Consider the following 129,747-nt stretch of genomic DNA (forward strand, 5'->3'; position numbering starts at 1 on the left):
GTTGCAATTTGACGGAACTGTTTGAGGTTTCATTTTTTGTGAGATGAGATGTTTTAATTGCTACGATTTTGAGGGCTGCACTGCCTTTTGGTCATTTTTAAAAAAAAATTGTATATGTTGTAAAATGTTGAAAAAGTGGCCTTTTGAACATCTGGGCGCTATTTTCTGTTAAAGGGCTAAACGATTGGAGTAACTGTTATTATATTTTGATAGATCGGAACACATGACCATCTCCCATGACTCCACTGGATCATCCAGACGGTCAGTGGGGAACTTGATATGGGCCTGGACATGTGCTGGCTTGTGCAGGGGGACCTTGTGTGCTCTGTAGGATTTTAATCCAATATGGTGCAGTGCGTTACTATTGGTAATTTTTGGAATGGTGATCCCAGCTGCCTTCAGGTGATGCACCAGGTCCTCCTGTGTAGTTTTGGGCTGATTTCTGAGCTTTTTCAGTGTCATCTTTACCTGGAGAGGTGCTGCATTGAGACCCAGAGTGAAGAAAATGGTTGATCATCTACTAGGAGGGAGACTTATCATAAGTCTTTCATTTTACCAACACTGTTTATAAAATTAAAGCTGAGCTCTGATTGCTTTCTATGGGCAACTAAACCAGTTTTACCTGAGAAATGTGATAATAAATCGCCCCCCTAATGTTTCTTTCATTTTATGTTTTCTAGTGTTGTTGCCTTTTACTAAGCTAATTTCCTATTCTTCTGTAGCCCATCCCAGACTTGTGCAGGTCATGGTGGAAAGGTTGGAGTGTGTGGACAGGTACAACTAATACAGGTAATGAGTGTGAGGTCTGAGAGAGACAGAAATCTTAGGTGATCAGATACTTATTTTGTGCAGTAAAATGGATGTTTTTAGAATCTGTCTCTAAAGTCCCTTCCACACTTGTGTTGCAGATCACGTCAGAGTCTGATCAGGGAGCGATCAGGGTTTGTTCAGTGAAAAACTGACATTTTTCTGAGTTCAATCAGTTTTCAGTCAGGCCGGCGGCACACGTGGTGTTTTGAACCCGTGTTTTTGGGCCGTTTTTAAACAGTCTGTTAAAAAAACGCATTCGTTTTTGACCCGTTTTAATTAATATAATTGGTAAAACTGGTCAAACAACGCATGCGGTTTTAACGGACTGCTTAAAAAGTTCCAAAAACGGGTTCAAAACACCACGTGTGCTGCCGGCCTCAGTTTGTTCAGAGTCTCAGTTTTTCATGACCATTTTTTTTTGTGTTTTCAATGTGTTTTTCACGTGCAGATAAAGGACCTGAAAAGGACTCAGGACTGAGCTCTATCTTTATTGTAGCAATTAATCGGTGAAAAACGCATTGCTTTTGCATGTGTTCATAGACTTGTATGGTGCACTTTTCACGCACGTAACTAGCAAAAGCAGAGCATGTTGAAATTTAAACGTGTGTTAAAAAAAAAAACGTGCGTGTGTGCTTAAAAATAAAGCAAGTCTGAAAAAAACCCATTGATTACAATGGGTCAGAGTGCAATGCAAGTTCTGTGCGTCAAAAGCACACGCAGATCACGCAAGTGTGAAAGGGGCCTTATAGTTGATATATACCTCTGATACACATTACAGACCTCTCCATTCTCTGTAGGTGGAAAAACAACGGTGTATCAAAACCTTATTTTCCTCACAGCACATGTAACAAGACTTCATTTGATGTATAGATCATGTGATGCAGCAGTTCAAAGCGACAATTATTTACAGAAGAATATTTTAGCTTTTCTCTAGAAGACGTCAATCATATCATTAGTATTTCTAGTTGGCCGCAGTTTTCAATTACATTAGTTATCTACAGAGAAATGTTTTATGTATAATCCTTCAGGGGATCCTCCTGTGAATACTAATATCTGTTTGTACTTGTGGAGGCCATTACATATAACAGGTGTACAACTTACAGACTCCAGGACAAGTTCATCGCTGAACAACTACTCTATCCTTAGCATTTATTAATGCATTGATATGTCTGGGGTCTGACCATTATATAGAGATGAGTGCAGCTACATAATCTGATAATCTCTTCTCATGGAATCAGTCTGCTACAGTTTACATTCTTAACAACTAATTGGGAGATTTATCAGAAGTGTCTGAGGTAAAACTGTTCTACTTGCCCATAGAAACCAATCAGAGCTCAGCTATTATTTCATAAATAGCTGTGGGAAACTGAAAGCTGAGCTCTGATTGGTTGCCATGGACAACTAGAACAGTTCTGCTCTCAGACACTTCTGATAAATCTCCCCCAAACTGGCGAATATAAAGCTCTTCGTGCAGATTCACACTGCCATCGTTGGTCCATGAACCACAGGCTGCGCAGAGCTCGGGGGCACTGACTGACATCACTGCAGGGGAAGGGAGTCCTTACATGATAGTGGTCTGTGGTGTAAGGAGTTCCTGCTTTTTTACTAAACAGCAATACCGACATGATTACAGTATCGGTGCATGAACTTCTTACACCACAGATCACTATCACGTAAGGAGCAGTGATGTCGGTCCGTGCCACAGGACTCTGAATGGACTGACATTGGTGATGTGAATCCACCCTAACTCCCTGCAATCATAGCCGTAATCTGTGTGATATTGTTTTCTGCCACAGCTGCTGCAGGACATCTTTTTTTTTTTAAAGGAGAATGTTATAGCGATCACAGCCTGAAGGGAACATTTATCTTTTAAAAATTTGATAAGAAGTTCTGCGGCAGGTGTGCACCAATTAATATTGTGCTTCTTTAGATTAGTTTTAAAAGAATATAAAAGGAAATGATTGTCTAATTAGTGGAGGTACGACTATGACTACTGTGTGTTGACCCAGCTTCACCATTGCATAGTATAGGAGTGTGAGCAATTGCTGAGCACAGCTCTCAGCTATCTCCAGAATTCTTACTCACTGTCAGGCTCCATTCACACAAATGGATACTACACCCTGGTTGTTACCTGGTCGTAGCATAGGTTCGGCTGGAGAGGTGATTTTGGTGTAGACTGTACATAATAAATACATGTGCAAATTGCTAGCACGTGTATTTATGATGCGTTTCCACCAGTATTGTGTCGCAGCTGCGCTATGCATGCCGTAACACAATACTGTGTACCTAAAGGGGCATTCTGGTGCATATTCGTATTGTGCACCACATTCCTGTAGCGCACGCCCGCTAAACTCATTTTACATTCATTGGGCGCCCACAGAATGCAACGTATTCATGAATCGGACACACTCAGCAAGATAGCGAGGCAAACTGCACGTAGTTAGTAAATGTGGGCAATAGACTTGAATAGTTCTCCGATGCATTTATCACAAAAATTGAGCACATGTATCGGATGGGCGTGAAAAATAAACCCCATATTTTAATACACTCAGGGGCACATTTACTAAGGGTCCACGGAACGCATTTCCGCTGGGTTTCCCGACTATTTCCTAATTGCGCAGCATTTAACAGGGGGTTTTGGCGCACACAATCGGATTTTGGCACAATCGCGCCGACTTTCATGCGACACAAATCAGGGGCTTGGGGCTGTCGGACAACCTGACTGATTCGGACTAAGCACAGGATTTAAAATTCAAATTTGTGTTACACATGCACTCACATACACCGGGAAGAAGGTGAACTCCGGCGGACCTCAGCGGGGAAGCGACACATGCAGGATCTCGGGCGCACCATCTTGGTGAATCACGGCTGACTTCATCCTCGTCGGACAACGCAATGTGGGATCGCGACAGGACCGGGTAAGTAAATGTGCCCCTCATTGTCCAATGCAAGTCTAATCCTTCAAAGATTTGGACAGAACCATCTTTGGAAAAATACTTATTTATGTGGGCTTTGAATAGGAAAGGACATGTTTCTGTCTGGCTCCTGACACGATAGAGGAGGTTATGGGGGATACAGTATAGTTTTTAGGGTAGCATCTCTCAATTATGGCACAAGAGGCCATAATCATCATCACCCTCTTCCCCTGTAGTGTATAATTTTGTGCTACTCCTTGGTAATACACTTGCTTGGTTTAGTAGAAATAACAGCCAGACATCTGCAACGTCAAACCAACCCTCCTAGATAAACACCTTTCAGGTTCTTTTTATTGTAATATTTCCATTTACTATTGAGCTACATTGATTTAGAAGCACAACTGGGAAACCTGACAGTAAATGAGGTCATTAGGAGCAGTGGGACAAGCTCCTAAGTCACAAATCATCTGATAATGAAAGATTCCTCAGAGACGGAACCTGTGAAAGACGATCATCATTACTGGAAAATCACCACATAATAGAAGATGTCATCTGACGACTGCCGTTACCCCATCCTAATAACTAGAGGCAAAGGCTGGTTGTCATACAGTTGCTCATTGATATTTTGGGGGTTGCTATTAAAGATAACATCAAACTGGCTCTGCCTGAAAGGGGTTGTATGGGATAAGTTATATTCTAGTGGGGTCAGAAAACACAGAATAAATAGGACATAGCTCTTTCCTCGGCTCCTCTGATCACCACCAATATCTCATGGTGGCTTACCGATAAAAGCAAACACTGCCACATTGGGGGGTGCACCTATGTTATGAATAGGGGGCAGCTGACACCCTTCCCGCTGTTTTGTTGAAAATAGATTTTTTTTTTGCGTGTGTCCAGCCAAAACACTAAATTACCTGGTTTAGATTTTCTGTTGGTGACAGCTTTTGCTCTTGCATCATTTCAGAGAAGTATGTGACCTTGTCTGTCCTATGGTCCATGTAACCTTCACCTTGACTTCACCTATTTGTTCCCATTTTGACGGTGCCATTGTTTGGAGACGATCCAATGGATTATCATTTCTTTGAAGGGGTAACCATAAAGAGACGGGAGACCTCACTTACTATACCACAAGTTAGCCTCTTATTGTGGTATAATGGGTCTAACAATTGACTTTGTTTTAACCTTAAAGGGGGTATTCTCATCTGGGCATTGATATTTCATTTAATTTGTCTGCCATATACATACATTTCTTCATGTGGATGTTATTTAAAAAATGTAGCTGTGTTACAGTAATTTCCCATGAATGTAGCCATGTTGTCCCTTAGAAGCGAGATTGTTGTCCTTGGATACAACCACCGCTGCTGGTAATTGCACAAAGAAACAAATAGTTTTTGCATATGAAATGTCTGGGTGTTACTGCATATGCCACAGCCGTCCTTTGGTAATGAATGTGGAATCCAGGTGGTTGGGGAGAGCTCAAAAGTGCATGTCTGGTCACAGCTGTCAGGGTGCAGTGGTCATATCCAAGGACAGCTATCTCATTTCTAAGAAATTATCTTCTCAAAGGTAATTTTTTTTAATAACATGCAATTGAAGAAATGTAAATATACGGCAGATTATATTATATAATTATATTAAATCTGAATGCCCAGATGAGAATATCCCTTTAAAGGGAAAAAGTTGGTAGGACCCCCCCCAAAATGTTAATAACTAGTTACCCACACTCTCTGAGAAGCTGAATCTCTTGCCAACACGCTTTGATAAGCGAATGGACTTTTTCGACAAAAGTGGACTTGTGTGATGTGGATATAAGGAATGAAACTGAAATACACTCAATATTGAAAAGAAACACAGGGGGTAAAACTTATCTTCTTACTATGGACTGAATGTCTAAAAAGAAGAAACCTTCCATTAATAAAAGTGAAATAGTTAAAGCTTGCAGATAAAAGTCAGTGATAATACTACAAGCCTAACAATAGACGGCCACCTGCTTATTCTTTATCTTCGCAGCAGTCACCTCATTTGCCTTACAGACAGTATAACAATGGCTGCACAGCTCATGCATAGTAAACGCTCACATAGAGCTCAAAAAGTTGTCTCAAATCTATTCCTGTCTGTAACTATGAGGCTGCTGTAAAGCGCATGGCTCCAGCCAGTTGTTTTACAGTCAGGGATTGAGAAGATAGGGGGGACGTGGCTGATCTTCAAGAATATCGGGGGGGGGAAAACACTTTGGATTTTTCTCAGTTTTAATTGCAAATTGTTTTTGAAAATTTTACTTCTTTTACTACTTTCCCAATAAAAAATAGAAAGCAGCAATATTGGGTAATATAATCAATACGACGTGTCAATATAATGAGGAAAAATGATGGCTTGTTTGTCATCCTGAAACACAATTTTGTTTTACTTGTAGAAATAATAGGCTGTAACATCTTAACAATGTAGCGTTTTACAAGCAATTACATGGTACACGAGTAACAGATGATGAATGTAGTAAATCAGCTTTCACTGGCCCGGATACGGCATCTCTTCTGGAGTATACATGGCTTCCGTCTTTGGGGTATTGGTGGGAATCTCACCCCTGTTAATATTACTGGATCATATTTGTATATTATCATTACCTAAAGCAATGACAAACTTCCCGCTAATGTGACACCGGTCACATGGTTTTCTATTGCACCACACCACATTTTACATTTATGTGGTTTTAGTTTTTTTTCTCCATTGCTCCATCACCTAAAAAATTTATTCAACCCTTTATTCAACCCAAATTTCCACCAAAGTTGTCCTCCAGGCTCTCCAGCCACACCCACTGCCACATCTGTTCCTCCTACTCTCGGCCAGAATCCTGCGCATGCGTGGCATTATCCATCAGCAACTGTGCTCACCCAGGCGTAGCATATAGGGCCTGGAGAAGGGATGAGCACTCCTCCCCCCTCCATCGGGCGCTGCGCAATACGTAAGGGAATGGAAACATCTGCAATGTGTTCTTTACACACATATATATTGTTCTTCACATGCTATTTTGTTCGCACCGTTCCGCGGGTATCTCTTGACAAGTAAGCAGATGTGCCGAACATCTGTAATCTATTCTTCACTGTGTTCTGCACTGTGTTTTTCACTTAAATGATCCGGTGTTCACTGTTTTTATTCTATTCTTCACTGTTCTTCACAGTTTTTTTTAATTAAATGCTCGATCCCGAGCAGGGGAATTATTCATGTCACCTAGCAACCCATCCATTTAAAACGCATTGCTTGTGAGTGCAATGCATTTTTGATGCGTCTCCATAGACTTGAATGGGGCGGTGAAAAACACCGCAAATGAGGAAAGGCCCATTGGAAAAAGCATCAAAAGCACGCGCAGAACTCGCGCGTGAAAAACGCTAGTGTGGAAGGGGCCTAATTCAGTGAACAGGGCGGTGCATGGGCAGTACAGGCAGGAGAGTCCGCTGACAAGGTTGGTGTGGGAGGATTGATGTGCGCATTTGCGAGCATTGGAAATGAGGAGGAGTGAACAGGCGGCTTACTGTGGAAGCAACGAGGATACACAAATACAGAGTAGAATATCACAAATACAGTGGACTACTCGCCACAGAGCAGTGTGGATCGTACTGATAGGATCTCATAAGCATACGTGGTGGGAAATGTTTAGCTAATGATTCAGAAGTTATTGCTGTATTGTGGTGTGAGAATTACATGTTTTAAAGGAAATCAACCAGAAGAAATTTTTTTTAAAAACCCCTGAAAATACTCACCTGCGCTCCTTTTCATCCTCAACCTGGCGCTGGTGCACGGGGACGTGTTGTCCGGCGCTCCGGGTTGCTAATTATACATGCCTCCTGCATGACATCATCTCCCTCTTTAGCATGGAAGAGGGAAGCATCATGAAGGAGGCTTGAATTGATGCCTCTCGCATAACTTCACCTGTTGGGAGAGAGAGGTGTAGGGGTGTACATAATTAGCAGCCCGGAATGCCGGACATCGCGTCCTCATGCTCCGGCCTGCTAATTATAAGTCTCTTTTCTAGGTCATCCCAGCGTGTCAAGACTAGCGAAGATGAAGAGGAGCGGAGAGGAGTATTTACTGTGTTTTTAAAAAAAATTTTCTACTGGTTGATTTCCTTTAAAAGTGTATAATACCGTATATACTTGTGTATAAGCCGAGTTTTTCAGCACAAAAATGTGCTGAAAAACGTCCCCTCGGCTTATACTCGAGTCAATACACACATATATATACTAAAAAAATATTTAAAAATAATAAATTTATATACTCACCCTCCGGTGGCCCCGGCGTGCAGCGCTGCTCCCCCGATGTCCGCGCGGGTCCTCTTCTTCTCTAACTTCGTGCTGGGCGCCGCCATGGTTTTCTACCAGGCGGCGCCTAGTATGACGTCAGCAGCGGCGCGTCATACTAGGCGCCTTCCGGGGGAGAACAATGGCGGCGCCCAGCACGAAGTTAGAGAAGAAAGAAGACAGGCGAGGAAGCCAGAAGAGGACCCGCGCGGACATCAGGGGAGCAGCGCTGCACGTCGGGGCCACCGGAGGGTGAGTATATAAGTTTTTTTTTTTTTTTTTAATGCTGGGCTGTATACTACTGGGGGCAGGCTGTATGCTACTGGGGGCAAGCTGTATGCTACTGGGGGCAAGCTGTATGCTACTGGGGGCAAGCTGTATGCTACTGGGGGCAAGCTGTATGCTACTGGGGGCAAGCTGTATACTACTGGGGGCAAGCTGTATACTACTGGGGGCAGGCTGTATACTACTGGGGGCAGGCTGGCTACATACTGGTGGGGTCTGTGACCAATGCATTTCCCACCCTCGGCATATACTCGAGTCAATAGGTTTTCCCAGTTTTTGATGGTAAAACTAGGGGTCTCGGCTTATACTCAAGTATATACGGTATATCATATAAAGAAAAGAACAGATCAGAAATTTGAATACAATACAAAGAAGGTATTTTATATTTCGTGTGGACCGTATTTACAGCACCTGATGCCCTAGTCGTGAATACAACTCTATTAAAGGCCCATTTCGTCTTCACAATTATAATGATTAGATGTTTCTAAGCTAATGTAATGGTATTAGGTCAGTATAAAACTATTCCTTAATGAAATTCATTAATTATGATGCCATCTCAAAACACGATTAGTGCAAAGTACCACCATTCCTAAAAAGCAGTGATGCCTAACATTTTAGAGATCGAGTAATACACTAATACATATAGAAAGGAAGGTCCCTCAAAACCCACTTATTAATAGGAAAGCACTATGTCAATTTTATCAGTAACACATGGATGATATTTTAACGCCCAGATGACACCAATGCCATCATACTATTGTAGGTTCCTTCCAAACTACAACTCCTATCTCATAGGACCTGGAGCTAGGACTCCCAATAATAATCCAGCCTTATCCAAGCCTTTTTCACTTTTCCCGCAGTCTAGGACAGCCCAGGATTTGGCAAAAAAGGTCCTGGCACTGCAGAAGGACACCTCGAGTCCTGCCTGGCTGTAGCCCGTGTGCCCAAACGGAGGGTTGAGTACCACCTCTGGCACCAGTGCCATAGGTTTACCACCACTGATATAAACTATGACCTCCCTTTTGCCCTTTCTTAATATACTATGACACCTCCCCCTAGTGCCCCACTCCAATATACTATAAACCTTCATGATGACATTTAAGGGAACCAGGAAATCTAATTTCTAAATACAGAAAGATTCCAGAGACCCAACTTTTTTATATACAAATTTAAAAATCTAAGGTTACAACAATGCTTAAAAGTAGACACGTCCACATGATATGCTACACAAAATAGCAGTAGCATAATTTACTGCAGCTATGAGTGTATACTATAGAAGCTAAAACCGGTTTTACCCGAGTAGCATCATACTTGTGAATATAGCTGGACTAACTATGAGACTGGTGTTTTATTTCAGCGTTGTTGTCCATTATTTCATTTTACCTACTAGAAAGCTAGAAAGTTAGGATTAGAATATTTGAGATACTATCACTGTTTATAGACACAATTAACAAGAAAAAAAAACCCTAGCTTATTGTAGGCTGGAGCTATCAACTTCAAAATGACCTAATGGAATAGCTGCTATGAATAACAAAGTACAGACAATCTATACAAGTCTATATAATCAAGTCATATCGCCAACACGACGGTCCAGGTCAACTCATCGCTATATTTCTGAATCCATTCCAACTGCTGCCAGAAAACAAAGCGGACAATACATGTTGTATAAAAAGCTTTATTTTACAGGAAGAGAATGTAATAGAAAGGTCACGTTGGTAATGTTCTTGTAGTGAACACATTGATTCCGGGAGTCAATCACATTCTAAAAACTCCAAACTGAGTCTTCTGTGTTGGCGCGTTCAGAGCTGCACTTAGACTCAGTCCTAAAACCAGCCGGGTGTCCGCAGGATCGATAATCCCATCATCCCACAACCTGTGGATACACATAGTAAAGGGAAAATGGAGATCATTATCAAGATATCAGAGAAAATGGACCATTTAGCAAGCAGAGGAAAAGAATATCAGCAGCATGGCTTCTCCGACATACCAACGTATTGGGAGCAGAGGCTTTAGCTTCATTGTGATGCTACCTGCGCACCACCGTGAGCATTCACACTGCCTATGGGCCATTATTTGCGGCCCATACGTCATCAGCATGTGAGGGTTGCTCAATCTATGAAGTATGGACCTTATGCCGCCTATTTTTCCCAGACTGATCATTGTGATGGGACCTGGAGTCCCAGTATCATAATCAGTAGGGCGCCCCATAGATGACTATCATATGCGACAGTAGTCTGGTGAAGACACAGTCTCCATATAGGCAACTACAGAAATGGCAGTCTAGGCCCCTGCCATGTTCAGACTAGTAAAAACAGTCATCATACAGTCCTTATTTCATGGCCCACACACACAGCTACATAGAAGTGGCCTCAGTCTAAGTTTCTTGTTGTACAGTTATAGGGGGAGATTTATCATCAAGTTTCTGAGGTAAAACTCTTGTAGTTGCCCATGGAAACCAATCAGAACTCAGCTTTAATTTTATAAACAGCGGTGGGAAAGTAAAAGCTGAGCTCTGATTGGTTGCTGTAACAGATCTGCTCTAAGAGACGTATGAAAAATCTCCCCCACAATGTTTATCATATCATATGTTTTACACAAGATCTTTGTAATGACATCACTAATTATTTCATGATTATAGTAATACCCTTCTTATTCTAAAATATTCGCTACATGTACATTTCCAGAATCGTTCTTTCAATGTAATTTAGTGAAATTGATTGATGTAAGAAACGTAGGCCCGAGTGATGAATGTTACCGGGCGGGATTCTCCTAATGACTCTCATAAATACACGCCGCTCGCTGAATGTCGGCTTCTAATTTGATTTATAATTAAAAGACATGTAAACAGCGAGCGACACGTCATATGGGAGGTGCTGCGGCACCCGACACTGTGCTATGCCGGAGGAGATCACTGGAGAAAGTGGCGTCATACCTTTATCCTCTCTTCTCGGAATGGATTCCTCTAAGGTTTTATTGGAAGAAATAATGATTGGTAAACACGGTATACACAGCGGAGGCGACTATTCCACTGACACATCTATTATTCATCACAAAGTAATCCTTCACCTTCTGAAGAACCTGTGTGACGCAGGAGACAATCTGGAACGTGTGTAATACCGCTACTATGCCTATATGGCATCCCCTAACACCATATACAAGACGCGTCTCACAACATCCAATACTTCAAAGGTAACAAAATATTACAAAACTTGCAGAAGTTTTCATTCTGTGATTATTTAATTGGTTTGTGCATCGACATGATGCATCAGGAATAAACTGGAGTTCCACCTTGAACCTTGTGGTCTCTATTACAGTCTATGGGAGTATATGGAAAGTGACAAGCAAAGGTGCCTCTATTATCTATCCCACAGTATTCTAGGAGGGAAGCTCTATTTGGTTCTAACTAGAAGCCCTATTTAGCATTTTATCTGTAAATGCTGAAAATAAAACTTACCCCCAAAATAAGTCCTAGCATGATTTTGCAGCCTTTTTAGAGTAGGGCTGAAGTACAAGGTCTGGTTACAAACCGTTATATCTATGCCATAATGATTGTATTACAGTTGCAGGGTGATTTTCACACACTTCCGACTAAGTTCAACACTGGATATCTCTAATTCTGTGGCACCTACAAATACAATCCTTATGCAATTTAAAAGGGGAGATTCTCCATTTCAAAATGAAACCAGACGTTGCAGTACAGAAATATAAAATCTGACTCACGCCAGCATGGAGTCAGCATGGAGAATGAGAAGAAATAGCTACCTGGACAAAAAGGGGCAAATAATAAAAGTGACATTGACATAAGAAATTGCGGTCAGTTATTCTGGACCGCAGGACTTTTTGTTCAAGAAGAAATGTGGATTTTAATCATGAGAAAAATAAGACATCCCCTGAAAATAAGCTTTATTGTTGGCATTGACAACACCAAGCAACAATATACATTCTTATATGATCACCAATTTACACAAAACATCCCATAAAAAGGACATGAGTTCTAGGCTGCCTCTAATTAGATATGGACAGCTCATTCTTTGACACTGTCCATCCCCATGACACGTGACCTCACCTGGCACTGGAGTAGTACGGATTTCCTTCTTCTTCAAAACGCTTGATTATGGGATCTTTAAGAGCAGCTTCTTCTTCTTCTGAAAACTGAAAATGTAAAAACACAAAAATCTTTATTTCACATAACATCATATCATTCATTTAGATGACTGATGCACGGATGGGCCTATCAGCTCTCCGGTAATTCTGTGGCATCTCTTCTCTGAATTCTCTATTGTGTCCCTTTGCCACAGTGAAAAGTGGAATTTTCAACACCCAAATGTCAATTCATTCATAAATTACCAGATGTCACAAAATGCAAAGATGCTACAGAATTGATATTTTTTATGGAAGTGCCTATACAAGTGGGTCAATCATTGGAGTGGACAGGGGGAACCTTTTCCAATATCAAAATTTATTTACAAAGAGAATTTACAAATAATGCAAATACAGGGCAGGGCATCACCAACAGGGCAGGACCTGTGTGTACCAAGCCATTACAACAGGTCTACACTGTCCCTAAAGGTCGAACATTTAGCAGGACTGTGGAGTTGGAGTAAGAGTTTTTGAAAAAATTTTGGTGGAGTCAGCATTGTGATAAAATGGACAACTCCGACAGCCTCCTACGCTGTGATTGATATCATGCAGTTCAGGAGATCTGTTTATTGATGTCTCTGGATGCAGGACCATCAAAACAGTGAAGGGGGCTTTCTAAGGCAGACTTCAGAGTTAAACTCTCCGCCTCCATGACTTTATACAACCATTTCACACCTCATTTCAAAGTTGACTTTCTGGATCTTGCTACCACACCAGGTCATGGAAGAGACATATTCTAAAAGGTGTTCATCTGCTTGACATAAGTGAAAAAAGAAAAGGTCTCCACACCAGTGGTGGGTTAAAAATTGTTGTCTTTAATTGTTGTAATACAAGTCATAAAAAAAAAATATACAGCATATCCCCTAAACCAGTGATGGCTAACCTTTTAGCGGCCGAGTGCCCAAGCTGAACTCAAAACCCCCCTTATTTATCACGAGGTGCCAACGAAAAATTAAAGCAGTAACATATCGCTACTTGTTCAACAACTTCATATTTGCCTCCTGAGGACATCAACACAGAATAAATTTCAGCTTCTTTCCAGCGTCCCTCTGTACACAGAGAATCGTGGGGCCAACAGAAGGTCCTCCAAAGATAATTCGGCCCTGTGTACTCATTCCCCCTCTTCCTACAGTCCCAAGTAGTGAAGTAATTATCAAAATATGACTGAAAGCAGCATATTTTAAGTTGCTTGGAACTGGAGGAAGATTCTTTGAGACCTGTCTGGTGTGCTGGGGTGATGGCCTGGGTGCCCACAGAAAGAGCTCTGAGTGCCGCCTCTGGCACCCGTGCCATAGGTTCGCCACCACTGCCCTAAACCATCCAAAGAGGAAAAAACCTACGCGTTTCAGGTGTACGCAGCACCCTTAGTAATGGCCATGGAGGTTTTTTGTCCTCTTTGTATGGTCTAGGCCAGTGATGGTGAACCTTTGTATGGTCTAGGCCAGTGATGGTGAACCTTTGTATGGTCTAGGCCAGTGATGGTGAACCTTTTGGAGAGAGTGCCCAAGCTACAACCAAAACCCACTTATATGTCACAAAGTGCCAACAAGACAATTTAAGTGGTAACTTGATCCCTTGCTGTATCACAGGTTTAATCGTATTGGTGTCCTGAGTTCATCAATACAATAGAAATATGATGGAAAAATTCGGATTGTATCTTCCCTCCAGGGTCCCCTAAAGAGGAAGAATCAGGGGACCCAGGGCAGGAGCTCCAATGACAATCCATCTCTATCCACACCTTCTTGCTCCTCATGTAGTCCTGGCAGCCAAATATCGCTGAGCATGGCACGTCCTGGGCTGTATTGGATCACAGGAGAAAGCCTTAAGTCATAGCTGGCAAACTATGTGTTGGAGTGAAGGCCTGAGTGCCCACAGAAAGGGCTCAGAGTGCCACCACTGGTATAGGGGATATGCTGTACATTTTTTATGATTTATATTCCAATAAAGTCTTAAATGACAACAATTTTTAACCCACCACTGGTGCAGAGACCCTTTCTTTTTCCGCTTATATATACAGCACAACGATCATGTGGATTTCCAGCCTGGATCGGTGAGCAGTACAATTTCTTTTTTTCTATGTTCATCTGCTTGACAACCTACTGGTAGTGGTTTATTAGGTCACTTTCTGCTGACAGGTTCCCTTTAAGAGGCCACATCAGTAAACAGCACCCTAGATGCACCAACAACCAAAGTACATCCCAAAATGCCAACCCAGAAAATAGAAATTAGACTTCCTGGTAATTCGGTTTCCACTACTCCACCATAGGGAGGTGGACAGGAAATTCAGTTTAAATGGCCCTCCCCCCTCACCAGTATCTAGAAGACTACCACCAGGAGATTGTGGAGATAACCAACAACACAAGAACACATTTGTAATGGAGGACTAGTGGAAAACAAATTACTGGTACGTCTAATTCCTATTGCCACCCCCCACCCCCCACACACTTCCATTACAGCTCATCTAGAGACTTACCAAATACCATTTTTGGGAGGGACAACCACTTGGAGAATCTTCCTACTAAAGGCTAGATCCTTAGAAGACTCCACATCCAATCGATAATGTCGGACAAATGTTAAAGGTTTTCCCAAGTGCCAGCGCGGCATATCTAATTTACTGATGCCCCTTTATTCTTTGCCCAAGAGGCCAGAACTTCTCTAGAGGAGAGTACTCTCACGGCTCCTATACTCTGAGGAACAGGAAGACCCTGTTGAGGGGCGATAGGGGGGTCCAATTAAACTCTTAACTTCCTGTCCCTGCAGAGACTAGCAGCAACCTCCAGATGTGCTGTCAGGGGGGAACACAGTGGGAAATATAAATACCACAATGCAGCGATATATACCCCACAGCATAAAGATTGCATTCCAGTTCCAGAAGGGCAAGGGTACTGGGCAGGCCTACCAAGTGTGGATCAAAGACCTTACATAAGCATTTCAACACCAGCAAGTCTCAGATACTGACAGGTATGTTTTGGGCAGAAGCCGGGGATAACGATACCATATGGGACAGGATTTTTTGTTTTTCTCTTGATAAAAGCAAGCCATGGAAAGCTTGTGAGTGAGTAGAAAGGATTTCGGCCAATACTGCTCCGAAAGTTGCTTGTCCAGTTCCCGTATGAGTGAAGGGCATAAGGAAGCTGGTTTGGGTGTGAGAAATGTGACCATGGAAGGAGGAGAGTCGGAGGGGCAGGGTCTAGAAGGCAAGAATCAAAGTCGCTGGAAGAGCGGCAAAGTTGAGATCTATCCCAGGGGACAGAGGCTACTTAAAATAAAGTTATAGAATACATAAAAAATTAATTTCATTATACAAATAATGCAAAAAATTCAGTCACATTGCCCACATATAGACTGCAGTATTAATGACTGAAATATTTGGCTATAAATAAGCAGCACGACCAGTCTGATGCCATACAGGACACCAGCCCCAGGCAAACAATTACACTGGTAATATAAATCTAACATGCAGACGATTCAACCAGACTTATCATCTTAAATAATGAAATTACTGCAGAAAATCACATTACTGTCACAGGTTGACAAACCAGAGGGAGATTTTATTGCAGGTTTTAATAACAAGACGACAAGTGAGAAACACAGATATAGATAAAACCGAAAAAGTCTAATCCTAATGTTCTCGAGCTGGAAAATATTTATACCGCAGAGAGACAGAGTGGCATATTGTGTTATTCTTCAAAAAGTAATCTCCCTCCCAATGTATCCACATGACAAATCTATGAAGGCGTCTCAACCAGCTCTATAGACAATTAATTAAAATGTTTTCCCCACATTAGGTTTTAATACACAAAATTAGTAAAAAAACGGAAGCAAAAATATAGAAATTTGGTATTGCCATAATCATACTGACCCATAGAATAGATCTAACATTTTACTTAGGGTATACGGAGAACAACAACAAAAAAATGGCCCCCAAAATGGTACCACTGAAAAATGCATCTCCGGGTACATTCACACACGGTATGCCTGCCGTGCGGGCATACCGCCGTGTGCTGGAGAGGAGGTGGTGAACCCTCCTCCCTCATAGAGAATAGTGGGACACGGCCGCACACACGCCGAAAGATAGAGCATGCTCTATATTTTTGCGGCTTGTGGCACCGTATCTGCGCCGTGACGCTATTGCCGTCTATGGGGACGTACATGCGGCCACATGCACGTCCCCGCAGACGGCCATGTGAATAAGCCCTCATAGTGCAAAAAATGCATCTCAATGTGCACCCAAGAGCCAACTAAAAACCACTAAATTCTGTAGGGAAAAACTGTCCCTCTTTCCCTTGTGCACCTCGCTGTGTGCCCATATAACTAACATCCACATATGGGGCGCTTCTTACTAGAGAGGAATTGCATAACAATTCTTTTCCCTTTTTATCTTTTGTGAATGTGTACATTTTAGGGCTAAATGAATGTATCACTGAGAAAATCAGATCTTTCTACTATATATAGTCCCCAAAATGGCAGGAATGAACACTATTTCCTCCTGCAAAAAATGACACATTACACAGCTCTGTACACCAAAGTATGAAAAAGCAAGTGTCAGAATTGGACAAAATCAATATTTTTTTTGTACAAAGAGTTTTAATTGTTTAAAACCTATTAAAACATAATAAAACCGATATAAAGTTGTTAAAACAGAGACCACAAGGAAATGATGCAAATGTGTTTTTTCACCTATTTCACCAGATTTGGAAACATTTTTCCAACTTTCCAGTACACGGCATGAAATATTAACTGTCACTCGGAAAGGACAACTTGTTGTGCCCTGATGCAGTTGTGTGCATGGAAAAAGAAAAAAAGTTATAGATTTTTGAGAGTGGAAAGTAAAGAATGGAAACCGAATATAGAAAAAGGCCAACGGCATTAAGGGGTTAAAGGAGTAAAATTAGAGGACTTCTGATCCATTGTTTGCATGGAGAGTGTTGCTTTAGGGGCAGCATCCCCTTATTAGTTTTGCTAATCCCCTGTGCAGTAAAGCAAAATGTACCCCCCGACATTCACAATACCAGAGGTAAAGGCTAGAGACTAATTATTTTTGTGGAAGTGCAGTGAGTAAACGCCAAGCAATATACACAGATATTGTGAACTGATGTATTACCAAAAGAGAACAATTAAAAAAAACTCAAAACATTTTCATCCAGACCTTAATTTCCATTATTACATGATATGACCATAGCCTGACATCATTGAGATATCAGTGAAGGACCCTCTCCCCATCTCCCAGAATATACACACGGATTCTCAACATCCAAAGCAGCGGTGAGCAGATGGGGGAATGAAGAAAGTGAATATTAGTTTTTAGCCACTAACACACAATAAACAAATCTCATTTTTATATCATTTCCAAGTGCCAATAGTGTCACCAATGACTCACCCCACCTCCACAAGTGACCCAAACATCTCCCACTTCAAGAGACCGGGCACATGTGTCCAGAGTAACACTTATACAATCCAATATGTTCAAAATGGTAAAATAAGGAGATTTAATTATTCTGTATACAGAACCATCAATGCGCAGCACAACGAGATCCTACTTACTAATGAACAGACATTATATTTCTATCTATACAGGCAGTCCCCGGGTTACGTACAAGATAGTGTCTGTAGGTTTGTTCTTAAGTTGAATTTGTATGTAAGTCGGAACTGTATTTTTTTTTTATCATTGTAACCCCAACCAAATTTTTTTTTGTCTCTGTGACAATTGGATTTTAAAAACGTTGGGTTGTCATCAGAACCAGGATTAACAATAAATATTAACTACAGACACTTTTAATAACTGTTATAGCTGTTTATTGTAGCCTAAAGCTAAAGTACAGTAAATTACCAACATCCAGAGGTCCGTTTGTAACTAGGGTTCATATGTAAGTCAGGCGTTTTTAAGTAGGAGACTGCCTGTATATCTAATATGTCTGCAGAAAACACACCTGCTACACCCAGGTCGTTTCACCTTAACATTTCCATAGTTTGCCCTATTGTTTCATCGGAACATGTAATGTCTTATTTTGTCTGTATATGTCCCGCATGATCTGTAAAGTGCTATGGGATATAATGGCGCTATATAAAGATTTATTATTATGTATTAAGATTCATAGTTCGCCAACATACACCAATATAGACATGTCTGATTATTTTCCATTGCGCTGATGTATGCAAGCCAGGCTACGGCACGGCGGGCAAACGTTCGTGTGCATGAGCCCCATTCTCATCCAAAAAATATATTTTACACAATTAAAATTTAAAATTCCCTGTTGGTCACACACAAGCACAGCACACACAGATCTGTGGCAACACTCCATACTGCTTCACACACACACACACAAAGCTCTTCTTTATACCCAGTCCCAGCCGCAACATCTTGTCCGACTTCTTTGCCCCCATTCCCCACGAGCATGAAAGGGTTTATAGGAAATCTACCATCAAAATCAAGCACAGATAAACCAAGAAAACTTACTCATAGATCCAGGCACCAAGACTGTGGCAATCATTTTATATTTGTTATCCATGGCCTCCTTCCTTCCATTTCAACTTTTAAAACAATGCCAAGGAGCCTGAAAGACTACTGAGGCAGTTCCCACAGTGCTGCAGATTCACAGCCTGTCACACTGTGCAAGGAGAAATTCCCCCTCACACTTTGTGCTGAAATTTCCTCCACTGCAGTGTGATTACATCAGATGGGGGCAGGAGGAGAGGGGCAGGGAGAGAGTGCGGAGTAAGCAGAGGGCAAGGGGAGACCGATTAACAGCATGTGAATCTGCAGCAGGGAACCACCCAAGTAGCCTTTTAGAGCAATTTTTAAGCTTTGATTTTACAAGAAGGGAGGCCATGGATAACAAATAGAAGAAGATTACCACTGTCACAGTGCCTGGATCTATGACTGAGTGTACCTGGTCTATCAGGATCGATTTTAAATGTAGATTTCCTTCCTTGCAATGATGCAGGAAACATGTGATCAGCACATGCTTATCACCCTAGGTCCTGCATTAATAGTCATGTCAGCATGGACAAGGCGATGGAGAGAGCAATGTAGAGGCGCTTTGTCAGCACTTCACCTGATCTCTAGGACAGCGGTCAGGGGGGACTGATAATGCTGGATCCTGTGCAAAAAAGCGAAGGACGTGGGCACTAGCTAGAGGTACTTTTTAAAAAGTTCAGCTTTATTAGTTCCATGGCATTGTTAAAAACTTGTGATCACATCAAACAAAAAAAAGTAGGTGACGCGCTTCGGACATTGCTGTGTGATTGCACAGAATCACAAAATATCTTCGTACCAGAAGATATTTTCTTACTAAAAAGTTCATCTTATAGTCCCAAAAGTATGCTACTTGATACTAATAACCATGAAATGGCTCAATACCAGGAATATTTAATTTTTATTCCTGTCCATTTCTCTATTTTATTTTTTTGTACAACTATTTTTTCTTTTTTTTTTAAACTTTATTAATTACACTGGGCACTTACAAATAGAATAACTGGTACTGAACATCATTATTCTTTAAACATCTCAAAATAATTAACTTCACGATCGGTTATTTTAGACAAACCAAAAAGACAGCAGCCTTCTTACCGATTTCCCTTCCCTTGCTTTCTGGTCTTTAGCAATAGTAGCCAAGACGGTAGCAGCTTGTTCTCCACCCATCACCGATATACGAGCATTGGGCCACATATAGAGAAACCTGGGACTAAATAATAGGACAGAAAAACAACTTTATGCGATACGGAAAAGATAGGAAAACTGCCAGTGATCTAGTCAGTATATCAACCAATATAATGTCCTGCTAATAATACAGCAGACATAGGCTACATCTGTTTTCATTGCCCAATTTGATGTAAAATAATAATACCAATAATAATAATCATAAAATCACCAAAACTAAATAACCTAACATGTGAGAAGCTCCTCTGTGCACCCCTCGTCTCCCTCTATCTGCCTGCTGGCTAAGAAGCTGGGGGGGGGGGGCATACTTCAGATGCCATAACTTCGGATCTCAGGACCTAGACCCTACTCTTTCATTTGAGGATTGTGTTTCTAGGTGCAAGTAAAATCTTTTTTACAAAAAATCTTTGTTCTCCATAATCTGACATCAATAACTTTTTTTTGCATTGGAATGCTTAGAGCAGCCTCATAGTCTTAGACAAAAAATAGACTAGAACTAACTAATTGAGGTCTACGAGAGAGTTTTCTAGACATATATTGGGTCAGTGTTATCTATATAGAGGTCATTGTACAGGGAGGGGGAGGAGATAAGCTGTGACATCATAGATTGTCAGTAGTGATGTAATGATGGGTCAGTGTTATCTATATAGAGGTCATTGTACAGGGAGGGGGAGGAGATAAGCTGTGACATCATCTATTGTCAGTAGTGATGTAATGATGGGTCAGTGTTATCTATATAGAGGTCATTGTACAGGGAGGGGGAGGAGATAAGCTGTGACATCATCTATTGTCAGTAGTGATGTAATGATGGGTCAGTGTTATCTATATAGAGGTCATTGTACAGGGAGGGGGAGGAGATAAGCTGTGACATCATCTATTGTCAGTAGTGATGTAATGATGGGTCAGTGTTATCTATATAGAGGTCATTGTACAGGGAGGGGGAGGAGATAAGCAGTGACATCATCTATTGTCAGTAGTGATGTAATGATGGGTCAGTGTTATCTATATAGAGGTCATTGTACAGGGAGGGGGAGGAGATAAACTGTGACATCATCTATTGTCAGTAGTGATGTAATGATGGGTCAGTGTTATCTATATAGAGGTCATTGTACAGGGAGGGGGAGGAGATAAGCTGTGACATCATCTATTGTCAGTAGTGATGTAATGATGGGTCAGTGTTATCTATATAGAGGTCATTGTACAGGGAGGGGGAGGAGATAAGCTGTGACATCATCTATTGTCAGTAGTGATGTAATGATGGGTCAGTGTTATCTATATAGAGGTCATTGTACAGGGAGGGGGAGGAGATAAGCTGTGACATCATCTATTGTCAGTAGTGATGTAATGATGGGTCAGTGTCATGGTTGTAGACCAACTTTAAACATTCAGTTATGGACACTTACCTGTAGGCTCTACCGCACATCCCATAATTTCCAGCACCATAGGAGCCTCCAATAATAACAGTAATTTTTGGTACACTGGCACATGCAACTGCAGTAACCATCTTAGCTCCATCCTTGGCTATTCCTCCTGCTTCATATTCTCGACCGACCATGAAACCTGCAAAAATAAGATCATCAATAATAGCTTAAAGTGTTAGTGTATAGCTATAGTGATTTTACCAAATTATTTGTGATTCTCCATTTGAAAAACAGAACGATGCCTAGTTTGTGCTGTTCACCATTTTTGTTCCCAAAGTTATGGCATTTTCCGCTCTAAACATGCTTGACAAAAATCTTTTTTAGTGGGCGGAGACTAATATCTGTCAGTCTATGCCCTTAAGCTGATCCCATGATGCATTGTGTTCTCTCTCAGTAGTTTAGCATTAAATCCATTTGGTTTCCCACAAGTAAATCTACTGAAGACTGCACAGTGAACATACAGGATGTATATGGTGACAGCCTGGCTTCACATGGAGGAGCAAGGAATATGTATAAGTGGAAGAAATCAAAAGAGTTACATGCAGTATATAGCCTGTGCTGTGTTAGCACTAAGGGTTAATAGCTTATCAGAACGGAGCTGATACTGCAGATGACAAGGTGGGGGAAAAGAGCATCATGAGGTGCAGAGAGTGACAGAGAAAGTCCTTTAGAATAGCAGACTGGGATGGAAGGACTGATAGGGAACAGGGGAGATCTTGTACCTCACTATTCTGAGGAGGAGACATCTGCATTAACACATCCAGCTCTGCTACATTCACTGACGCATGACACAGACATGCTCAGCCACAGAGAACCACAGCCATGTGTGGGTTTATCCGGACAAAAACTATGGTCATGTGCAGTCTGTGGAACTATGAAAAATAATCAGAATGGCATTTCTATAACCAGGCAGTTTGGGAAAAAATGCAGCATGGTCCATAAAACGACCACCTCCTAGCTCGGAGAGAAGGCAAAGAGAAATACGGCTGGTGCTAGAAATATCTACGATTTTGGTTCCATGTTCTTGGTTTTGGTGTTATATTCACTATATGTACAGGGCATGGTTCTGCTGTATTTTATGATCTTGGCTCTTTTGCTGTATTTACATGGTCCTGGGGTTGTATGTGTCCATACTTCTGGATCTATGCAGTTGACACAACATTTTTGTATGCACGTGGTGTTACAAGCGCTATATTTGTCTATACAGTGTACAGGCAGTCACTGACTTACAGACTACCCCTAGTTACAGACCGACCTCTCTGCCCCCTTTGGTTTAAATATTAAATTAAAGTGTGTTTTAAATATTGCAATTATTTTTTTGTGAGCTTCCTGCTCTTTCACTGTCTGTTGTGTTTACTCAAAAGAATAAATAAACCATAAATATAATTTTCTCTGGAGCTTTCTTAGGGACTTCTCGCTCCCGAATTAAGGAGGCTGTTTAAAATTTTAATCCTCTGACTATACCTATGGCTACACCTTCAGCTGCAGCTAATACAGTGCAAAGTAAGACTGGACCCCCTTTAGTTACAGGAGAAGCGGTGCTAAGTGGTGAATAGCAAATGCTTTTGAACAACTGATCAGTGGGTGTTGCTGGTTATGAAAAAAATTCTGGAGATCCCCTTTTATTCCTTATGCTTACCCTTTAAAATTGTCATATGATAATTCATGTAATTGCTACTTTATATCAAATACCAACAGTAAAAGGTTATTCCTGTACAAGGTAGGTCTGTACCCAAAACCCCATCAAAGCGCAGCTTCATTTTAATGGACTCATCAGAATACAAGGCTCTTGAAGTGAATTGCTTATTACGTTAGGCTGGAGAGTAAAGTGTTATTTGAGCCAAAAAGAGAATTTTTGTTATTCGCTTGTAAAATTCCACATTCAGTGTCAGCTGAGGACATGCTGTTACCATGCTGTAAAGCTCTGCTGCAGACAGATTATTACAACGTAGAACTAAAGATAAACAGCAAGATCAGAAGCAAGAACAATAACAAAACATTCTATAGTACCTACAGATTCCCAATGCATAAGGCAGAAAGGAATCTTACAAAAAAAACTACCGCCATTGATTGGACGCTGAAGTCATGTGACTGAAAATAAGACACAGTAGGAACAAGCCACAGAAACAGTTAGCCGGAAAATAGAAGAAAGTTCCCTTGTATTTCTATTCCCATGTTTCAGCCAGCCAGGAATTTTTCAGGGTAAGTGTAAAACACATTTAAAGCAATATTATGTTTTATGGGATCATAGTGAAGTAATATACCTCATTAAGTAAAGAAGCTTTCTGAGGATTTTTATGCTGCTTCCTTCACCTGTAGTGAGCAGTGTATCATACACAACATAGGAGACACGGATAATAGGCTAAAGGTTAACCCTTTCTATACATAGAGAATAATTCCCTTAAAGTTTAACGGTAAAGTATAAAAACGTTTCACTTACTCTGCACTAAGAAAAAATAAGCAATTCTTTAATTTACTCTAATTAGCCATCTGTAATGTAAGTGTTTAGCAGTGGTTTTACCTTGTCCCCCCAGTGCTACTCTCCTTGGTCATGTTTCTGGACAACCATGGGAAACCATACAGGACAGCTGGAGAAGAGAGGAGTCTTGTTGGGAGGGGCAGTAATAGAGGAGCGCAAGAAAATAGGACCATGCCCTCAGTGCTCTGGCCTCACTGTCCTGATAATATTTGCATTTTAAGTTAAAATGGCACGAGATGTATTTACTGAAAATAGACTACTGAAAACAAGTTAGTTTTACATCTCACCCTGTATGTACTCACCTGTAATGTTCTGCAAGAAAAGGAGGGGAATGTTTCTTTGACAGCAGAGCTGAATAAAATGGGTTCCCTGTGAAATGAATAGTGACAAAATTAGTCACATTTTACTATTAGATTTACAGGTAATACAATTTTGTATTAAAAAAAATAAGAATAAAAGCTGCGCTTATTAAAACCATTAATCTTAAGTACTGAAAGTAATCAAATGTGTAAAATATAGTAGAACACACAATCATCAGTGCAGTACAATAGGCTCTGAGAAAGGCTGTTTCCCACCAGACATGTTCATTTTTTTTGCAAATAAAATTATTGGCTAGAAATTGCAGTTTGAAACAAAAAAATTTATTATTTTAAATGAATTTTCATTTTGTTTTGCCTCCATTTATTCGCACGACAGCTGGAACTGAGGAAAGAAGATCTTATGGCTGCTGCCTAAGGGCTTGTACACACAGGTGCGTGCGTTGTGTAAAAAAAAAAAAAAGATGCTACACCCATGCATCAGTTTTTAGACTGACTAATAGCAGTACTGATTGTATTTGTATCCAATTTTTCACATCAGTATGACCTCCGTTGATATATTTTTAATTTTTTTTTTACCTCCGCCGTTTGCAGTTTTCCCAGCATCATCTGAGATTTAAAAAAAAAAAAAAAAAAAAAAAAAAAAAACGGACTGCACGTAAATGTCAGGTTTTTTTTGCAGACCCACTTCTTATAAAGAGGTTCATAAGGAGAGGGGACACTATAAATGGAGGCATAAGGAGAGAGGGCATTATTAATGGGGGCAAAAGGAGAGGGGACACTATAAATGGAGGCATAAGCAGAGGTGGCACTATTAATGGTGGCATATGGAGAGGGGTCACAAGAAGAGGGGACATTATTACTGGGGGTATATGGAAGGGAGCATTATTAATGGGGCATATGGAGAGGGGCATTATTAATGGGGGCCTATGGAGAGGGGACATTATAAAAGGGGGCATAAGCAAAGGGGACAATATAAACAGGGGAATAATGAAAGGGGCACTATAAACAGGGGAATAATGAAAGGGGCACTATAAACAGGGGAATAATGAAAGGGGCACTATGAACAGATGCATAATGAGAAGGGCACTATAAAACAAGCTTAATGAAAGGGTGTATTATAAATGGGGGAAAAAAAAAAGAGTTGGGCATTATGTACAAGTTAAGTACATACAAGATAGGTTCTTTAGGTTTGTTCTTAGGTTGAATTTTTATGTAAATCGAAATTGTATATTTTATAATTGTAACCCCAGCCAAAATTTTTTTGGTCTCGGTGACAATTGGATTTTAAAACTTTTGGGTTTAACTTTTGGGATTAACAATAAATCTTAATTGCAGACACCTGTGATAAGTGTTATAGCTGTTTTATAGTAGCCTAAGGCTAAAGTACAGTAAATTACCAACATCCAGAGGTCCGTTTGTAACTAGGGATCGTATGTAAGTCGGGTGTTCTTACGTCAGGGGCGGCCTGTATAGATTCACAGGTGGCGATTTATCAAGGCAGCTTTCTGGAACACAAGCCCTGAAATAATCACAATGTCTTGTGAACTGCTAGGAATTGTGATTATTTTCCCCTCTTTATGCCAAGTGGTTGTGGAGGGGCACAAAGGGGTCACTGACAGTGGCGTTCCTGCTACGCACTCGAACACTCGCTATGGCAGAAGTGGGCAATTCATTTTTCCATGGGGTCACATTATAAATTGGAATGGTTTTAAAGGGCCATACTAATACAGACGGACCCCCTCCCCCCTCTGGATGTTGGTAAGTTACTGTACTTTAGCCTTAGGCTACAATAAACAGCTATCACAGGTGTCTGCAATTACGCTTCATTGATAATCCTAATTCTTATGACAATCCAACATTTTAAAAATACAATTGTCACAGGGACCGAAAAATTTTTTGCTGTTGTTACAATTATAAAATATACAGTTCCGACTTGCATATAAATTCAACTTAAGAACAAACCTACAGAACCCATCTTGTATGTAACTCGGGGACTGCCTTTATACAAATATATATATTTCCCAGTGCTAACCCTGTTAGGTAAATAGATATATTTATAATGTCATCTCTATATAAAAGGTAAACACATGAACATAATCGGTTGCGCTGCGAGATGTAACGTTGCCTTACACCTAATGGGTTAAAGTAAGATTTTCAGCTAGTGCCGGGTCTTACAGACTGAGAACAATTTGCGGCTATAATAAGGCAGGTGCTCTCTGCGCGGATAGACCTGACAGATGAACTTGCTAGTGGCAAATTGAATTTTCAGTAAAAGGGCGCGCACATCCAGAATATAAAAGTATCAGTGGGTGTACGGCACAGCTGGTCAATGCACACAGCACAATAAGTGGGGAGACATTGTGCTCCAGTCAATAGCACGCGCTATTCTTCCATGTAAGGGCTGCCACCACTGCCCTTGAGGCTTATGTCATGGCAACGGATACGAAGGCACTTTTTGGTACAGAAGATTGTGCTTTTGAGGAGAAATACATAGAAATAAAATGGACTGAATAAACACCCCAGGAGTCATTCAGGGTCATTACCATAATTTAAAAAGTAGAGTTTAGAAGGAAGGAGGCCATGTATAACAAATCTAAGGAGGTTACCACAGTCACGGTGCCTGGATCTAAGAGTAAGTGTCCCTGGTTTATCATGATGGACTTTAATGTTAGATTTCCTTTAATAGAAACATCCAGCAGTTTGGAGATTCCCTGCATATTTTCTATTCCAATTTCTATTCTTTCGGAAAAAAAAACGGACATGTGAATAGGCACGTAGACAATAAAGGGTCAGTAGGCTATCTGTGGAAATCACTGATTGTATACTAAAGAAAAACAGATGTGTGAATTGTACGGAAGACGCTTTGATGGTGATAGCTGTAAATAATTATTAATAATAATTCCTTTATTTATATATCACACACAGATTACGCAGCACTGCACAGAGCTTTGCCAAATCGGTCCCTGTCCCCAATAGGGCTCACAATCTAATCAACCTACCAGTATGTTTTGGAGTGTGGGAGGAAACCGGATGACCCAGAGGAAACCCATGCAAACATGGAGAGAACATACAAACTCTTTGCAGATGTTGACCCTGGGACTTCAACCCAGGTCCCCAGCGCTGCAAGGCTGCTAACCACTAAGCCACCGTGCTGCCCTAAACTTAGCAAACCCTTGTACACAATGCTAAATACTTGCCTTTTTTGCAGATTCTGAGAAAAGGACACCATTATTTCCAATAATACCAACTGGGTATCCAAATATTCTTGCAAAACCTTTGAGAAAAAACTGAGTAAGTTTATCATATCGTATATACAAAACATGCATTTTCCAAAATAGATGGTATAAGCCACCAAAAAGTTGTAAATGCTCCGAAAATGCACCAATAATAATTACAGCTGCAAAAGATAAGCTCTCATCCAGCTCTGTCAAGATACATGGAAATGTTATCAGACTATGGAGCCCACAAACACATTATGATCATTTCTTTTTTAATTTAACTTTGGAATTGTAATTCCCATGACAGAATAGAACACGGCTACCATGTAACTTCTGCACAATGAACCACATAAAAATGAAAGCAGTTTTTTCACACATTCTGAAAAAAGAAAATCTACCATGAAAATCCATAATGATAAACCAGGGACACTTACTCAGAGATCCAGATGTTCTCTGGACCTAACAGACTGTTACACTGCTCGCTCAGCACTTCCCCCCCCCCCCCCCTCCATCTGGCTTCTGTAATCTCACACAGTGGGCAAGGGGAAGTGCTCTGGTAGAGGCCCCCAGTGCCTGGATCTATGAGTATGTGCCCCTGGTTTATCATGCTTGATTTTGATGGTCTATTTGGATGGTGGGATCCAAAATATGGTGTACACACAAAACTGGAAAATTCCTATTTGCAGATAAAAAAAAAGATGACATAGACATGAGACATATATATATCTATATATCTATATCTATATATCTATATCTATCACTATATATATATCACCATACAGTAAGAAGTAAGAGAAATACAAATGTAAGTGATCATTGTACCTGTAACTAAGGTGTCTCCATAAAGTGCTTTAAACTCATCAAATTTACTTCCATCTACAACCCGAGCAATGACCTATAAAAACAGAGAAAATGTTGAACAGGTTTTTTTTTTTTCCAGTTTTCCTCATGAACACAGGAGACAATGTAAAGTATTGTCCCTGCAGATCTGTAACAATACCTCTGTGTGGTGTTACCAGCAGGGCTGTGAAAGATGCATTTATATTTCAGAATTGTAGCTGGACTTGAAGCATGTGGGGAATGTCCTCAAAAAGCAGTGATGCGATATTGTATTTCTCCAACAAACTACTAGAAAGGCCCCACCCTTCCTGCTCTGAGTAAAAGGTGTAGACCTAAAGTTAAATACAATAGAAGTCACTCTGAGCTCTGAGGGAAGGGCACTGCAAGAGCAGCTGCAATTCTGAAATATGAATCTGAACAGTGCAGACACTAACAGTTATTGCAGTACAGACGGAAGACAGGGATTCCTTGCATCACTTCTTACTATGGTGCATGGTCTCCTGCCTGAGAATATTTATGTGAGCTGCTAAAGTACTGCCCGATGCGCAACCCAGTTTGGCGCTTTATTTTGGATGGTTTCATTGGTAGTTGTAACGCCCACTTGTTGTAGGAGAGTCTCTAGATGCAGCGTAGTACAATCGCTACTTTTGTTATCAGCCGATCTGCTACCAAGAACCCTAAAGTTTTCCTGCGGTTTATTACGGACTATGGTTAAAGTCATGTTATCAATTCAAAGTGAATGAGAAGAGAAATAAAACGTGTAGCAGCGGTGAACAATTTCCCTCAGTAATTAATAATGTCAGGGACTGTCGGGAATGAATTAAGACTTGATGCGAGACGCTAAAGGAAACGTTCACCTGCAGGTTATGCTTCTCTAATAGAAAAGCTTTGAATAGCCGCCGCCCCCCTAAATATGTGTGATGGAGATTATACATTTCTGTCTGCACGCCGCACTTCTAGATGACGCCAAGGGACGTCAAGATGGATTTCTTTTCTTTCTTTGCAACTTAATTTCAGTTTTTTCCATATTAGCCTTTTCCTGCTGTGAGTGCAAATGGAAGACAGCGGGGTATTTTCACTTAGTTACAAAGAATTAGGGTGGTTCCCTTACTTGAGCACCAACTTCAGCCATGTACTACCAGGAGTGACGTGTATTCAACCTTCACTTAGCTAAAAGCTATGACCTAAGCGTCAGATAACGTTAAATCCTCCCATCCTCTGAATAGGGATTGCAACCTCTAGTAACCTAGTAAAAGAAATGATGAACAAATTACTTCTGTTCCCTGTCTACTGTGTTAAAGATCAGCCCGGCCTGCACGTCCCAGGTAGGCTCCACAGGTAACACCGCACATGAGACTGTCCAAGCTGCTGGTCTGATGCTCATCCGTAACGGAGGCCACACACATACATATATATATATACACATATATATATATACACATATACACAGGTGGTATCCTACTTAAGAACTTAAGATGACACTTACAAACGGACCCTTGGATGCTGGTAATTTACTGTACTTTAGTCCTAGGCTACAATAAACAGCTATAAAAGTTTTTTAAAGGTGTCTGCAATTAAGCTTTATTGTTAATCCTGGTTCTTATAACAACCCAACATTTTCTAAAATCCAATAGTCATAGAGACCCTGGAGCTACCATTATAAAGTATACAGTTCCGACTAACATACAAATTCAAGAACAAACCTGCAGAACCTATCTTGTACATAATATACATACACACACAAAAACACAGAGAAGAGTACAGTGAGATAATATTGGGGGGTGGGGGTCGGCGGCTAAGCAAAGGTGAGGAGAACTTGACTGCATCCAATAGCTCACCAGCCTCCTAGACGGGATCTCTAACAGACAAAAGGAGGAATAAAATGCATTTTTTTCAACAACCTTACAACATAAAGGAACTACAGTAGAAGGATTGTTATTACTGTGTTATACAAGTTATTATTTAGGGTTTATGCCGCTGGTACATGGTACATTAATTCACCCAGCCCATACAGGGATAATATCAGGCCTCTGATTTACTGATCGCAACATTTCTTCAGTTTCAAGAAAACCGTGTAAGGCTACATTCAAGCGATATATGCACCGTACCGCTCCCGCACAGGGTCCCGAGCCCATACAAGTGTATGGGGGACACATATTGGCCGTATATACATCCCCCACACATGTGTGTGAATGCACTAAAAAAAATGCTTTGAACACTTTGTTTCGAAGGTCCAGGGTCTTATCTACAGGGGTAGCAACCATAGCAGATGCTACATGGCCCGCAGTGTCAGGAGGCCCGGCCACCACATCCACAATACTAAAGACTGGAGGATGTGCACCATTATATAAATCTTATGCTGAATATTATGCAACATAATGGAGCAGATTATGTTTGTCCCAATATGTATATAACAGATCACATCAAGTACACAGCTGAGCCAGCAGCCCAGAATAGAAATGTCCGGGGAGGGGACAGCAGAACAGCAGGGCTAGGAAGCACTCATTTTTACATCATCCATTATTTTCAATGGCTCATTGTATGGCCAAGAGCCGCTACTGATGGATAAGCTTATTTACACTATACTTATCATCTAGTGTTACACTTGTTCACCAACAAACGTTAGTTGCTTGTGTGCGAGTCAGGAAGGGTATTATGGAGAGACACTGCCTTTGTAAGAATCCTTATAAGTCACTATTGTAAAGTATGAAAACTATGTATTCTTCAGCGTTATTACCTCTCTGACATCAAAATTCTTCTTCAAATTGTCGCCAACAATCCCGTACAGTTCATCTGCTGGAAACAACGGATCTTCTGGCTTTTCTACAGTCACCTTGAATTAAAAACAAAGTCGGTCACCTATGACACTTGGGTTCTTGTTTTATGTTTTTAATTTGTTATAAATCAGGAACATTACTCCAAATGACAGATGCCTGAGCACCAGTATATTCAGTCCATCTGTGTCCGCATTATCTGCTACTTACATCGAGATTCTTTTTATAGTTCAAGCTTCTCACTGTTTTCCGTGCCAGGTGAAGGGCATGGTTGTCATCTACTGCATAGTGATCAGTGACACCAGACTTTCTAATTAAAAAAAAAAAAAATAAGAAAATTTATGTTTTATATTAAATGCTTTTACTAAATAGAAAAAAAAATTCAAGAGTTTTTTTGACAGTTTTAGGTTACCAATTAACCCACAGACTCAATTTATCCAGTATATAGAAAAAAACCCCCAAGGCTGTGGAGCCAAACTTCTGTCTGTAACTCCTCAGTTTCCCCTCATTCGTCTGACTCCAGCTCCACCAAAATGGTCACTGACTGACTCCACAGTCCTGTTTTCCTGGTCGCTCTAGTAGTGCCTAGATAAATGTGGCCATTCCTTCCCAGTGCCTTATTCCAGTGGAGGAGCTTCACTGCTGAGCATGTACGTAAAGTGCAACACACATTCATCTAAACTAAAAGCCTAGAAGAGGATAAACAACCAACATGCAGCCTGTCAAGCATGAGTTGTGGTTACCACCCTGCTGACAGAGTAAAGTGAGCTCTTTCATAACGGAGGTTGCATAACTTATGGAAGTGTCCATTGATGCAGGATGTCGGGTCACGGCGAGTGCAGCTGAGAAGTCCTGACTGCTCCCACATCCTCTCCTTTTGCACGGTTCTGTGTAATGACTCCTGACACTGGTTGTATGCGTTGGGTTAAGAACACTGAGCAGAAAGCCCCCAGGAGCAGTAGAGGACCCAGGAGTGGCAAGTACTTGTCAGCTGTACTGCTCCCAGCTGATGCCAGCGCATACAAGCAGCATGGCACACAGAGCAGAGTGGCACATGGAGGAGAGAACAAGCCGCAGTGTGGTGCCAAGAAAGGGGTTGATGGTTATATTTTTTGCTTTGGCGTCTCCTGTATTAATGCTCTGGGGGTTTCCATTATTGTTAGTCTTCTGTGGGGGTCACCATTACTATTATTGTCTGCTCTATTATAATCTGGTGAGGTAGTCATCTCCTTTTATTTGTGGAAATATTTGTGCCCCGACTACTTCTTTCAGGGTGATACATGCGGATAAGTCACAATGGGACTCGCCAAATGATATGGTGAAACATTTTGGTTAAATATTGTACAATAAAGTTATTACTTTCTTAAAGAAAATCTACCATCAGAATCAAGCATTATAAACCAAGGGCACTTCTGTATAGATCTAGGGGCCATGACTGTAATAATCTTCTTATATTTGTTATCCATGGCCTCCTATCTTCTAAAGTCAACTACAAGTATGCCAGTGATCCAAGAGGGCTCTGAGGGGGTGTTACAAAAACCCCTCCATGCTGCAGCTTCACAGGCTGTTAACTCTGTCATCCTCTCCTCTGCTCCCTTAGCCTGATGTAATCACACTGCAGAAGAGGACGTCTCGGCACACAGTTGGAGAGGGTGCGCTCCTGCACAGAGTAACAGCTGTGAATCTGCAGCAGGTAGGGGCTGTGGTTACACCTCCATTAGCAGAATTTTAACGTTGATTTTTAAAGGAAGGAGGCCATGAATAACATGGATATAAGAAGATTACCACAGTCATGCTGGTTTTTAATTACATATATTTTGCAAATATTTACAATAAAGTTATTAATTTTTTAGTCTTTTGGTACTTGGTGACAACTCTTCTCTATACACCCAGTAGAAGAATTTTCAGGGGAACCTGTCTTTGTGACATTTAAGAGAAATAGTAACGTTGTTATAATTATAATTCACAACTAATTATGGTGCATGACACACACATATATATATATACACACACAGTTCACCACACACAAAAAGTGTACGAGTTCCTTTAAACATTAAATCAAAGGTTTAGGCTATGAGTGAGATCACTATTAATAATTCATCACATTCCCTGAACATTCCTTCGTTTACACCGGACACAACACGTTGCTCTGGGGGATTTAGTTAATTGAATTTACTGCTGACGACAGTCGAGTAACAAATTTCAGTGTAGAAAAACGGCAAGACGTCCGCCCAGGCGCAGAAAGAACGTAGCCGTATAAAAGAATTATTACTTAATATTATGTGATCACATGCACGTAATGTTCTCAAGCCATGTACTGAGGACAGACTTCATAAAACAAAGCTGAGAGGGAATGGCTCACACTGGAATACTTATAGTCACAGATCCAATTATTATTGAGGAAATGGTTGTACTACCGCATTTTCAGATGATTTTAGGTATTGGGCTCTATAATTGCACTTTTACCATCTTCAGATTCATTATATGCTCACAAAACAAAAAATAGGACAAAATTCTATTGAAATGTTTGATGATGTAGATGTTTGATGTGTCCACTGCTTGTCTGTACAAGAATGTGGACATGTGATGTCCGTGAGCAGTCAGTATTGTATCTGCATCTGTTTTTTTTTTTTTATGGTGGTATGGTCTTCTAATCTACTTTGCACCCGGCCCAGTAGGTTCCCTAACTTCTGCGGGAAAAAAAAATGGACCCTATACAGAAGGCATCTGCGTGCAGTCGGATTTTTTGCATATCCATATGGAAGTCTGTGATCCGAAAGTGAAAATTAAAAATAGTGCAGGCTGCAATTTACAGTCTGCACATCAGTGAAAAAAATGGACATGTGAATAGACCCATAGAAATCAATGGGTCAGTAAGCTATGTGCAAGAAAAACAGATAGCAGTCAAAAACACAAGTCTGAGTGAGCCCTAAGTCTCATAGTAATAAAGGTTTCAATATGGTATTCTCAGACTAAGTCATATATAGATAGATATAGTTATTAGAGATATAGGGCCCTTACAATCTAGGGTAGAGACTTATCCCACTGTTTTCTCACAGAGTGGGATATGTCATCCTGCTCCTACCCTACAAGAGAGCGGAGGAGTGAGCATCAGTGATTTGTTACTGTCTTATATGGACAGTTACATCACTAGAGACCTCCTTGAGCACATGCACAGTGGAGGTCGGGGGTGGATACAATAATGTAGCATCTGTCCCCCATTGGCTGAAACGTCAGCAGGAGGTAGCAGGATGGAAAGACACAGCTGGATACCTGAAAATTTGCATGTGGAAACTCTACAGCATTTTCAGTAGTAACGTACATGAGATTTTCCGAAATTCTATGCAAAATCGATCTGGTAAAGCCAGAGCACTGACCAAATAACGCTGTATGTAATAACTTACCTACAGTGCAAATCTGCCCCTCCTAAATCTTCAGCAGACACCTGCTCCCCAGTAGCAGCCTTCACCTGATAACAAGAGAAAAATATACTCCATCAGGATATAACTATTATAGATTTACATTCTAGAAGACAGCATATATAGGGGGCATTAAAGGGCATGTATAAGTGAAGTCACTGCACAAAACCTTTAAAAAAAAAACACCTCCAAGCGGATTTGTTTTTATTTCACTTTCCATGAAATGTGCTTTACCTCTCAACAAGCTTTATAGATCTCAGAAGGGCCTCTGTTTGTCTATGAGGAATAGTACTCCCTGCTGGTAGGTGTAGACTAAGGGTGAAGACACATGTGGCGTTTTTAGGCCGTTTTTGGGCCGTTTTTAGTTAGTGCGTTTTCAGATCGTTAAAAACGCATGCGTTTTTGAAAAACGCATGTGTTTTTGACCAGTTTGAATTAAGATAATTGGTCAAACCTGTCAAAAACGCATGTGTTTTCAAAAAACACATGCGTTTTTCAAAAACGCATGCGTTTTTTAACACATGCGTTTTTAACGATGTGAAAACGCACTAAATAAAAACGTCCCAAAACGGCCTAAAAACGCCACATGTGTCTTCACCCTTAGCTGCTGTGACTCCTCACTCCCTCCAAATTCAGTGGAGATTTAGTAATGAAAAGCATTATCAGGGAAGGTTGGAGGATGAGAAGAGATAAATGGAGACGAGACAGACTCACTTGTACATTTGTACATTTGTGTAAGAGACATGAGAGGAACCATAAACATATTGGGAGTGAATTATGAGAAATGTCTGAGGTAAAAGTGTTCGTTTCCCACTCCCTACAGCAAGTTCAATCCAACAAACGTACACCATGTACTTTTTCCGTTCAGTTATTTTAGGTTCAGTCCAGTATATCCTGTAAATGCACTGTGTCTGTGGGGCCAAATATGCTTATGGCTCACAGGCCTCATGCAGATGGCAATGCGCCTGGAGCTTAGCATCCCTGTCATAACTGTGTATCTAATGACCTAAAGTAACAGAATCGTAGAAATCCATTAGTCTCCGAAAAGCGGTTGTCATTTTAGATCTTCTGAAACTTGGGGGGGGAGATTTATCATCAAGTTTCTGAGGTAAAACTGTTCTAGTTGCCCATGGAAACCAATCAGAGCTCAGTTTTAATTTTATAAACAGCTGTGGGAAATTGAAAACTGAGCCCCGATTGGTTGCCATAGGCAACTAGAATAGTTCTGCTTTAGGAGACTTGTGATAAATCTCAGCCTTGGTGTCCAAAGTAAAGAACCCTAATGGCATCCCCACTGTACTTCTTCTCTACATAGCGTGGGAGGATTCATGATAACTTCCCCAACATTTTGCTGGCGGTGAAACCATATGAATCGCCCTCTCCCCACCAGTTTCGGAGTTTATACATGCATGTCGAGGCAGGTTGGAAAAATGGCAGAGACTATTGCAAAAGTCTGCTACTTCAGTTCTCATCTAAAGATCGGAATGGGAGGAGTTTGCACCCCATCTTGGTGTATATGGGCGCCGGACCACTGGCAGTGAGAGTTAATACTGGCGTTATAAATGCCAATCTTAATGAATCTCCCCCTGTATGATGGACGCGTTTGAGAAATGTGTATAATTGATGTGTATATTTATTGAGCTTCCGTTATGATATTTGTGGTTATCACCAGGATTTGGAGGCCTTATGTGTAGCTTGCTATACTGCTATACGTGATCCCAGGGGTTGTGCAGTTTTTTTTTCCCTTCGGCAATGTCTTATGAATTGTGTTAACCTGCCAAGTATTAATTCTCAGAAAAGACTGTATAACGCATATTACATATATAGCTTTGGAGTATCGTTGGTTGTTTCGTGAGCCGATAATTTTCCACTTTCTAGAAATTTTATTTCTCTTAGCTGAAACACCATTTTACCCCTCTAATATATAAAACAGGTGTTAAAATATTGCAAAAGCTTAAATCCTTTTTGGGTCTAGAAGGCTTACAGGATTATGGTGTAAGGGTAAAGGGTGGGAGGGCTTCGTAAGGTGGGAAAGCTAAGGGTGTCCGCATGGTGCCTCAGTTATTTTTGGAGGGACAGTTGAAATTGAATTACACCAACTGTTCAATGTATCCCAAAACTTCTTTCACCAGGACCTCCATCTTCATCATACCTTAGAAATGCTGTACAGGGTATGGATAAACATTGGAACTAATGGAGCTGCTTTAGTTGGTTCAGAAGACCGAAGGAGCTTCATCTCTTGTCAAATAATTGTCTAGAGACAATTACTTATCTCCTACCAAAACAAATTTCCATTTACAATATGTTCTAAGTAGGAGGCAGATGTAGATCTTCTTAGGGAAGAGCAGTGGACTGAGTTGTTATCCATGTTCCCTAATCCGTTCCTAAACTCCATAAACTGCTATTGCTGGGAAAATTCAAGGAACGCTGGTTTAGTCAACCATTACTCATCTTTTATGAGAAAACATGGTGATCTATAAGATGTCTGAAAACTATCTAGAAGTGATTGTCCACCATCTTCCTTCCAGCTCTTCACCATCTGCCACCAAATTCCATTTAAAACCTGAGATGTTGTATTACATCCAAAAAGCCTGGTATGAATAGAAACATTTGATGGCAGATGGTGAAGAGCAGAAAGAAATGTGGGGGACAATCATTTTCCTCTTATCTTTAGTATTATTGTGCTTATGTGACTCATGTAAAATGGATGGAATTTGTAGGTTACCTCTGCAGGTTATGTCTAGGTCCTTACAGCCTGTTTTCCCAGTCCCTGGATAACAAGATATTATCACCACTCAGGTCTTCACAAAGCCTGGCTACCACTTCATGGGAGTCATAAGAAGGCTGCACTGTGAGTCTTCAAAATTTTCCAAAAACAAATGAAAGTTGTAAATACATTTACATAATAGAGTACTAGACTTTAAAAAAAAAATCTACCTTCAAAATCAAGCATTATAGACCCGGGGCACTTACTCATAGAGCCAAGCACTGGGACTGTGGTAATCTGCTTATCCATGGCCTCCTTCCTTCTAAAATCATGCTAAAGGGTCCAGAGAATGTTATCATCTGCACTGTAGCTTCACGTGTTGTTACACTGCGCAAAGAGCACTTTCCCCCATTCCCCTGCTTCAGTGAGATTAAAGGGGAGGGTAGGGGGACGCAGACTTGTGAAGCTACAGCACAGAAGTGCTCTGGTAAAACCCATGAGCTCATTAGCGTAATTTTATAAGTTGATTTTAGAACCAAGGAGTCCATGGATAACAAATATAAGATTACCACAGTTATAGTGCCTGGATTTATGAGTGAGTGCCCCTGGTGTATCATGATGGTAGATATAACAAGACTAGAATATAGTGACTACTGTATATACTGGCGTATAAGACTACTTTTTAACCCCTTAAAATAATGGCTACAGTGGGGGGTCGTCTTATACGCCGGATATATGGGGGCCGCACTGTGTGAGGTGTTTTTTTTCCCCGTCAGCGGGCAGAGAGCCGCTTCCTGGGACCGCCGCGCATGCGCGGCAGTCCGCCTCTCACAGTCATTAGAAGAGGCTTAGTACGCGCTGACGGGGCGGCGCGCTGTATGCTAATGCAGCCGCCCTGTCACAGCGGTCGGCGTCACAGAGCTGGGGGTCACAGGCGGCACTTACAGAAGCATGTCGGATCTTCATTAATATCGCAGCTTACAGTTATGATCACCAGGCACTTGCTCTCTTGTTTGTTTTGCAAAGTTTTAAGCAGACTTTTTTTCATTTGGGAGAGGGGTAGTCTTATACAGACTATATATTTTTAGGGCAGAAGTTGGGGGTCGTCTTATACGCCCAGTCGTCTTATACGCCGGCATATACGGTAGTTTTTAGTTTAGGGGGAAATGTTACCTAATAAAGTTACCTACTATGACCTGTGAATACGCCTGCCTGTGATCATATGATTAGGCAACAATAAAAAATACAAACATGTAGCTCTTTTTATTTGGTAAATGAAAAGGCACATAGATGCCAGCTCACCCCTCCTGTGAAGTGTCGACTCCGGCACGGACCACCCCTCTGCTGGGGCAAACACTCATGAAGCGAAAAAAGTATACGGTCCAGCCAGTCTCCAAACACCAGGTATCTTTATTCAAGGTTGCATCATAAAATAAAATCCACTCAGACAGATGGTCACAGAGGCCTCTGTGACCATCTGTCTGAGTGGATTTTATTTTATGATGCAACCTTGAATAAAGATACCTGGTGTTTGGAGACTGGCTGGACCGTATACTTTTTTCGCTTCATGAGCTCTTTTTATTGCACCGCAACTTCTATATGATCATATATGTTGAATAAAGAAGACCCGTTTTCACTTATACTTTCTGAGGAGTCCAGTATGTAGCAGGCTGCTTTTCCATTTATTGGTTTAGATCCTTTGGCTTCAGAATGCCAATGGTACCAGACAATAATATACAGCCGGTCCCCTACTAATAAACTGCTGTAATAGTTATTAAAGTTCTCTGCAATTAATGACAATCCAACATAAAAAATCCAATTGTCACACAGAGACAAAAAAAAATTGTCTGGGGCTACAATTATAAAATATACAGTTCCCACTTACATACAAATTCAACTTAAGAACAAACCTACAGAACCTTTCTTGTATGTAACCCGGAGACTGCCTGCATATACAAAAAAGGGGGCAAAGTATATTCCAATATAGGTACACACATCCAAAACGGCAAAATCATAACCAAGGAAAAAAGCGGATGTGTACAAGAATAGATTTTATTAAATTCATATACTTACAAGGTTAAAAAACATCTAAAATATTTTTTAGAATGAATCATACACTCCCAAACAGTCAATATAGCAAGGTGCATTCTGGCAAATATGTAAATCAATATATAATTGATAGAAAGCATGAGAGGGAGAAAGGCACAAAAGGTAAAAATTGATGACAACAAAGATAAAATAAATATAAATGTGGCAAAGGGACTGATGAATCAGAAGGTTATAGTCATGAACCAATTCAAATACAGTAAACTATAATAGTGGTAGTCTAGTGCATTTAATAGATATGATATGACTTGAGATAGATAGATAGATGGCAACGGAGGAGCCCATGCAGAACATCCTGCAGACAGATGGAGATAGCCAAGTGCAGCTCTCAGCCATCTTCATGGGTCTCAGACTTTGAAGAGGGTGACAGTATGCTATGGCACCATTATGTTATGGTTTAAGATTTACTAAATTACTATATGGGTTATATATGCAAACAGTGTCAGATACCCCCCTTTTGTAACTACCAGAAGGATAAATGGAGGAAGGTGCAGTTTTGGCCACTTTCGAGCAGTTTTGATTTAGAAGTTCCATTTCTTTTATAGGATTTCAATAGATCTCACATTGGGTGCATGATGCTAAAATCAATAATAAAGACACACAAACACAAAGGTCCCATTTGCATATTTCCTCTGCACGAGTCTGCCGAGATTGGATAAAAGAGCGATTCCTTGAGGTCCTATTACTGCTCTTTATCGATGACTGCCTCTCCACAAGTTTAATTGAAGTGAATGCAGAAATCAATCTGCAGGTGGCTGCACGGAGCCGCCATCTCCCTAGAGCGCAGGGCGATGCACAGCACAGGCGGGGGGCAGCAGCACCCAGCGACGCCTAATTAACACTTGGTAACAAATTCCACAAGAAGGAGAAAGGGAATCAATAGGATCCCTGAATATTTATCACTGCAAGACACATATCGACCAGCTCAGCATTTACCGCACACGAGTCCTTCCACCATCACAGGAGAGGCACAATCAGAAATATGGTGTGTACCCCCAAAGTTATTACAGCTAGCACCAGCTTTTTTCCTTAGTTTTTTTCAGGAAGCTCAGAGAATGTAGCGAAGAAACCTTATGCAAGTGTGAACTGGGCCTTAAAGAGGTTTTCCATTTCTTTGAAATAATCCAATTCCTGGTATCACCATTATCATCATTATAGGGGTTGCAGCACTTAAATAGTAACCAAGTTTTGGGACTATACCAGCGATGGCGAACCTTTTTTGGAGACAGAGTGCCCAAGCTACAACCATAACCCACGTATATATATGGCGCAAAGTGCCAACATGACAATTTAAGTAGTAACTTATTGCTTCTTGCTGTATCACAGGTTTTAATCGTATGGGCGTACTGAATACACCAATACAATAGAATGATGATGGAGAAATTTGGATTGTAGCTTCCCTCCAGGGTCCCCTGAAGAGGAAGAATCTGGGGACCCAGAGCAGAAGCTCAAATGAAAATCCATCTCTGTCCACACCGTCTCGCTCCTCCTGTAGTCCTGGCAGCCAAGGATGTTGCTTTAAAATAGCGCTGAGCATGGCACTTTCTGGGATATACTGGATCACAGGAGAAAGCATTGAGTCCTAGATGGCAAACTCTGTGTTGGAGTGAAGGCCTGGGTGCCCACAGAAAGGGCTCCGAGTGCCACCTCTGGCACCCATGCCATAGGTTCGCCAACACTGGTCTATACATTTAGCAGTGGTACTGAAGCTTCAAGTGCATGTGGCTGAGGCGAGAGGCTATAAAATCTACAGAGTTGTGCTTGGCAATCTCTATAAAAGGTGCAGCCCCAGCACATTCCCTCAGCTGCTGGTATTTGGACTCTCCTACTACATCTGCTATTGACAGCTAATACTAAAGCAAGTCTTTAATAGCAAAGTCCTGGAGATCCCTGACATAGAATCTGCACATGTTCCAGATTTCAGAAAAACTAAATCCGCATAAAATATGTAGAATTGACAGAAATGTATTACATACAGATTTGTGGTTGTGATGGATGTGGTTTCTAACTTCTTTATTTTCACCTGTGAGCTGCCAATTTCTAGGAACAACTGCAGGACATTTTCATCAATACAAAGTTTCTTTACAAACTTCATACAGATTTCCAGCTGCCCATGAACTTATCTTTAAATAAAAGGCACAAAATACGGCACAGCCGCAGCAGAAGAGAGATTAAATTACATTAATATTCCGTATTGTTCAAAAATTGCAGCAAGGAAAAAAATAGCATCCTCTTCATTACTTTTTATTTATCACATTCACTTTCATGCGGATGTATCCATAAGAAAATCAGTCAGAGTGATGTCAGATGCATGTGTGACTGATCCGGGGATGTGGCCAAAAGAAATTGCAGCATCGAATGGGTAATGACCACTTCAAAGTAAAGTACCATAAAGGGTCTAAGAAATAGTGGGAAAAAAAAATAAAATTCAAATCACCCCTTTTGGCCCCACGCACATGACCGTATAAAAACAGCCGTATATGCATTCCACTGGGCATTACGGTCATCCATGTACATGGCCGTATTGTCCACCGTAACGTACCGTACCATAAGCGAGATATATAACAATATAGAGCATGTCCTATTTTCCACCGTATTCCCGTTCTGTATGGCCCATAGAAGTCACTGGCAACATATAAAATACGGGCCAACTACGTGCACAGTGGGAGGTGCGTTCTGTCAGCCAATAGTCAGACATCTGCCAGCCCACCGTATTTTATACAGGTACGGTGCAATACATTGCCATACTGTCTCAATATGTCCCATATTTACGGCCACAATACAGCCGTTTATACAGAGCAGAAAAGACCATACGGTCGTGTGCATGAGGCCTTTCCCTAGAACTGATAAAATATAAAACAGTAAAAATCACAAACACGTTAGGCATCGTAACGTCCCAGAATGCCCGATCAAAATATAAAAACGGTTATTGGCATCGATGAACCACACAACGGAAAATAGCACCCAAACGTCCGAAACACGACTTTTACACCATTGTACAGAATTGGTTTAATTTGTGAATATGTATTAAAACACATTAAACCTGTATAAATTTGGTATCACCGGGATCGTAAGGAACCAAAAGAATAAAGTATCTTTTGGCGCGCACAGTGAAAGTCATAAAAAATGAAGCCCACAAGAATGAGATGCAAATTTCACCACATTTGGAATATTTTTCCAGCTCCCATGTATGCAGTGTGGAATAATAAGAGTGAAAATAGTCTGCATCATTGAGAGGTGTTCCCAAGAAGACAACTTTCTTATATCTATTTAGGATAACAAAATAGCACATTCTCTTAATTCACTGTTATTAACAAAAATTCAGCATTTCACAGATATAAGCTGAACCTGTCTCTATCAGTCCTGCTGTACACAATTTCAGTTGCCCCTAGACACGACCCTGTAACTTCTGACTTAGGGTCAGGAGCCATCTTAGATTTTTGTGTGAGATTGTGCTGAGAGTACTGGCTGTAGCCACGCCCCCTGCACAGAGCTCACACAGACACCAGGAGATAAGTGATCCGAGGGAAGGGGGAGGCAGGCACATATCTGTGAGATGTAGCAGAGCTCACCGTGTAACGGTCCATCGGTCTCATCTCATGCATCTCTCATTTCTCCTTCTTTGCGTCAGTGTGTTAGTACAGAAGCCAGATGAAAGTGCATATACACCTGTACCCTGATAATGTAACCACATTGTCACCCGACAAAACTAGATGGTTAATAAAGTAATGTGTCTGCTTAGAGAGGCCCCGCCCACACCCTGGGATTTTGCAATGAGCAGTGGAGGGAGAGATGAGAGCTAAAACAGCAATAACACAGAGTAAAAATGTAAAGTAAGGGGTTAAAATGATCATTATTGTGTTAACAACACTAGGGGATTGAGATGCAAAAATTTTCCTTCGTGGGAAAACCCCTTTAAGAAGTGCTGTGTGGTAGTAGCAGAGCAGCAGGTACCAGTAAACGTACCGACGCAGATCAGTACATGCGGGTGAACAAATTGATGTTGCAGAGCAGAGCCTGCAAGTGAACACACTGACATAGAAGAGCAGCGGGTGCGAGTGAACAAACTGACGTAGCAGGGCTGTGTGTGCGAGTGAATTGATGTAGCGGAGCAGCGTTTGCAGGTGAACGAACTGACGTAGCAAAGCTGTGTGTGAGAGTGAATTGATGTAGCAGAACGGTGTGTGAGAGTGAATACATGCAGCAGAGCTGTGTGTGCTGTGATTGTGAGTGACCAACAGGGAAATTGTAACTGTCAAATATATTTTCTGTTTTTTCCGATGACCAAATCTGTGGTGCATTTTATAGTAATGTACGTCTTAAAGTCCGAAAAATATGGTACATTATAGCCCTATGATTTAACTTTGTCCCTACTTATAAATAGTAAATCAGAGGCGCTTCAAAAAAATTAAAAACAAATAACTTCAAAAATTCCTACTATTTTTATTAGGAAAATATTTACGAGGCTTTACACCAAAATATGGTATTTGTTGTCTTCTAACATATATGTTTTATTTTTTTTTTTACTTACCAATGGAGGGCCGCCTAAGAAAATGGTTCCCTGTTTCCGAACAATGATGCTTTCATCAGCCATAGCGGGTACATATGCTCCACCTGCCGTACAGGAGCCCATGACTACCGCAATCTGCAGAAGAATAAAGGTTATTCAATATTAGGAACTGCAGCTCTGTGCAGGGAACAAGATATACCAAATTTTAGGGTCACCTGAGAAATTCCTTGTGACGACATCCTTGCCTGGTTGTAGAAAATTCGACCAAAATGATCACGATCTGGGAACACATCGGCCTGACGGGGGAGGTTAGCGCCACCAGAATCCACTGCAATAAAATAAAATAGAAGATATTTCAGTGTAACCATTGGTAACAGGGGGAAACTTTGTCCTACTCAATGACTGTACTAGAAGGAAAGAGGACATGGATTACTAATATAAGGAGATTACCACAGTCACGGTGCCTGGGTCTATGAGTAAGGGTGATTGCACACGCGTCGTTTTGAACACGTTTTTGGCCCGTTTTTAAGCAGTAAGTCAGACTGCTTAAAAACGGCCCAAAAACTGGTTCAAAACGCCACGTGTGCAATCACCCTTAGTGTCCCTGGTTTATCATGAAAGATTTTGGTAGATTTCCATGATGCACCTAGTGGCAGCTGCAGGAAGGAGGTTTAAACATTTTTTACCCTTATCAAAAATTGTAATACAGGCAGCCCCAATGTTACGTCCTGGAAAGGTTCTTTAGGTTTGTTCTTAAGTTGAATTTGACAATTAAATTTTCAAACTTTTTTGCTACAATGGGACCAAGGATTATTAATAAAGCTTCATTACAGACACCTTACAGCTGATCATTGCAGTCTGGGACTATAGTAAAGCATCTAAAGAGCTACACCTGAGGTCAGAGGGGTCTGTCTGTAACTAGAGGTCGTCTGTAAGTTGGATGTTCTTAAGTAGGGGACCGTCCGTATTTTGTAATAGTACAGCACGTTATTTAGAAAAAAATAAACTGGACGTTAAAAAGTAAACAGGAATAATAGTGATAAGGAAGCAATAAACTGCTTCCAAGTCTAAAGCCATCCTACCCAAGTATACACAAGGTAAGTGGTTCTGCATAGCAATTTCTTGTGCCCGCAGGTGCTTCTTCACAGTGATCGGGTAGTAGGTGCCTCCTTTCACAGTAGCATCATTGGCTACAATAAGACATTCAATTCTGTGGAAAAAGACAAGACACACAATCATGTCTACAATATAACATACATATAATATAACAACACAAGATCGAGAAAGCCATCCCAAAATATCAGCCGGACACTGCTGACAAATGACATCAGTTTAGCGGATGGCAGGTCACCTTGTGTCAGTTTTGTATGCTATACACTTGTGGTTTTTTTGCCAATAGAGACTGCAGTACTTAGGGTGCGGTCACACGTCGCGTTTACTGCATGCGTTTAAAAACGCATTGCTACAGCTGAAGGGATATTTCCCTAAATAAACAGCTGTTACTGCTTGCGTTTACAAAACTCAAGTATTAACACATGCGTTAACATAGCGGTTAACACATGCAGTTGTTAACGCATGCATTAACATCGCGGTTAACGCATGCGTTTTGTAAACGCAGGTGTTAACAGCTGTTCAATTAGGCAAATCTCCCTTCAGTTGCGTTTTTAAACGCATGAAGTAAACGCGACGTGTGACCGGACCCTTAGAGGTTTTGTGCCCCATCACACATGTGCACAAGCCGTTATTATCACAAAGCTCCTATTACTCTCTGTGATATAAAGGCGCGTGCACCTGCGTGGCCATCACATCACCAGGGACAGATTTCTATCCACTGGAAGTAAACACAGAAGCTTTCTATAGCAGGACAGCAAGCGGAGATCTAGAAAACCTTGAGGAATTGATACAGAAAGTATATATGAAAATGGGATAATTTTTCCTTACGAAAACCATATGAATTATTTGCTGAAAATGGACAACCCCTTTAAATCTAGGAAATGTGAAATGAAAAATGTCTGGTTTTCGGTTCTAAACACAGGGGATGACTGCTACATCTGCTAGGTCCTGTGATTCCTAAATACAGGCAGTCCTCGGGTTACATACAAGATAGGTTCTGTAGGTTTGTTCTTAAGTTGAATTTGTATGTAAGTCGGAACTGTATATTTTATCATTGTAATCCCAGCCAGAACTTTTTTTGGTCTCTGTGACAATTGGATTTTAAAAATGTTGGGTTGTCATAAGAATCAATATTAACAATAAAACTTCATTACAGACACCTGTGATAACTGTTATATCTGATCATTGTAGCCTGGGACTAAAGTACAATACATTACTAATATCCAGTGGTCCGTTTGTAACTAGGGGTCGTATGTAAGTCGAGTGTTCTTAAGTAGGGGACCGCCTGTAAATGGTTTACTTAAAACTGACCTGTCAGGGAGATTTAGGACACCAAATCACTCCCAGGTCTTTATGTCCCAAATTGCCCTCTAGCTTGCCAAAATATAAAAATCTTTATATTTACCTAGAGTTGGGTCTGATGAGGCCCATCTCTGATGCTCCCCGCACCTGAGCAGCAATTCAATGAAGCTGGAGCAGTACACCGCAGCTTTATTGCGCACGCACCATACCCACGACGCATGCGCAGTGAAGGTGGGGTGCGCTACGCAGGTGTGCAGAGTTTCGGAATGAGGCAATCATAGAGCTTTATTTTTATAGCGGTCACAGAGGGAAAGCTAACGTGCGATCTGGGACACCACATCACCGGTTCACAAGGACCTGTGGATGGTTAAGTATCCCAAATTGCCCTGATAAGTCCTCTTTAACCCATTTTTCTAGATCACTTACCCAGATATCCGACCGATGCCTGTGATGAGACCTCCTGCTGGAACCTCTTCTTTACCGTACAACTGGTAACCAGCAAACTGAGAGAATTCCAGGAAAGGGGACCTAATAAAATAGAACATTATTAGTGTATTAATCGTATGAGAAGTCATAATGAGATCCGATACTAGACACACAAGAGTGGCTCTCACTGACTCCATAATGGATTTGTCAAGTTCCCATTTTATAATAAAGATGCAGAGTAATACAGCAATGTTATTTTTGCCTTCGAAAAACAATAGAAATGTAATAAAAGAAAGAAAATACCAATTGAAAGGTTACCAAAAACCAGGTTTTAAACTCAAAGCCTCACTAAAACGATACCCCGAAGATTAAAACCATGGCAGAACCATATTAGCACTTTAGTTTTATAGACAATGTGCCTGTGGTTATTGTTACACAAAATCCGCCATATGTGATTTAACCCTTTCTCACTGGTGCAATAATATTTCCACACCCCACGCAAAAAATCTGTCCACTTAATCCCTCAGATCTTAGGGTAGATATTCGATATTTCACCTAATCAGGTTTACAGAAAAGAGGGATTCCTATACAATTCTGTCTGCGTCGCAGCAGTTAATAAAAAGGGTTTTTTTCTTTATTTAAAAGGAACCTACCCAGTGACAGGTTCCCATAGAGGCCTATTAACTAAATTCCAGCCTTATTTTAGCTAAAAACTGTTTCTCTCACATCCCCATGAGATCAACTATGTTATTTTACCTGTCACACAGCCAAATCCTGAGGAAGTCAGAGGGGGTGGCCCTCCTGTCCTCACTCACTTCTACTGCCCCCCATGCTCCACTTCATTTCAGGTGACCAAAGTGATGTCATCTAAGGCCCTTAACTGACTAACATTTGAAAAATCTACCCCATGTATGTACTGTATCTGATTACATGACATTGCAGCATGCCGCCATGGATGTCTACTCTTCCCTATCCACCACCACCCTATTCATGAGTGCTGAATGGTGAGGAGGCGACATAGCGTGGAGTAGAAGTGAGTGAGGAGAACATAAAGCCCCCCTCCCCATCCGTGACTCGCTCAGGATCAGGCTGTATGCCAGGTAAGATAAAGTTGATTTTATTAGGATGCAAGGGATGTGAGATAACAGGGCTGTATGTGGGGAAAAATGTGGCGGCAGGTTCCCTTTAAGTTAAGCAAGAATAAGATTCTTACAAACCATTCATGGATGATCGTTTCAATGTAGTATGAAAACAAAACTCATTCATTATGGCTACACGAAGCTGCAGTGGCTCAGTTCAGCCTCTGAACAAAGAATGGAGCTGTCTGCTTTCTATCCTATGGTGTTAGAGCCCCACAAACTTGACATTGAGGACTGATCTGTAGTATATACAACATCCGATCTGTGGTATATACTGGACAACATCTATCCGATACCCTAGTCATCTATATCAATCATTTTTTTCAATTCAATGACAGATTTTATCAGCTGTTCAGATTTTTCTATACACGCTTTGAAGGTCTTTTGTCCATTTGCTCAAAAAAGTATATACGTCTGACAATCCATTTGAGGGATTCCCCTGGAACTATTGTATAACTTTTATCAGTGTGAACCTCGGTGAATGTCATGTTGTGGTAATAAGGTTTCTTACCCGGGATCTAGGAGTCTATCAATTCTCTCTCTTGGGAGAAGTTTCCCTCTAGATGTATGGAGTGTTCTGGCCTTTTCTCCTCCTCCTGTAAAACAAGAAACATCCAAATAAAACAGATATTGAATACTGTGTGCAGGCCCGGCGCCAGCACCCGGCCAACCCGGGCAAGTGCCGGGGCCCCAAGTTACTGGAGGGGCCCACTCGGGCCCCCGGATCAATTGTACCAGTGTCGCTATAAAACACTGGTACAATTGATCACCATCCGGATTGATCACTTTTCTGCCTCTATGCTGCTCTGATAGAGGCAGAATCTAAAACTCACCTGTCCCGGTTCCCACGATGCGGCGCTCCGCAGGGTATGTGACGGTTCTGAAGCCGGCGCACATGATGACGTCATCGGATCAAGTGTGCCGGCTTCAGAGCCAGCGCGTACGGGAGGTCCAGGCCGAAGACAGCTGCAGGCGCTGCGAAGGTGGAAGGGGGGGGGGGTCAGTGTGTCCGCAGGTGGAAGGGGGGCAGTGTGGCCACTGGAGGGCGGCCCACGGAGGGGCCCACTAAGACTCTGTCGCCCAGGGGCCCACTAAAACCTGGAGCCGGCCCTGATCTGTGTGTACAGAACACACCTGCTGTGGCCAGGTCCGATATTTGACACAAGCCACTAGTTACATTCACATAATATTGCATTTCCACCACCAGGGATTGTTATGTAAGCCCTTATTATGATGCTCCCAATACCTAGAACTGTATTTTATGAAAATATTCACATCTACGGTATTATTATTAATAGAGCATCAATAATCCCACGGTGCTGTACAAACAGTAAGGGGTTCACATACTTTAAGACAAAAACTACAATGATCCGGAGACAAGCGGAAGGAGGAGAATCTATGAGGTTCACAAAATCACTTACTACTCCAAAAATGTAAAATAACTTGTACTTGCTGGCAAAACTCCATTCATACAGAGGAAAAGTTCACAGTTGACTATAAGCAAAGTAAAGACTTCCCACAGTGTTAGGTACCGGACACAGATTTCTCATATACACAACCGTATAAAAACGGACGTATATACGGCCTCATGCATTCAAATGGTTAATAAGGCCGTACTGTCCACTGTACCGAACCATGAGCAGGAGGTCTAAAAATATACAGCCTATACTATTTTCCACCGTATTTCCTTTCTGTACAGCCCATAGAAGTCAATGGGAACGTATAAAATACTTGTTGCATACGGCTGTGCACTGTATGCTGCCGTATATACATGTAGTATCCAGAACCATTGGGAGGTGCATTCCGTCAGCCAATAGTCAGCCATCCATAATCTGCCAGCCCACCGTATTTGCTATGGATACGGTACAAAAGTTACCATACTGTTAAAATACGTCCCGTATTTACGGCTAGAATACCGCCGTATATACAGAAAAGACCATATGGTCGTGTCCATGAGGTCTAAATGTAATTTTAGGAAATTACTATTAAAATCCATCATGATAAACCAGGAATTATTCATAGATCCAGGCACCTACTGAAATCAACTTTTACAATTAAGCTAATGAACCAGAAGGGCTCTAGGAGGCGTTACCAGAGCCATCCGTGCACTGGCTTCACAGGCTGTTACACTGTCTCACCCTCCCTTTGCCTGATGTAATCTCGCTGCAGCAGAGGAAGTTTTGGCACACCGTGGGAGGTGGAAATGCACAGAGTAATAGCCACCGAGCAGCCCCTCATAACAACCCCCAGAGCCCTCCTGGATCATTGGCATACTTGTAGTTGACTTAAGAAGATGGGAGGCCATAAATACCAAATATAAGAAGGACACCACAGTCATGGCGCCTAGATCTATAAGTAAGTGCCCCTCGCTTATCATTCCCTTTGAGGTTGTATTGCTGACATCTGAAACAACCAGATTGCAACTGGTTTCTGCGGAAAGGCCATGGGATTACGGTCGGGGCCAATCCAGAAGCCATTCCACAAGATATACCCTTAAGGAGACAGGAACAGATTTCGTTGCTAAACATATATTACAAAGTTTACTATTATCATCTGCACTATTGATTTAAGCAATTTTGTAAAAAGTTTAATTACACTTTAAAGCAAACCTGTCATCAGGATTTTTAACATTTTTACCAGACAGATTCCAACATCTGTTTATTACTAATTCCCTTATCTGCTTTTACAATAAAATTTTTCCCAGAAGAGTAGTATGCCTCATACAATTCTTAAGGAGTATTTTTCACTTATGACGAGTACTAGATTTTCACTAATAAACAACTCAAATAGATTGTTGATAATGTTAATAGACTACAATTTATACAAGACAATTATTAATGCGCATAAGAATTGCAGTGATGTATGTGAAGGCACTGAGGGCATAAGAGATTGTTTGCATGAGGGAGGGGGTGAGGTGTGTGCACAGAATCAGGAGGACTCCGTGACTGGATGCATTTGGCTTCCATGGAGCCACATATACTTTTATCAACTTTTAAAAGTGGGCGGAAGCAGTAATGTTAATTATAAAAGCATATTAGGCATTAGTATTAAACAGACTACGGGAGCCTGTCATTAGGTGAAAATGTGAGATCCTGATGACAGGTTCTCATTAAGAATAGATGCAGATGCAATCAGGATCTTGTGTGCATGTATCATTACCATGTGTGACGCCATACATGACATGTACAGAGGACATTCTGGGGTCACTTACCCAGCCGGATCTTGTCAGCTTTTTCCTGCAGCTCCGTTACTAACGCTTTCATCCTCTCATAGCTCTCCTAAAAAAATGGAACATTAGGCGGGATTTAGTAAAAGAACATATATTAAAGGACATCATCAGCCAGGTAATTCATGGTAGACTGTCCTCATGCTCGTTACCTTTAGGGGAACTCCTGGATTGCAGAGAAAACAACTTTATAAAAATATGTAGATGAGCCTGAGGGGCTCTGGATGCTGATAATTTAGTGCACTCTGGCTCCAGGCTGCAATTTCCAACTTATGAAGACAGATGTATGCTAATCCGGGTACAAGAGGGAGGAAGGGTGAGCGCTGCTCACCCCTCCCCTCTCTAGTGAAAGCCAAACGGCTGTGCCGTAGAAATGTCAGAATATAGGACGTCATATATTTTGGGGGAAGTCGCCCTGCACGGTCATGGTGTGGTCAGACACCTTATCCTCACCGCACTTTGACCAGGTGCTATGGACCTCTCTGGGGGCCGTAATGTGGCCGTGCCACTGATCCCCATGCAGTTATCAAAGGTGTCTGCAATCATTGCGTTAGTCTGTAAATCTTGAGCATGCGCAGTAACTTTACAGCTTGCACAGCCGGCCGGAGACGGCGAGATTTACAGACAGATGGGTGACATCACTGGCTGTCTGCAGCCTGTGGGTGATTCAAGGGATGAATTTTTATGAAGGGGCATGTATAATGTTTTAGCGGATGGAGCCAGGAGGCGCTCGGCTGACGTAGGAGTAAGAGCGCCTTCGATGCATTAGCATATTGTTATAAAGTTATGTTAACAGTAAAACAGACGTTCCAGAATATAATATTGCACAATTCACATGAAAAAGTGCAGCTTCACTTCACCCACATTTGTTTACTTCTTTAACATGACCCTGGGAGTGGAGGATTTTTGTATGTAAATTGTATGCGTAAATCTGTCTAAAACCCACTAATCTACCTTTTCTGTTATGTTCTGTTTTTCCCTGCTTAAAAAGTAATAAACTTTATTATGGAAAAAAAATATCTGTCTCAAATCTGCCCAGGGAATAAGCCACATACAGGAAAATGATGAAGCCAGTGAACTGCTGCCAGATATTGCACAAATCACTCTTAAAGGGGTTGTGTCACTAATTATTATGGATTTCTGGAATTAGAGCAAAGCATTTTGAGCATGTTTGTAATATAAAACCATAACCAAGTTATAGTTGTCAAGGGTTACATTCTGCCTACAGCAACATAAGCAGGTCAGCCTCACACATATTTAGCTGAAACTAGGAATCACAACCAGAAATAATAATCTTTATTTATACAGCGCCATCATATTCCTTAGCGATTTGCAAATCATAGGGAACATACACTCACCGGCCACTTTATTAGGTACACCTGTCCAACTGCTCGTTAACACTTAATTTCTAATCAGCCAATCACATGGCGGCAACTCAGTGCATTTAGGCATGTAGACATGGTCAAGACAATCTCCTGCAGCTCAAACCGAGCATCAGTATGGGGAAGAAAGGTGATCTGAGTGCCTTTGAACGTGGCATGGTTGTTGGTGCCAGAAGGGCTGGTCTGAGTATTTCAGAAACTGCTGATCTACTGGGATTTTCACGCACAACCATCTCCAGGGTTTACAGAGAATGGTCCGAAAAAGAAAAAACATCCAGTGAGCGGCAGTTCTGTGGGCGGAAATGCCTTGTTGATGCCAGAGGTCAGAGGAGAATGGGCAGACTGGTTCGAGCTGATAGAAAGGCAACAGTGACTCAAATCGCCACCCGTTACAACCAAGGTAGGCAGAAGAGCATCTCTCAACCACAATACGTCGAACTTTGAGGCAGATGGGCTACAGCAGCAGAAGACCACACCGGGTGCCTCTCCTTTCAGCTAAGAACAGGAAACTGAGGCTACAATTTGCACAAGCTCATCGAAATTGGACAGTAGAAGATTGGAATATAGTTGCCTGGTCTGATGAGTCTCGATTTGTGCTGCGACATTCGGATGGTAGGGTCAGAATTTGGCATCAACAACATGAAAGCATGGATCCATCCTGCCTTGTATCAACGGTTCAGGCTGGTGGTGGTGGTGTCATGGTGTGGGGAATATTTTCTTGGCACTCTTTGGGCCCCTTGATACCAATTGAGCATCATTGCAACGCCACAGCCTACCTGAATATTGTTGCTGACCATGTCCATCCCTTTATGACCACAATGTACCAAACATCTGATGGCTACTTTCAGCAGGATAATGCGCCATGTCATAAAGCTGGAATCATCTCAGACTGGTTTCTGGAACATGACAATGAGGTCACTGTACTCAAATGGCCTCCACCGTCACCAGATCTCAATCCAATAGAGCATCTTTGGGATGTGGTGGAACGGGAGATTCGCATCATGGATGTGCAGCTGACAAATCTGCGGCAACTGTGTGATGCCATCATGTCAATATGGACCAAAATCTCTGAGGAATGCTTCCAGCACCTTGTTGAATCTATGCCACGAAGAATTGAGGCAGTTCTGAAGGCAAAAGGGGGTCCAACCCGTTACTAGCATGGTGTAACTAATAAAGTGGCCGGTGAGTGTATACAAATATAATATTACATTACAGAGTACAAAGTCATATGAAACAAGTGAGGGTGCTGCTCACAAGAGCTTACAGTCTGAGATATTAAAGGACATCTATCACCAGATCAAGGATTGTAAGCCAAGCAAACTCACATACTGGTGTGTGCCCCCTACGACAGGATCTGCTCTTCTTTTAGCTTCTTATGCGCTGGGTTCTACAAAAAGTAGTTTTTAAAGTTATGCAAATGAGCCTCAGGGGCTCCAGGTTACATAGATGTTACTGGAGCGTCTTGGGCTCATTAGCATAATTTTAGAGCCTTTTTTTCTTAAAAAAAAAAAAAAAAAAAAAAAAAAGAGCATAGAAAGCTTAAGGGAGAGTGGATCATGCCAGAGGGGGCACACACCAGTATGTCAGTGTGCTTGGTTTACTATCCTTCATCCTGGTGGTAGATGTCCTTTAATAGCCATAATGCCACGTATCCTTTTCTGAACTGCCCCGGATTCATGGTTCTGACTTAATGAGCAGGAGTCTGACCCGCTTACAGGGCTGCTAAGCAGGACGTAGCCGTTGACAACTGTAAAGTGATACTGACAAGGTAGTGGAAACACTGGCAAGTCAATGTATTGAGAACGAGGCAAAATTGGTAATTTGTGTCCATTGCAAACATGTTAACATGTCATTGTTAGTGACACAACCCCATTCAAATCAGGTCACAAACATTTTCGTTAATTGACTCGATACCCACCAGTGTAAGTAAAATGAATGAAATTTTAACAACTCTCAATGTCGTGGAAATTCAGATGTGTCAGGTCAGGCAGTGCATGGGGCAGAGGTCATACTTGCAGACCACCACTCTGATCACTGAGGGGTTCATGGTGATCCCTAGGTGACTTAATCACTCATTCACTATGATGGGGACTAGGTCAAAAGTGATCTGTGTGACTACAACCCCCAGCAGAACATGGCACGCTGGGAGTTGTAGTCTTGACATGTGTGGGCCTCCAGCTGTTGTGTGACTACAACCCCCGATCCTGCACACGGCATGCTGGGTGTTGTAGTGCAGTGTCCGTGCTACAGGCAGGCAATGGTCTATGTGACCCTGAGCCGGGGGACAGGCCTACTACTGTACCTGGTAAGCCGGGGAGTTAGAGTCTGGTCTGGAGCCGACCGTGGCCACCTTGTCTCCGTGGTAGAGTCGCCGGAGAGAGCCCATGCAGCGTCCTCTCAGGAGACCCCACCGGGGCCGCATTGTGTGCAGCATCTCTGCGGGGCTACAGGGAGCAGCTCACTGCCCCGACCGGCTGAGTGCTCAGGAGAGGACGCTGCTGCGGGTCACACCACCCACGTGACACGTAGGTCGGCACGTGACCGCGCGCACACCCAGCGCCTGCTCCAACCAGCGCCATCCGCCCGCCTCTCTCTACTCATCAGGACGTATACAGCTCGTATGGATCTCCTCTATAGCGACTATTAGATCTATAAAGCTTGTGTCCAGAGACGTAGCCGCCAATGGCATGCTTCCTTTCAAATATGAACTTGTACTGGAAAATAAGAACTTCAATCTGATTGGTTTCTAAAGTAATTTCAAACTGACCAATCAAACTGCTAGTTATATGTCTTATACAAGCTAGAAAATATATAAGGTGGAATCTAATTGGTACTTCATATAAATTTCTCCTTTCTCTGAAATGCATTTGGCTGTGACCTTGTAGTTGGAGGGGAGTGCACCCAATGTTTCCGTTTGGGTTCATCCCACAGAACCTGGACACCCCTGGCCAATTATAGCCATGGCCAGTTGCCAGTGGAGTCAGTGTCTTGGATTGGCTATTTGGCAAAATATTTGTGAGGAACCATGCCTAAGGGCGCGTTCACACAATGCGATGCGTTTTTTACAGATTTCAAAGACTTCAGCTGAGGTTACATTGCATTTCCATGTTACTTCATAATGCGTCAAAAACGCATAAAAAACGTGACGCAATGTATTGTGTAAACGCACCCTCAACGGAAACACTTATCTCTAATTGTAATAACTCTATGTCTCCATTTTCTGAGGATCAATTGTCCCTGGTGACAGCAGAGAGAGAGTGAAGGTCCCCTGGAAAAATTGAACTGATTGCAGGTGAGAGTTTGGGCCCAAACAGAACTTTCAGGTTCAGATAAGGGCACACTCTGCTCCTCCCTACTAAAGAGGCATAATTACTGTATATCGGCACCAATCACCATTGTGTGTCAAACACTAAACAGGTACAAGGGCATTGTCCGAAGCTATCCTCATTTACTGCAGATTCGCTCATGCACGCTCCCCTCAAAAAATGTATAAAATTTTGCTGTAAATTACAATGAGATACTCACATTTTCCCTGCAGCCATGACAGGATTACAGGGAGGGCTCCCAGGGCGCACGCCCCAGGGCCTCCACCACTTTGGAGACAGGGAGGGGCTCCCACTAGAGCTTTAGGTTCTGGATAATGCAGACCTGCAGCTAATATTGTCCCTAATACAGGAGAACAGAGCACGTGATTAAAGCCTACTGTTCTGCAGTATGTACGTTCTGAGGAATAAGATAATTCTCCCTCCCTTAGCCGGCCTTAGTGAGCTAGCTCATTACAGTCCAAAGTCCAGCCTGCAACCCCAATCCACACCACTGTTAACCCGATTGTATTGGGTTGAAGGGGGCGGGGTTAAAGGGGTATTCTTGTCTGGGCATTCACATTCAATTTTATTAATCTGAGATATATATACATATACACACACACACACATTTCTTCAATTAATGTTATTCAAAATAAATGTTCCAGTGTGAAGATAATTTCTCATAAATGTAGTCATACGAATCCTTGGATACGACCACCTCGGTTGTAGTGATTGCACAAAGAAACAAAGTTTTTGTATATGAAATGGGAGTTACTCCATGTGGTAATGATTGCTGAAACTAGGTCAGTGATGGCTAACCTATGACACGCGTGTCAGTACTGACACGCCTAGCCATCTTCAGTGACACACGGCCGCCGGAGAGTTAAGTTTCATCCTTGGCTCCTACACGGCCAGGTGAAGTAGCCGGTAGGCTGAGAGATTGTCATGCACTGAGCTCACAGCACTTCCTCCTCCTCTGCCGAGCCGGCCCCTCCCCCTGTGAGAGCTGTGCCTCGTGTCTCCTGTCAGCACAGGTATCATCCTGGGGCTCAGCACCAGGAGAGTTGACCCGACCATCAACTCCAGAAACTCCTCTGCAGCTCCTGATAGTTGTGCTGGGGGGAGTTGTTGTGGTAGGTCACCTCTACACTGACCATCTCCACAGCAGGGATGAGGGTCGACAACCACTCTCATCATACATACAAGACATCATACAGTGAGTAATGTCAGTGTACTGTATGATGAAAGTCATCTGTGCTTGTGTGTCAGTTTTGTGACGTACAAGCCCTGAAATAATCACAACGCCTTGCAAATCGCCAGACATTGTGATTATTTTGCTCCTCATGAGGGAGATGCAGACAGCGGCACCTGCGACTCACTATAACCTGTTTACTTTCATGACGAAGTTTGCAGGTTACTAAGCATTTCCACACCTGTCTGATTGGAGCCGATCTATTACAATGTGCGATTTGCACATAGTAATAGATGATGTGGAATATCCCCATACACTGCCATAATGTAGTATGCCAGTATATGGTAGGATCAATCAGACAACCTAGGGTTAAAGTACCCTAGAAGTTAAATAATTATACATATTTGTTATTTAAACTATAAATATCACAAAATTATGTTTTTTTTCTCAAGTTGACACACCACCCGAGTTATGCTCGGTTTTTTGGTGAATTTTGACACACCAAGCTCAAAAGGTTGCCCATCACTGAACTAGGTGGTCAGGCAAGCCACACTAGTGCATGCCTGGCCATCGCAGCCAGAGTGCGGGGTTGTCGTATCCGGGGAAGCTATCTCGTTTCTAAGGGACAACATGGCTACATTTAGGAGAAATTATCTTCACACAGGAACATTTTTTAATAACATCCAATTGAAGAAATGTTTACATATGGAAAATGAATTAAATGTAAAATGCCCAGATGGGAAAACCCCTTTAAGTGAGCCGACTCCCCTTGTTCACGTAAGAGACTGCTCTTAGAGTCAGCTTGTACAACACATGACTACTGGGCATAGATCAATAAGAGGGTGTGGAGAGGGCTGTATATATTTCTATGTAGTGTCGGGCTGCAGACTTATGTGCTGTTGAAGGGAAACAAGGATATTATTGGGCTGCATGGGAAAGATGCTCCGTGTATTTTTGCCAGTTGTTTGGTTTAAGAACATTGAGAAATGTGATATTTATGAAGTTCCTTTTATGCTGTTTAAATTGAAATTGGATCAGGAGGGGGAGATGGGATGTAAGTAATAATAAGTAATAGCGTATAAATCTACCAATTGAAAGATAAAAATACATTTGTCTGGATTGTCAATGTGGTCTATATTAAGTTTTAGTATTGTTCCGACAAAATGGTTTTCCCATAGCTTCTTGCTATTGATGTTGGAGTCTGTATAGGGATGACCACTAATTAGAGGCAGATAGTATGAGAGAGGAAGCTGCACTATATCTACTGATTGTGTCTATATAGCTTCAGCTCAAGGTGTTGTTGCTCATTGTACCTCTAAAAAAAGTAGTTTTTTTTAATGTATGGACAATCACCTGCAGGTACAGATGTGTCGACCTTATCTCTTAGGCCCCTTCCACACTTGCGTTGCAGATCACGTCAGAGTTTGATCAGGGTGCGATCAGGGTTTGCTCAGTGAAAAACGCACATTTTGCATCATAGTGCAATCAATTTTCAGTCAGAGTTTGTTCAGTGTCTCGGTTTTTCACGTGCGTTTTCAATGCAATTTCAATGCGTTTTTCACGCGCAGGTAATGCGCGTGAAAGGACTCAGGACTGAGCTATATCTTTTCTATGGCAATCGATGCGTGAAAAACACATTGGACATGCATGCGTCTCAGAGTGCAATGCGTCACCATAGACGTATGGTACGTTTCTCATGCGCGTGACTTGCAAAAGTAGAGCATGCTGAGATTTAAACGCACAAGTGTCGTCGTGAAAAAAAATGCAAGTCTGAAAAGACCCATTAGTTACAATAGGTCAGAGTGCAATGCAAGTTGCGTGAAAAACGCAAGTGTGAAAGGGGCCTTACTTGGTTATAGAAACCATTTCCATACAATACTATTACATGATAAGCACTGCCTGGCCATACGCTCACAAAGAATCACATCTGCAAACAGCACAAAATAAGTAGCTGGAATGCTGAATCACTTGATAAACATTCATGGTTTTTTCACAAGGCATAAAAAGCACACTGGTAACTTACATATGAGTGGCCAACCCCTTTAATAAGTATGTCAGTGTCTGCTGTAAGTGCTAATGGGCAATATGCAGGTAATTTTCAACAGACCTCTATGTGCACCAGTTCTGCAGTGTTTATTGGGCAAGTCAAACATTATTGCACAAGACTTTTGGGTTGTGTGACATTCTGTAAAAAAAAAAAAAATTTTTTTTACAAAAATTTCCAAGTTGAGTGGAAAGATATTAACTGCCTGAAAATTAGAACACTTAAAATCCAAATACTTTATTAAGACCTATTAAAATCGGGCCACTCAACAGCCACAAGATTCGATCAGGCATTCAGTGTATACACAGGCATCGGGATTCTGATTTTCAAACACTCCCGATCACACTTATATTCCTGGATACTACTGAGTAAGAATGTGTGTGGTATCAGTGCAGCCTATTTACTGAGTTTGTATTCACTGTACTATGCCACGTAACACAAAACCTCATCAAGTGCAGTTCACATTGGTGTTCAAACACTCAAGCTAATCCTATAATTAACCTCCGCCTGACGCGTTTCTACATCTCCCAACCGGGAGATGTGTCATCAGAGGCCTAAGATTAAACCTATAGGATAGGTAAGTTGGTGCATGCATAGATTTCACATGCACCCGTCAAACATTGTCCGGCTCTGTTGCGGCCGTGTGCGCGTGCGGCTGAACGCGCGAGATATAAGGATAACGCCACGCCTCTACAGGGCGGAGCTAGACCGGCCTCAGTTAAGGGCCTATCCTGGCGCTATATTGAGAGAGGGCTCGTCCTACGGTAAGCCAATGATAATGCACCGAGGGTTCTGCCAATCTACCAAGCGACCAGATGCTAATCACTACGAGAAGGCAGGGATGGACAACAACCTCTGGTCTGAAAATTTTGCAATGGGTTGATGTCCACATTTTATTAAATCAGCTGGTTAACGGGGATCGTATTGCGACCTCTTACCTAGAATTGGCCATTACCATAAAGCGGTGAATAAAGAAAGAGGTGCCAATCTCAGGGGCAGACAGAGGTGACGCTTATAAAGAATAGCGGTCCAATCGTGACTCAATGAGTATATAGACAGACATATGTGACATTCTGTAGTGCGCCAACATGTGTAACAGACACCTAAAATGTGGCATACAGCTGCCATCTTCTTCTACAAGTTGCCAATTGCTATTTTGTGGTCTGGCCTGAAAAGGCCACAAAATTCTTCAGGAGTTAGCATGGTCGCAAGGAAGGGAAGGAATGCAAAGAAACACAGTTATATATAATAATATAAACATCAATGTTATTTTGCTGTAAGAAGGTATCTATCCCCCTAAGCTCTCTGCAGTCTCTGCTGTGACCAGCTCCTGAGCTCACCTATTCCACAGATTCACACTCCTAATAGTTCTTGATGAAACAACCCTATGGACTACTAAAACATGTCTGGTGACAAATATCATTGTATACTCCCCCCCCCCCCCCCAATAAGGCTTCCTACAGGCCTTTCTGTGGATGACATTTCATTTATGAGCAAATGACCCCCACATCTCAACACTGAACTTTAGGCCAAATATGAAAAAGAGCATATCCGATGCTGCAAGTATGAAAGACGAAGACAAATATGATTTAAAACACTAGAATTTATTTATTTTACATATTGTACATTTTATACATAGTTACAAATGCCCAAATAAAATATAGTTTGAGAGTAAAGAGAAAATTGAACTTAATTGAATTAAGGTAAAAAAAAAGTGCACTACATTCAAGGGGAGCAAAACATTCAAAAACCAACCAAAAAGAGCCTTACATGGTATGAAGACAACACACATATCTATTTGTACCCATTGTCTGGAAAATTGCACTTTGTTCTTGAGCTGTATATAATATAGAATGTAGATTTGAGTGTATGGTTTCAGATCTCTGCAGTGTATGGTCATCATTTATTCCTATAGAAATGACTGTATCATGTCTACAGTGCCTGCCCAATGGGCTCCTTTGTCTATTGTAGGAGGATAGAAATACAATATTTCCCTTCTGTAGCAATGGTGTATTCTTGGATGATCTAACCATGTACTATGTGGGGGGTTAAAATGGTTAGCCAGTGGACCCGTTTTCTCTAAAGCCCCCCCCCCCCCCCCCCCCAATTATAAACCAATAAGGACAGGGGCTTTCCCACTACTGCCGATTTCAAAAGGTACAACTGGAAATCATCTTGGAAATCCTCTTTTCCTCCAGTGTTTGCTTCCATGGATCTAAAAATGTCCCACACATGCACATAGTCCCCGCACACCATCACTGGTCTCTGGGTGCGGTTACATGTTCTGCTCGCACTGGAAACAAGCAAAACAGGTTTGCAGAGTTTTAAATATCATACAAAAAAATCCTCTATTTGTGTAAACTGGAAAACTCCTTTAAAAGAAGCCCCTGTAAGGAAGTGTGCCAGCAGTTTTCACATAAGTAAACAGATAGAGACTAAGGCTATATTCACACTGACGTATGGGGGACATCTATACGACGCTCACCTCCTCCTCCTCTCACTGTGCACTGTACGGTACGGGCGGGCAACGGCAGTGTGAATGTAGCCTTAGTGGTATAATGTTTGGAGGTAACAGCCACCTCGCAAAAAAAGGTGGTGGTGCAGGAGACGCTGACTGCAGAGGGGTGGGAACACTTTTGAACCACCTACAGGGCACTTGCAGGAGCAACGGACATCAGATTTAACATTTACTATTCATTTTTAAAAAGTCAGGAGGTCTGCAAATAGGGTCCAAACAGCTGACATGTTCCATTTAGGATATCCTTATAACTTAAAGGGGAGCCTTAAACAAAATCCATCATGATTAACCTTCCTTCTAAAATCAACTTTTAAAATTATGCAATTGAGCCTGAGGGGCGTTTCCAGAGCTGGTTGTTACAAACAGCAGGTCTCTACCTGCACCTTCTTACACAGGTAGAGGGAGGAGGGAGAGAATAGGGGAACAGTGAGACATGTTCTGACAATGGAATATTAGCATAATTTTCAAAGTTGATTTTTAAGAAGGAGGCCATGGTTAAGAAATATAATTAGATTACCCCAGTCATAGTGCCTGGATCTAGGAGAAAGTCCCCCTGGTTTATCATGATGGATTTGGAAGGTAGATTTGCTTTAAATATTGATAACAGGAATCTGTCTTGTAGTGGAAGTTAACTCCTTCTTTCATTTTATTTATAGATCAGCAAAAAGTTTTAAAATTTACCAGACATGGAATAAAACAAATTTGAGCAAACCTATGTTATTTTATTATGTAAAATTCTACACATTTGCAGTTTAACATTCTGTTACAATCTTTAGGGAGGTTCAAGATCTCTGCTTGCAGTCATTCAATAGAATTCTTTAAAGGGAACCTGTCACCAGGAGACCCATTTTTAGCACTCCCCCAGTCCCCACAGAGCATAGTACATACACTGCCAAAGTGTTTTTGTATTAAAAATAGGTTTTACAGAAAAAAAAGATATGTTATATTGCACCTTGCTGTAACTCCCCTCACTCGGGAATGGCTGTAGAGGAGCAGGGGGCGTTGCTAAGCAAGTAATTGGTGTTTTCATATATTTATAAAGGACACATGGAGGAGTGATTTACCAAGGGTGGGGGGGAAACTGCTCCTTTCCAGCCACTCCCAGTGGACGAGTGCATAGTCACACAGCAGATGCCAATGAAAGGTACAATATAACATATCTTTTTTTCAGTAAAACCTATTTTTTTTTATACAAAAACACTTTGGCAGTGTATGTACTATGTTCTGTGGGGACTGGGGGAGTGCTAAAAATGGGTCTCCTGGTGACAGGTTCCCTTTAAGGTTTTCTTAAAGGAGATGGTCCTGGTGATGTGATGGGGCCTTGCTTTGTAGCCGGTCATACACCTGTGTGTATGGGCAGGACAGAGCCTTCACAGAAAGTATGAAGTATTCTATTAAAAAGGCAGCAAGCAGTGATCTTAAATATTGCAACATTTTATGACATCAAGCAGAGATCTAGAGAAACAGGAAGAATTGGTGCAGAAAGTATATTGGAAGATTGTATAACTTTTCATTATACAAACAATAACATTTATTTGCTGTAATGGACACAACCAGTCAAGATTTTATTTCCGAAAATACATTTATCCCTTATCCACATGATTAAGGAGATACATGTATGATTACTAGGGATCCAATTGCTAAGACACATGACATTTGACAAAAGGAGGGACCAAATGTCCCTAGAATGAACTTTTAGTAAACAGGACTTACTTTATCTGCGACATCCTGACAGCTGTCCCATATAATTACGTCAAGTGCAAGACAAATTTGTTATGGACACCAGTAACTTATAAGTAACGGATACTGGGACACCTTACAGTAAGCAGATCCTGGAAATCATATTCACCATAGGGCAATGCATAGGAACTACAAGTCCACTGTTCTGCTGATTGGGATTTGTGGGTAGAGATTATATGGTTGTGACGACACAAACCTTTAAATAAAAAATGAGGTCAGCTTAAGAGACTGATAGACAACAGAGGTAAATGCTGATGCGACCAAGAACAGATGCAAACTACAGAAGACAAATGGCCCAGTCTTTGTAGATAAATGGAATTGCATAAATGAATGTCAATGTTCATTGCCAAACTAAATACTGAAAATGCCCTGGGATGGTGCGACTCTCTACCATAATGTGAGCCCATATGTATCCATTACCAACCTGCAATACCACATCACCAAGTTAACACAGTTTAAGGATTTGAACCTGTAGGTGGCCCGCTGTAATGCATTGCACAGCAACATGTAGCAGCTCGCAGCTCAAAATGAGCCAATAAATTAACGTTAAATAAATAAATAGATTTTATAACGTATGACTGTACACAACGCTTATACATATATTACAAATTAGGCCATTCAGGATGAATACTCCACATGGGGCATCCTCCCTGTGAAATATCCAGCTCACGTACTGCACAGCAGGCACCCAAACCTGTGGCACTTGAGAACTACATCTCCCAGCATGCCTGGACTTAAGTGTCACGGTTGTGTGGTTTATGGTTTGGGAACACGGCTGTGCTGTGACAAGGCTCTCTGTCACATTCCATCAGTCATCAACCTCCATGAAAATATCACTAAAAAAATATTCAGACACCGGAGCGGCTTCTTCTTCAGTAGTAAGGTCGGGAGACTTGGGTGCCATTTGTTGTTCTGTATCTTGATTGTCACAAGTCTGAAACAAGACAAACATAAGACACCAATATAATTTTTTTGTTATGACCCAAATGAAGCACTTAATGGAAACCTACCATTTGATTTGATGCATTATGAAGCAGACATACCCTGACAATGCTGTAACTACATTGATACAGAAACATCTTTTTTAATCCCTGGACGGAATGGTTTTGCTGGAAAAAACAATTATCAAATTCAGGACCTTGGGAAAGCTGTGTGCTGCTTGCCATCCCTAAACACATTCCACAGAGCTTCCTGAACTGCCCAGGCAGGACTAATCAACCTGACCTATATACAGCAGCTGGGGGATGGTGCAGTGATGGATTACTTCTGCCTGTCAGGCACAACACTACATCATTCTCTGGAGCAGTGCAAGAGGAGAAGTGCCGAGCCAGGCAAAGGAGCGACAGAACCTCATTAGCCTGAATTTTATAATTGTTTTTTCAGCAAAACCATTCAGTTCAGGGATTAAAACAAGATATGTTTCTGCATCAGTGTAGCTCTCAAGGTATGTTTGGTTTATAATGCATGAAATCAAAATGATAGGTTTCCTTAAGGGGCAGGATAGAAAGAAGAAAACAATCCCTACAAGAGGCATGGGGCTGCCATTTAACCCAACAAGGTGGATTCTTCACCAGAAAATACCAGTGGTTGTAACCAGATAGTGAAATAGTGACTCTTACACACTTACTTGAGATACGGAGGGGAGGTCCTCTTCGGTAGCAGTAGTCGGCACATCTGGGGGTGACAACATGGGCGATGCTGAAGGCACTTCACTGTCATGGAGATTCTCCAGGTTCAAATCTGGACTTTCTTTCTGGTGACCACGGACTGTAGGGGAAATCTTTCTACCTTTCAGCTGAGGAAGATTTTTCTTTTTTCGGTTTTCTTCACCGACTTTCTTGGCCTGTTTTTCTTTGCAAACCAAAGATAAAAACCCCAACGGTTTTTTCCCAGGTCTGACAAAACAAAACAAAGTTATTAAGGCAAAAAAGTTAAATCCTGCATGTTCCAGACATAAACACCCTTAAAGGACATCTAACACTAGGATCAAGGCTCGTAAAGCAAAGACATATTGGTGTGTACCTCCTCTGCCGGAATCTGCTCTTCTTTTAGCTTCTTATTCCTGTTTTTAACCCCTTAAGGACGCAGCCATTTTACAGCTTAAGGCTCAGCCCCATTTTTTGGATTCTGACTTGTGTCACTTTATATGGTTATAACTTTTGAACTCTGTTACTTATCAAAGCGATTCTGAGATAGTTTTTCCCCCACATGTTGTACTTCATTTTAGTGGTAAATTTTGGCTGATAAGTTTTGCGTTTATTTTCCAAAAAAAGAAAAAATGATTAATTTTTTGAAAAATCTCACTTTTTTGAAATTCAAAATCATTACATTTTCAGGCAGATAGATTTACCGCCTAAATAAGTTGCTGCATAACATTTCCCATATGTCTACTTTACATTTTCATAATTTTTGAAATGTCTGGATAATATATTTTGATGTCGCTCGGCTTAGAAATCGAATAGCGATTTTCCGTATTTTCAGAATTTACTCTTTTGCGGATAAATACAGTTTTGAATGAAATGTTACATATTTAGTATCGAAACCCCCGTATATAATCAACCCATTTTCAAATCTGCACCCCTCAAACTATCAGAAACAGCTTTTAGGAAGATTGTTAACCTCTTGAGATCTTCATAGTAATTGAATCAAAATGGCGGTGAAATTTAGAATGGTCAAATTTTGTCGGTTATACGCTCATTTAGCCCTAAAATTTACACATTTCCAAAAGATAAAAATAGAAAACCCACCATACAATTTGTTCTGCAATTTTCTCCCAAGTACAGAGACCCCCCACATGTGGACGTTACTTGTTTTATGGGTGCACAGCGAGGCGCAGAATGGAAGGAGGGACCTGCAGCTGCCAGGATTTTAGTTTCCTATTTGGTCCCTTTTGTAGGCTATAAATTTTCGCTTTTTCGTTATTGGGGCCATGTGACGGCATTTTTTTTTGCGGGATGAGATGCTTTTTCCAGTGTTGCCATTTTGGGGTTGGTATCACCTATTGTTGAAAATTTAGGAACTCGTTTTTGAGGGTATCAGTAGAAAAGCATCAATTCTGTACTGGATTTTTGACTTTTTTTTTTTTCGTGTTCACCGTTTAGCCTAATAATCATGTTAGCTTTATTCTATGGGACGATACGATTACGGGGATACCAGACTTGAATATATTTTCTTACATTTTACTAAATTTGTCAAATAAAACCGTAATGTGGGAAAAAAAATCTATCATTTTTGCATTGCCGTCTTCCAAGTGGCATAACATTTTTACTTTTTTGACTTGGGAGCTGGTTGATGGCTTGTTTTTTGCGGGACATGCTGTACTTTGCAGCAGTATTATTATGGAGTACATATGTTTTTTGATCACTTTTGATGGCATTTTTTGTAAGATTGAATAGGTAAAAATGTAAATTTTTGGTGGGTTTTCAATAGTTTTTTTTAACGGCGTTCATCGTATGGGTTAAATAATGATTTACTTGTATTCTACGGGTTGTTACGGACGCGGTGATACTATATATGTGGGGTTTTTGTTATGATTTAGACTTTTTTGGGGTTATATGTCTCTTTATATGTTATGGGGCTTATGGGCATTTTTATTGATTTATTACTTTATTTTTTATTGAATAACATTTTTTTTTACTTTTTCACTTTTTCCACCATGGGAAATGACCAAGCAATCATATGATTGCTTGTTCATGATAATACTCTGCAATAATCATGTATTGCAGGGTATTATCAGTGTTAGCCTATGCACTTGCATAGGCTGGCACTATGCCAGTAAGATGACGTCACAGACGCCATCTTACTGGCAGTGCCTGCAGGCAGTGCTGGGGACCAGATCGGACCCCAGCACTTCCATAGCAGCGATCGGCGTCCCCCGAAAATGGTTCAGGGGGGCCGATCGTGGGGGAAAGACCCCCAGAGGCATGTTAGATGGTCGTGCTGACCGTGGCATTTAACGGGTTACACACCCGCGATCGGAGCCCACTCCGACCGCGGGTGTTACACTGGGGTGCCGGCTATTAGTTACAGCCGGCACCCCGTGTTTCCCGATGCCGGTTTGGCTCTGATCCAGAGCCGAGCCGGCATAAGCGCAGCGGCGGATTTATCCGCCACTGAGCGCTAAGTCACTGCGCTCCGTGGCGGATATATCCGCCACGGAGCGTGAAGGGGTTAACTTAAAAAAGGATTACAAAATTATGCAAATGAGTCTGAGGGACTCCAGGCTCTATAGGTTTTAATGGAGCCTGGAGCCCCTCAGGCTCATTTGCAAATCGTTTAAAGCATTTTATTCTTAAAAACAAGGGCATAAGAAGCTTAAAAGAAAAGTGGAGCCTCCCAGAGAGGGCACACACCAGTCCTACACGCGGGTGGTAGATTTCCTTTAAATGGTATCGAACCCTTTGCAGCAAATTATTTTTTATTTCATAATGGAATATTGCAGCTGATAATAGTAAACTTTGCTCACTACAGGAGAAAGAGCAGGAAAAAGGCACAGAGAAGCTGTATATTACAGTGTATTTGAAAGCCTTCTAAGATCAGTCCAATTAAGACACATCCATACCGAGAGAATATTTCCCTTAATTATTCAGCCTTCTGAGGGGTAAATGGACACCAGTTATCAAGTCTGTGTCACTAGTCCTGTCACTACTACCTGTTGGAGCAGCTCACAAGGATCCCATTGCAGCCTTTATCTAGTTATTTCATACATTATTCATTGTAAAATCATCTATTTTTATCATGTAAATGAGGCTGGTCACATGGTCAGAGGCAGTGATGTCACCCCTGTTACCCTTCCCCTCTCCTCCCCCTGCTCATGTCTGTGTGTAATGTATAGTAAAGCATTGCTAGTGTGTGTGCTGCATCCTCCTAATATACAGGTGAGAGACACAGACATCAGCTACACATGAATCTGACATGTTCTGCTGTAACATGGCTGTCTAGAGCTGCTGTATCTCTCCTATATACACACACAGGCTGCAGGGGGTGTGGCCACCAGCACCAGGAAGCACATCATTATACAGGCTGTCAGTCATGCACTGGGGGTGTGGCTGTGCCTCCCACTCATGAATAATCTGGACAGCTTGAATATGCTAATGCTTCATTGGACATTTCCCAGGTCATTTGCATACAGCTTTAGGACCTCATTGCTTAGGTTTACAGGCATGTAGAGGGACAATGAAGGGATAGAGGCAATGCTCTCTAATGGCAGTTTATGAAAATATATTTAGTTTAGGGGGTTATTTTGCATGACGGGTTCTCTTTAAGAGACAGTGGATGGATAGAGTGAAGTCATGCAATCGATCACTGTGTTGTACCTGTAAGCCATGGTGAAACATGACAGAGGAGCGGCAGGTGGACAACTTACCTTTTTAATGTGGTTTTAGAAGAGATTAATGGATTTGCATATACTAGAGGCAGGTTTCTGTTTAATACGTCCATCTGTGAAATCCCTGGCATCTCCATGGGCACAGGACTGGGTTTGGCTGCTGACATATTAGAAGGTCCCTCTCTCACATCAGACGATTCTTCAGGCTTATGCACGGGAACTGTAACCTCAGGTGACAATTTTGCAGCACTTTTCTCTTCAACATCTAAAAAGAAAACAAAACCATACATATATGTGTTATCAAGAGCAGACAAAGGCAGATGGGGATGTATTCACATTGTGCATCCGAGACTACATCAAAACCACAGAGGAGGTGGGGCGGGGATTGAAACCGATGCATGCAGTTTCATGGTCTTGCATTGTATAGAGCAGCACATTATAGAGCAGCTGTGCAGATATTCAGATCTCTGGTCCTTTAATGGTGAAAGGTCAAGTTGCTGGTGCAGACATAATTCGGCCATCGGAGCGCAGGTGAGTATCATTAGATTCTTTTAACTTTTTTAAATGGTTGATTTCCTTTAAAGAGCGATTATTATAAATGCACACAAATAAGAATTCGTTACGTGTAATAAAATATTTACCTCCATCTTTGACTTCCACGTGGACTTGCTGCCAAAACAAAAACACAAGGGTTAGAGATTTCACACAAAAGATAACCAAAAAACTTTAAAGAAAACCTATAACCTTGAGCTTCTTGATGTTGCAATTAAAGACAGAGCTCGTCTTGCTCCTTTAATATCAAACAAATAACTTTAATTACCTCTAAGATAATGGGTTTCTCTTCTAGAGGAGAGTTATCTCCTTCATCCATGCCCAAAGAGTTTCTCTGCTTTGGGGTCTGGTCTAGCAGATCTTTATCATCTTGGCCGTCAATACAAGACTCATATGAAGCAGTCTCCGCACTATGTACAGGAGGAAGAGAGCAATACTAGATCAGTATGATGTATACAATCTGTCTTGCATCCAGCAGGTTATAAGCTTTCCTTTTATTAAAATGTGTCACTTTTCAGATTTGTTTCATAGTGCAGTCACAATTACCGCTATTACCACAATTATGCGCTTCTAAGGAAACACATGTGAACGGTAACCAGAACCCAGGGTCTTGCATTAAAACAATGCAATACAATGGGTTCAAAGAGCTCAGTGCCCCCTTGTATCACTTATTTATGTAATGATTGTCATCATCTAACTGGTGTACAGGAGACACGGCTACAACGCTGTGTCACCAAGAACTTCAACTGCATAGTTTGTCTACCAAAATAACAAAGTGAACCCTTTCACTTTCACATGTGTATTACAGATTGTAGGAGAGCAGGCTCCATGTGGGTGACCAGCTGACCAATGTACAATGAGGAAGCACGGTGGCCCAGTGGTTAGCATTACAGCCTTGCAGAGCTGGAGACCTGGGTTCAAGTCCCAGGGTCAACATCTGCAAGAGTTTGTATGTTCTCTCCATGTTTGCACGGGTTTCCTCCAGTTTCCTCCCACACTCCAAAACATACTGGTAGGTTGATTAGATTGTGAGCTCCAATGGGGACAGGGACTGATCTGGCAAGCTCTGTGCAGCGCTAAATAAAGGAATTATTATTATTAGGCAAAAGAATGTGGAATTCCTGGATTTCGACATGTCCAACTATTTTCATCCTCGTGTGGATTACCTGCATTCAGAGCACATGCATGCTCCCCACAGCTGAGCATTCATGTGCATGGGGGTGCCAGCAGGAACATCCAGCTGTAACCTGGTAACATATCATTTTCTCACCTGGGATGTAAATTCTGTGTTAGGGATTGAGAGGAACCTGAGCTAATCAACACAGGGGCTGGAAGACTTTCGGCCATACTTGAATCACATGGATAGGCATAGTCATCCGTAATGGGAATTTCCACCAGAGTCAAAATAAATGTAGTTTCTTCTCCTGGGTCCTGATCTCCTAGAAGGCAATCTGGAAATAACAGCAGGAATTAGGAGACCAGGTGCTGATGTAAAAATGGACAAAACACTTTAAAGGAACGGATAAGGGTTACAGGGATGACATCTTTATCCCCCATACCTGATATACTGACATCCTGAGATGTAAATCCTTGCTGCAGAGAGTCTTCTTGCACAACAGGGTAACTTATCTACAACATGCAAACACAAAGACCATGGCTGAAAACTTTCATAGTAAAAGTAAACCATTCATTAGGTTTGGAGACGGCAAATCAGCAGTAAATCCTTATGCCCCAATCCTGTTGCTCCAGTCATCTACAAGTAGATGTGTAAATGCAATGTACCCTCCTAAACGTGCACTGCCTATGCACCGGGAGTCCAGTGCTTCCAGCCATCATCAAGATTTTGATTTTTGTCGCCCACTCTATTAACTCTACTAGTTCATAATTGATTAGTTAAAGGTATTGTCCAGTCACTACTAGTAAGCTCTTATCCACATTCACTTGTTCTAAATGGTGGGACCCCCACAGATCATTAGAATGAACCTCCCTTGTACCCCCATTGCTCCCCAAAAGAATGGAGTGGCAGGTCGGACATGTGCACGTCCACTCCGCTGACCCTCTATGGAACTGACGGAGATAGCAGAGTACGGCGCTCAGTTATCCTTGTTAGCACCATAGAGATGAATAGAGCAGCAGGGTGCAAGTGTGACCAGCTGCTCTGTTCAATCAGGGTATTATTGTTCTTGCGAGCCCTGGGGGTCCCAACACTGAGACCTGCCCCCGATCAGCAAGTTAGCCCCTATCCTGTTAATAGGAGCCAACATGGTGTGACTGATGTATGGCAGGTGCACAGATTCACTTCAATGACTGCAGATACACTATAGGACTGAGCTGGGTTTCGGGTATAGACATTTATTTGAGTATACTTTGTAAAATATACTATTTGAATAATAAATAAATTAAAAACATAAAAAAGTATCTATCCACACTCATACCTGCTCTATTGGAAACACCAAGTTGTCATTAAGTGGATTTGATAAAATTTCTGCTGAACCAAAGTCTGTATCAATGCCATGTGATTGGGTTTGGTTTCCTATATTGGGAGGATCTTCAACTATTCTACAAAAAGTAGAAAAAAAAAAACAAAGATATAAAAGAGAATATGATAAAATAGGTAAAGACATTTATATATGCGACAGACATACACAAAACATTTCCGACCTTGGATCTAATGTTTTGCTGCTCTTTATAATATGAGGAGGTCTGGACAGTGGATTTTACCTGTTATCCTCCCCATCATGGCAACTTATGGCCTGTTCCTGTCTCCCAGTTTCTGTACACTGATCGGGACCCGAAAACTCTCCTAGTAAGAAAATAGGTTTGCAGAAGGTCATATACAGAAAATCCTCTGGTAGTATATTATTCAAAACCGACTATCGATATCGAGTCGGGGAATCGGTGGTAAATTTATACAAATATTATTGTGCATTTGTTTGATAAGGACATATCTCTCGTTCTCCCATTCACTAGCTTAGAGCCTGAGATACCCGAGCAGGTTTCCATTAAATTGCCCGGAAGGAATGGGCCTCTCCGAGATCCGATTATATCACTGCTGAGCACACAGACAATAGCACATACCTGTATCCTCAGGCTTGTAGACAGGACGGCCCATTGATATGAGGGTCATTGCTGCTTCTGCACTTCCATCACGTTGTTCTGTAAAAGCATGTATCACACAAATAGATCAGAGATACAAATATCTCATCAACGTCTATACAATCAGCTCATGGCGCCTTGTATAATTATCATCTGAGAGTCAAATTTCCAATCATAACCCCAGGGGGGGAGACAACAAACATGATAAATCAAAATAAGCAGCTAAAAAGTGTTGATAAAAACGTATTACATTTAGTGTACCCAAAAATTCTCCATAGCTAAATGCTGTGTACAACAAGGATAGAATTAGCCCGAAGGAGCCAAAGAGTATAAAAAATTATTATACCATGCGGTATACAATGGCATCCTAAGAGTAACACTTGATGCCATTAGTGTATATACTCAAATGAGGGCATCAGTATCAACACGTAAGCTGCAAGGTTCTTAACACTCACTAAGGTAGGTCCCTAACAAGCACTGCAAATCTACAGATAGAAACTGCAGAGAGAGGAAAGCTTTGGTAAAGATTTCCACTCACATAACGTCCAGAAACTTGTCTTTCGGATACAAAAAAATCTAGACTACAGATAACAAAAAGTATGTTGAAAGGCGAATAAATACACAGTAAAAAGTATAAATAAAAGAAGCCAAGAAAAGTCATCCAACATTAATAACGGAAACAGGTTAACATTTACCTTTATTATTCTCTACATACTGAGGATCCGTAGCCTAGGTATAAAATAATAATATTTCAGATTTAGATTAGTAATTAATATTGTAATACCTTTGTACTCCCTACTCATCCTAAAAATCCCACTGTAAACCGCAGGCAGATTTACTATAAATGGCAAAAAATCTACCATCAAAATTATGCACGATAAACCAGGGACTGCTGCACGCCTTCGTGTCACAGTGTTTTTCTATATGTACAGAACTGTGTGAGGGCTTATTTTCTGCGTAACTGGTTATTTATTATTATTTCATGCCATGTACTGAGAAAAAAAAATTACAAATGTGGTGAAATTGGCAAAAATCGCAAGTGCGTCACTTTCTTGTGGGCTCAGTTTTTACAACCTTCACCGTGAGCTCCAAATGATACGTCTACTCTATTCTTTGGTTGGGTACGATCACAGGGATACCAATATATAAAAATAATTTATATAGGTTTTATTGTGGTTTGATATATTTTCAAAAATCAAAACAATGGGGCTTATTTACTAAGGGTTCTGCGGATCGCACCTTCGTCAGATTTTGGATTTGCGCCACTGTGACAGCTATTTAGAAGGGGATTGTTTTGCACGCGATGGGATTTTGGCGGATTGGCAACGGTTTTCATACGTCAAAAAAAAAAAAAAAAGTGGACGGGCCTTCGGACGATCCGACTGATTCGGACTGAGGGCGAGATTTAATATTCAAATCTTGCGCTCAGATTTAATAGCTCAAATAACAATGGAAGTGGAACTTGATAGATTCTGTGTAGTCTTAGAGCGAACATGGTGATAATTAAGTAATTCATGAAAACCCCCAAAATCCATTATTTTCCCTGAAGTCAGGGAAAACAAAGAAGCTTTAGCAATCGAGAGAGCGCAGAGATAATCCTTCTTTCCTGTGGCAGTTACATTGTATAATAAGTTACTTGCAGATGTTGACTGGTTCATGTTTATATTGTCTTTATTTGTAGTACTGTGTAAATGTTGTGTGTGTGTCTGGTTATATGCCCTGGCACTACAATTTCCCTACTTACATACTGGTGTTCCCCCCCAGCAGGATCTGCTCTTCTCTCAGCTTCTTATGTCCTTGATTTTTTTTTTTAAAACTGCTTTAAAAATTATGGAAATGAACCTCAGGGCTCTGGCATCAATTAAATCTGGAGCCCCTCTGGCTCATTTGCATAATTTTTAGAACCTTGTTTTATAAAAACAAGGGCATAAAAAAAAAAGAGTGGATCCTATCAGAGGGGGCACACACCAGCAGGTAAGTGTGCATGGCTTACAATACTTCATCCTGGCAACAGATCTCCTTTAATTATTCTTCTTACCCTTAAAGAGAACCCGTCATGCAAAATAACCCCCTAAACTAAATATATTTTCATAAACTGCCATTAGAGAGCATTGCCTCTATCCCTTCATTGTCCCTCTACATGCCTGTAAACCTAAGCAATGAGGTCCTAAAGCTGTATGCAAATGACCTGTGAAATGTCCAATGAAGCATTAGCATATTCAAGCTGTCCACTCTATTCATGAGTGGGAGGCACAGCCACACCCCCAGTGCTTGACTGACAGCCTGTATAATGATGTGAGGCTGTATAATGATGTGCTTCCTGGTGCTGGTGGCCACGCCCCCTGCAGCCTGTGTGTGTGTATAGGAGAGATACAACAGCTCCAGGCAGCCATGTTACAGCAGAACATGTCAGATTCATGTGTAGCTGATGTCTGTGTCTCTCACCTGTATATTAGGAGGATGCAGCATGTCAGCAGATGCAGCACACACACTAGCAATGCTTTACTATACATTACACACAGACATGCGCAGGGGGAGGAGAGGGGAGGGGTAACAGGGGTGACATCACTGCCTCTGACTATGTGACAAGCCTCATTTACATGATAAAAAATAGATGATTTTACAATGAATAATGTAAGAAATAACTAGATAAAGGCTGGGATGGGATCCTTGTGAGCTGCTCCAACAGGTAGAGGTGACAGGACAAATGACACAGACCTGATGACAGGTGTCCTTTAAGATCCACTCTATATACTCCCAGGAGCCACAGTGAGAGTGAGTGGACGAGGTTATCAGGACGCTCACGGTCAGCGACTGTGCGGGCAGAATAAAGTTGTGATTCGCCCACACGCAGTGATTGACAGCAAGATTCCCAATTTACTGGCAAATATTGCTCATAGTATTCAGGACTCTCACTGTCATTGTCATATAATTCTGCATAGTGTGGACATAACAAGTGCCAGACTATGGTCGGATTAGGGGATTTTATTAATTCTTTTAAAATTTAGCTACTTGACAATTTTTAAAAAAAAAATCTATTAAAACAGTGTCCACAGGAATATGGCGCAAATGTATTTTTTTTTTTAAATACAATTTCATCTCATTTTTAACCCCTTCCCGTACTAGTACGGCGCGCGCCGGGTCCTGATGCATGGAGAGGGCTCGCGGGCTGAGCCCTCTCCATAGCCGGTAAGTCTTTGCTGCGTATTGCAGCAAAGGCTTACCGGTAACACCCGCGATCGGTGCTAGCACCGATCGCGGGTGCTTTCACGGCCATCGCCGCCGGAGCCTCCAAAAAGATGGCGCCGCATCTTGCCGCGGATTGCCGCTCCCCGATGACGTCACGGGGATCGTTGATCCGTTGCCATGACAGCTTCGGGTCTCATGAAGGCCCAAAGCCTCGTTTTAACCCATTCATTACAATGTGCTATCAGCACATTGTAATGAATGAGGAGTAAAATCCCCATATACTGCCATATTGCAGTATGGCAGTATATGGTAGGATCGATCAGACAACCTAGGGTTAAAGTACCCTAGGGAGTCTGAAAAATAGTAAAAGTAAAAAAAAAAAAAAATTATTAAAAAAACCCTAAAAATTCAAATCACCCCCCTTTCCCTAGTACTGATATTAATATTAATAAACAGTAAAAATCATAAACACATTAGGTATCGCCGCGTCCGAAAATGCCCGATCTATCAAAATATAACAACGGTTTTTCACTGCGTTTAATCCCATACCGAAAATAGCGTCCAAAGTCAAAAATGACATTTTTTTTGCCATTTTGGAAAATAAAAAAAAAATTAACAAAAAGTGATCAAAAGGTCGCACAGTCCTAAAAATGATAGCAATGAAAACGCCATCAAAAGTCGCAAAAAATGATACCACCCACAGCTCCTTACACCAAAGTATGAAAGTTATTGCCGCCAGAAGTTGGTAAAATAAAAATAAAAAATTTTGTACAGGAGTTTTAAATTTTTTTTAAATGTATGAAAACATTATAAAACCTATACAAATTTGGTATCCACATAATCGTAACAACCCAAAGAATAAAGTAGACCTGTCATTTGGGGCGCACAGTGAAAGCTGTAAAATCCAAGCCCACAAGAAAACGTTGCAAATGTGTTTTTTCACCATTTTCACTGCATTTGGAATTTTTTTCCCGCTTCCCAGTACGCGCCATGGAATATTAAATACCATCACTATGAAGTGCAATTTGTTACGCAGAAAATAAGCCATAACAGAGCTCTTTATGTGGAAAAATAAAAAAGTTATAGATTTTTGAAGGTGGGAAGTGAAAAATGGAAGTGAAAAAACTAAAAAAGGCCAAGTCGTTAAGGGGTTAAGCTTCCCTGTTACTAGGAAGTACAATTTGTTACACAGAAAGCAAGCCCTGACACTGCAGAAAAATAAAGTACAAAATAAGATTTTTAAAAGTCAGAAAGTGAAAAATGGGAACTCAGAAAACGAACCTGGTCTGGTTCTTAAGGGGTTAAGTTGCTTAATATTTAATATATAATTTATATTGTATAATTTATTTAATTATTGTTATTTTAGTAAATATTTAAAGATGGATAATCATTGCTTATGCAGGTGTCAGTCCTTGTATACTTACATCTTGAAGATTTCTTCCTAAATCCTGGTTTGTGCCATTTGGCAAATCCACAACATCCACTGGTATTTCAAGCTGTGAATGATACAACAATTCCGAATTTATAGCACAGAAATACACCATTTACCAAGTTTAAGTTTATTGGTCAGGATGCAACAGCTGGGACCCCCACAGATCACAAGAACAGGGCCCCCAACAATTCAGAGAATAGAGATTTTCACTAAGGTGCAGCGGCAGGGGGAGTTTGTGTCATGCCGCTCCATTTAATAGTATGGTAAAGTTGGAAATTGCTGAGCACAGTGCTCTGGTATATGGCACTTCTGTACTCTTTAAATGCTGAGTGCAGTGCCCAACTATTTCCGAAACTCCAATACAATTTAAAAGAGCCAGAGGGACCGGACACTGCACCCAACAATGAGAACGTGACCCCTGTTCTTCGGATAGCTGCAGGTTCCGTTCTCTTGATCGGAGGGGATCCCAGCAGACAGACCTGAGGGCTCAGCTTGTTTTCCCCTAGCCAAAGGATATCTCGAAATCTAGGGACAACCCCATTTACAGCAAACAAAAAACATGTTATCTTTTGTAATTATGCAAAGGGGAATTTGCTAAACATTTCGAGTATCAGACACAGAATCCGTACCTCTTCCACAGTCTCCTCAATCTCAGCAGCCACAGGCTTAGGGGATCTTAAACTAAAGGGAATAAAGACTGGAGCCTGGTTCTGCACATCTGGGGCAAGATCATAATCCTCCTCTTCAAACCCCAGATCTGCATCGTCCTCATCCTCGTCCTCCGGCTGTGTGGCCCTGATCTTCACCAGGGGGGTTTTCCCTTTATTCTTGCTGGACATCAGCTTTGAAGCTTTGGATGTGGTGGATTTCACAACCCGGGGAATTTTTTCCGATGAATTCTCAGATTTGGGTGACGCAGATGGTTCTGTAGACAGTTTTCTCAGAGATCTTCCAAATCTTTTACATGAAGTGAGATGTAAATTTAGTATTCACACAGCACATGTAGACACTATGATGTACACAACTTACTGACAAGAAATCATTAGAGACACTTTTAAAAGGGGTTGTACCAAACTTGATTGATATCCCCAATCCACAAGAGAGGGGGGTACAATCTGATTGTGGGGGTACATCTACTGGGGCAACCTCCAATCACAAGAACAGTCTACGAAATTGGTGGAGATACAGGTGGTCTCCTACTTAAGAACACCCGACGTACAGACGACCCCTAGTTACAAACAGACCTCTGGATGTTGGTAATTTACTGTACTTTAGCCCCAGGCTACAATAATCAGTTGTAACAGTTATCAATGGCGTCTGCAATTAAGCTTTATTGTTTATCCTGGTTTTTACGACAATCCAAAATTTTAAAAATCCAATTGTCACAGAGACCCAAAAAATTCTAGCTGGGGTTACAATGATAAAATATAAAGTTCCTAGTTCCTAAATCTCCTAGACTTCTGTGAATGATACTACAATTCCGAATTTATAGCATAGAAATACACCACTTACCAAGTTTTTAAGTTTCTTGGTCAGGATGCAACTGCTGGGAGCCCCACAGATCACAAGAACAGGGCCCCCAACAATTCAGAGAATAGGGATTTTCACGAATAGGTGCAGCGGCAGGGGGAGTTTGTGTCATGCCTCTCCATTTAATAGTATGGTAAAGTTGGAAATTGCTGAGCACAGTGCTCTGGTATCTGGCACTTCTGTGCCCTCTAAATGGGAACACTCCTTAAACTTTCTATGCTAAGAAAAATAAAAGAACTATTTTGAGAGTAAATAACTGGAAAGAAATCCAATACCACGCAGATATGTTGTCACTTACCTGGAGCGCTGGGTAGCAGCCTCCTGCACACTGCTAGAAGGACTGCTGCTCGGAGCTTCACTGTTCAATGTAGCCGGGTCCACTTCAGATTCTGATAAACGTGATGGCTTCTGGGGTGAGCCAGGGGGACAAGATCTCTTGGGAGATACACAAGTGCCAAAATCTGAGGCCTTTCTTTTGCTAATGGGCGAGGTGTTAGCCAGGACATTATCTGTATCCTTCTAACGAAAAGAGAGAATGATTATTCATATCGTCTTATCCAGAACTCTTCCGAAATTTTTCCAGATAAATAATCTGAACCAACAAGTCTGCAGACATCATTACAACGTATAAGCTTGTGCCCGTATGTACATACAAGGGAAAGCGCCCCCAAGTACACTAAAAGCTCCTGTATATAGGGGGCGTATACATTTCAGTAGATTTTAGAATTACCAAGCATAACAGTACATATACCACATACTGCGCTGTTTCAGAGTTTGATGGGGTCTTCGCTTACAAAACAAATTTTTTCACATTTTACAAGTTAGATAAATGGTTCTATACATTGAAAACAAGATGGCTATATGTTGATTGAGGATAACGATCGGTGGAGGCCTGACTGCTGGGATCCCGCCGCTCATGAGAACGGATCAGCAATAGGAGTTCTGTTCTCACTAATGATAAGTATGGGCCCTGTTGCAACATTAAATTCTATGACAGTATCAGGAATTACGGATAGGTGATAACTTTGATGACTACCTGTGTGAACACCAGCGGGCCATCAACAGCAAGAAGCCATAGGGTGAGCTATTCCACTTATAGGTATTCCCCTTCCCTTGCATGGATCCAGAACCTGGCCGACTATGCATGTAGCCCTACACAAAGTGTAAAGTTTCCCTCTGATAATGCCCTTTTTGAGTTTAAACAAGGAAGAATGGTGCGGGATAATCTCCGGGACTGACCTTTTCAGGGCAGGAATCATATAATTGGCAGGGTACACCACCATCCTATTACCTGCACCGCCTGCCCTGGGTACTGCCTCTACTCCATCCCAGTCTCCGAGTGCCAATCTGCGCACCATCCAGGAGGTCATACTGGTAAGACCCATCTTATTTCCAATCTATTTGATTTGTAGTAACTTTACAATCGGGTACAGTCTTTTCCAATTAATAGTATTAAGCATTAACTAATGAAGTCAAGATTAGATAATAAGAGTATTTACTTTACGTAAGGTGCCTAGATTCACTTTGCTCGGCATGGGGCTCGAGGTCATTGCTTTCACAAGGTTTGGGACCGGCCTGACTAGTCTGCCACGTTTCAGCTGCACCGGCTTAATAGCTGCAGATTTCTCTTCAATGGAGCTAAGTGAATAAAATCAGGGGAAAATGGTTAAAAACCAAAAACAAAATTAATCTGCAAATCATATAACTGTATTGATGAATAAACCCTCTCTTCCTTCCATTCCTTTCAAATGGTAAAAGAGCAGATCTTCTACTTACTGTCCAGTATCTTTACAGCCATGATCAGCAGTAGATGTATCAGGCACATCCTCCACATCGGTCAGCTCTTTTGACGTTTCTTCAACCTGTTAAAAACACCAAATGTTATAATGTATATAGGAATCTATGGATCATCTGGCCGCTTTCCTCTGTACAATAACAGAATTGTATGTAGACTCTGACCTTCTCTGGAAGCAAAGTTTTACACTCTGTAGTTGAGGTTTCCTTCCTTACAGCTGCTCGGCCAATATTCGGACTGGGTTTTGAAAATCTGTTGCGGATGGGTTTTACAGAACCTGCGTCAGCCCCTTCTGTATCACTTGTGGCTTTGTGTGGTCTAAAAAAAAAAGAAGACATCCGCAAGATAAAAAGGTGATACTTACACATAGACTGAAAATCCTTGATTTTGGAGGTGGAGGGAATCATAATGTTCTGAGTTACACCTCAGCACTACCAGGAGCCTAGCTTTGATACAGTCCTACAGGGCCTATTAAGATCTCATTTGATATATCCATCAAACAAGATATTAAATTATATAAGCTTGTGGACCCATCAAGTTTTATGTCACACCATACTTGCCAACATCAAAGGGCATCTACAACTAGGATGAAAGAATGTATGCAAATGACTCTGAGGGGCTCTAGGCTCCTATGGAGCCTGGAGCCCTTCAGGCTCATTTGCATAAAGCCCTTCATCCTGGCAAATTACCTTTAAGCAAGCTCACCGGCTATTTTCCCCTTTTGTAATCCATATAGGGCAGTGGTGGCGAACCTATGGCACTGGTGCCAGAGGCGGCACTCAGAGCCCTTTCTGTGGGCACCTGGGCCATTGCCCCAGCACACCAGACAGGACTCAAAGAATCTTCCTTCAGTTGTAAGCCACTTAAAAGATGCTGCTTTCAGACATATTTTGATACTTCGCTACTTGGGGCTGTAAGAAGAGGGAGAATGAGTAAACAGTGGCGAATTATCTTTGGAGGACCTCCTGCTGGCCCCACGATTCTGTGTACAGAGGGACACTGGAAAGAAGCTAAAATGATGCAAATTTTCCATCTTTCTTTCTACTGTGTTGCTGTCTTCAGGCGACCAATATGATTGAAAGTTGTTGTAGAACAGGGAGCAATAAGTTACTGCTTTAATTTTTGGTTGGCACCTCAAAATAAATAAGGGTGTTTTGGGTTGCAGTTTGGGTACTCGGCTGCTAAAAGGTTCGCCATCACTGATATGGGGTGTACGGGCACTACAAATATTCCTAGTAAGTGGCAGGGGCAGTCAGATAAAGTACTCTCTTAGACTGCAAGAGATCACCATTTTATAAGAACCCTCTGAGGTCACCTCCCATCTATTCCTCCCCATGCCTCTTTTGAGCACTTCAAATCACGTGACCAGGGTGATGTCATCTAAGGTCCTTTACCCAGTTACATTCGCAACGTCTAGTCCATGCAAGTATTCAATCACATGAAATCACAGAAGCCTCCATGGAGGATGGGTAGGAGTAGAAGTCCTTAGATGCATGCAAGTGGTAGACGGTGTAAATGCTACTGCATAAAGGACCCTAGATGACATCAGCCTGGATACGTGACACAAAGCCCTCAATGATGTATCAGAGCCCTCTCTCAATGTTCCAGACAGCAGCATGTCCTAGCAGAGAGACCTGTCAATCAGGAACATGGTGGAAGGGCAGTGCAAGTAAAATTTAATATATAGGACTGACGTAATATGATTGGACTCCCATGACTTGAGTTGCATATAAAATGTTACCGATTTTTAACATTGCAGCCATGACAATGTCTTGTTGGTAGGGAACAACACCATCCTATTATACAGAACAAGCATTTATGTAATGATTATAGAGTGTCCTACGGAAAGGTGTTTTGACTTGTAGGGGATCTGGGAGCTTGTGACAATATTTCAGCCCCCAGACCACTGCAAAATAAACTATTCTCAGGACAATCAGTCACTGTTGTGGCAGACTTGCATCTTTTCATGTTAACCAAGGAAATCGGAGAAACTTACTGTGCAAGTGTTTCCACAGCAGCAACTTTGTCACACGTGTCTTCTACTGGTGATGATTTTATCTCAGGGTTTTCATGAGATGGCACCTTCCCATCCATGGAAATATTCTGCCCATTCTAAAATCATTCAAAAAGAAAAGAATTGACATGTTTCGCTTTAAAGAAGAATGTAGGTTGTTAAAAAATGCAATCACTGCAGCGCGCTCATACAGTCACAGATCTGCCACCTATTAGCTCAATGGACTTTGCCATGTAGAAATATTAAAATGTGCAATCAGCAGCAAAATCCTCATAACATATGCAGATTTTGGTGAGAACTTTCATTAAAAGGGTTTTCCCACAAAGTAAAGTTAGGCCCTATCAATCAATGTTATATTTCCAAGCACATCCCTCATCTTACAAGACGATAGGAAACAACCCTGGAGCATTAATTACTTTACTAGGACCTCTGAGCAGGATTACTTAACCATCTTAAATCACTTTTCATTGGCGACAGCTTTCTTACATTGTCGGAGGTTGTTGTACCCAGCCTCTTCTCTTCCGGTGCAGCAGATACTGCTGGAGGAGTCACAGATGATCTTGTAGAGGACTTGGTTAAATTCGGCTTTGGTCTTTGGAATCTGCCTCTTGTTAAAATCGGTCTCGATGTCTTTTTCTCGTCATCAGATGCCCTGCTCTCTTTATCAGTCCTAAAAAGTTAGAACAATCATCTCCATTAGATTCCAATTTACTTTTAACAAACGTGTGTAACAATGGTCTGCCCTGCATTTCCCCTAAAAATTCTGAGCTTCTCTCATGACTTTAAGTCGTGTTGTTAGACCCAATTCTCATCATGAATAGACAGACAACTGGTCGTTACCGTGTCTGTCATATGTGTATGACAGTCTCATAGTAACTTCGCTAAACAGATGGTGCAAAAGAGGGGAGGGCACACTGCAAAGCAGAAAACCCATTAAGTATAATTCAATTTATTAATCAATTTTCAGGAGATGGTTCCCATCTGTATTGACCTTCATTTTTACAGGGGGATAAAAAGACTACTCTTTAAAGATCATTGAGATTTGTGGGACAACCTCCTTATTTGTTCAGTAGAACGAAGTCCCATAAAATCTTCTGATGGAATTAGTAATCCATAAACTGTTTAAAAAATATATTTTTTTGTAAAAAATGTAATAGTCTAGAATTCTAGCCACTACTTCTTAACTTTATTTTTAGCAATTAAACGGTTCACAAAACAGTAGCTGACTGAGCAAGACTAAGTTACATTAAAGCACATGTTAGCTGTAAAATTCAACCATACTAGCGGATATACAGGGACCCAAGGAAAAAGGACACAAAACCTACTGGACAGTTGTGCAATCCACAGGTGAGGAGGTTTCACTGTCAGGTTTTTGTGGAGAAACAGAATCTTCTGCAACTGAACTTCCTTTATTACTGTTAGAAAGCGAGGGGGCGGTGGTTTCTGTCTCATTCACAGGTATCTAAAAGAAAAAGTAAAAAAAAAAAAAAAACCAACGTGAGGACATGCAGGTCATCTAAAGACATTTTACAAATAAGTTGTTGGTGTGAATGAGGAATTACACCATCACATGACTTGCAGATTTCACCGATTTTCTACCCTGCAGGCTCGTTTTTTTTTTTTTTTTTTTTTAATCAAAACATTTTTATTGTGGTTTAACACTTTTTAAAGAAACACTGTTGCACAAAAACCAAAACAGTAAAACATCCCAATTCTCTCCTCCGTCTTGCCCACGGCAGACAGATAGGAGCCTGATTTTGTCTTGCACAAGGCCCAATTGTTTGATCCGTACAAAGCATATTCAGAGAGTAAGTGACCTGGTATTACACAGAGTTACGATTTCCGATGTAACCTCCCCTTGAAGAAACCTGGAATGGTAGTACACTTGATTCACGCTCCGCGCAGATGAAAACATAACATTTTATTTGCAAGAACTGTACTTACATTTTCCACACAAGATGATGAATTTAGATCATCACTTGATTTCTTCTCCACCGTCCCAGAAGCAGCCTGAAAGCTTTCATCATCTTTCGTAGTGAATTCTCCTTTTCGCCTAGAGGCTCTAGAGAGATTTGGCTTTGGTTTAGGCAACCGTCCGGGAGGAAGCTGTGTAGTTTTACTGGGAGATTTAGGACAGGTTTCTAGAGTGCCCGATGCCTCAGATCTAAAGTATAATAAAAGAAAACACAAATATAGAACATTGACTTCCATCACAAATATATGAAGCAACCTATAGGACATTATCCAGAGGCACTTACAAGTGATCCCGATTCACACTGCTGTCTTGCGTCACTTTTGAGGATGAAGGACACAAAGCAATGTCAGAATTACAAGAATTTTCAGACGATCCAGAGCCATTATTCACCGACGCTAGGGTTTCTTCCTGTAAAAGTAACGACTGCTTATTACCTTGCAGGGATATTGCAGACAGTTGACTTATTAAAAATGACAAATGCAGAGAAAAATGTAAAAACTACTCAGGTATGTAAATAGCGCTGCTAAAATCCATTATTGAGGGAAAAGAAGATAAGTGAAAAATACTCATGCACAGGCTATAAAGAAGAGCGGCTGCACCTACTTCTCCACAGCCGTAGTCTCTGCCAGCATCTTCCTCGGCCCCTCCATCACCCTGTCCTGAAGATTCCCGCTTGTCATCAGATGCCTCTTTCTTAGCGGATGCTTTAGTCAGATTGGGTTTTGGTCTCTGTAACCGGCCCCGTCCTAAAGCTGCAGGTTTTATGGGGGATTTTCCACCTTCATCCTTAGAGCCCGACCAGGATTCTGTCCTAAATGTATAAAACATAAGCAAAACTTAAGATAAATTCAGATAAAGCTGCTAATGGAGGAGCAGGGAAGAGGAGGAAAATTAAGCACATCCAGTCTGTAAATGGGTTCCTTTGTGGGTATAAAATACTGTGAAATCAGGTATTGTGCACAAGTCCAATTTCTCGGAATAGGACGTCAAAGTGATTTGTTCATGTTTACCTCTCCTCTGCTTTTTCCTGGTCTTTGTCAGCTGCAGTAGACAGTGGCTTTGTACAAGCATCTGAAACCTGAGATAAAGTATAAAGAGTGATCTATGTAGATCCACTTATAGCTATACTATAAGCGTAATTAAACTTTAAAGCATCACCAGGGATGTCACTGTAAGCAAGTGACAGGTTTCAATAGCCTATGCAGATTGTAAAAATGCCTTTGTCAGCATTCTGCATCATTTCAGTATCTTATAAAGCTTTATTTCACATTACCTGGCTCCCTGCCAGCAGTGTGTGGGTAGTCCAGGGGGAGGGGGGAGAGAGTTGCACCAGCCCTTTTGCATCAGTCTCCTCATGCATTCTTCCTCTCCTCCCCTCCTGCCTGCTTATCGCACATGACAGGAAGGGGGGAGGGAGCTGGATGAGTGTGGAGGAGAGAAGACCGAAACAGGGTTTCTGTTATCCGGTCCCATTTAAGTAGTATTCCCATCTCACACGTTTATGGTACATTCATAGGGTATGCTACTAACGTTTGGAAGATGAGAGCCCTATATCCTGAATAAAAAGAAAAACTATGAGGTGCCACATGGAAATCCTATAGACTCCCATATTAGCAGCCGGGTCATGGAAACCCTGTTTTAAAGGCACATGCAAGTCCCGAATGTGAGACAGAAATAGGTCACGTATTATGGATAGGTTTAAGAAAATCACATCACTGTCAGGGTTTATTGTAAAGCTAAAACAACATATCTTCTATATAAACAACTCCACACACCTGACTAGAGCTTTGTGGCTGTTTGCTGTCTTGTTCTGTATCAGAAGACTTGTTCTTCGCTGCTGCTCTCGTTAGGTTAGGCTTTGGTCTCAGACGCCCTCTCATGGGAAGGGAAGGTTTCTCTTTACTGTAGAAGAAAATAAAAATCTTTTAAATAAACTACTACTATGATTTACATGCCTCACCTGCTACACCCATTACATACAGCAGATGGAGCCAACTAGTGGCCACACACATAATACCACACACATAGGGTGACAAAGCTGGCATCTAGGTTCAACCCATCTCATGTAGACATGAAAGTGGGATTTGGGACACTAAAAACACTCCCATGTGCATTGGTTTAGTGTCCTACATCAACCTGTACCTTTGTCCACAGCTACCAGCAACTGCACATTGCTACAAGTGAAGCCAGCACAGTACACGCATGCAAGGTGAAGCCGGGGCATTCTGTTAGCTTCACTCAATGCAGGAGGCGGCGCAGGATATTCAGATGCGAGTCTGCATTGGTTTTTCTTTTAATCAAGAACACGGTCAGACGTCACACAGGTGTAGATGGAACCCTAAATAACAGGTCAATACGGACCTGTAGTTAATTTAAAGGGAACCTACCACCACAAAACTACCTATAAAGGTAGATCGGGTGGTAGGTGGATCAATAGGACGTGAGGATAGCCCTTTTAAGGGCTAATCCTCACGTCCCCACAATGATTTGAAAACTTTTATTGCCCCAATATTAAAATTTTCTTATGCGGCTACTGGGGAGTGGAGTAGCCGCATCTGAGGTTACACGAGGTGGCTACTCCACGCCCCGGTAGCCTCTTTTCTCCTCCTACCAAAAATCTTCGGCGTGCGGCTACTCCACGCCCCAGTAGCCACATAAGAAAATTTTAATATTGGGGCAATAAAAGTTTACAAATCATTGCGGGGACGTGAGGATTAGCCCTTAAAAGGGCTATCCTTACATCCTATTGATCCACCTACCACCCGATCTACCTTTATAGGTAGTTTCGTGGTGGTAGGTTCCCTTTAAGGTTCCAAATTGACCTGACAGGTTCTCTGTAAATGTTGATGTGACCAGTTTGTCTACAAATTCTTACCCTGCATCTCCTATCTCACAGTCTTGTTGTTCAGTAGATGATGCCTCAACTTGTGACAGCTCAGACTCTGCACCTGTATCTCCATTTATAGCACCGGGTTCTTGTCTTTGCTCATCAACTGTTGAGGAAACAGTAGTTTCTGCTGTGATGAGCTAAAAAGAAAATTACATACATTATATCAAACTTTAATAAGAACTACAATTCTATAAGGATTAGGCTGTGCTGGTGACCTATAGGCTAATCTGAGAATTTCAGCAAGACCTGGAAAGCCGGCAGTTTTACCCGGACTGATCTAATACAAACAGCCTAACCTAGGAGCATTATTCCTTATTATTCCTTACATTTTCAGTATCTTCTTTCTGTACATTAGAAATTCCAGTTTCTTCCATTGGGACGTCCTTTGCACCAGTAACATCAGATTTCTCTCTTCTGGTTAATGTCCTCCCCGGTAAGTTGGGTTTCGGTCTCTGAAACCTTCCTCTTCCTGGTAACATAGGCTTGAGAGAACTTTCCTTTTGTCCATTGTGTGGAGTAGAGGAATCTTCTTCATCTCTGGTGTTCAATAAACAAACCGTTAATTAGAAAAAGCCAAAATTTCAGAATCTAAACTCTAATACAACTGGAGCACCACTACCGGACCATGAGCATTTATTCAGCGAGACACAGCGTATAAAGGTTATAAAGGTTACCCCATAAGGTGCATGCCATAACAGATTAACAAGTAAAAGGCATATGAGGGCTTAATAAAAATTTTGGAAGGGGGTAAAAAATGGAAACACAAAATCTGAGGTCCACTAGAATGCAGGGCTCGGCAATCTCTGGAGATGAATGGAGCAGAACGGACATGCACAGCCGTCTGCTTCCTTCATCTCAGGGAGCGACAAGGGATTAGACAGAGGTACCTCGGACCCAGTCAGACCTCCCGTTCTATCGAAATGTAGGGATCGCATCACTGAGATCCCTACCAATCAGCAAGTTAGGCCCTACTGGTTGCAGAGTCTGTGTCTAAACCATATTAAGACTGTAGAATTATACATTGTTATGCATTTATTGTGCTTTTACTTTGCAGATTCATCTCCTTGTCCCTGTTGGTCCAGAATAAGATTGTTTTCTTGTAATCTTTCTTTACCACTCTGTAAATAAAAATGGAATTTTAGAAACACATTAATCCAGTACACACAATACACACTGGTATAGTAAGTAGATACATAAGGGGGGAGGGGGGGTTTATGAAGGTTTGTACTGGAATACTATTTCCCCAATTCCTAGCGCATGTTAAGGCGCTGTTTGATTGTCTCATGTATATCCGGCATGGTATGAGTGGTGGACATCCAAGTTCTGGCACATGATGCACAAGCACTTGATAAATCCCAACCATAGTGTATTTTAGCTGTATCTTAAAAATACCTTTCCCGCTTCTATATCAACACTGGACTCCGCCTGGAGTTTTGCTTCGCTTTGCTCTTCGGTGGACACTTTCTTCTTTACAGCAGCTCTGGATAAGTTTGGAACAGGACGTGCTCGGCGCCCCACAGGCATCTTCTGCCTGAAAAGTAGCATAAAAGTAGTAGTAAGACGCAAAAACACAAATTCTGTAACAATTTATTATACTTCTTATATTTTTAAAGTTGACCAACTTGTCTGTAGAATTGGAATCCTGTTTTCCACATTCATCGCTTTCTGCAGCTTTATCCGAAGCATCAACCTGAAAAAGAAGGAGAATCCTCATTGTTCCTGCAGATCACAGATGGATAAGTGGAGACCTTTTCTAGCGGGATCAACCTGCTAGTAGTTGATGATAGGAACCCATCAAACAACTGGTGGAATCTAAGTTTACCTAAAGGACAACTACAATGGGAAATGTGATTTTAACTAAACAGGAATAAGCCAACCAGTGCGGGAAAATTATCTCAACTATTCACGATTTTTCACAATCACACACTGGGTTCATGCAAGTGAGAAATAAAATAGATACTTAGTCAGGATTACTGAATACAGACCTGGTCACAAGCAGGAATTGTTGCATCTCCAAGGGCGACATTTATTTCACCAGGCAAGTTATGGGCCACCAGAGACACATCTGGGGCTTGTGAAATAGTATTGTTCACCTCATTGAGGCTGAAATGCAAGCTTAAAAAAAAAAAAGAAAAATTAAACAGAGAAATTTATTAAAGGCTATTGGAACTACTGCTTAAATACACATATTGTTTTAATCTCAACCATAAAATAATGTATAAACTTTTTATATATATGTGTATATTGGGAGGTAGGATCTTTTATTGTTTTTTATCTTCTTGAAGAAGTTTTGTTGTTGTTTGAACTATTTATGTATTACAGTATTGGTCTTAACCCTTTCACGACCCGTGACGTAATAGCACGTCACGGGTCGGCCACGGGTGCATGGAGAGGGCTCACGCGCTGAGCCCTCTCCATAGCCGGTAAGTCTTTGCTGCATATTGCAGCAAAGGCTTACCGGTAACACCCGCGATCGGTGCTAGCACCGATCGCGGGTGTTTTCACCTCGATGGCCGCCGGCAATGCTGCCGGCGGCTTTAAAAGCATGGCGGCGCGTGGGCGCCGCCATCTTTTCGAGGATCGCCGCTCCCCGTGACGTCATCGGGGAGCGGCGATCCGTCGCCATGGTAACCTCGGGTCTCGCGAAGACCCGAGGCTACTTCTGGTTAACCCATGCATTACAATGTGCTATCAGCACATTGTAATGTATGAGGAGTAAAATCCCCATATACTGCCATACTGTAGTATGGCAGTATATGAAAGGATCGTGCAGACCCCCTAGGGTTAAAGTACCCTAGGGAGTCTGAAAAGTACTAAAAATAAAAATAAAAAAAAGTTAAAAAAAAAAAAATTATAATAAAAAACCCTAAAAACTCAAATCACCCCCCTTTCCCTAGAACTGATATAAATATAAATAAACAGTAAAAATCATAAACACATTAGGTATCGCCGCGTCCGAAAATGCCCGATCTATCAAAATATGATAACGGTTTTTCACTGCGTTTAATCCCGTAACGGAAAATCGCGCCCAAATTCGAAAATGGCACTTTTTTTGTCATTTAAAAAAATTAAAAAATTCTATAAAAAGTGATCACAAGGTCGTACAGTCCTAAAATTGATAACATTGTAAACGTCATCAACAAAAAACGCAAAAAACGACACCACCCACAGCTCAGTACACCAAAGTATAAAAAAGTTATTAGCGCCAGAAGATGGCAAAATCCCCCCAAAAATTTTTGTACAGGAGGTTTTAATTTTTTTAAATGTATGAAAACATTATAAAACCTATACAAATTTGGTATCCCCGTAATCGTACCGACCCAAAGAATAGAGTAGACATGTCATTTGAGGCGCACAGTGAAATCCGTAAGATCCAAGCCCACAAGAAGGCGGCACAAATGCGTTTTTTTACCAATTTCACTGCATTTGGAATTTTTTTCCCGCTTCCTAGTACACGGCATGGAATATTCAATACCATCTCTATGAAGTGCAATTTGTTACGCAGAAAATAAGCCGTCACACAGTTCTTTACATGGAAAAATAAAAAAGTTATGGATTTTTGATCATGGGGAGTAAAAAATGAAAATGAAAAAACAAAAAAGGGCCAGGTCCTGAAAGGGTTAAATAATCAAATATCTTCTGGTTTAGAACTCTATAGCCACCTAGTGGTTCGATTATTTGGTGCAGTCTTCGGACAATTATTCTGAGTAACCCAAGATATATTGTCTACGAAAGGAATTTTATTGGATGTAGATCCTCTTAAAAATGTCACATATGTTTGCAAATGGTAGTTCATATTCTATGTACCTTGATAGATCATCAAGTCCCGAATGATAGTCACTTTCTTCAGAGAAGAGGACTAGTGAATTTTCCTTTTCGCATGTCATAGCAATAGACTGGGAAGAGATATCAGCTTCCCCAGCTTTACAAGACACAAGGGCATCTTCAACCTCAAAATCTTCTGTTACATCAAAATCTGCTTTAGGAGGATTTAAAAAGAAAAAAAAAATCATTAATTTAAAGTTATGGAGCTATAGGTCTTCCATGAATATGCAAAATCCATCATGATAAGCCAGTGACACTTACTCGTAGATCCATGCACTGAGGCTGTGTTAATCCTCCTACATTAGTTATTCATGGCCTCCTTCCTTGTAGATTTAACTTTTATAATTATGCTAATGAGGGACAGTACCAAAGTTCATGTATGCTGTAGCTTCACAAACTGTTACACGGTGCCGCAGCACTGTCCCCCCCCCCTCCCTCTGCTCGATGTAATCTCACTGCAGCAGAGGAAGCTTCAGCATAAAGTAGGAGGGGGAAGTGTTCCTGCACAGTGTAACAGGTGGGAATCTGCAGCATGGAGGGGCAAAATTGCAAAAGGAAAGAGGCCGTGGATAACAAATATAGGAAGTGTCCCGGGTTTATGATGCTTGGTTTCAATGGTAGATTTCCTTTAAAATGTACTCTATGGGGGACATAGAGTACATAGTATAGTGTCGCAGCCATTTTTGGGCGCTGTAAACTGGCGGAAAGTAGACCACTAGCAGGGACACAAAACCGTGCTATTGCACTCACATTAGGATGTTTGCTGCCTCAGGACAGATTTTGGTCCCAGCGCCAGAAATGTATCTGCACAGCGCAACAATATTAAATGTGTAACTTCTATCCGAGAGCAGGTTGGTAAGCCAATGCAGACACCGACACTTTATGTAAATGTCCCCCTATGTCTCTATAAGTGATGAGCTGAAATTGACATTTGTGAAGAGTGATGTCTGCAAGATACTTTGATAAGCACATTTCCAAATTTTCCGCAACTTTTGTTTTTGCAGCAGAATACACCATTAACATTATTTATAAGGTACACATTTACATGGGATGGAGGTGAAGGCTGGCACACACTTTTAAACAAGGAGGTGCAAACTACAAGGGAGGAGGGGATCTCAATGCTGGTCAATACAGAGGAAAGCATCTGATCTGTATGTGTAGTAGCAAAGCATATTTACCATCATTTTCATCATCTTCCATTTCTGATTCTTTGTAATTCTGTAAATTTGTCTGTATTCTTAAATTCTTTTCTGGGGTCTCTTTAAGACTTCCATCACCATCAGCCGGCTGCAGCTCAGGTTCACCATCCGGCTCCAGTGCAATGGTCTTATCTATACACATATATAATGAGAAATCCATTTAGATGAAGACAGAAGACGGGTTCCATAGGTTTGTTCTTAAGTTGAATTTGTATGTAAGGTCGAAACTGTATATTTTATAATTGTAGATCCAGACAAAAAAAATGTTTTGCCCTAGTGACAATTGTAGTTTCAAATTTGTTTGCTATAATTGGACCAGGGATTGTCAATAAAGCTTCATTACAGACACCTTACAGCTGATTATTGCATTCTGGGACTATAGTAACATCCAGAGAGGTCACCAGAGGTCACAGTGGGGAGAGGGGTCCCTCTTTAACTAGGGGTCATCTGCAAGTCAGGTGTCCTTAAGTAGGGGACCGCCTGTATAAATATCTATCTTTATCTAAAAGACTTTTACTCACAGCCAAATTCAGGTTGGGTAGGTATTGGGCTGTTGGGAGCATAAATGGGGAGGGTAACAGATGAAGGGTTCTTATGTCCCCTGTTCTGTAGCCCTCTTCTTATAAAAGACAGACCACAGAGAAGGGGGCACTATCAAGAGGGAGAAGCTACAGGAAACTGAGCATAATATGGTTTGGGATTATGGGATAACTGTAAGGCACAAACATTTTGTTATGCAGGACCATGTGTAGTTACCCTACACGGTCCAAGGAAAATATTTTTTGGATGCAGTTCCTAGATGCAAAAAAGGCTGAGGCCCGCTGTTTTAGAAGACTGTAAGGGCGTTTCAAGGTTTCTATTGCGGTTTATACATGTTCCTGCTGTCCTCTTTATGTCTTTCAGATATTAATCCCAACTTAAATCTCCTCGTTACGGCCACTCTGGTACAGGCACTCAGGTCTACGTCAACTACAGTCCAGGTCAAAACGCCTGCGCGCTGCACCTGTTAGTTTCAGGCTGGAGTGTAGACAGTCTTCTAAAAGGTACTGTCTGGGGCTTATTTAGTTTGTGGGGGGTTCCGTACGTACACTACACACACTAACAATAAAGGACTTATATCTCACTTTTGGACTTCTTTTTAGACATCTTTGTTACATCATCATCTTGCGACTCCTGTGGCTCCTTTGCGGTCTCTTTCTTCCTCTTCGTCCTCTTCTTTTTGGCAGGGACGGGATCAGCTACCTCTGAGCATTCATCTACATCCGGGGATCTCTTGTTCTCCTTCTCTGCTGTCCCAGCATCTGCTCCGTCCTCTTCTAATAAGGACAATTCCTCATCACAAAGGCTTTGTTCTGCAGAAGCTTGGTCTGAGACAGAGGAAACATAATATATACAAGTCCATTGACTGGGGGAGACCATGAAAATGTTACATAACCAACATAAAGTACAAAGTGGTGCTAGCAGCAAACACAGAAAGCCCGACATAATTCCTGCTTACAAGCTTAGTAACCTACAGGAGACACCTGTTACCCATGGGAGACGAAACTAAATTGCAGAAAACAAAGTTGTATAATATTAAAAGGGTTTTTGCAGCTTCAGTTTACAAAAACATTACATCAACAGTAATCACGTCTGCTTCAGCATGCAACTGCTGCATCACTGCCCAACTATCTATATAAATAGGCACCACGGGAGTGGGGAGGGCGAGTTTGTGCTATTAATCAGACTTGGGTATTCAGAATTTAATTCAAATGCCATAAAAATCAGATGCTATAACTAAATTTAGATAGATCTGATATTTTGTTGTAGAAATGTCCACCACATGTAAAACATACCCGAAGGCCACATTCATACAGGAATGCTGCTGGTTATATATTAAAATGAGGGGAATATGGTTTTTTAGAGAACATCCGATTGCTTCAAAAAGATCTTTGCAATACAGATGCAAAAAGTGAACTACAAGTTGTAGCACTGCCCAAATTAAAAGGGGTTCGCCACTTTACCTCATGTTATTTGTAATGTGGTTGTAATTTCGAAATAATTTGCCAATATACATTTATTAATAATTCCGCTCTGCTTTCTTGATGAGACAGAGCGGAGCAGAACTATTAATAGAAGTATATTATTAAATTACCTAATATCCTTCCCCCTACACACACATTACAAAATACATGAGGTAAATTGACCAACCCCTTTAAGAAACTGAGCACTGATTGGTTGCCACTAGCCAATGTTAGGTAGCAGCCCTGGAACAGTTGTGCTCAGATACTCCCAAAAATTATTTGAGTAACCTTAAACCCTTACCTTTTTGTTTCTTACGTGATTTTGCATTAGTATGCGTTTTGCGCGGCTGCCTTACTCTTGCTTTCTTTTTCTTTCCCGCCTCAAGAGCTTTTTCAAGAAGCTTTGCAAAACATTCAAAGTCAAAATCTTTTTTCTCCCCTAGTAACAAAATGGATTAGTTGGTGAAATACCTGCATCATAATCCCCATGGTTACATTTGTAAATACTCAGATGTGAAACATTGGTGCCACCATCTTTAAAGGGACATGACTAGGATAGGGCCTCAACGATCACCATAATAGGGGTCCGTTGTACCCCCACTGCACCCAAGATGAGCAGCGCAGCCAGTTGTGCATGCGCCGGCTGCTCCTTTCATCCCTATGGAGCTGATGGAGATAGCTAAGCCCCGCAACCTTCTATCTCCATCTTCTAGGGATGGACAGAGCAGCCAGTGCATGTACAACTGGCTGCACTGGTCATCCCGGGTGCACATGGGGTAAAAAGGACCACCATTCTGGAGATCCTTGAGGGTTCCATTACTTAGCCCCCTACTGATAATCAAGTTATACCCTATCCTGTGGACTGGATAACCCTTTTAAACTAAACCTTGCCCCAGAACATCACATGGAGGCTCCAAACCAAACACAAGATTTAAAAAAAAAAAAAAAAAAAAAAAAAAATAGATATCCATCTATATATTTGGTAATGACCCAAAGGATAAATATAACATGTAACTTTTATTATACAAATGTACACAACAGATTACAGTTTATTGAAAGTCACTTACTAAATGCCTTGTCTATCCTCCAACCATTCAGTCGTTCTTCCCTCTTAAATTTGTTCTAGAATTAAAAAAAATAAATAAAAATGAAATATTTTTTCTTCCAATGTTTTTGGTTCAATAGACAGAATAAGACATAAGTGACAATTTGCGTTATTTTTCAAACTTTCAGCACTATCCATCCCTTTGCTTCTGCTGTGTTGGGTGATTAAACCACCTCAGGAGAAGATAGATAGAGATAGAGCTAGATATTATATATATATATATATATATATATATATATATATATATCTAGCTCTATCTCTTTATCTAGCAAAAAAAAAAAAAAAAACACAGATGCAAAAACGCTGAATTATTATGTGCGTCTCAAAGTGGCAATAAAATAAGTCACAAAATTAAAAATAATTTGTCAACAGTGTTGACCATACAAATGCAAGTTGCTAAGGTTTGGCCATAGAGATCTATGTGTTGCTAGTAGCAGTAGGACCATGATAAATGCATTATTCCATGAGTTTGCACTCCATTGCACTTAGCGCACACAGATTACACAGCGCTACACAGAATTTGCCAAATCGGTCCCTGTCCCCAATGGGGCTCACAATCTAATCAACCTACCAGTATGTTTTTGGAGTGTGAGAAGAAACCGGAGGACCCGGAGGAAACCCACACAAACAAGGAGAGAACATACAAACTCTTTGGAGATGTTGACCCTGGGGCATGAACCCAGGTCCCCAGCGCTTCAAGGCTGTAATGCTAACCACTAAGCCACCGTGCTGCAGCACAGCCCATTCCTGCGTTGTAACACAGATGCTGCTCCTGCAGGGGGGGGCTGTGTATCAGTACAGGGAAGAGATCACACACACCAGAGTGCTCCAATTCTTTAAGTTCACAGTTCTGCGGCCACTAACAACACACACACACGGTATGATTACAAAGCTCTCCAGGGCAGATTCCCTTTAAAAATGCATTGCCATTTTTGGATATTGACAAAATGATGTCTCACCTTAATCTCTATTCTCTCCCTGTGTGGGAAAAGCTGCCCAATCATTGAAAAGTCTGTTCCCACCATGCTGATGGCCAAGAAGAACATATCCGTTTCTAAAAGGCAACAACATTTCAATCAGAAGTTTCTTGTTATATCAAGAATCAAGGTGTGAGAGTACGTCGGTGGATCTAGGTAATACACGCACCTTCTTGGGACCATGGCTTGGAGTAGGAGCTCCTCCGAAAACTAGTATATGTTGTTGTGGAACCGCGCTCAAATATAGGATCGTTTCCTTCAACAATCGGCGCTTTATTCCTGGACACTTCAACAGTTAAACTAAAATCCAAAAAGGAAAAAACAAGATGGTTTATAATTATTTAGTTCAGTGTATAGACCTGTATCTATAATAGAACAGAAGCAGAAAGGGTCACACAGAATATTCACTGCTGGCTCCATGTCATAGAGCAGGAGGTCCCCATCCCCTGTTGGGCTCCGTAGCAAATACTCAAGTCATTGTATACGTGGCACATCCGTAAAACTTCAAGACTTTATTCTTCTTACATTAAAAAGTGCAGAAAAAGTGACATGTAGGTAATCCACCTACGCGTTTCAGCGTAGGGCTAGGTGAAACGCGTAGGTGGATTATCTACATGTCATTTTTAATGTAAGAAGAATAAAGGTTTTGAAGTTTTATGGGATGTGCCACGTATACTCTTTCTTACTTGGACTATTTTTGGACAAACAAGCCAGCAACACGTGGGCACTCCAAACAAGCCACCATTGTCCTCAAAGCAAGTTTCTGGATATAAGGGTACGCGAGATATTTTTCTCAAGTCATTGTAATTCATGTGTGCAAGTCATTACTGTTTGCACACATGGCCATGTATACAATATGCTCAGCTTCTCTTGCTCTATAACATGCTGCCAGTATATTGGGCACTGTGTACAATTTGCTCAGCTCCTCCGGCTCTATAAAATGCTGCCAGGATATAGTGCATTATGTGGAATCTGCTCAGCTCCCGCTGCTCTATAACATGTTTCCTGCATATAGGACACAGTGTACAATCTGCTCAGCTCCTCCTCTTCTATAACATGCTGTTTGCATACATGGCCATACATACAATCTGCTCAGCTCCTCATGCTCTATGACATGCTGCCTACAGATAGCATACTACTACTCCTTTTGACTCTTGGACTGTGGAGTCCATTCACACTACTCACAGGTGTGGCTTAAACACAATATCTAAATGCTGATAAAATCTCTTACCTCTCCTCATCAAGAATAATCGAGCCGTCCTCTGCCACTTTCACACGAGGAGCCAACAACTGGCTGTCATCTTCTTCTTCATCGTCCTCATCACCATGATCGTCCTCGTCAGCGCTGTTTTTCCCTCCCAATCTAAGATTTTGAAAACGAAAGAGACACAAATTAAGGGAGCAGAAGAAATGTGTACAGGTTTTCTTTCACAGGAACTGCATGGGCAGCATAATATTATACAGTGTGCAGGTTAGGAGTAACGGGCTTTCGATGTCAATCCGCCAAGTAAAGTCTCGCTGAAGCTTACCTGGTAACCTGGGGCTCCGCAGGGGGTGACTTTTCAATGCATTTATTTTCTTCAAGTGATGAGCTGCATGACGACAAAGAGAAGAAAAGATAGACAAGAACTAAAATATCGTGCACCAAAAAACAGGCGAGAGTACAACAACTACATAATCTGTAAAAACAATCAATATTTTATTAGATCATAAGTAATACAAAAAAGGATATACAAATACAAAGATTTCAAAGACATACCATAAGGAGAGACCGTCAAATAGAAAACACCACAATAACTGGCTAAAAAAATGGATCAATACTGAAGCTACCTCAGCATGAATGTGTGACTGGCAAGTGACTAATTGAGAAGACAATACCAGTTATAACAGGTTTCCACAAAAAAAAAAAACTGATAACAAGTTACCATGAATAGGTTAAAAAAAATAGCGATGGCCAAAGGATGAAACATAGGAATCATAAGATGATGAAACACATAACAACCAGCATCTGTGATATTGCTATATTGTATGAATAGTATCCAGAAAGCTGGATTACTCTTAGAACAATCATATCACCTTAACGATCCATTACATGTAAAATAGATCGTGCCCTCCAAGGAAGCAAAGTAAGTAATGCGCTGTATTGGCATTTGTTATAAGTGGCCGGCGCGTACCGGGGCGTAGGCGTCACCGTTGCCGGCACATAGGGATTTTTGAAAACTACCCCTGCTGGGATATCTTGCTACAAGGGCACCAGCGACTAGCACATGATCTTATCCATGTACCTGTGGCTAGGCACCCGGGGCTGGCTTACAGATACTACAAGTTACTGAGATGGTTCATACCCCTTAAGTGTAAGGGATGTACCGCCCTGTGGTGCAGGTACTGCAGGTAGAGAACCACCGGTCTAGATTACCAATAACCACTTACCTCATTGGGTTACTCAAGGGAATGAAGTGTATGAAGTCTCTCATCGTCATCTTGGATTTTTCTAGTACCACCAATGGGTGTATAGCTGCATTTTTCTCCTTCGAAGATTTCTACACCACAATAAGGAAAGGTTTTAAAAGGAATCAGTTCTGGAAATGGTAATCATGTTATTTTATTTTCTTAATTGAAAACCAATGTTAGCAAAAGGACAGTGACACAGGGAAATATACACCCTGTACCAGGGCAGATGTATGGTATTCTGCGCAGTAAGCGTGCAGTGCTCCCGACTCATACATTAGCTGTACATTGCCACTACTGGTCACTAAAAACTTAACAGGTGTTAAATTTAGGACAAACCAAGGTTGGAGGATTGACTGATTGATGCTCCATGACCTACCCTGTACATCATGAGGCCACTCTGTATTATACAGAAGACAAGTGCCGGTAACAGTTAACACAGAGAGTTGGCTGCAACGGCAAGCTGATCATGTGGCACGATAGCCAGGAGCCTACGTCTAAGCCCTCATTCACACGGCCATTGTAGGACGTATATACACGTCGGATATACAAACCACCCCCCCCCATAAGCCAGCAATGGGCACACGGAGCAGTACAGTAAAAATGGACAATGGGGGGGGGGGGGGGGAATAACCCAAGGAAAAATGGGCAGTGCTGGGAATAAAACACAGAAATACAAATGAAGGGGGGGGGGGGGGGGGTTAGTGATTTTGCAATAGTACCTACAGGACAGATCACACGTAAATCTCCAACACCACCAAATGCAGAATGGTATAGTTGGAGAGAGACAGATCAGCCATGACATAGATCACCGTCACTGTCCAGTCTGTATTGGCCGGTTTCAGCAGGTGGGTCTCGCCTCGTGATCCCCACCCGACCCCGCGAGAGTGACGTCGCTAACCCAGGAATCGCTTGTGTCCGATATATGGAACGCTGAGCAGAAGTTAAAAGAAATCTAACATTTGATTTTATGCATTGTGAACCAAACACACCTTGAGAATGTTGTAGCTACACTGATGCAGAAACATATGTTGTTTAATCCCTGAACTGAGTGGTTTTGCAGAAAAAAAACAATTATAAAATTATGACAATGAGTCCTTGTCGCTCCTGTGGTTGCCCTGGTGCTTCTCCTCTTACCCTTATTTTGCACTGCTCCAGAGATTGATGTAATCACTGTGTTGTCCCGGACACCGTTCCCCATCTGCCGTGAATAATTCATCCAGATAAGTTTGATTAGTCCTGTCTGGACAGTTCAGGAAGCTCCATGTAATGGGAGGAGATTTATCAAGCTCCAGAGACAAACATCTGTCCCAAGGAGCTGGTCTAATGATAAATCTCCCCAATGTGTTTATGTACGGCAGCCATCCTGCACCCAGCTTTCCCAAGGTCCTGAATTTTATTATTGTCTCTTGTGCAAAACCACTCAAATCAGGGATTAAACAAGATATATTTCTGCATCAGTGTAGCTACAGCATTCTCCAAGTAGGTTTGGTTGACAATGCACAAAAACGCTGCCTGTGGTCTGTATTAGGAACACACAGGTCTCACTACCTGAACAGAGCAGGACGTGTGATGCCTTTCAACTCAATACTATGGGACCGTTGGAAATTGACAAACACAATGTGGGTAATTTATGAATGCACTTTCACTACAATTCTGGTGGGTTTGCGCCAAAAACACTGTCTAAAATGCCTTGCACCACAGTTTAAAAGGCGTTTAGACCTTTTTTTGCCACTTTCCTGACTTGTCCGATTATGGGCCGTGGCCTTCAGGGGAAAGGGTTGTGGTCGCGTAGCTTGCAGGAAATCGTCAGTGTGCCCAAAATTCTGGTTTACTGTTTAGACCAACTAAAAGTAGGTCTAAAGTAGGAACCAACAGTCTTATGCTGCATCAGAAGTCATCATCACAGTGATAAATCTGGCACAGCAGAAGACTAGTGTTTTCCAGCTAGAAACTGGCGGAACCTGAGATACATTGTTAAATCCCCCATGTCTGTCTCTGGTACCCTTATAATCAGTGAATGAGAATGCAGTAGACTGTCGCGCTGTGCTCCATAATTTCCTAGCATCCTGAGTGTTGAATGGAGTGGCAGGATTGTGGGGGTGCTAGCTGGTAGATAGTGGACAATATTCAGTGTAGTCCAATATTCCGCTTGTCTCCTGATCTTTGTAGTTTTGTATTTTGTACTTGAATTTGTACTCGTCTTAATGAAATGTATGTGAACCCCTTACTGACTGTACAGCACTATGGAATTAATGATGTTATATAAATAATAACAATCAGGGCGCGTTCACACGTTGTGTTACAGATACGTTTTTTTGTTTGTTTTTTTTTTTAAAGCAACCAAAGTGCAAGTGGGAGAGACTTGGCCAAAACGCATATGTGGTTCCACTGGAATGCATGCATTTCGGAATGAGCAACACATGTTTTGCATGTCAGTAAGCATTCGAGTCTATATCAGTAGGGTATAGAGATCAATACGTGCCACATTTTAGCTATTAGAACACCTCTCCTGTCCGATCTGTGCATAAATGAAAGCAATGAGGGGCTACGGACTGGACTGTAAGCATAGTCCAAGGTATAACAAGAGGAGGTAATGGAATACACAGGCAATAGATGGGACCATGCATACACTTAGTGTGAGGGGAACTATAGAGGTCCCATACGTCACTGACAGAGAGAATATTCAAGATCATTGAGATTAATCTGAGCAATGTGCATCGTGGACTTTGGTTGGAGATACCACATGGCACCACTCCAAGATTATAGCGTCCGAGACTATTTGTTGCAGGATAAGGCAGCCAACATTTATTCTAGTATGAATGGAAAAACCGAAATAGCAGCAAACGCACAGAGCAGCAGGACTATATCAAGTGTACTAGGTCTGTGTTTTTAGAAAGGTAAGTGACAGTAGGTACACATTCTGCTGACACACTCACCCGCTCTTTCCGTAGTTCAGCTTTCAGCAGGTCGCGCAGCTTCTGTGCTCGTCTAATCCTCTCCCTTTCCAGATTCCCGGTGACCATCTTTTTTGGAGCAGTTCTTTTGATCACTTCAAAGGTGTCAATGCTGAAGGAGATCTGGGATGGCCGTTCCTTCAGGGGACTGAGCTCCTCCACAGGTTTTACAGGGCTGACATCTTGAGGTTTGAGGACAGCTTTCTTGAATGGTGAAAACTGGGGAACTTGGGGAACAGGAGTCCTTTTTTCAGGTAGAGTTACCTGTTGCACTTGAGGGGGAGAAGGAGGCACTTGTGATTTTGGTGGGCTTAGCTCCAGGCTCTTATCGAGCCCTTCATTCTTACTTGGGGGAGTGATGATGGGGACCGGTGTAGGAACATCCACTTGTGGAGGTTTAGGTGATGGGACAACAGTAGGGGCAGCATTTGAGACACGTGGTTTTGCCAGATTAGGCAAAGTAGAAATTCTCTTCCTCCTCTGGGGAAGAGCAGGAGCCGTCTTGCTTGGTGGAGCTTCATTGTTGACTGTAGTCAATGTGTCAATCCTTTTTAAAATAAAAAAAAAATAAATAAAGCAGACAAGTCTTACTGATGGCAATTTGATTTCATACTGAACATTTCTTTTAAAAAGAGTTGTAACAACTTTGAAAGTAATCCCCCAATCTATCCACAGGATAGGAATAACAAGGTGACTGGTGAGGGTCACTCTGCTGGGACCCCAAATAATATCAAGAACAGACCCAGCACCGATCCAGGGAATGGGGGTCCTGTTCTCACTAATGAGTAGGTCGGCATTTATAGCATGTATCCTGACGCTCCATTCAAAAGTATGAGAGTATCGGAAACTGCTGAGCACAGCGCTCAGAATATCTGCCACTCACTGGCCTGAGATTGGCACTCCTATCATTAATAAGACTGGGACCCCCATTCTCCAGATTAGTGAGGGTCACATTCTTGTGATCATGGGGGTCCTAGCAGTCAGACCCTCAAAGGTCAACAATGAAACTTGGGGTAACCCCTTTAATTCATAGATGGTAAAAAGCCAGAATTGTGAACTTAGGTGAAGAGTTTTTGAAAGCCCTATCCTATGTATATATCAAATGAGCTTGAGCAAAAAAGAATGAGCACACATTACAGCCTCTAAATGTGCAGAGACATTCCCCCCAGCTGTCATGGCAGCTAAAAACAGGTCCTACAAAGTACTGACTCAGGGAATCAATACATTGGCATTCTTATTTGCACAAGCCTGAATCATTTCCTTTAGGCTATATTCACACTGCCGTTGCCCGCCAGCCCGTACCGTACCGTAGCGGGCAACGGCAGTGCACGGGGAGAGGAGGAGGAGGTGAGCACAGCTCACCCCCGCCCCTCTCCATAGCAACCAATGGCGCACGGCGCCGTATTACGGGAAAAGATAGGACAGATCCTATCTTTTTCCCGGGTACGGAACGGTACGGTGCCGCGCGTGTACTGCACCGTACCACTCCCGTAGGGTGCCGTGCGCCCATTGCTGCCTATGGGGGACGTATATAGGCCGTATATACGTCCCCCATACGTTAGTGTGAATGTAGCCTTACACTTTACAAATACTTGATACTTTGTATTGCTCTTTGACCTGCATCAACAAGATACATCTACGTTTGAAGTTGTAGCATTTAAAAATGAGGAAAAGTTGAGGGGGAAGGAATATTTTTTACCCATATGAGTATATTTAACTTTGAAATCTGAAAGAAGTAGATACTCATTTTATTTTTGTCTTTAAATCTTTTTAGTCTTTAGGTATTATGAGGCAACCAATCGACCATTTATACCATTTTTGTATTAAATTCTGTGGAGGCCATAAAACATCAGGCAAATTCATCCCCGTAGGGAGAAGGCTCAAAATTCAGACAGAATTGTGTAGCTAAAACTTCTACCGTGATGGTCACAGCTTAACCCTTTACTAAGAGGCTACACCCTATAAAGCACAAAGTAGTGTTTACACTGTACAGTGAGATAATAAACACAAGGGTAAATCCACCTGTCCTGTTCACACAGGGACATGTTTACCAGTCACCATGAAACCTCCTGTTGTCACCGTCAAGTGACACACAGCTCAGGAATGCAAAGGAGTGTTAAAACAGTAACACAACACTAAAAAGTGATGTAACGCAATGCAACTCTCAATAGTCATAATAGACCTAGACTGTGTCAGGAATCATCCATTAAGACTGAGGGCGCGTTCACACGTTCCGCTAGTGCCGCGTTCATAACGCGACGCTAGCGAACAGGGGGCGGAGTTTGGGGCGATCGCATATGCGTTTCCAGAGAAACGCATGCGATCGGGTTATTAATCGCATGCTTTTCCCGGGAAACGCATATGTGATCGGCCCGCCTTGAGGGCGCGTTCACACGATGTTCGCGGTTTTTGATGAATTTTTGACGCATTCCACTAGCTTCAGCCTTGATTACATGCTAATGTTACATTGCGTTTTAGCAGATGCAGTGGAAACGCAATGTAACATTAGCATGTAATCAAGGCTGAAGCCAGTGGAATGCGTCAAAAACGCAACGAACGACAAGACGCATTGTGTGAATGGGCCCTCAGAAATATAGAATAGGGGATATCTTGGTGATCAGTCACCATCTATGGCACTGACAGGTGGATATTAATGATCCGGTATCATCACTTACTATAAGGTTTATACAAGGGTTGTGCAGAGGCAGACACACACACACGACAATCTGTGGGATTTTCCATTTATATAGCACACACAGTTTATGCAGCGCTGCAAAAGCATTTCAAGTTGATGCCTGTCCCCATGGGGCTCACAATCTAAACCACTTAACAGTATGTTTTGGAGTGTGGGACAATCCATGGTGAGGAGAGGAGCGGTGCTTGTAATAAGAGCAGCCATATTTTTCATATCAGCCCCTGGTGCATGTACATTGCCCAATACCTAGTAACATGTGACAGGGTCCCCCGACTCTTTACCGCACATTTCCCCGAAACCCTCCAAAGGGGCCCCAAATCCCATTTGCAAAAAGTCTTAGTGGTGGTTTATTGTACAAAAGAAGCCATGAGGTTCCTGCTGAGGCTATAGGTGTGTGATAACAGGGGGCAGCGGGTGGTCCTCTGGTACAGGTTGTACCTATATCTGGATGTATATACATACAGCACATTCCTGAGTGACAGATACTGTCACACCGCTAGATGTCCCCCATCAGACCCCTCCCCCCGGACTCCACACACGTGACTCTGTCCCGCAGAGCTGACACTCACTCTTCTGCCCTGATCTCCTCTCGGGGCTGTGCCGCGCCGGTCTCCCCGGGGCCCGCAGTCTTGCTCTCCGTCCCGGGCTCCGGCTCTGCAGGCGGGGCGCTTCCTCCATCCCGCCCGCCGCTCGCATTCCCCGGTGCTGCAGCCCGGCCCCCGGGCCTGACATTGGGCTTGAGGCTGAGCCTGGCTCTGCGGATCATGGTGTGGCCGGCTCTCCGCTGCTCCTCTTCCTCATCCCGGAGCCGCACACTCTCACTCACAGCCGCACACTCGCAGGCCTGTCACGTGGTGCGTGCATAGGCGAGTCTCAGGATGACGTCATCTCCATGCGACCTGTCAGATGTCAGATCAGGGAGAAGGCGCAGGGCTGTGACCTCCACAATACACGAATTGTCTACTCAATAGACCTGGTTTATTAAAGTGTTTGCACAGGTTTCTGTCTAAAAAGGACGTGGGAACTGCTTGTACATGTATTCATAAAGTGTGCCAGTTTTGTGTCGCTGCATCACAAAATTCTGCACCTATTGTGGTATTCTTGTGCCAAATGTGCAAAGGCTTATGCAAGCAATAAAAAAAAAGTTATTGAAAATGATTGGTCCCATGCACTGAAAACCATAAAAAAAATGAATAAAATGCTTTCATTAAATCTCCTAACAAAATAGTTTCAAAAGTATTCAGAAAACTTGCACCCAAAAAAATTTAAAGTTAGGCCTCCGAAAACATGCCAATGCAAAAACAAGCAAGATTTTTTCTAAATTACTTTCTTTTCATTAAAATTGGGCAAAAAATGTTTTAAAAAAACTATATAACTGTAGTTAAGCCTCATACACACGAATTCACTGTGATGTGAAGATAAGCTAAAACCAATCACTGACCTGACTCTGTGGCCTCGCTGTTATCCCCTCCCCACCACACTCCCTACTGTTTTCTGTATATCTGGGAGTGTAAATATGTTGATTCAAGACTGTCACGGGAACACTTGGGCCCATCTCTAACCCCCAGCTCCCTAGTCTGCTGTCTCACTTCTCCACACTTCTGCTCCACTATACACATCCCGGGATATGCGTCCCCACCTTCTAGGGCGCGTGCATGCTGGCGCTCGAATAACTAAAGAGCCAGCGCGTCGCTAAATGGTGCTGGCCATTTCCAGGAATTCTATATAAGCCGGCCTCTCCCAGCATTCACCGTCAGATGTTTGTGCTATATGCCTCAGAGAAAGCTTGTTTCCTTGCCTAGTGCCTGCCGCTGATTTCCTGTGGTGACCCGGGTTCCATCTGACTTTGACTCCGTGCTGCCTGTCCTGTCCTCCTGCTTTGTTCCTGACGTTGATCCTGTGCTGCCTGTCTCGACCACCTGCCTGTGCCCAACCACGATTCTGCCTCACGACTTTGTACCACACCTTGGCCACCACTGCGGGCAAAGTGGCACCTGTGGAGCGACCTGGTGGTACCCTGCCGCAGCAAGTCCATCCCGCTTTGTGGTGGGCTCTGGTGAAAACCAGACGCCACTCAGACTCCGCTCCCAGGTGTCGACTTGCGTCATCACTCACGGTGGTAAAGAGGATCCACTACCTCAGATCCTGACAAAGAATTTATGAAATAAAGATTGTTACATATTTTTATATATATTGTTATATGTATCCACAAACCGCTCTGTACAGAGAAAAATAGTTGTAGATTTTTGAAGGTAAGGATCCAAAAACAGAAACACAAAAACAAAAAGATTGTTAACCACTTACCGTCATGCGACGTAGTAGTACATCACACATTGGCTGCGGGTGTATGGAACAGGCTCGCGGGCTGAGTCCTCTCTATACAAGTTTGGTGTTTGCTCTCTCTGAATACCTGCAGCTGATGTGTGATGTAACTATATGTTACATGTTGTTAAGGGGTTACATTTTAAATGAGTTAATTTACACTGTACAAGCAAATATAATACGGTAAAAGCTAGATTACAGGTTGAGGGCAACCATCTGTAGATACGGGTCGACTGCCCTTTGCCTTGAGAGGCCCCTCAATGTTTTGGAAATGGGTGGAGGACATTGGGGCACACTTACTTACAAATTCGGACAGTTCACTAAAAGTGCACTGTCCTTCTATAATTCTGCGTGCGTCAATTCAAGATCGTGTGCCAGAGATCATTAATCTGGCGCATTTTTGCAATGGTCTGACAGAGTTCAGCATAGGGCATGCAACACAATTTAAAAGTTAAATACGGCACTCGGTCCGAATCAGTCAGAACGCCCCTTAATTTTGCATGGAAGCCAACGCAACTGTGCCACAAAAGGGTCACGTGCAACACAATGTCAGCGCAGAAACTTCTTAAATACCTGTGCAAGCAATTTTAGCCTAGAAGAACGTGCACTGTCTGCCTAAAGTGCACAGCGTGACCCTTAGTAAAATAAAATAAAGCGCCTGGAGGGAACTTCATCTTCCATACTCTAGACCTGATGTGGACTCTGTGCATTAGCACCTCATGGGCTAACTGTATTTATGTCACTTAGTATTAGGTTGGGAAAAGCAACCCCCAAAAAGATGATCTGTTGGGTAGATACTTTTAAAATATTAAGAATTTGTTATATGAGGGATGATATGTTGTTACAAACAAAGGAGAAAGTAAATGCTGATAAAAAAAACATAAAATTACAGGATGAAGACAACCGTCTGCAGCTCCGGCTCGACTGCCCCTTTCCTTGAGAGGCCCCTCAATGTTTTGGAAAGTGGTGGAGGACATTGTCTTCATTAGAATGGGCCCCTCTGTGATGCTGAGGTAGTTTTTGTTTCCACAAATTAAAGACCTAGAGGAAATTGAATCTACCTTACCCTAGACCTGGAGTGGACGCTCTGCATTAGCACCTCATGGGTTAATTTATGTCACTTAGTGTTAGGTAGGGAAAACCTCCCCAAAAAAGGGTGGTCTGTTTACTTGATATTTTTTAAATGTTACACAAAAACTTGTTACACAAGGGATGATATGTAAATAGAAACAAAGGGAAGGTGGTAGGGGACGAGCATGTACAGGAAGCCAAGTTGTGGCTGCAAGTCAGAGATGTTATGCCTTGCAGACAGAGTTTCCTGTGCTTCGGGTTGTTCTGGAAAATGACCAACTAACTTACCAAGACACTTGGTGACCCATCTGCAGTCCGTGCATTGGGGGACATTTACTTAAAGTGTCGGTGTCTGCATTGGCTTTGTTACCGACCTGCTCTGGGAAAGAAGATACACATTTAATATCGTAGAGCTGTGCAGAGACATTTCTGGCGCCGAGACCATTTTCTGTCCCTGGGACCAAAATCTGTCCCGAGCACCAGAAATGTGTCCAACAGTCCCTGCTAGAGCAGTTTTCTTTTGGTCTACTTTCCGCCAGTTTACAGTGCCCAAAAAGGGCTGCGACACATATTAATTGTGTCTGAGTTTCCACTCCGCCAAAGCCACGCCCCTTTTCGGAGAAGAGTCAGAGCAGACAGAAAAAGTCATATTTTCTGGCGCCGCCAGCTAATAAATAGGTAGGAGAGCAGAACATGTGGTGAGAGCGCCACAAAACTGGGGGAAACGCCATAGTAAATGTCCCCCATTGTCCGTTTTCCCGGATGGAGAAATGTTCTTTTGTGCCTCATTTGTTTTTACTTTGTTATTTAATTTTTGAAATCTGAAAAACCTACATTCAAAATTATCCGGCCCAGTGAGCCTCCTGCCAGGGCCAATTGGATGACCAAAAAGGAAGACTTCATTACAAAAAGCTCCAGAAATGTCCAGAAAAGCTGAATCGTGGGATGTACTACTAAATGGATGAGCACCAGCACATAATGGTTTCTTTTTGTTTTTAAGGTTAGGAGATCATTTGTGAGTACTGTTAGTAGAAGTTGTTTATTCCAGGATTGCAGACGTGGAGCACTGGTGTGTGAGATCTTGTAACTGAACACAGTCCTTCCATCTTGCAGTAGCAGCTTCTGTTTGGATACTACAGCCGTGCCCTGAGGAGGGATGAGGGCTGTGCAGCAGTACAGTGTAGAGCTTTCACACAACAGTGCAACACAGGGCTCCAAGTCCAGCTACAATGCTGGAATAAACAACTGCTACTAACATCAAACACAAACGCATGGATAAATGGATCTACTATAGTGATGGGTTGTTTGCGATCGAACTGGCACAAAGAGCCGGCTCTTGTTCGTGAACGACCTGATGACTCACTAAACCCTGGCCCTAACCGACTCATCATGCCCCCTTTAACACGATTAAATAGGGTTAAAAGTGGTGTGGTATCCGGTGACTGAATGGCCTGCGGCTCCCTATTATATTTTTAATCGGGAGCCATTCAGGAGCCAGAAGAGCCGGCTCTTTTTAGTGAGCGGAGCCTAATGAGCCAGCTCACTAAGAAGAGCTGGAATTCCCATCACTAATCTATCACTTTCTTAAGCTGTTTCCTAAAAACTGTTGACAGATTCCCCCTAAAAGGTGGGATTGTTCAGAAATGCAATCCCTTTAAGCCATGGTGACTTGCTAACAAGAAGAGACAATGAGGGAGGCTTCATATTCCGTCAGACCTTTTGCAGCAGCACACTGCTCACTATTACATTCACTTTTATTACTTGTCATGAAGCCAGCGCTGCACCATGCTATACAAATCACAGCTTCTTTATACTGTGATATTACTGGTGATGGAGCACATCCCCGGCACAAGAATCCAACATCCTCCCTGCTCAGCGCAGCCCTACAGAGCCGCCATGGAATATGAATGGGGAACATGGCAAAAATAAACTAACAACGCATGCGCACAAGCTCAATCCAGTCGCCCCGCCTAGTATGTGAGAGCAGAGGGAGCGGAGGATTGGCTGCAGATCGCGATGAACCAGCCTGGGGTTAGATTGGTGTCGCGATATGGTCGTCCGATCGCGGCTGATGAGGGGTGAGGCTGCGGTAATAGTAGGGTTATGCGTTTTCTTAAGAGCAATCGTTTATCACCTACGTTGGGGGATTCTTTACTCCGTCGGTAAGTAGATTTAGTCGTACGATTGGATTGCATAGACCTTTTAAATGAGAGGGAGGTGAGAAGATTGGAGTCGTGTGTAGCTGAACTACTACTATCAGAAGATGCCATGTAGGTATGAATGGAGACTACTACACCCGCATCCAGCCCGATCCTAGTATGTAGTCGGTGTATGTAGGGAAGGCGGTAGGTGGTAGGAGATGCGCCATCTGTGGGCAGCCAGTGTAACTGCACTGTGTACCTTTTGGACCAGATGTGGCTCCATCGTCTTTTTAGTAAGATATTGGGGACAGTAGGTGATTATTGGTTGATACTTATTCTCCCCATAGACTAATAGTGTTTAGGGTAAAAATATAGTAGTGTAATCTAGATTTTGGGGAATGTTTTAGAGCTTTCTGGAATAGTGGGAGGACCCACTGGTAGTGGTTCAGCCCCCGTAACCATCTATGGAGCGATCACTGATATTGGTCATCACCTGTGTACAGATAATGGCCTTGTAGATCGCATGTGTTACAGCTGAAGCAGCTCATATTCATCATGGGAGTCTGGTCCCTAATGAGCCAGAAATACCTGGTAATGGGTGTTGGAGACCAAATAACCACTTCTCATCTTGCACCTCCACTTATAGAGGACCTGTCACCTGGAATAAAATCTCTAGGAGCACTTACTAAAGTAAGGGTCTCCCTAGCCCTACCTCCATAATAGCAGTGTTACATTGCTAGCTTTATCAGAACATGGCGATAAAGCTAGGAAACTCTGCACTACACAGCCGTCCGAATGCTGGACCAAGCTTACAGCGGTCTGGTGTATTCATGAGTGGGTGGACTGAGGAGGCGGTATCTGCCGCATGAAGCCTGGCAGTCACTGCCGACATAAAGTACAGGAGGGGTGATCCGGGGGAGGAGCTGAGGAGAGGGGGGCCGCTGTAAGCTTGGTCCGGTGTTTGGACGGCTATGTAGTGCAGTGTTTCCTAGCCATATCGGTATGTTCCAATAAAACTAGAAATGTAAAACTGCTACTACTGGGGTAGGGCTAGGAGATGCTTGCTTTAGTAAGCGGCTCCTAGAGGGTTTATTGGGGGTGACAGGACCAATTTAAATGGCCAGTGGTCGGGTTTGGGGCTCGTTAATTGGTGTCCAAATATAGCCAGGGTAAAGGATAACTTATTATTCAATTCTGTCAGGAAAAAAACTTTATGTGAATTGTAACTGAAGTGGGATCATCAGAAACCCAGCAGCATTTGGACATGATGGCTTAGGATCTACCACACTCAGGATCTTGTAATAAAAAAATCATTCTTTATTCATACATACAAGCGCACAGTAGGCTTCCCCAGAACTACACATTTTGACTAGGCAGACTTATGTTTTAGGTAGCCCTAATAATAATAATGATGAGTTCCTTTCAATATTGGACTATGTTGATGCTGCACCCAAAAAGCATCATGTATGTGCCACAGAAGGGGGAAGGTGATGCCCTGCCTCTCTCCTAGTTGTGGCACAGGTGACCAATTGGCCTCTGCAGTCTGATGTCCTGTACTGGCACTAACACTATATTAAATTGAGGAAATAGGAAGTAATTATTAAAAATGGGGACCTGTTCATTATAAAAGCCGATGTATAACCACAATCTCGGCACAGTTCTTATCATGATGTCCATGGCCTTGGTCTCAGCAGATGTACGTTTTCCCTTGTTGTAGGTGGAAACCAACGTGAACTCGCTCGCCAGAAAAATCTCAAGAAGAATCAAGATTTAAATAAAGGCAAACGGAAAGATGACGCTTTATCGGCAGCACAGAGAAAGCAAAGGTGAGCACGCAGTGCGATTGGGGGGGGGGGGGGGGCGGGGGTCTAGGTCCTGCTCTGCATGTATATTTGCCTACAAACAGACCATGCACTATATCTCCAAAGTGCAAACAATAAATCGCCACTTGATTTATGCAGAATATAAATTTTTACACAAAATAACAAATGTATCGTCACTATGACTTAAAAACAACCCATAAAAACATCACATGATGAACACCATGCTACATCTCTCATCCAATTGTTGTAAATGCCAGTGCAATCCGTGTAAGGCTACATTCACACTGCCGTGAGCCCGCCACACCGTAGCACGGCGGGCACACGGCAGCGCGGGGAGAGGAGGTGAGCGACGCTCACCCCGCCCCTCTCCATAGCAAGTTATGGCGCACGGCGCCGTAATACGGGAATAGATAGGACATGTGTGTGAATGTAGCCTAAAGCTGTCCGTTCTGCAAGTAGACCTGATCTAAGTGCAGCTCTTGTGCTGGTTGTTGGACCATCGTGCCTGAACTGACTAGTTTAGTTCTGGGTGCTCAGCATTGACTGGATGTTCCGGTCATCAGACGTGTGAGGCAAGTTAAACGTGTGGTACAAGCGCTGACAACCAGAACTGAAATGACATGTTGAGTTCAGTTCTGGTTGCTAAAAGTTTGGGGAGAGATGTGCCAGCCAGTGCGGTAAGTGTGATGCAGGTTGGAAGCTAGTGTGTACGGGCCTTTCTGATGAAAAGGGAACTTTTCATCAGAAATTGACCTAATAAACCACTAATAGTGTTGCCAAGCAGCTAAAGCTCTTCCAGATCATGTTTCTTTCCTGACCCAATGTGGTGGCATTGTCCCGAAAATCAACACTGAAGTGAAATGTAAATTGGTTGCATAAAAAAGAAAGCGCTTCACTGTGATTGATGGTCCTTCATCCAGAAACATAACTTACAATGTCAATCAGAGGAGGAGGCGTTAAGAGTTCCACCTTGTCTTCAGTCTTAAACTCTCCTTGACTTAATACAACCAATTTACATCTCCCTTCAAAGTTGATTTTTTTAAATTGATGTTACCACACTGGACCATGAGAACAAAAAATTAGGTGTTGTGCTGCCTGACAATATACCAGTGGTTTATAAGGCCAATTTCTGGTGACTGGTTCCCTTTAATTTGGTTTGACTAACACCTTGGGGCTCATTTACTAAGGGCTCTGTGGCCGTACTTTCGTGGGGTTTCCCGACTTTTTCCGTTTTGTGGCGAATTCCACCGAGATTTTGGCAAACGTGATCGGATTTCACGTGACAGAAATGGGGGGGGAGGGGGGCGTGACCATTGGGAAAACCCGATGGATTTGGAAAAACCGCGGAATTTAAAAAACTAATGGTGCCGCAAAATCAATCACTCACATGCACTAGGAATAGGTTGGTGAACTCCGGCGGACCTCGGCGCAGCAGCGATACCTGGTGGACATCAGGTGCACAACCTTAGTGAATCGCTGGAAGACCCGAATCCTCGTCTGAGAATGCGCTGCTGGATCGCGACAGATCGGCTAAGTAAATGTGCCCCATTAAGTTTGTCTTCTGGATTTATAGGTCTGAGCATAGAACTGCTGAACTGACATGCAGAGTTCAGTACAGTAGTTCTGTGTGGAGTGGTAAATCCACATAAAGTTAATCAGAGCGACCAAACCGCCGTCCTAATGGAAGCCTCCAGTGTTTGTTTTTCTCTCTGACCTACACAGGGAGAGGGGGAGAGGGCATGAAAGAATAGAGCCGGTAAAGGCACATAGGCAATTTATGATCAAGAGTGGCCAACCCCTTTTAAAGCATCTAAGATCCAGACACCCAAAGTCACCCATTGTCTGTGGAATTCATCTAGAGAAAATAATCTGCCTCCTATCTATCAAAGTTTACCATTTCTTCCATCCACATGATGAATGCAAGTTCCTTAACCCCTTAAGGACGCAGCCTGTTTGCAGGTTAAGCCTCGCAACTTTTTTTTGAAATTTGACCAGTGTCTCTTCCTGTGGTAATAACTTTTGAACACTGTTACTTATCAAAGCGATTCTGAGATTGTTTTTTCCCCACATGTTGTACTTCATTTTAGTGGTAAATTTTGGCTGATAAGTTTTGCGTTTATTTACAAAAAAAAGGAAAAAATGATGAATTTTTAGAAAAATTTGCCATTTTCAAAATCACCGCGTTTTCAGGCAGATAAATTTACCACCTAAATAACTTGCAGAATAACATTTCCCATTTGTCTACTTTACATTTTCATAATTTTTGAAATGTTTGGATAATTTATTTTGACGTCACGCGGCCTACAAATCGAATAGCGATTTTCCGTATTTTCGGAATTGACTATTTTGGGGATAAATACTGTTTGAAATCAAATTTTACATATTTAGCAACAAAACCCCCGTATATAACCAACCCATTTTCAAATCTGCACCCCTCAAGCTATCAGAAACAGCATTTACAAAGATTGTTAACCCCTTGAGATCTTCATAGTAATTGAATCAAAATGGCGGTGAAATTTAGAATGGTCAAATTTTGACGGTTATACGTTCATTTAGCCCTAAAATTTACACATTTCCAAAAGATAAAAAGAGAAAACTCACCATAAAATTTGTTCTACAATTTCTCCCGAGTGCAGAGACCCCCCACATGTGGACATTACTTGTGTTATGGGGGCACAGAGAGGCGCAGAAGGGAAGGAGCACCCTGCAGCTGCCAGGATTTTAGTTTTCTGGTTGCCCCCTTTTGAAGGCTATAAAATTTTCGCTTTTCCGTTATTGGGGTCATGTGATGGCATTTTTTTTGCGGGACGAGATGCTTTTTCCAGTGTTACCATTTTGGGGCTGGTATCACCTATTGTTGAAAATTTTGGAACTTTTTTTGCGGTCATGAGTAGAAAAGCATCAATTCTGTACTGGATTTTTTACTTTTTTTTTTTTTTCGTGTTCACCGTATAGCCTAATAATCATGTTATCTTTATTCTATGGGTCGATACGATTACGGGGATACCAGACATGAATATTTTTTCTTATGTTTTACTAAATTTGCCAAATAAAACCCTAATGTGGGGAAAATCTATAATTTTTGCATCGCCGTCTTCCAAGTGGCATAACATTGTTACGTTTTTGGCTACAGAGCTGGTTGATGGCTTGTTTTTTGCGGGACATGTTGTTCTTTACAACAATATCATTCTGGAGTACATATGTTTTGTTGATCACTTTTTATTGCATTTTTAGTGGGATATAATAGGTAAAAATCATAATTTTTGGCGGGTTTTTGGCGTTTTTTTTTTTACGGCGTTCATCATATGGGTTTAATAGTTAGTTTTATTCTATGGATTGTTACGGACGCGGTGATACTATATATGTGGGGTTTGTGTTATGATTTAGACTTTTTTGAGCGTTATATGTCTCTTTATATGTTTTGGGGCTTATGGGCATTTTTAGTGATTTATAAAGTAATTTTTTATTGAAAAACATTATTTTGTACATTTTTTACATGATCCACCATGGGATAAGAACAAGCAATCATCTGATTGCTTGTTCTTGATAATACTCTGCAATACTAATGTATTGCAGGGTATTATCAGTGCCAGCCTATGCAGATGCATAGGCTGACACTTTGCCTTTAAGATGACGTCACAGACGCCATCTTAAAGGTAAACCCTCCAGGCTTTTCTGGGGTCCCGATCGGACCCCAGAGGAGCCAAAACAGCGATCGCCCCCCCCCCCCCGAAAACGGTGCGGGGGGGCCGATCGTGGGGTAAAGACCCCCAGAAGGCAGGTTAAATGCCGCGGTCGCGTTGACCGCGGCATTTAACGGGTTAAACACCCGCGATCGGAGCCCACTCCGACCGCGGGTGTTAGCCGGGGATGTCAGCGGTAAATTACCGCTGAAATCCCGCGGCTAACGATGCCGGTTCGGCTGCTATACAGCGCTGAACCGGCATCGGCTCTGCGCAGCAGCTGTACTGCGCTGAGCGCTAATCGCGGGACTCAGCGCAGTACAGCTACGGCGCGGAGCGCTATTAACTGATATTGCCCTAGAGGAGCCTGGTTTGTTTTCCAAAAGTTTATTCAACTTTACTATGCATTAAAAACTTTATTAGGGGGGGATAGATTGCTGTGGGGTTTTTTTCTTCACATTTTTAGTCACTTGTCTTTTTCTATAAAGAGAAAAACACATGCGATTAACTGTCCTGACAAGTCTCGCATGTTGTGAAAAATAATTATTTATTATACATATTAAGCATTATTATACATATGAAACCTAAGGTAGAACATAACAGAAGTGCAAATTTGACCTTGACAAAATGAGAAAAAAAACATTTTAGGCAAATTACTGTTTCCTTATTTTATTATGGCAACACATTCCCTTTTTCACACTCCCATCATTGCACATTATGAAGATTAGTTGAGCTGGAACACAATTGTTCTAGGAAGCCTGAGGACTAATAAAGTTGTCCTTAATGTAAAGGGATGTGTAGACATTGGTTGCTCTACCTGATGTCTCAAGCTTTGTGAATTGTGTGCAGTGGATTCAAATATGTTGTCATTTGTATCATGCTGATGTTATTACAGCAATGAATAGTGAGTGATGCTGATCATTACCCTGAATTACTCTCCTGTAGGGATTCGGAGATAATGCAACTGAAGCAGAAGGCGGCTAATGAAAAGAAATCCGTGCAGACTGGGTCTGTGTGATCGACGGTCGTGAGATATTCACCAAGACTGCTGTCGCGAGAGGACCATCTACTTCTACCACTTTTAATATATATTTTTTAATATAAATGTGATATGTCTGTAAGGCTATGTGTAGAATGAATGAAACTAGATATAGGGATCTAATGTACATACCGTATATACCAAATAAACACTTGGCATATGTCAATTTGTTTTTGTTTTGTTTTTTCTTGGCAAAATTAAGTTTCTATTAAAATGAACTGTCCTGATGTTTACTGACTTGCACACAGTGTATATACACTCACCGGCCACTTTATTAGGAACACCGTGCTAGTAACGGGTTGGACCCCCTTTTGCCTTCAGAACTGCCTCAATTCTTCGTGGCATAGATTCAACAAGGTGCTGGAAGCTCCTCAGAGATTTTGGTCCATATTGACATGATGGCATCACACAGTTGCCGCAGATTTGTCGGCTGCACATCCATGATGCGAATCTCCCGTTCCACCACATCCCAAAGATGCTCTATTGGATTGAGATCTGGTGACTGTGGAGGCCATTTGAGTACAGTGAACTCATTGTCATGTTCAAGAAACCAGTCTGAGATGATTCCAGCTTTATGACATGGCGCATTATCCTGCTGAAAGTAGCCATCAGATGTTGGGTACATTGTGGTCATAAAGGGATGGACATGGTCAGCAACAATACTCAGGTAGGCTGTGGCGTTGCAACGATGCTCAATTGGTACCAAGGGGCCCAAAGAGTGCCAAGAAAATATTCCCCACACCATGACACCACCACCACCAGCCTGAACCGTTGATACAAGGCAGGATGGATCCATGCTTTCATGTTGTTGACGCCAAATTCTGACCCTACCATCCGAATGTCGCAGCAGAAATCGAGACTCATGAGACCAAACAACGTTTTTTCCAATTTTCTACTGTCCAATTTCGATGAGCTTGTGCAAATTGTAGCCTCAGTTTCCTGTTCTTAGCTGAAAGGAGAGGCACCCGGTGTGGTCTTCTGCTGCTGTAGCCCATCTGCCTCAAAGTTCGATGTACTGTGCATTCAGAGATGCTCTTCTGCCTACCTTGGTTGTAACGGGTGGCGATTTGAGTCACTGTTGCCTTTCTATCAGCTCGAACCAGTCTGCCCATTCTCCTCTGACCTCTGGCATCAACAAGGCATTTCCGCCCACAGAACTACCGCTCACTGGATGTTTTTTCTTTTTTGGACCATTCTCTGTAAACCCTAGAGATGGTTGTGCGTGAAAATCCCAGTAGATCAGCAGTTTCTGAAATACTCAGACCAGCCCTTCTGCCACCAACAACCATGCCACGTTCAAAGGCATCAGATCACCTTTCTTCCCCATACTGATGCTCGGTTTGAACTGCAGGAGATTGTCTTGACCATGCCTAAATGCACTGAGTTGCCGCCATGTGATTGGCTGATTAGAAATTAAGTGTTAACGAGCAGTTGGACAGGTGTACCTAATAAAGTGGCCAGTGAGTGTACATACCCTTATGTCTGTTTTCTAGAATATGGGCACTGGTTAAATGCACATGTTGTGGATTAAATCCAACTTTTTTTTTTTGTTTTGTTTTGTCCATGGTGGTCGTGGATTAGCACACACTTTAACAGGTTTCAGTGACCCCATAGCAACGTGCCTTTTGGAGAGAAAAAAGGTCCCACCCAGTAGTGACCTGGACAACACTACATTAGGTTATAACTAGGACCCAATTCCAGATACTGGGTCTGTCATCTTCCCAGTGACCAGCGGACACCTATTCCTAGTCACATGACAGGTGATCAGTTCATTGTGACAACCAGTAACTTTGAGAATAGTGTGAATAACTGGTGCTCCATTCATTACTGTCGTCCACGTCCACCCTCCTGTGATATGACACTTCTGCCCTGCTTGTGAATTAGATGGATGTAAGAAAGCTATAGATTACAGGGTGACTGGGTAAGGAATGCTAAAAAAGCTGTTGACTTCCTGCGTGGGTGACATGTCTGGTGTTGATCACAGATCAGTGAATGTGGGAACTGGACTTGTTTTCAGAGCCCTATTGCACCAATTTAAAGGAGTCATCCACATTTAGCAAATTGATATTGTTTGTATAATCAGAAGTTGTACAATTTTCCAATATACATTCTATATTGGCTTTTTTTTTTTTTTTTTTGCTGTCGGTTTATAGAATGTTTTCTGTGGGGAGAAACCTGTCCATAGTCATGTGATGTCACACAGGTGCACGTGCTGTTACACACAGTTCTGATTAGGATTATATTTGTGACTATGCCACGTCCACGCCATGGAGGAGTACTTTCTAAAAGCCTGAAGGTTTCTCCCTAAAGCTATGCCCGTTCGGACCTGTTGTAGTTTTGCTGGGCGGTGCGACCGTCCTCTATTTATTTGGTGTGTGTGTGGCCTCTATCATACGTGTATGATAAATCTCCCCAAACGATTCTTTATATAGCAGGACAGCAAGCAGAGATTTTGAAACCATAAAGAATGTTGGAAAAATGTTATAACTTTACATTATAGAAACTATAACATGTATTAGTGTAAAAAATAGGTTTGTGAAATCATGGACAAAAGGGGTTCATTCTACATTGTGAAAGAAATGGAAAATGAGCATGTCTTTGTTAACAATATTTAGCACATACACATACTTCAAGGCTCTGGAAGCTTATCAGATGAGATGTAACAGCTATGCTAATTGAATGGAATATGTAGTATAAAGAGCAGGGTTTGGTGTTGGCAGCTCAGGGAGACTGCAGGGAAGTAAAATATTCTGACAAGCTCTGTGCAGCGCTGCATAATCTGTAGGTGCTATATAAAGAATTATTAGTATCATTGGGAATCAATATTTTATAAGGTATATCATCAAAAAATGATTCCTCCACATACACCACTAATAGATTGTGAGCCCCATGGGGACAAGGACTGATTTGGCAAGCTCTGTGCAGCACTGCAGAATCTGGCGCTATATAAAGGAATCATTAATAGCTTTATATTGTAAATACTGATATACGGATCGCTTTAAAGCCATGCATGCATCCATCCATGATCATTGAAAACTCTTACACTGGAAGCTTTAAAAATCTTTGTGGCTTCTAAAGTAAAATGCCTTCATTTTTTTTCCTGGAAAGCAATGGGAAAGTTCAGAGCTGGGTCCCTTCCCTATAATGGCTCTATAGGATTTATGTGTCCCTACATGATATGCCACTACTGTGAGTGCAAAAAATCAGAGCTCTCATAGATTTACTATTATCCATCAAAAGAAACTGCAATATGCCCAAGTGAAAATCACCAAAAACCTTATAACTTAAACAAAAAAACTGTATTAAATTTTGACAAATATTATATGGTGTCACCAGCAAGGAGAGGTTAGTATTAACTTTTTTATCTGTTTAAATTGGGGTCTTTGTTACCACTAGGGGAATTATCACTGAATTATCACTATTAGAGGCATTATTACTACTGAATACTTGGAGCATTAAAACTACTCGGAGCATTATAACTATCGGGGCCTAGCCTTTTCTTGGGGCCTGGAGGCAGCCAGGGCCCAGAATACCGGAGTGGCTGGCGGTTGCGGCCTAGGCATGCTAGTGTCACGGTGCTTGATATGGGGACCTATATGTCCTACAGCCTGGCAGGTCTCCAGTGGGTGGTGTATGCAAGAAATGATATAGAGGGAGAGGCTGTGGTACTGATTCTCCCTGGGGCAGCGCTTAGAGTCTGTAATATGTGTCCCTGGTAGATGGATGGGGCGCCCTTGGTGTTGCAGCTGTAGCAGGGACCAGCCAGAGGAAATGTTGTGCATAAAAGTAACTTACAGTTCTTTATTTGAACCAACAGCGACAGCAGGCAATGTGCCCAACGATTCCTTACAGAGGTAGGATACTGGGAGTGCTCTTGGAGAGGGAACCACAGGAGTCTGTTAACCAGCCTGGATGCGGGGGCAGGCTGGGATGGAGCTGTGTCCAATGTAGGAAGCTTCAGCTTGTATCCTGGAATGGTTCTGTGTGAGCCCCGAAGGTGGACTAACACTCTATAGCAGTGGTGGCGAACCTATGGCACGCGTGCCAGAGAGGGCACGCAGAGCCCTCTCTGCTGGCACGCGTACCATCTCCCCAATCCCATCAAAGTGGGCACCGACACCTGCTGGGTACCTGCGCTCCGATACCTGCGCGGCCCCGTTGCACTCCGATGCCTGCCGGGTCACAGCGCTCTACTGCCTGCGCGGCCCCGGCGTCCCGCTGCCTGCTCGTTCACGGCGCGCTGCCTGTGGAGTCCCGTGGTCCCAGCGCGCCGATGTCTGCGCGGCCCCGGACCGCTGCCTGTGGGGTCGCGGGGTCCCAGTGCACTGATGTCTGCACAGGCCCGTCCCACTGCATGCGGAGTCGCGGGGGCCCAGCGCGCTGATGGCAAAAGTTTGTAAAAATTCTTCATTTTCCAAGTTTGAAATGTTCTGGTTTCCAGACAGGAAGTAAAACTACCCAAAAAGTTTGATAATTAACATTTACAGAATATCTGCTTTATGTTGGGATGATATTTTATGCTTCCGGTCATTTTTCTAGGATGTTATGAGGCGCAGAACTTTAGGTGCGATTTTTCTTATTTTTATGAAAATTGCCAAAACTCACATTTTGAGGGACAACTCATCTTCATAGTGACTTTGAGAGGCCTAAATAATAGTAAAACCCCATAAATTACCCCACTATAGAAAGTTCACCCCTCAACATATGTAAAACAACTTCTATTAAGTCCATTAACCCTTTAAGTGTTTCACATGGGTTAAAACAATATGGACCTGCGATTTAGAAACTAGAATTTTTTTGGAAATACATTCATTTAGGCCAAAACTGACATTTTCAGAATAAATTAAATGATGAAACGCACTGCAACGCTTGATGCCCAATTCCTCCGGAGTGTACTGATACCCCATATGTGGTGGTGACTGCTGTACGGGCGCACGGCCAAGTATAGAATGAATGGAGGCGCCATTCACTGCAGATTTGTATTGTCACATTGTACAACCTATACATTTTTATTTTTTTTGGTAATGCAAACATATGAGGGCTTATTTTTTATGGGATGAGATACAATGTATAAATAATTTATTTTGGGAGTCTAAAGCTTATTCATGAGATTTTATTAACTATTTCAAGGGGGACACAAACAAAATCATCAATTTTTATTTTGGATTGTTAGCATTTTTTCCCCCCGCTCACCGTAATGTAAAAATAATATTTTATCTTTATTCTCTGGTTCACTACGATTGCGGTGATACCTCATTTATATAGTTTTTCTTATTTTTGCTCAATTTTCCTGAGCAAAACCAATATTGGAGAAAATCGCATTGTTTTTACTATTGATAACTTTTCAGGGCCAAAACTTCTGTATTTTTCTGTTGTCAGATCTGGTTGAGGGCTTATTTTTTGCGAAAACAGTTGTTCTTTTCAGTCGTATCATATTAGGTAACGTAACTTTTTTTGATCACTTTTTAGAACATTTTTTGTGATGGTGTTTGATGAAAAATTGTATATTATGGGAAGTTTTTCGAGTTTTTTTTTTACGTAGTTCACCGAGCGGGTTCAATATTGATTTAGATTTATTGTACAGATTAATACGGACGCGGTGATACCAAATATGTACGTGTTTTTGTGTTTTATTTACTTTATTTGCATTTTATGTGTTACTGGGGAGATTATGGGACTTTTATTTTATTTATTTATTTAATTATATTACAAAAAGATTTAATTTTTTTTTTTTACTTTTTTACATTTTCTACTTCTTGGCTTGAATAAGCGATCATCCGATCGCTTATTCAAGCCTTTACACTGCAATACACTTGTATTGCAGTGTATAGTGTAAGTAACTGAGCATGCTGAGCATGCTCAGTTACATACAGCCGGGTCCTGCCAGGAAGGCAGGACCCGGTGAGAAGAGGAGCCGACAGCCCCGGGTCACTCGTCGGAACCCGGGGCAGCGGCAGGAGGGATCGGTCCGATCCACGGGGGACACACTTGCACGCCGCGGTCATGCTTGACCGCGGCGTGCAAGGGGTTAAACACCCGGGATCGGAAAATCTCCGATCCCGGGTGTTAGTGCCGGGTCTGGGCTGTGATATCACAGCCCGACACCGGCACCAGCGAGACCCGGTGTCCCGAAAACTTCTTCTGATGCGTCGCCGTAGAAAGGCGTCGCATCAGAAGAAGTACCCTTAATGACCGCCGTAAAAACCCGATAGGGCGGTCATTAAGGGGTTAAAGAGCTACAGCCACAGTACACAGCCATACACGGAGCGACAGCCGCAGTACACAGCCATACATGGAGCTACAGCCGCAGTACACAGACTTACATGGAGCTACAGCCGCAGTACACAGACTTACATGGAGCTACAGCCGCAGTACACAGCTATACACGGAGCTACAGCCGCAGTACACAGCTATACACGGAGCTACAGGCGCAGTACACAGCCATACATGGAGCTACAGCCGCAGTACACAGACTTACATGGAGCTACAGCCGCAGTACACAGCTATACACGGAGCTACAGGCGCAGAACACAGCCATACACGGAGCTACAGCCACAGTACACAGTCATACATGGAGCTACAGCCACAGTACACAGCCATACACGGAGCTACAGCCACAGTACACAGCCATACATGGAGCTACAGCCACAGTACACAGCCATACACGGAGCTACAGCCACAGTACACAGTCATACATGGAGCTACAGCCACAGTACACAGCCATACACGGAGCTACAGCCGCAGTACACAGCTATACACGGAGCTACAGGCGCAGTACACAGCCATACATGGAGCTACAGAACAGTACACAGCCATACATGGAGCTACAGCCGCAGTACACAGCCATACATGGAGCTACAGCCGCAGTACACAGCCATACATGGAGCTACAGCCACAGTACACAGCCATACATGGAGCTACAGGCGCAGTACACAGTCATACATGGAGCTACAGCCACAGTACACAGCCATACACGGAGCTACAGCCACAGTACACAGTCATACACGGAGCTACAGCCACAGTACACAGCCATACACGGAGCTACAGGCGCAGTACACAGCTATACACGGAGCTACAGGCGCAGTACACAGCCATACATGGAGCTACAGCACAGTACACAGCCATACATGGAGCTACAGCCGCAGTACACAGCCATACATGGAGCTACAGCACAGTACACAGCCATACATGGAGCTACAGGCGCAGTACACAGCCATACATGGAGCTACAGCCACAGTACACAGCCATACATGGAGCTACAGGCGCAGTACACAGTCATACACGGAGCTACAGCCACAGTACACAGCCATACACGGAGCTACAGCCACAGTACACAGTCATACACGGAGCTACAGCCACAGTACACAGCCATACACGGAGCTACAGCCACAGTACACAGCTATACACGGAGCTACAGGCGCAGTACACAGCCATACATGGAGCTACAGCACAGTACACAGCCATACATGGAGCTACAGCCACAGTACACAGCCATACATGGAGCTACAGGCGCAGTACACAGCCATACATGGAGCTACAGCCGCAGTACACAGCCATACATGGAGCTACAGCCGCAGTACACGGCCATACATGGAGCTACAGCCGCAGTACACAGCCATACATGGAGCTACAGCCGCAGTACACAGCCATACACGGAGCTACAGCCACAGTACACAGTCATACATGGAGCTACAGCCACAGTACACAGCCATACATGGAGCTACAGGCGCAGTACACAGCCATACATGGAGCTACAGGAGCCCCCCAAAATTTTTCTCTGGTGGGCCCAAGGTACACCAGTCCGACAGTGATGGCAGTAATACAGTATTCATCACTACATTAGCTTCTAGTATAGTGTTATTATTGGTAATGTTGGCCTTTCTATAGTGGTCTTTATAACCAGAATTCTGCTATTTATGTGGTTGTAATGGTGGCCTCATGATGTCAAAGTGTTATTTGTCTCTTGTATAGTGGTATTGTGGCGCTATTGGGCTAAATTGCTGTGTTGGCACCTTGCACTAGAAACGTCGCCTTTGGTTTGCAGTTTGGGCACTCGGCCTCTTAAAGGTTCGCCATCACTGCTCTATAGAGCTGCTGAGGCCTAGGAGGCCTGAGGTCAGAGCACAAGATCTGAGGTGGTGCTTCTCAGTCAGAAGCTGGGTCCTAAGAGATCTGCTCTCTTCAGAAGTTTCTGGAACTCTCCTTCCTGTGTGGAGAGCTCGGTCTGAGAGGCTGACTCCTTCCCTGACTAAGAGTTTAGTTAATTCCTGGTCAGGTGGTCTCCTCCTCCAATCACACTCCAGTTCACATTTAAGTGCATTGAGGCATATCATTGGATGACAACATTAACCCCTTAACGCTCTGCCCCGTAGCTCTACGGCGCAGAGGTATAAGGGATGTCCTCTTCTACAGCCACAGTACACAGTCATACACGGAGCTACAGCCACAGTACACAGCCATACACGGAGCTACAGCCGCAGTACACAGCTATACACGGAGCTACAGGCGCAGTACACAGCCATACATGGAGCTACAGCACAGTACACAGCCATACATGGAGCTACAGCCGCAGTACACAGCCATACATGGAGCTACAGCACAGTACACAGCCATACATGGAGCTACAGGCGCAGTACACAGCCATACATGGAGCTACAGCCACAGTACACAGCCATACATGGAGCTACAGGCGCAGTACACAGTCATACATGGAGCTACAGCCACAGTACACAGCTATACACGGAGCTACAGGCGCAGTACACAGTCATACACGGAGCTACAGCCACAGTACACAGCCATACACGGAGCTACAGCCACAGTACACAGTCATACACGGAGCTACAGCCACAGTACACAGCCATACACGGAGCTACAGCCACAGTACACAGCTATACACGGAGCTACAGGCGCAGTACACAGCCATACATGGAGCTACAGCACAGTACACAGCCATACATGGAGCTACAGCCACAGTACACAGCCATACATGGAGCTACAGGCGCAGTACACAGCCATACATGGAGCTACAGCCGCAGTACACAGCCATACATGGAGCTACAGCCGCAGTACACAGCCATACATGGAGCTACAGCCGCAGTACACGGCCATACATGGAGCTACAGCCGCAGTACACAGCTATACATGGAGCTACAGGCGCAGTACACAGCCATACATGGAGCTACAGCACAGTACACAGCCATACATGGAGCTACAGCCGCAGTACACAGCCATACATGGAGCTACAGCACAGTACACAGCCATACATGGAGCTACAGGCGCAGTACACAGCCATACATGGAGCTACAGCCACAGTACACAGCCATACATGGAGCTACAGGCGCAGTACACAGTCATACATGGAGCTACAGCCACAGTACACAGCTATACACGGAGCTACAGGCGCAGTACACAGTCATACACGGAGCTACAGCCACAGTACACAGCCATACACGGAGCTACAGCCACAGTACACAGTCATACACGGAGCTACAGCCACAGTACACAGCCATACACGGAGCTACAGCCACAGTACACAGCTATACACGGAGCTACAGGCGCAGTACACAGCCATACATGGAGCTACAGCACAGTACACAGCCATACATGGAGCTACAGCCACAGTACACAGCCATACATGGAGCTACAGGCGCAGTACACAGCCATACATGGAGCTACAGCCGCAGTACACAGCCATACATGGAGCTACAGGCGCAGTACACAGCCATACATGGAGCTACAGCCGCAGTACACAGCCATACATGGAGCTACAGCCGCAGTACACAGCCATACATGGAGCTACAGCCGCAGTACACGGCCATACATGGAGCTACAGCCGCAGTACACAGCCATACATGGAGCTACAGCCGCAGTACACAGCCGTACATGGAGCTACAGCCACAGTACACAGCCATACATGGAGCTACAGCCACAGTACACAGCCATACATGGAGCTACAGGCGCAGTACACAGCCATACATGGAGCTACAGCCGCAGTACACAGCCATACATGGAGCTACAGCCGCAGTACACAGCCATACATGGAGCTACAGCCGCAGTACACGGCCATACATGGAGCTACAGCCGCAGTACACAGCTATACATGGAGCTACAGGCGCAGTACACAGCTATACATGGAGCTACAGGCGCAGTACACAGCCATACATGGAGCTACAGCACAGTACACAGCCATACATGGAGCTACAGCCGCAGTACACAGCCATACATGGAGCTACAGCACAGTACACAGCCATACATGGAGCTACAGGCGCAGTACACAGCCATACATGGAGCTACAGCCACAGTACACAGCCATACATGGAGCTACAGGCGCAGTACACAGTCATACATGGAGCTACAGCCACAGTACACAGCTATACACGGAGCTACAGGCGCAGTACACAGTCATACACGGAGCTACAGCCACAGTACACAGCCATACACGGAGCTACAGCCACAGTACACAGTCATACACGGAGCTACAGCCACAGTACACAGCCATACACGGAGCTACAGCCACAGTACACAGCTATACACGGAGCTACAGGCGCAGTACACAGCCATACATGGAGCTACAGCACAGTACACAGCCATACATGGAGCTACAGCCACAGTACACAGCCATACATGGAGCTACAGGCGCAGTACACAGCCATACATGGAGCTACAGCCGCAGTACACAGCCATACATGGAGCTACAGCCGCAGTACACAGCCATACATGGAGCTACAGCCGCAGTACACGGCCATACATGGAGCTACAGCCGCAGTACACAGCCATACATGGAGCTACAGCCGCAGTACACAGCCGTACATGGAGCTACAGCCACAGTACACAGCCATACATGGAGCTACAGCCACAGTACACAGCCATACATGGAGCTACAGCCGCAGTACACAGCCATACACGGAGCTACAGCCACAGTACACAGTCATACATGGAGCTACAGCCACAGTACACAGCCATACATGGAGCTACAGGCGCAGTACACAGCCATACATGGAGCTACAGGAGCCCCCCAAAATTTTTCTCTGGTGGGCCCAAGGTACACCAGTCCGACAGTGATGGCAGTAATACTGTAGTCATCACTACATTAGCTTCTAGTATAGTGTTATTATTGGTAATGTTGGCCTTTCTATAGTGGTCTTTATAACCAGAATTCTGCTATTTATGTGGTTGTAATGGTGGCCTCATGATGTCAAAGTGTTATTGTAGCGGTGGTATTGTGGCGCTATTGGGCTAAATTGCTGTGTTGGCACCTTGCACTAGAAACGTCGCCTTTGGTTTGCAGTTTGGGCACTCGGCCTCTTAAAGGTTCGCCATCACTGCTCTATAGAGCTGCTGAGGCCTAGGAGGCCTGAGGTCAGAGCACAAGATCTGAGGTGGTGCTTCTCAGTCAGAAGCTGGGTCCTAAGAGATCTGCTCTCTTCAGAAGTTTCTGGAACTCTCCTTCCTGTGTGGAGAGCTCGGTCTGAGAGGCTGACTCCTTCCCTGACTAAGAGTTTAGTTAATTCCTGGTCAGGTGGTCTCCTCCTCCAATCACACTCCAGTTCACATTTAAGTGCATTGAGGCATATCATTGGATGACAACATTAACCCCTTAACGCTCTGCCCCGTAGCTCTACGGCGCAGAGGTATAAGGGATGTCCTCTTCATACAGAGGTGGGGGTTTTTGCATTTTGCACAAAACCCCCACCGCTAATAACCGCAGTCGGTGCTTGCACCGATCGTGGCTATTAACCCTCTCAACGCCGCCGGCAAAGTCGCCGGCGGCGTTTAAAAGACAGCGGCGCACGGGCGCCGCCATCTTTTTGCCGATCGCCGCGCCCCCGAACGTCATCGGGGGGCGGCGATCGGTTACCATGCTAGCCTCGGGTCTTCTTTTGACACGAGGCTACATGGCTTATGCAGGTTCGTTACAATGAGCCAATGGCTCATTGTAATGTATGACCTGCAAAAATGCCATATATTGCAATACTGTAGTATTGCAGTATATGGTAGGAGCGATCTGACCATCTAGGGTTAATGTACCCTAGATGGTCTAAGAAATAATGAGAAAAAAAAAAAGTTTAAAAAATAAAAAAAATTAATAAAATATTAAAAGTTCAAATCACCCCCCTTTCCCTAGAACGGATATAAAACATAATAAACAGTCAAAATCACAAACATATTAGGTATCGCCGCGTCCCAAAATGCCCGATCTATCAAAATATAAAAACGGTTACGGCCGGCGGTGACCTCCGAGGCGGGAAATGGCGCCCAAATGTCCGAAATGCGACTTTTACACAACATAAAAAATGAAATAAAAAATGATCAAAATGTCGCACAGACCTCAAAATGGTAGCAATGAAAACGTTGCCTCATTTCGCAAAAAATGACACCTCACACATCTCCGTGCGCCAAAGTATGAAAAAGTTATTAGCGTCAGAAGATTGCAAAAAATTTTTTTTCTTTTTTGTACATATTCGTTTAATTTTTGAAAATGTATTAAAACACAATAAAACCTATATAAATTTGGTATCACCGCGATCGCACCGAACCAAAAAATAAAGTAGGCTTGTTATTTGGAGCGAAGAGTGAAAGTCGTAAAAACTGAGCCCACAAGAACGTGACGCACGTGCGGTTTTTTTTTCAATTTTTCCACATTTGGAATTTTTTTTCAGCTTCGCAGTACACGGCATGTTAAAATAAATAACATCACGGGAAAGTAAAATTTGTTACGCACAAAATAAGCCCTCACACAGGTCTGGAGAGCGAGAAATGAGCCGAAAAACCCTGCGTCCTTAAGGGGTTAAATAATGTTAACCTTTGCCTATCCAGGCAGAATCTACCGCTGCACAATGACCCAAGTATATGTGTAGTGTCCTGCTGAGGAGCTGATCAGACTCTCTATGAGGGGAACCCACATATTAGGGGCTTATTCGCAACAACTCCTCTGCCTTGCATTGGCAGGGATGTTGCACATCTACCAAACATTCATTAATGCTGGTAAGACAAAGGAGATGGCGGTGGACTTCCATAAGTGCAGTCCTCCTTATGCACCAGTGGTCATCCAGGGGATGGACATTGAGGGAGTTAAGTCCTATAAGTACTTGTGTGTCCTCCTCAACAATAAACTGGATTGGGCAGAGAACATAAATGCACTTCACAGGAGGGGTCAGAGCAGGCTATTCCTTCTGAGGGGGCTGAGGGCATTCGGAGTGCAGGCGGCACTTCATAAGACCTTATTCAACTCTCTAGTGGCATCAGCCATCTTCTTTGGTGTTGGGGCAGCAGCATCTAAGCTAGGGAGAGGAGCAGACTGGACAAACTGATTAGGAAAGCCAGCTCTGTCCTGGGGGGTCCTCTGGACACAGTGCAGGTGGTAGCTGAGAGGAGGAC

At 42.4% G+C, this 129,747-nt stretch overlaps 3 protein-coding genes across 7 annotated transcripts; 1 reads left to right on the plus strand and 2 right to left on the minus strand.

The window, feature by feature from the left end:
• Positions 1–9,961: 9,961 nt before the first annotated feature.
• MCCC2 (methylcrotonyl-CoA carboxylase subunit 2) lies at positions 9,962–55,041 on the minus strand. Its single transcript, XM_072138855.1, has 17 exons — positions 54,787–55,041; positions 51,088–51,154; positions 48,388–48,472; positions 46,738–46,839; positions 44,979–45,106; positions 44,112–44,224; positions 43,918–44,031; positions 34,559–34,623; positions 31,365–31,464; positions 31,118–31,213; positions 28,363–28,435; positions 27,520–27,596; positions 24,305–24,371; positions 21,506–21,662; positions 20,013–20,127; positions 12,369–12,454; positions 9,962–10,175 (listed from the first exon to the last, which is right to left on the minus strand). The coding sequence occupies exons 1-17, from the start codon at positions 54,916–54,918 to the stop codon at positions 10,058–10,060; spliced, it is 1,695 nt and encodes a 564-aa protein (XP_071994956.1). The 5' UTR covers positions 54,919–55,041; the 3' UTR covers positions 9,962–10,057.
• An 8,954-nt stretch (positions 55,042–63,995) lies between these two features.
• Positions 63,996–105,241, minus strand: BDP1 (BDP1 general transcription factor IIIB subunit). The gene is made up of 44 exons (XM_072146305.1): positions 104,861–105,241; positions 101,944–102,143; positions 101,579–101,868; positions 98,622–98,731; positions 97,721–97,783; positions 97,423–97,554; positions 96,361–96,491; positions 96,174–96,268; positions 95,177–95,231; positions 94,411–94,548; positions 93,231–93,473; positions 92,086–92,238; positions 90,890–91,061; positions 89,068–89,197; positions 88,705–88,772; positions 88,475–88,613; positions 88,130–88,200; positions 87,409–87,619; positions 87,068–87,219; positions 85,968–86,094; positions 85,203–85,270; positions 84,796–85,003; positions 84,476–84,600; positions 84,162–84,381; positions 83,543–83,679; positions 82,704–82,887; positions 82,200–82,315; positions 80,368–80,521; positions 80,185–80,270; positions 79,908–80,046; positions 78,707–78,927; positions 77,508–77,835; positions 76,871–76,942; positions 72,953–72,986; positions 72,240–72,317; positions 71,883–71,964; positions 71,597–71,720; positions 70,721–70,790; positions 70,432–70,612; positions 69,430–69,571; positions 69,251–69,278; positions 68,649–68,874; positions 64,911–65,178; positions 63,996–64,217 (listed from the first exon to the last, which is right to left on the minus strand). Exons 1-44 carry the CDS (start codon positions 105,055–105,057, stop codon positions 64,092–64,094), a joined length of 6,294 nt encoding a protein of 2,097 aa, XP_072002406.1. The 5' UTR covers positions 105,058–105,241; the 3' UTR covers positions 63,996–64,091.
• Positions 105,242–109,662: 4,421 nt separating this feature from the next.
• On the plus strand, positions 109,663–116,521 carry SERF1A (small EDRK-rich factor 1A). 5 transcript variants are annotated; one of them, XM_072118470.1, is made up of 3 exons: positions 109,663–109,846; positions 111,517–111,651; positions 116,277–116,521. In XM_072118470.1, exons 1-3 carry the CDS (start codon positions 109,788–109,790, stop codon positions 116,347–116,349), a joined length of 267 nt encoding a protein of 88 aa, XP_071974571.1. In that variant the 5' UTR covers positions 109,663–109,787; the 3' UTR covers positions 116,350–116,521. The 5 variants fall into 5 exon arrangements, with proteins under 5 accessions (XP_071974571.1, XP_071974649.1, XP_071974499.1 ...); XM_072118548.1 differs by having other exon boundaries at positions 111,520–111,651; XM_072118398.1 differs by having other exon boundaries at positions 111,543–111,651.
• Positions 116,522–129,747: the final 13,226 nt, after the last annotated feature.

This window comes from Engystomops pustulosus, chromosome 1 (assembly GCF_040894005.1).
Source record: "Engystomops pustulosus chromosome 1, aEngPut4.maternal, whole genome shotgun sequence".
NCBI classification, from domain to species: Eukaryota; Metazoa; Chordata; class Amphibia; order Anura; family Leptodactylidae; genus Engystomops; species Engystomops pustulosus.

Coding starts and splice junctions, on each gene's coding strand:
- BDP1 (XM_072146305.1), bottom strand. CDS start 105,057: ATGATCCGCAGAGCCAGGCTCAGCCTCAAGCCCAATGTCAGGCCCGGG. Junction 96,492..97,422: donor ATTATTCTTGATGAGGAGAG/GTAAGAGATTTT, acceptor TTTGGATTTTAG/TTTAACTGTTGAAGTGTCCA. Junction 80,271..80,367: donor AAACTTTGCTTCCAGAGAAG/GTCAGAGTCTAC, acceptor TGTTTTTAACAG/GTTGAAGAAACGTCAAAAGA.
- SERF1A (XM_072118398.1), top strand. CDS start 109,735: ATGGTCGTCCGATCGCGGCTGATGAGGGGTGAGGCTGCGGTAATAGTA. Junction 109,847..111,542: donor GGGGATTCTTTACTCCGTCG/GTAAGTAGATTT, acceptor CCCTTGTTGTAG/GTGGAAACCAACGTGAACTC. Junction 111,652..116,276: donor GCAGCACAGAGAAAGCAAAG/GTGAGCACGCAG, acceptor ACTCTCCTGTAG/GGATTCGGAGATAATGCAAC.
- MCCC2 (XM_072138855.1), bottom strand. CDS start 54,918: ATGCTGCACACAATGCGGCCCCGGTGGGGTCTCCTGAGAGGACGCTGC. Junction 20,128..21,505: donor ATGTGCGGTAGAGCCTACAG/GTAAGTGTCCAT, acceptor CCTATTATTTAG/TCCCAGGTTTCTCTATATGT. Junction 12,455..20,012: donor AAGCAAGGGAAGGGAAATCG/GTAAGAAGGCTG, acceptor TTACATTTTCAG/TTTTCAGAAGAAGAAGAAGC.